Here is a 119646-nt window from a genome sequence, read left to right on the forward strand (position 1 = left end):
GCTTGTATTAGTTTAGATGATATCACTCACCAGGTGTTAACTCACTGTGTAACCTAGCCTGTTTGGCTTTGGGCTATTCCTGAAGGAGTGTTCCTTCCTTATACCGGGATTTGGTCTTCATTGCAGAGGACCACTAAGCCAATACCTCTAGAAGAAGTCCTGGGGCTGATGACTGCTGACCAGCTGGGTGAAGAGGAACCAATGTGTGGCACCGAGGTTACAGGAAAGTGCATAGTAAATGTACAGACCAAGGTCATGTGTAACGGTTATCTGTGCAGAGGCCAGGGCAAGTAGCACAGAATTAGCACATCAATTGAAGCTGAGGTCAGAAAAGATGGCACAAGTTGTGGGTCAGATACATGCACTGCAGGCATACAAGCAAACACGGACAGACTGGTAGCACAAACATGGATGTCAGGGCAAGACATGAAGAGCCTTAGGATCAGACGGAGACATGGTCATGAAAAGGTCAGAGCTGGCCAAGCAGGATCAAAGCCAGGTATAGAAACACGGCAGCAGAACTAGTATGTTAGTAGCCTTTTTGCTCAGGCATCTTCCTGTGGGAGAAGCTACCTTAGGCCTCGTTCACATCTGCGTTTGTATTGCATCTGGGGGAGTCCGCATGGGGACCCTCCCAAACGGAATACCAAATGCAATTACAAGCGCTATGCAGTAAAAGCACACGGACCCCATAGACTATTATGGGTCCGTGTGTTTTCACTGGCCCACCACTTGCAGTTGCGTTCGGTATTCCGTTCAGGGGGTGGGTCCTCATGCGGACTCCCCCAGATGGAATACAAACGCAGATGTGAATAAGGCCATAGATAGCAGTCTATTCAGTTTTAATGAGGACCCAGCACACTTTACAAGAACTGGAGTGCAAAACCCACAACCAGGAAGAACACTGCGACTGGCAGAGAGACCTAGTGTAGTCGACTACGTTTTTCAACTGCATAAGCACAAAGTTTTGAAGCTGTATACGCATAAAGTCTGGTGGATATGTTTGGTGGCACTGTTCAGACATGAACTACAAGTATAGAATGAGTGTGTCTCCAATTTTTGATATCTAATTTTCACAAAAAGGTTCATGAACACGATGATTTTACACCACAGGGATGACCACAATAAACCCAATGATGATAAAAGTAAAAATATAAAGTCATAAGTTAGTATAAGGAATACATTTTGGTATTTTCTTGTGTAGCAGAGTCAGGACTGGATTTATTTGGGGACCCAGAGGGCCTCCATTACTTATCCTCTCCCTTTGCTGTTGTGGGTTGTTTTTTTTTGGTCCAGGAAAGGCAGAAAGTTGTCCACATGTAGTTATAGTTCTCTTTATCCAAATCAGAGAGCCACATTCTAAAACAGTGGTTCTTAACCTTGTTTGAGGTACCGAACCCACCAGTTTCATATACACATTCACCGAACCCATCTTTAGTGATAAATCAAATATGATTTTTTTTCCAAATTCAAGACATGGGTATGTGTTTTTTTACTGGTACACAAAATGAACCGTGCATATGGCCTAGGGTTCGATCGAACCCTGGTTAAGAACCACTGTTCTAAAAGAAGCATTCCTTCTGTGGGCCGACACTATGGAGAGCATTCTAATGGGGGCACAGGGTGTACTCTCTTATGGGATACTTTCTCTTTTGCAATATATGTGCTCTCTTACATTTCTGTTATGGTAGAACTGTGACTTGCTTTGTTATGGAGACACTGTGATATGATTTCCTACATAATGTCACAATATATGGATAATAACCAAAGTAAAATGACATCACAGGAGTGGTAGACAATGATCTCAAAGAGAAATGACAGTGTGCAGTTCCTATAGTCATAGCATGTACAAGTATAGGGAAAATAGACAAGAGATGTTACAGTACAGTACACACATAATAAAGACAGTGATGTCACAAACAGGGATAATACACAAGTGATCCACAAACATCCAGGCAAGTCTCTTGCACTTGAGAAAGGACTATAGTATCCGAAACGCGTTGCGCTGTACCATAATAAAGAAGGTTCACTGTATCTCCACTGGGTGAGCGCTAAGTCTGTAGTCTGATCCCGGATCAGGTTGGTCCATATCCGATTGTAATACACAAGTGATGTCACAGTACACATATTATAAACACAGTGATATCATAAAACAGGGATAAAATAGAAGTGATGTCATAGTACACATATTATAAACACAGTGATGTCATAAAACAGGGATAAAATAGAAGTGATGTCATAGTACACATATTATAAACACAGTGATGTCATAAAACAGGGATAATACAGAAGCGATGTCACAGTACACAAATAATATCAAAGGATATTACACAATATTGTTAAAGCATGATAACAATGCACAAAGTGATGTCACAAAACGTTGATAACAATCAAGACATCATAATACAAGCACAGCACATAGTATAGACGGTGGCCTTCCATGAGCGAGGATCTGGCCATACAAGTTGGTGAAACTTTGTTGTAGACTTTTGTCTGCCAAAGGAAGATAGATAGAAGATAGATTTGACCATCGGCGTTTGGTATGATTGTCTGCTTTTGGCTAGTCACTAACCAACTTGTGCAGACTCCTTGCATTTTTGTAAACTAATCCCTCTCTAGTCAGGCAGGTTACTTCTGAATGATGACGTTGGGATTATTCATACGAACGATCCCACCATTGAACCAATGACCACATCACGGGCAGCTAAAGACAAACACTCGTTCTGATAGATCAGTCACATGAGGACTACATGTGAACACCCCCTAAACACCCATAAAAATGAATGGGAGGAAGGAAACTTTAAGGCTGAAGCCTCACGTTGCGGAAACGCGGCTTTTTTTTGTGGCAGATTTTGTTGCGTTTTTTTGAGCCAATGGCTACAAAAGGAATAGAGAATATACAGGAAGTCCTTATATTTCTACCTTCTACTCAAACCACTCCTGGCTTTGGCCAAAGCTAAAAAAACAGCAAAATCTACAACAAAAAAAGCTGCGTTTCCACAACATGGGGTTTTAGCCTCAAGAGGTTTTTTTTAAAGAGGACCTTTCATGGGTTTGGGCACAGGCAGTTTTATATACTGCTGGAAAGCTGACAGCGCGCTGAATTCAGACCACCAGGTTGTCTTGTGCCATAGACTCTGCGGCTGAATTAGACGTGGAAACCGCAGCTTATTTTTTCAATGTTCTGTTCTGATCTCTGCCTCGCACTGAAAACAATGGCAGCCTGAATCAGAATGGAATCTACCGCTAATTCTGAGGGGCAATCTGCCTCATAATCAGCACCAGATATCGTTATGTGAACATAGCCTTATATTGCACCCTAATACCTAGTGTAGTGGTCAGGGCCAGGGTTTTTATGGGCCCTTGGGCGACAGAGCCTCAGTGGGCTACCTTGTGGAGGAGGTGGGAGTCGGGACACTGCATGCCGCTGTGGTGGACGAAGTAAGTGACGTCACGCAGGAGTGCGGCGTCACCTACACCATACCTCCCAACTTTTGAAGAGTAGAAAGAGGGACAAAATGTGCGGTGCGCTCTGCACGTTGCGACAAATTTAGCTCCGCCCACTTTTATGTTGACCCGCCCATTCTCATTCATTTTTCATGTGACCCCACACAGTATAATCCTCCTACAGTCACCTGTAAATTATATGCCCCCCCATCTCTCCCCCAGTTTCATATACACCCTTCCTCTTCCCCCAGTTTCATGTCCCCCCCTCCATCTCTGTCCCCAGTTTCATGCTGTTCTCCCCCCCTTCATCTGCCCCAGTCTCATGCCGCTCTCCCCCCTTCATCTGCCCCAGTGTCATGTCGTTCTCCCCCCCTTCATCTGCCCCAGTGTCATGCCGTTCTCCCCCCTTCATCTTCCCCAGTGTCATGCCGTTCTCCCTTCTTCATCTGCCCCAGTGTCATGCTGTTCTCCCCCCCTTCATCTTCCCCAGTGTCATGCCGTTCTCCCCCCCTTCATTTGCCCCCAGTTTCATGGGCCCCCTTCATTATGTTCCACCTTAATGTTTAACACAAAACAAACACTTACACTCACCTTCCAACGCTCCCCTGCCGCTCTCTCCCCACTCACATAGTTGTAGGCCCGATGTGATGTCATCACATCGCGCCTACAAATGCAGAAGCCGGACCGCAGCGTTAAAGCAGAAGCTAAGAACATGGGGCCCAGCAAAGAAGAATACCAGGTTATTCCCCTGTCCTAGCATGCTAATACCTTAGGGTAAAGTTCAGACAGAGAAATTTGACACTGATTTTGTCAAAATGAGCATCCCGTGGGTTTTTCCTGGGAATTCCGCAGATGATTCTAAGGCCTGGTTCACATCTGCGTTCGGGGAGTCCGCTTGGGGAGCCCTGAACAGAAACCTATACACATAGAAAAGCCGTTATCGAAGACTATAATGGGGTCTGTGTGGTTTCCGCTCAATTTCCTACAAGTAGCACTTTTCTTTCCGCATGTTTCGTGCAGAAATCGAACGGAAACCACACGGACCATTATAGTTTATGGGGTCCACGTGTTTTCTCAGGTATCCACTTTTCTATGCGTATAGGTCTCCGTTTGGGGGGGTCCCCAAGTGGACTCCCTGAATGGAATCTCCCAAATTCAGATGTGAACTGGGCCTAAGGTTAACTGCAGGTTACTTGAATGGGTAATCCTGGTCTACACGGGGACTTTGGCCACGAATCCCACCATGTGACCACAAGATAGCCGTGTCGCCCTTTGATTCCTTTATTCAAGTTAGGAAATAGAGTCACATTGTGAGCCCTGATGGTGCAAAAATCACAACTTCTAATCGCAAATATGATGAACATTGCTCCACTTTTCTGCACCGGTCGCAGCACTTTCTAGATCGCGACTGTCGCAATGATGGGACGGCGTGGGAGTCGCAGCCAAAGTCGCCATGTGGCCCCTTGTCCAAATGTGAACACTGTGCAGACTGCATGTGGCTGAGGAAGGTTGCAGTAGTCTTACACTAGACCACACTGTAGCCATCTTGACACAAACATATGAACTTTACTATGATGGCAGCAATAAGCTTATCATGCATTACAGCCATGATTCCCTGGTTTCTGTTCGGTTTGCACATAATAAGCTACAGTTCACACTGTCAGGGTGCAGGCGGTACAGTCCATGCAGCCCCCCATTATCCATCACACGACCCTCAGCCCGGAGCGCCGGCACTTCTGTCCCTCACAGCCCGTGACGTCACGTAGAGGCGGGGCGGAGCACGTCCCCGTTGTGCCGCTTGGTGGCGCTGCTCCCCTGTGAAGTGCCTCTAGCCGCGCTCTTCCCATCGCCACCGCCGCCGCCGCTTCCATTGGAGCCGCCAGAGACAAATTGGCGCCATTTTGAAGCTCTGGGACCGTAACCACGGTGAGGGTGACACGAACGGTGGAGAGAACGGAGAGGAGTCGGTGGGGGTCTCTGAACGGCGACGCTGAGGGCTGCAGGCGAGTGAAGGTGAGAAGCGGCGGGCGGGCTGTGGTGTGCAGCGGCCTCTGGTGTGAGGATGGTCGGGAATCCGGGGCTGACGAGCAGAGCGGCCCCGGTTATGTGACAGAGGGCTCTGCAGTGGGGGCAGGGACGGCGGGGTGGGGGGCTCCTGTATTCTGTGTGTGAGGGGTGCAGGGCATCTAATATACAGGCGGCCATCTAGTCAGATAGAGGGGGTGAGCATGGCTCTGTATACCTACATGTATATAGTGTCCCTGGAGGGAGCTCATCTGTATACTCGTGTGTTGTATATACTGACTATGGAGCTATGCCTTGTGAATGACTGTGTATATGTGTATACCGTCACTGTAGGTATGTTGTGTATATACTAGCTATGCCTTGTGAATGACTGTATATATGTGTATACTGTCATGTGTATGATTGTTTATGTGTATACCGTCTCTAGGTATGTTGTGTATATACTAGCTATGTCTTGTGAATGACTGTATATATGTGTATACTATTTCTGCAGGTATGACTTTATATATACTGTATGTATACCATCTCTATAGGTATGCCATGTCTATGCCTATATATGTGCTGTATACATGTGAGTACTGTATGTGTATACTGTATGTGTATACCTGTACTCCTATCTATGTACTGTATATATGAGCATACAGTGTGCTGTGTATACTGTCTTTGAAGGTAAGTTGTGTACTATATATTTCTGTATGTACAGTCCCTGTAGGTATGTTGTATGTAAGTCTGTGTACTGTACATTATATATTTGTTTAGCATGTGTGTACTGTCCCTGCCCTGTCAAGGTATGTAATGTGTGTATTGTATGTATATGTTGTCTCTGTAGGTATGTTTGATGTACTTGTGTATTATATATATATATAGAGAGAGAGAGAGAGAGAGAGAGAGAGAGAGAGAGCGCGAGCGCACATGGGTATAGTGATGTGTATACTGTCCCTGTAGGTAGGTCGCCCCTGCCCCCCATTCTTCTGGCACCCTCATAACCCTTTCTCATTAGTAGTGGAGGTGTGTGGGGTCCATGAGGCACACACATATCACGTCCCATCACATCTTTCTTCCCTTGTTATGATGTAGTATTTATATTTAGGCTTTGATGGATGTTACAATGTGTTATCATGTGATGACTTATAATGCAGATCATTGTGTGTACAGTATGTGATTCACATCATATATGTTCCCTATAGAAAGATAAGTGACTTGTCATCTTGCACGGGCATTATCTTTGCCTATGGAAAGCTTAAAGGAATTCTCCATTAGGAGACAAATGTTGCTCATTCCAACTAGTTTATGTACTGGTTTTATTTTCTGACTGTGCTTGTTTCTCCATTTAACTCTACCTATCTAATGCAGCCTCTCGTTTAGCCAACCCAATAGTCGTCCTGTCCTGTCCGGGGACCATCTTCCACTGAAGTGTATAGGATAGAAGCACCGGGTCTATAGAATAGTGAATGACTACCAAGGTCTCCACAGGCAATAGAGGCTAGTTATAGTCACTGGCTACAGCTTGTGGAGCTAGATAATGTCCTAACCTGTTTCATGAGTTGCAGAGCAGACAAACGCTTTGCAAAAAATAGTTCTGTAGCAATGAAGGAAAACCTCTTACCTGTATAAGTTGTCGTATTAGAGACAAGACCTTTTACAATGCACGTGCCAAGCTGATCGCTGCAGGTCCCGATCTTGGTGCCTCTGGCGTACAGCGGATTTACTGGCAAGCGGCCAATGCAGGGTAAGGGTAGGGTTACTTGCCAGTCATATATAGAGTGGGGTTCCTCGCTAGGGGACCCTTCCCATTCTCATGCTCTTGTCATTTTAACACACGTTTTCTGGGATTAGTATAGGTCATTATTATTATTTAAAAAAATAATAAATAAATTTTAAAAAATGAAATATTCCTTTAGGTGCTCTTTGAAGGTACCGTATATACTCGAGTATAAGCCGAGTTTTTTAGCACAGTTTTTGTGCTGTAAAAGTCCGCCTCAGCTTATACTGGAGTTATTAGGGCAATATTATAGCTACGGACCCGGCATGCAGACACTGGGGTGGGTGCCGGGCCCGCAGGAGCGTGGCGATTCTGTTCATTTCAAACTAGAGAAGTACTTACGGTACTTCTGCTATCAGGCCCGGAACGCAGACCCCGCCCCCCCCACTGCTCTATCACACGTGGGGTGACGTGGCCACGTAAGCTCAGGCCTGCACCCGGCGTGTGTCTGCGTTCCGGGCATGCTAGCAGAAGTACCGTAAGTTCTTCTGCAGTTTGAAATGAACAGCATCACCACGCTCCTGCGGGCCCGGCACCCGCCCTGGTGTCTGTATGCCGGGTCTGTAGCTATAGTGGCGCCGCTCTGCTCCAGAGCAGTTGCAATGGCTACCAGGCACCTCTGCTGTAACTCTTGCAGCGGTAATGCCGGAGCTCATGTTGTCTGTTAGTTATTCCATGGGAAGCATTTATCCTCTAGCTATAGAATAGAGGCTAAATTGCTGATCAGTGGAGGTCTGACTGCTGAGTCCCCCGCTGATCCAGAGACCAGGGGGTAAGCGGTAGTCTGTTGGGACCAGGTCTGTGGAGGAATCAGTGGTTTGGCATAACCCATTTTGTGACGGCAGCTGAACCCCTGGTGGGTACCGGCCCGCCTCTGCTGCTGTTCACTTCATTCATAGTGTACTTCAGCTATTTTGGTTGCTCCTATAAAGTGAATGTGGGCAGGGGTGCGCCTTGGTCCGGCTGTCTACAGTGTGACTACAGTTTCAACAGGGGCAATTACTTACTGTTCTCCAGATTGGTGGAGGTCTTAGTGGTCAGACCCACAATCATCACTAATTTATTCTCCATCCCTTTTAAGAGAAGATAATCCTTTATTAGTCCCACTGTGGGGAAATTGTACATAGTGGTTTTGCTGCAGATATTTTTTTGCTTACTTGTATAGCGCCATGGTATTCGGCAGCTCTTTACAGATAGTGTCAGTACCTTTGGAGTGTGACAGGAAACCAGAGAAACCCCCTGCAAACATGGTCCTGGATCTAAACCCAGAACTCCAGCGCTGCGAGGATATATAACACTAAGCACTGAGCCGCCATCTTCTCATTCATATGATCGAGTCCAGGAAAGTCTATGCACATGCTGCAGAAATATACATAGTATTGTATCGACACTCAGTGTAAAATAGATTTAAGTGCACGGAGAGGAATCCACCGCTCATACTACATGAGACGTAGGACCCAGAGAGGAATCCACCGCTCATACTACATGAGACGTAGGTGCCCAGAGAGGAATCCACTGCTCATACTACATGAGACGTAGGTGCCCGGAGAGGAATCCACCGCTCATACTACATGAGACGTAGGGGCCCAGAGAGGAATCCACTGCTCATACTACATGAGACGTGGGGCCCGGAGAGGAATCCACCGCTCATACTACATGAGACGTAGGGGCCCGGAGAGGAATCCACCGCTCATACTACATGAGACGTAGGGGCCCGGAGAGGAATCCACCGCTCATACTACATGAGACGTAGGTGCCCGAAGAGGAATCCACCACTCATACTACATGAGACGTAGGACCCGGAGAGGAATCCACCGCTCATACTACATGAGACGTAGGCTCCCGGAGAGGAATCCACCGCTCATACTACTTGAGAATAAATTCCAATTTTCCTGTTGCGCCCGTAGGTTTTCGCGCAGTGCTGTCCTGCTGTGACCCACTTCATGGGGTCTTAGTCTAAATGGCTTGAATAGGGAATTTATTCAATGCTAGTAACCTGTCCTGAATGGTCTGACTTTACTATAGGGGAAAGGCGGGAGGAGGCAGAGCAACCCAGGGCCAGGTACGGGATTCATTCGTGTGATCCAAGGTTGGAACTACTCTGGCACTCTTAAAATACCCAGAGCCAACAAGCTGAGACCCTGGACAACCCCTTCAAGGAAGCCAGTACCTGTAGATTTTGGGTATTAGTTGCCATGTTTCCTACAGGATGAGTAGATACTAAAACTTCTAGGGTGGGTCAATAAACACCTATAAGATCTTATAGACATCACATACGCTACTTCCTTGACCAATGTTAACAAGGGTGTTGGTAAGAGTTCTGGTGTACATGCCTGTCGGCTAGCTACAGTGGGGCAAAAAATTTAGTCAGTCACCAATAGTGCAAGTTCCACCACTTAAAAAGATGAGAGGCGTCTGTAATTTACATCATAGGTAGACCTCAACTATGAGAGACAAAATGAGAAAACAAATCCAGAAAATCACATTGTCTGATTTTGTAAGAATTTATTTGCAAATTATGGTGGAAAATAAGTATTTGGTCAGTAACAAAATTTCATCTCAATACTTTATCTATCCTTTGTTGGCAATGAAAGAGGTCAAACGTTTTCTGTAAGTCTTCACAAGGTTGGCACACACTAGGGGCCACACGGTGACTCAGTGGTTAGCACTGCAGCGCTGGAGTCCTGGTGTTCAAATCCCGCCAAGGGCAAAAAACCATCTGCAAAGAGTTTGTATGTTCTCCCCGTGTTTGCATGGATATCCATCCCATATTCCCAAAAAAAAAGACATACTGATAGGGAGAAAAAAAAAAAAAAGTACATTGTGAGCTCTGTGTGGGGCTCACAATCTACAGAAAAAAAAAAAAGAAGGTTGGCACACACTGTTGTTGGTATGTTGGCCCATTCCTCCATGCAGATCTCCTCTAGAGCAGTGATGTTTTGGGGCTGTCTCTTGGCAACACGGACTTTCAACTCCCTCCAAAGGTTTTCTATAGGGTTGAGATCTGGAGACTGGCTAGGCCACTCCAGGACCTTGAAATGCTTCTTACAAAGCCACTCCTTCGTTGCCCTGGCGGTGTGCTTTGGATCATTGTCATGTTGAAAGACCCAGCCACGTTTCATCTTCAATGCCCTTGCTGATGGAAGGAGGTTTGCCCTCAAAATCTCACGATACATGGCCCCATTCATTCTTTCATGTACCCGGATCAGTCGTCCTGGCCCCTTTGCAGAGAAACAGCCCCAAAGCATGATGTTTCCACCCCCATGCTTTACAGTAGGTATGGTGTTTGATGGATGCAACTCAGTATTCTTTTTCCTCCAAACACGAAAAGTTGTGTTTCTACCAAACAGTTCCAGTTTGGTTTCATCAGACCATAGGACATTCTCCCAATACTCTTCTGGATCATCCAAATGCTCTCTAGCAAACTTCAGATGGGCCCGGACATGTACTGGCTTAAGCAGTGGGACACGTCTGGCACTGCAGGATCTGAGTCCCTGGCGGCGTAGTGTGTTACTGATGGTAGGCTTTGTTACATTGGTCCCAGCTCTCTGCAGTTCATTCACTAGGTCCCCTCGCGTGGTTCTGGGATTTTTGCTCACCGTTCTTGTGATCATTTTGACCCCACGGGGTGAGATTTTGCGTGGAGCCCCAGAGCGAGGGAGATTATCAGTGGTCTTGTATGTCTTCCATTTTCTAATTATTGCTCCCACAGTTGATTTCTTCAATCCAAGCTGGTTGCCTATTGCAGATTCAGTCTTCCCAGCCTGGTGCAGGGCTACAATTTTGTTTCTGGTGTCCTTTGACAGCTCTTTGGTCTTCACCATAGTGGAGTTTGGAGTCTGACTGTTTGAGGGTGTGCACAGGTGCACAAGTTTAAACAGGTGCCATTACTACAGGTAATGAGTGGAGGAAAGAGGAGACTCTTAAAGAAGAAGTTAGGGGTCGTTCACACTACCGTCAGTGTCCGCTCAAAATCTGTCACGGACACTAGGAGCGGACAGTAGCTGTGTCCGTGACACCTGTCATTCATCTCAATGGGCATCGGGTGTGTTCTTTTGCACTCCGTGCCCGTCCTTCCCTGTCCGCAAGTGAAGATGTCCGACTTCTCAAGCGGACAGAAGAACCCTGCAGGGTTTTTCTGTCCGCTTGAGAAGTCGGACATCTTCACTTGCGGACAGGGAAGGACGGGCACGGAGTGCAAAAGAACACACCCGATGCCCATTGAGATGAATGACAGGTGTCACGGACACAGCTAGTGTCCGCTCCTAGTGTCCGTGACAGATTTTGAGCGGACACTACATGTCGGACACCGACGGTAGTGTGAACGCTCCCTTACAGGTCTGTGAGAGCCAGAAATCTTGATTGCTTGTAGGTGACCAAATACTTATTTTCCACCATAATTTGCAAATAAATTCTTACAAAATCAGACAATGTGATTTTCTGGATTTGTTTTCTCATTTTGTCTCTCATAGTTGAGGTCTACCTATGATGTAAATTACAGACGCCTCTCATCTTTTTAAGTAGTGAAACTTGCACTATTGGTGACTGACTAAATACTTTTTTGCCCCACTGTATGTTATATCTGTGCCTGACATTACCCCCTTGCGGTCAGAGATGGGTAGCAGTGCAAATGTTCTGAGCATTAAAGGATGGAAGACATGTTGAAGTCGTACATGCTAGATCTTTGCATCCCCTACAGCAGATGTCGGGTTGCCTTCTTGCATGGTATAGCAATGCTGACGTTATCTTTGCCAGCTTAGGCATGTGCGGTCCCTGATGGCCCTGAGTAGCGTTGTGGTTGTGGCTTGTGCACGCTGTCACATTCCTTAGCGCCAGAAATGACCTCCCCTCCTCCATGGGGTGATAAATGACACAATCTTACGAGGTGGTGTCCTTTGGAGACTGCATGTGTATGACAGTGTCCTCTCCTTCACAAGGGGATGTTGTGTTTGTGGATATAAGCTATAGGGGGCCTTTCTTAGGCAAGGTCTAATCCCTTTGTAGATGGACGGCTTGTGTAGGGGTCTATAACGCATTGTTTTGTCAATGGCTTGTTGGGGTTAATGTATTCCCGGCAGTAGTGACCTCTGGTATCTGCGGCCGCTCACCAATACCTTGTTCATTATAACATTTACTTGGTCTGGTGCTGTGAAAAAGGAAGACATTTGGGGAATAGCAGAGCGGGGTCGTTGTTGGCAAACTCACAATCAAATGAGCATTTTACCTCGGGTTATGGTTACTAAATGATTATTTTAGGACATTCCTCTTTATTCCTGCCACAACCTCTATTTAAATGCTATGCCAATGAATTTTGGTTATTAACCTATCGGCAATCCTTACTGGACAGCGTACACTTGGTGACCTACCCATTAACGGGGTGGCATGGAGGTAAAATAACTGGAATAATCCATGTGAGCGAGTTCACTGCCATTAACTGAGTTGACATTTGGTTGTGTTTTGACTAATGCCCCAGGACAAAGCGAGCTATAGATACATTCTATCATTGTTGGACTTGACCCAATTTTGTCCAATTCTCTGTTTAGTCCTTTTTGTGACTTGTCCTGCCATGAAGACCAGTCCAATTCCTAATGATTGGGGAGTCTATGTAGGCATAAAAGATGGACATGACCTATCTATAGTGATCGCTGAGTAAAATCAAAATGTAAACCCCACCGTTGTCTTCCTCCAAGTGCAGTACGATCTCTAAGGCCCCTTGTATCCAGTTACAGGAGACTCTTTATCTTTATTTTGGGTTGCCTTTTTTTTACCCAAAGTAACATATTGTTCTTAGGTCCAGTTCACATCTGCACACGGATTTCCATTTAGGGGATCCGCTTGGGGACCCCGAATGGAAGCCTAAACTGCATAGAAAAGTGGTTACCTAAGGAAACCCATAGACTATAATGGGGTCCGTGTGGTTGCTGTTTGGTTTCCGCCTGAAAAGGGTGGAAAATGGGGAGAGGCGAACAGAATGCCCATACGGATACCGGGTGCAGATGTGAACCGAGTCTTAGAGGGCATTTCCAGACTCTATTTTAACAACAACAAAAAAAATAATGTACCTACTGTCATACTCCATTCAGGCAATGTGTCTGATGTTCCATCTGGTCGGGGTCGGGAAGTGCTGAGACTTAGGTGACTGCTGTAGCCAATGACTGGTCGCAGTAGTTACATTTTGTGTATCTGTACTGTAAGGGTATGTTCACATTGAGTTTTTTGTGGGCTGATTTTGAGGCAGAGTCCACCTAAAAAAAACAAAAAAAAAAACACCTCCCATTCATTTCAATTGGAGTCAGTAGTAGGTGATTTTTTTTTTTTTTTTTTTTTTTCTCCAGCTAGAATGAAAAAAAAAAAAAAAAAAAAAAGCGACATGACCTATTTTCGGCTAAAGGCCTACGTTGCGAAAATGCAGCTTTTTTTGCACATTTTGCTGTGTTTTTTTTTTTTTGAGCCAAAGCCAGAAGTAGATTGAGCAGAAGAGAGAAGTATAAGATCTTCCTATATATTCCCCATTTCTTTTGTACCCATTCTTGGCTTTGGCGCAAAAAACTGCAACAAAATCTGCATTTCTGCAGTGTGGGGCCTCAGCCTTCAGGTGGATTCTGCTTTGAAAAACCCATTGAACTTAATGGGAGGCGGAAAAAAGCGATAGTTTTGTCACGATTTTTGTTGTGTTTTTTTTCTTTTTGTTGCAAAAACCATATCAGAAACGGCAAGCGGTTTTTTAAGGGAATTTTCCAGGTCCATTTAGTAATCTCCTTCACTAAAAGTTCAGCCTCCTGAATTACAGATGGGACCTTCTTTAAATTCATTGATTATCTTTAATTAGACCATGTGAATGGTTTGTTGGACGGATAGGATATGCCGCCATGTTGCCGGAGATATCGGTCCTGTTTAGTTTTCTGATATCTCTCTACTGTCAGAAGGGCAGGCCATGACAAGGAGATGTAAGGAAGGCCCTTCTGACAGTGGAGAGATACCCAGCTCTGGCACCAGGGTGTATACCAGCAAACCTGACTGTCTCGCACTATATAACTCTGCTAATGTCTTTAACAGGATTTTTCTGTCCTAAAAAAACTTTTTTTTTTTTTCTCCCTTCAGACATTTGTAAAGGGGTTTTCTTTGTTAAAAACTTTGACCTCTCCTAAAGATAGACCTTTAGCGCCAGATTGGTGAAGGTCTGACACCTTGTAGCCTCTGTGTCAGCTACTGAGAGTGACTGATGTCAGAGAATGGAGCAGGAAGCAGACAGCGCTATTCTCTGTGTAGTGGCCAGATCAGGTAGTGCGGATCGGCTCCTATTCACTTGAACGGGAGCCAAACTGCAGCTCCTCAGTTCAGCCACTACACATAGAATAGCACTGTCTACATCTTGTCCATTCTCTGTGCATCAGGATGGGGTGCTGGATGTCAGACCTCACTAGTCTGATATTGATGACCTATCCTTAGGTTAATAAAAAATTTTTAGCCTGGAAAACCATGCAAGTGTGAGTGCTATTACTTGCCCTAACAACAACAACAACAGGGACACAGTTTATTAATATATTAGTCTGAAATAATAATGTAAATAGTACTCAAAATGTAATAATGGTATAACATGCATTAAATTGTGCAAACCTACATGATATGGTAGTGTAATTTTGGTGAAGTAGATACAGACACAGTCTGCGCATTGGTCCTGCCGTGCTATTGCAGCTCTGCTCCCAATGACATGAATGTAAGTTGAAGAGTAGTACTGAGCGTCTGCTTTAGGCCTGGTGCGCTGTGTATACCTAGTGACCCTGTCAATTTCATATTGAGCAAAACAAGAACTATGCTTTTTAGAGATTCATTCCAAAAAAGAACCTTATATATTTTCATATACCGTAGATTCATTTATATTGTACAGTCCAATGCATACAAATTGTTCTGAATGGAACAGAGGAATAAAACTAATAAAATACCTTACAAAACATTTTCAGGGGTCTATATGAGAGGTGTAATACTAAAGAAGATGCAGCTTTAATGGGGTTCTGGTAATAAAGGTTTAGACCGGGGTGAGGGATCTCACCAGCTCTGACTATGAAGTGACTGAACAGGAGCAGTAATACCCCAGACCTATATTTCAAGGGTCTTCTGACCTTACACCGCTCCCTTCCTGGATGGATCAGTTCTCGTATATTTTCGGCCGATGAAAGGAAATCTAGGCTCTGTGCTAATACGACTATTAGTTCAGCGTTGCTTTGCTGAGATTACTATAGCCTGCAGCCATGTACTTAATAAGGGAGGAGTCCCATTAGTAAATAGTGTGGATGGTGCTGAGTGACTATGGAGAGTCTGCTATTGTTTTATCCTCCTGTGCTGAAGACTCTTTACAGAGTGTAATCCATTACTATGGCCGTGTAGCAGTGTGAGATTTCAGTGTTTTTATGTAATGTTGATGTGCTATATAAAAGACGGTTTCTGCTAGCAGATACGTATAATTCATCGACCATGACCAGAATCAAAATGGTATCAGTATCTGATAATACATATTATCAAATGTGACTTGGACTTGCTTACATAATGCCAGTAATTCAATGTGGCAAGGCGGGACGGATCCAAAAATATTATATATGTCGGCCTGAAATGATCATTTTTTGCACTATGAGCTAAGAGGTAAGCAGCAAAGTCCTGGCGGCTGCAAAGATCTCATTTCTATAATGACAAAAACTGCAGCAATGGAGGCCGCAATTCACAATGGGAAAACACCTTTTGTTTGAGGTGACCCTAACCTATTTGTTGGATTGGGGGGATTTTTTTGGAATTGGACTCCCTTTAATATCTAATATGCTATATAGTTTACCACACAATGGTATCTACATAATGACTGAACTGTATCACGGCATGTATAGTAGTATAATGGTAACCTTCCTTTCTTCAAGACACAAAATAGGACCTTGAGCACTCCGCTGTGTGCACGTTCTGTTAGAGTTTACCTGCTGCGGAGATTTTTGTGAAATCTCATTGTATGGCCTACCACATATACTGCCTGTGTGCTAGTTATGTTTTCCACCGCTGGCACACTGACCCACTGATCCATTTCTCTGCCCTTGTACATTCAGCAGTGTATGGGGCCATGAATCCAGGGGAGCATTCAGGACAGATTTTATTCCTGCCCGTTTTGTCTCCTGAGCTCATTGAGATCAATGAATGTAGCCGTGGAGGCGCACATCACCCATGTGTCATTCAATCACGTCCTGGCTACATGCACATGGTTATTGGTCGCAGACTGTTTTGTCACTTTTTGTTCTGTGATAGTTTTGTCTTCCACTCTTTAGCTGACCTCTGTATCTCCTTGGTCATAGGCCACTAATGCTGTATAGTTTGATCCTGCAGTCTACAACATATCTATGTCTTTTCTAAAACGTATGTTAAAGGGGTTTTCCAGGCAAAAAATGTTTTTGTTTTTAAAAATGGACGCATGTCTATTAATGGGTTAATAAATGCACCCATATATCTTTAGCTGTGTTGTGAGTGATTTCTGGGTGTCTCTGGGAGCTCCTGGCATCTTCTGCATTTGTTTACTTGGTGACGCTTCCTTTCACCTCACTCCCCCGTCTTCCTCTCTCCCATACACCCCCTCCCTCTTTAGCTGTCCCGCCCAATACTAGCACTTCCCAACTGACTTTCCCCACCCCATCATACTTGCCTCTCTTCCTTCCAGTCTTCCTCCTGCGGAATGGCTCCTCCCTCTTTTCTGATTCTGCCAGCACATGTGCTGTAATCGGAGCGCTACTCTGTGCTCTGCAGCTGACAATCTACCTCTACTGCACAGGGGCGGGAGCTGCTCCTAGGCCTCTTCAGTACAGGTAGATTGTCGGCTACAGATCAGCATCGGGACTTTTGTCTGTGCCAGCAGTCAGATAAGAGGGAGGAGTCATTCCACAGGAGGAAGAGAGGCAAGTATGATGGGGAGGGAGTAGTTCTGTTTCTGGAATTGGTGAATGTCACTGGGGCAGTCACATGACCGCCCCAGGGATATGGGTAAATTGAATTATGTGGTCTAGAAAGTAGGAGGGAGCAGGGTGTTTACATTAGGGTAGGAATTAGCTTTTATCCCGGACAACCCCTTTAAGCAAAAATAGACGGGCATACTGTTGTCTATTATATGTGCTGTGAATCTTGAAACTTGCAGCCTGCCCATTGTTCAAAGATTAGAATTTTAATAGCCTTTTTTTGTTTTGGATTTGCTAAAGAAAGAGATTCTGGTGGAAGCCTGCCCATTGTACATGAGGAATCTTTACCCTGGCACTTCCTCTTCATTCCTCCTCCCTCACCATAGACTTCTGTAGACCTGTATAAACTGAGTCTTGAGATGTATATAGTAAGGATTTTCAGAGTGTAGTCATTTGAGCAGAAAAACAACCTGATAATAGCAGAAATGGTTATTTCTGTCTGATATATTAGAGTTTCTTACAGTCGCCTGTACTGTTCATTTATACAAAGTTTGTTGAAATGGCAGCGCCTTTGCCTTTTTAAGTCTTGAAAATCCTGTTTAGAGCTTTGAATGACATTCTTAGTCCACAGACTTCAATAGCATTACAAATCTGTGAAGATCTTACAAATGCATTGATGTCCAAAAGAAATCTGTATTAGCAGCCGGCTTGTAAGGAAAAGTGTAGAACGGTATCTTAGCCAAGTTATCAGCTATTCCGGGGAACACATCTAAAGACTCCCTCGCTGTATTCCCTGACACAGTTAATGCCTGGTACAGGATGTGACCCACATTTACTGTACATTGTTGTCTTACCAGATACTTTTGTGCCACCACTTTTGTAAGATTGCACTGAAGTATTGAATATTGTTATATGCTAATTCCCCAGAGAAGCATGGAGAAGTTTTCTGGGCTAAAAATTTTGATGATCTGTACCAGATTGATGATGGTCTGATACTCTAGTTGATGTGCAACTTTTTAATCTGTTAACCAATTTAGCCTCACCCCATGCACGCTCTCTTTTAAGGAAAGTGGCAATCGGCCCTGCCAAATTTTATATTTTATACCATAAATTTGTCAAAATTTTGCAAGAAATGCACACCAACTAGGAGCTAGTTATTTTAAATTATATTACACAATTATTTAATACTTGGTTGTATAGGTTTTTTTTCCCTATAGATTTGCTCTTTATATTTTTTTTTTTGGGGGGGGGGGGGATTCCTTCTCCAGTGTGTGCGTTTTTTTTTGTTTTTTTTTTGTTTTTTTTTAATGTTACTGAATTAGGATTTAGAAAGCAGTTTGAGTTCTGTGTGCAGAGGTTCCGGTGTACTACTTTAAAAAGAGCTATCAGGTTAAATTATACATCACAAGCAATAAACAGGGGAGAGCATGGCGAAGCTGCATCACATAGGTTCTGCTCACAAAACTTGCATAGACTATGAGAGTCAGGAGAGCTTTATAGGAAAAGGGCACAAGTTCTAAGTCACTGGTCAGTACTTGACTTCTCCGAGGTAGGATCAAGCAAGTGCGGTGTACTAAGACTCTGCCTCTCGTCTGTCTATGAAGGACTAGAGACTTAATGGGAAATGTAAGCTGCATGGTTGTATATGAGGTTGTTAGACAAGTCGGGATGTTAGACGGCACATGCACCACTGGAATAAGCATATATAATGGCATTATTCTTTAGTATTGACCTATATAGGCACAAAAACCTGTATATAACATAGGACCATAGAAGATTGATGTCAGAAATGACCTCATGGTCCGTCTAGACTGCCCTTAAAATGGTATTTTCGTAGGAAAGATGTTTGGTTACTAGTTTTTATTATTTCTGAAATGTCACGATGACTTTCCGCATCTATGACTTCTGTATCTGTGACTTAAAAAATTGTGTAGAAAATAAACCAACCCTATACCTGACAGCCTGCTGAGCTAAAGAGAGAGATATTCCTTGTAATGGAAAGCAGGTAGGGAGTCTTGTAAGGTTTGTGTAGGAAATGGTCGACTTTCAGCATCAAATAATTGAGCATTTTACTTTAAGCCATCACTACACCCCGCTACTTTACACTGTTCCCATAGTGCTGTAGATGATGGCAGAATAAAACCATGCCCTGTACAGCACTGAACATTACATAGCGCACCACTTGAATGGGACTGAGCTGTGAATAGCTCATGGGATTAATGAATGTGATGTCACTGGCATTGTGAAGCAGAAGCTTTCTACTGAAAGGATAAGAAAAAAAAAAGTTTACCCAGACAAAAAAACTGGCAGACATTTTGGCTTAGATCCAATACGTATGTCCCCCATGGACTTTATTCAGGCAATTACAGCTGTTGTAGTGCCCGGACATAGTGTGAATAGCGCCTCAGTCTGTAAGATCTTGTGTGATACAGAGAGGACTAGGACAAGTTCTTTAATGTCAGTGTTTCAGCTGGAGGCTCCTTGCTCTGTGCAGCAGCAATGGGATTTGTTATTTTCTCCCCGCTCTGTTGGCAGAATACCTAAGTATTTTATGGCACCTGTGGAAGCAGCAGAACATTTAGGCACATTACCGCTGCATTTCTCAGTTTACTATGGCATTATGGAGCATGCCATAATGTTCATGTTCTTAATTTCTGCATTATTCTGTGTGACATTGTGGGCATATGTAGCACAGTCAGACCCCGTAAAAGCCTACAGCTGACGTATTACAGCGCCTTGTAGCTCAGAGGTTGTAAGAGCTGTAATAACTTCACTGGGGGGGGGGGGGGGGTATTTTTTGCAATATTGCTTTGTTCCTAAACAAAATCCCTTTCCAGCATTTTATTTGCCTATAGGTTGCAATGTAGACTATTAAATAATAATGTGCTGTGAGTCTTTTCTATGAGTAGAAAGAGATGAACCAGAACCAGTGACACAAATCTTCTGTCCCCCAGCTACACTGCGGAGACGTAATGAGGGGGATTCACTATTCCTTCTATGTCATAAAACTGGTGTAGACAGGAATAGCTGTGGCCACAGCCGACTGTTAATTGAAAAATAATGGAAACTGAATGTCAGCGCTGACTAACAAACGGCATTTTGTGCTTTTTGGTTATTTGGGTTTGGTTATTACAGTATTTGGAAAGTTCTACCAGTGGATGACCATACTGCAGAATATTGTAATTAGGAGACCAGGAAGGGAGCAATGTGAAGGGGTCATGTGAAAATACACTGTAAGCTCTGCACACAGCAAGGGAAACTTCAACGCTACAGCTAATCATTGTATAGACTAGCTTATTATATCGCTGTACTGCTAATTCATTAGTTAAGGAAAAATGGTGGAACATGATGTCTGAGAGAAGCATGGAGGGATTTGATCGGTAGTTTTATATTGTAGGAATACAGCTGAGCTGGACTTAAAACACATTACAATGCTAGACTATTGCTTTTGGCTTGCTACTTTAGTTCCCCATCACCACCACCTTTATTGGTATAAAGAGCTGTGTGCTTGCTTTATTGATTTCTCAGAACTTTGAGCGACTTCACCTGAGTTGGTGGACTGATCGCTGGTTGTTCCTGTACTGTCTATCAGGTATCTATATTTATCACTCTATAATGTAGTTATAGAAGTGGTTTCTCTTGTATTTAGTAACTTGACTTACATTCATGTATTTGGTCATATTCTATCCATACACTGCTTCAGACTCTGTTGTGCTGGTCCTTGTGGTTCTGTTCTGGATTTTTCTCCTCCCGGTGTCTGTGATGTGTTTGTAGGTGTCCGCCTGAGTTAGTTTTATTGCTAAGACAGATCCTTCTCTATCTGGTTTAACTATTGCCCCTATAGATTGACTGACTGGCATTAGGGACCAGGTTTTCTCCTATTTATTTTTCGTATTTCTTTATAGATTTATTGGTCCTTTTGAAGGGAATCTGTCCACAGACCCCAGCATATCAACCAAGCCCTTTCGATAGGTTAGGGCCACCTCAATCAAATGGTGTTATCCCTTTGTGAATCGCTGTCTCCAAATAGGACCTGTCACCAGCTCAATGAACAACGTATACACTACATAGGTGCTATTACATGTGCTGTTTTTACACGTGTTAATGCATGTTCTGCCTTTTGTACCCCAATGTAAATCATTCACACTGATCAAAAATGCAAAACAAGTACGTGGTGTCAAGAAATGCAAGTGCAAATGTGAGTAAAAATGCAGATATGTAATAGCATCCTATGGAGGAAACAATTGGTCCCCAGATATTAATCCTTGCATTTGGATGTTTGTGTCCCCTTGCCCCCCTGTGGATAAAATCCAGCCCCTCACCATGCAGTTGTCTTCTCAAACCTCTGTAAAGGAATGGGTCATAGCCTTGTCATAGGAGTCATTGCTATAACCGGACAGTTCATGAAATGTCTCTTATTCTAGATATTGCACCATCACCAGTGAGCAGTATTATTACATAGTGGAGGCGTCTAGGAACCCTACAATCTTTTGTGTGCTTTATTTTCTTCACTACTGTAAGAAAAGTTTTTTTTACAAGACAAAAATCTGCCAGACCTTTTGGCTTAGAGCTGTATGCTTGACCCTGTGGACCATGCCTGCGTCTGATTCAATTAATAGTATAGTAGATTTGTTTGGGCAAATTATTCTCAGCCCACATTAGTATCTGCCCACTTTCATAAAAAATTGTAAGTGAGACACAGAAAAAGGAAAGTGTGTGTGTGTGTGGGGGGATAAAGGCCAAGGGCCAAAGATGCACAATCTCTATTCCCATGAAGTGATCAGGTTAATAATAAGAGGGTCTGTCTCGTGTTCTGACGTATCTGTTTTTGTAAAATAACATGAAATAACAATCATGTAGTATCTTTTCTTTGTAACACTGCATCGTGCCCATTCCTCAGTTATTCCTCCTAGAAATTTATAACAAAATTTACAACTGCGTATGACCATTTGGGACAGCGGTCCTATGCACTCTGCAGTCAGTGCTGTCTAGAGAAGGGGACTAAATAATAAAAGTAAGTGTGCACACACAGATGCCCACAATGGCGCCTTCGAAATCTTCAGTACAAACCCTCGGTGGGGTATTGGTGATAGCCTAGGAGGTAACTAAAATGTTCCTTGTGGTGGGTTTCGTAAGCTACAGCTTGCCCCAGGACCTCTTGTCTGAAGGTCAGTGATAAAAGTACATATATACCTAGGGATAAAAAGGGTAGGCGGTTTAACTGAGCGCTGCGGTACCCAGATGGAATATGCAGAAATTTCAATGAGTAGGACAGTTGTGGTTCCAATATCGTTTATTCCAGTAAAAAGGCAATGTGTTTCGACACTGTGTGTCTTCATCAGGCCAATTGAGTAATGACCGAGACTAGCATATATATAAATAAATGCCTGAATATATAAAAAGAAGCATAAACCTAAAATCCAGTAGTCAAATAAATCAATTGGTATAAAACAAATATAACATACAAAATGTGGTAGCCATATACTGGTGTGGCATAAAATGTCTACAGAATTTAATAAATGGGGGACTTGTGCATAATAAGTCATGTGAGCTGGTAATACATGAAGGTTAGAGTACAGCTACCAGCTGCGATTCTGTGGATACATATGAGAAGACAAGCAGTGATACATCAGATTGGAGCGGTACCATCCATCTGTCAATTCATTCATTTCTATAAGGAAGAAGAGGAATTCTTTCCCGGGATACAAGTTGTTAGGTCTATAGATGTTACATTTAGCTGAGCCTTCTTACATGATAAAATAACTTTACGTCTTGTGGTAATATAATTTCTGACAGATGTGAATAAAATGTGACTCTGCATCAGTTACCCCTAGGTATGTTGTACATTATTAAATTATAATTTACTTATTTTTTTTCTCCTTAGGATAACCGCACCCTGTGCCACCATGGCTCATTCGAAAACGAAGGGAAACGATGGGAAGATCACGTATCCACCAGGGGTCAAAGAGATCTCTGACAAAATATCAAAAGAGGAAATGGTTAGACGACTCAAGGTAAGGTTTTGTATATTTTTGCGAAGGACTATTGTCCATTTTATTTATTTATTTGTAACACTCTTACTCTAGGCTCCTACTTGTGTTCATGTGTCTGTTCTTCGGTTCTGCTTACAGAGCGGTTACCCACGGACCCCCTAGACTATAATGGGGGCATTCGGGGTTCTGCCCACTTTCCGTCCAAAGAATGTGGTGAGAAAAGTCTTGCTGGCATTTTTCAAGCAGAGTGGGGAACGAAATCCCCAAGCGTTCACCGAGCGAAAATGTGAACCCCACCGTGACCAGTTGCCAGTGAATATAACCAGGAATGCAGGAATTTTCTATGGTCTGGGACATGTTAGAAACCCAGGAATAAAGACACCTTGGCTGTGTTTCTGACAATTCCCAGACCACAGAAAGTTCCTGAATTTATGGTTGTGTCAAATGGCAACTGATCAAGACAGCAGATGTCACCACAAAGATAAGCAAAGGAAATTGTTTAAACTTTGCAAGATTTTGATTTCTATTTGCCTAAATATTTTAATCGTCTATAAATTTAAATACAATGATGTTCATGCGAGAAAATCCCTTTAAGACCAAGGCCACTTTTTGAGAAAATGTAGGGTTTTTTTTTTTTTTTTTTAAATGTAGATTGTGAGCCCCACATAGAGCTCACAATGTACATTTTTCCCTATCGGTATGTCTTTTTGGCATATGGGATGGAAATCCATGCAAACACGGGGAGAACATACAAACTCCTTGCAGATGGTTTTTTTGCCCTTGGCAGGATTTGAACACCAGGACTCCAGTGCTGCAAGGCTGCAGTGCTAACCTCTGAGCCACCGTGTGGCCCCAAAATGTAGTGTTTTGTCCACTGTGACATAAAAACGCTGCGTTTTACAGTACCTGACTAGTCCTATCCCACATTGTCAAGAAAAAAAAAACCTGCTGCAGAAAGGTCGCATTTTCAAAACGCAGCAAGTCCATTTTTTTAACGTATAACTGTACTAGGGACAGAAAGTCCATAGAGGAAAACTCTGTGAAATTGCTGCAGGGGAAAAAAGCAATGCATTTTCGTCATGGTCTTTTCTGCAACATGTTTTTCCTGCACATCGCACCGTGGGGCCTGTGTGTTGACAGAAGACAAAACCAAATGGTAAGAAGATTGTCACGATTTGTCTTTTATTACATCTTTTTGCTTTTCTGTGTCTCTTAAGAATTAACTGAGCAGATTAGAAACGAGGGAAGGATTGAGGCAGTCGTCTCCTCTCCGCTCGCAGCAGGCTATGATGTTGGTGCAACCGAGCAAAAAAAAAAAAATGTCTATGTGCACTTGGCCTTGGGGTGCCTTAAAAATATAGCAGTGGTACATGGCTGCTGTAAAAAATCCAAGTTAATAGTGTGCTGTTCCCCTCCAGCATCACTATAACTCAGAACGGACACAAAGTAAAGGCCAAGCTGCTGTTTGTAGAGGCATCAGCTCAGCGGTGTGTGATGGTGGTCACTTTACATAGGTTTTGGAAGTTTTTTCTTTTTTATAGCCAAAGTATAAATATTCTTCACTTTCTGTGACCTTCTGTTTCAGTAGGTAACCTTTGCTAAGGGCAGTAAGGGGCAAAAGGGGCTCTGCTTCATGTTAACTGAACTGCTTGTGGATCGTTGAATATATTAAAATGTCCGGGTAGTCTTCAGAGAACGGGAAGGGAATTTTCTGAACATACTTTATATAGGACCTGCAGACGCACAGAAATAGTGGAGATGCAGGAGAGATGTGCCGGCTGTCAGACTCCCTATAGAGAGGATAGAGATGTCTTATTACTGCTCAATGAGGTCCATGTGTAGGTGAAGGAAGCCGCCATAATACTTCCTACTTCTGCCTTGTGATGATGGGGATAGCTGCATGATTTGGTGGGGTTTAGGAGAGCCAGGTGAGCACTTCAGTGTATTATTATCATGCTGTAATTCCCCTGTAATTGGAGAAAATCAGCAAGCTCGTGGGGGGAATATACTATTAACTCTACACTAGAACAGTGGTGTAGGTGGGAACAGTCGGGGCTATTTATTTTTTAGTTGTGTGTGACCTTTTTTAAGGTCAGTTTGGGGCAGGGGGAGGGGTTGAGAACAGTGCCGGGGACAGACACATTTTGGTGCAACAAAAGTACTGTAACTCACTGGAGAGCTGGTATGGTTTTTTTTTTTTCTTTTAATACCTGAAATCTGCGCCAGTTTCTTTAGTGATCTTGAATTTTCATGCAGGGAGCATTTCTGAATTAAGAGCATGTGTCAAATTAATACCGTACTAATAATTGTATAATATAATTTCATTTTGAGTTGGAATCGGTAGGTTTTTTTTTTTGTTTTTTTTTGTCTGACTCCACAGTCCTGACATGGATTTATATGGTGCCTGCTCATGACCTGAGAAGATGCTGTAGTCGTCGGGTCCCAACACTAGTGGTCAGAGATCTCATTTCTCCTGAGGAAAGATGCAGATACTAAACTTTGATGCCAAGCAGTCTGTGTTTTTATGTCCTCAAAACCTGACAAGACCTTCTGCACAAAACTTAGTGGGTTTCCAATGTTGGGCAGAGTTTGCAGCAGAATGCACTCGGATGACACCCTGACTTCCAAGTGCATTACATTATGTATTCATTACATTCATGCCTATGGAAGCTTTGGATCCATTCCGTTCTGATGACATGGATGATTAGAGAAAGTTCTATTCTGCTTCGTGTCATCGGAACAGAATGAATTGGAAGCCCCCATAGATGTGGATGTATAATGGAATGCACCTGTCACTCTGAGTGTTATCCAAGTGCGTTCTCCTGCAAACTCAGACCCAATGCACACGACCGAGTGTGCTCCTAATATGGGGCTAAGGCCTTAGCTCTGCTGTACTTGTATACATGATCATACAGGAGAAGCTGTCACTCTGCATATGTCTCTTTATATAAGATGTGTGTGTGTGTGTATAATATATAATATATTTTGTGTGTGTTATACATGGAGACCTAAACAGTGGCCCTGCCGTAATAAAACACAATACAATAATGTGTTTATGCCCCCCCCCCCCCCCCCCAAATCAATCCTTCATCCTGATGCCCCATCCACGGGATAGGTCATCAGTATGTGATCTGTAAGGGTCTGACACCCAGACCTAGCACAGATCAGCTGTTGCAACATCCACCAGGTTTCAGTATTAGCTAGTGGACAGTGAGAGGTTTCCCCATGTAACAGAAGCGATGCAGCAGCGCCGTCCACTGCATAGTGGTAGTTCTAGAGAATTGCAGCAATGCTGCACGAGCTGTCCATCCACTAGTAGCTTCTGGTACCTGGAGGCTGCTGCTGATCTGTACAGTATATAGGGATACAGTTTGGGCCTAAAATGCAAGCAAGCAAAATGTGCTCAACTTGACAGCTGAAGCTTCTTTGGTTTATTAGAAGTGGAGTTAAAAGTTCCCTAAATGGATCGCTTATCTATGATATGGCTGGAGCACCAGTATTACACCTGTCTGACAAGTGCAGAGTACTCTGGTTTGTGTTTTCTTTTTTTTTTTTTGTGTGTTTTTTTTTAATTATATATAAATTTCCAGCTATTACTATAACCTTTTTCCTAGAGAAGCCGTCTGTGTATTCTACACTACACTGGGCATGTGCAGGGCTGTGGAGTCTCAGGGGGGCTGATATTACCGTATATCAGATTGCCTTCTGTCCCCCATTGATTTCAGTGTGTGGCACTCTGACAATCGGAGCACAAGTATGTCCTTTCAATGGGGGAGCAACTGAGTTGCTAGTCTGGGAGGACGTATGGTAGACATCCTTGCCAGGAAAAGGGTCATTTCATCTTTTTATTTTGATCACTTTATGAAAAATCATTTTACAATTGATGATACCCTTTAAAATAATGGTGTGTTTAATTTTTTTTCATTTCTAGATGGTGGTAAAAACTTTCATGGATATGGATCAGGACTCTGAAGAGGAGAAGGAGCGATATCTAAACCTCGCTCTTCATCTAGCTTCTGACTTTTTCCTAAAGCATCCCGATAAAGATGTCCGCTTACTTGTAGCCTGCTGCCTTGCAGATATTTTTAGGATTTATGCCCCGGAAGCTCCATATACTTCTCCAGATAAATTAAAGGTAAGTTTCAGTTTGGGTGGAATATATATAGTTATTAGATTTGCAGTTTATACCAGCACTTTTCTATGAATGACAGTCAATGTATAGTCTAAGCAATGATGTTTAATCCTAAGCCTCATGCACACGACAGAATGTACAGTCCAAGGCTTTCTATGGGGCTGCAAATGTTCTGTTCTTGAATGCATAATATCTATCTACTTAGATATATGTATGTATACAGATAGATGGAAAGATCTATATATATAGATAGATAGATAGCTATGTGTGTGTGTGTGTATGTATGTATGTATATATATATATACAGTCCTATGAAAAAGTTTGGGCACCCCTATTAATCTTAATCATTTTTTGTTCTAAATATTTTGGTGTTTGCAACAGCCATTTCAGTTTGATATATCTAATAACTGATGGACACAGTAATATTTCAGGATTGAAATGAGGTTTATTGTACTAACAGAAAATGTGCAATATGCATTAAACCAAAATTTGACCGGTGCAAAAGTATGGGCACCCTTATCATTTTATTGATTTGAATACTCCTAACTACTTTTTACTGACTTACTGAAGCACAAAATTGGTTTTGTAACCTCAGTGAGCTTTGAACTTCATAGCCAGGTGTATCCAATCATGAGAAAAGGTATTTAAGGTGGCCAATTGCAAGTTGTTCTACTATTTGAATCTCCTCTGAAGAGTGGCATCATGGGCTACTCAAAACAACTCTCAAATGATCTGAAAACAAAGATTGTTCAACATAGTTGTTCAGCGGAAGGATACAAAAAGCTGTCTCAGAGATTTAACCTGTCAGTTTCCACTGTGAGGAACATAGTAAGGAAATGGAAGACCACAGGGACAGTTCTTGTTAAGCCCAGAAGTGGCAGGCCAAGAAAAATATCAGAAAGGCAGAGAAGAAGAATGGTGAGAACAGTCAAGGACAATCCACAGACCACCTCCAAAGAGCTGCAGCATCATCTTGCTGCAGATGGTGTCACTGTGCATCGGTCAACTATACAGCGCACTTTGCACAAATAGAAGCTGTATGGGAGAGTGATGAGAAAGAAGCCGTTTCTGCACGTACGCCACAAATAGAGTTGCCTGAGGTATCAAAAAGCACATTTGGACAAGGCAGCTTCATTTTGGAAACAAAAATTGAGTTGTTTGGTTATAAAAAAAGGCGTTATGCATGGCGTCCAAAAAGAAACAGCATTCCAAGAAAAACACATGCTACCCACTGTAAAATTTGGTGGAGGTTCCATCATGCTTTGGGGCTGTGTGGCCAATGCCGGCATCGGGAATCTTGTTAAAGTTGAGGGTCGCATGGATTCCACTCAGTATCAGCAGATTCTTGAGAATAATGTTCAAGAATCAGTGACGAAGTTGAAGTTACGCCGGGGATGGATATTTCAGCAAGACAATGATCCAAAACACCGCTCCAAATCCTCAGGCATTCATGCAGAGGAACAATTACAATGTTCTGGAATGGCCATCCCAGTCCCCAGACCTGAATATCATTGAACATCTGTGGGATGATTTGAAGCGGGCTGTCCATGCTCGGCGACCATCTAACTTAACTGAACTTGAATTGTTTGTCCAAAATACCTTTATCCAGGATCCAGGAACTGATTAAAAGCTACAGGAAGCGACTAGAGGCTGTTATCTTTGCAAAAGGAGGATGTACTAAATATTAATGGCACTTTTCTGTTGAGGTGCCCATACTTTTGCACCGGTCAAATTTTGGTTTAATGCATATTGCGCATTTTCTGTTAGTACAATAAACCTCATTTCAATCCTGAAATATTACTGTGTCCATCAGTTATTAGATATATCAAACTGAAATGGCTGTTATAAACACCAAAATATTTAGAACTAAAAATGATTAAGATTAATATATATTAATATATATGATTAAGAATGATTAAGATTAATATATATATAGTGTGTGTGTTTTATGCACCATCATAATTGGAGGGGTTGAGTTTCTGCAGTACATGTTTTTTTTTTTTCTCTCTCAATAGGATATCTTTATGTTCATAACAAGACAGCTTAAAGGGCTTGAGGACACCAAGAGTCCACAGTTCAATAGATACTTCTACTTGCTCGAGGTAAGCCCTTTTTGCTGAAGGTTAATGTCTTTGTATTCCTGCTCATGTCCTATTCCTAAACCCTGACTTGTTTTCTTTCTGTGGTTAGAATATTGCATGGGTGAAGTCTTACAATATATGCTTTGAGCTGGAGGACAGCAATGAAATCTTCACTCAGCTATACCGGACGTTATTTTCAGTGATCAAGTAAGTGCAGAATAGATTGTGAGCTCTTCTATATCCTAAACAAAAGGGAAATTTGTATATTGTGCTGCCTACATGACATTTCTGCTTCTACCTTTAAAGGGGTTGGCCAAAGTTTTAATGTTCTTCTCTATCCACAGGAAAGGGAATAAATAACATGCAGACTAGTTAGGGTCTTACCTCATCCTGTGCGTCCAGGATCCCACAGTACAATAAGGCGTAAAGTTATATATGACAGAGTGGACCCAAAGAAGGACATTGTAACACTTTTATATTTTAACTTCTCATGAGTGGAGTTTTCTCCTTTAACACCCTCTTACAGAAATCCAGGAATCTCTCTTACTCCCTCTACTTACTTAGTTTCCCTATTCACTACCTGGATTCTTGTACACCATATATTAATTCAATAGGTTCCTGTCCCAAAACTTCCCATGTCGAATACATTAAGTGGGATAGCTGCACATAGGTAAATATTAAGGCTACATATAAAGTTGTGTTGAAGTCCTGGCAGCACGGTGGCTCAGTGGTTAGCACTGCAGCCTTGCAGCGCTGGAGTCCTGGGTGCAAGGAGTTTGTATGCTCTCCCCATGTTTGCGTGGGTTTCCTCCGGTTTCCTCCCACACATCAAAGACATACTGATAGGGAATTTAGATTGTGAGCCCTATATGGGACAGTGACTGTCAATGTCTGTAAAGCGCTGCGGAATATGATGGCGCTATATAAGTAAGCATAATAAATTAATAAGTCCTGCAAAATTGATATTTTCTTCTGGCGACGTCTTTAAGATTCCATTATAAGCAATGGGGTCCTTCAGTATCTGTTGCTGTCAGTCATTAGATGGATCACTTTTCCCTTCTGGTCCATCCAATCCCAATAGGGCTGTCTGCAGTGTCAGAGCATGAAAACAACAATGCAGAACGCCAGGAGAAAATAAAGTGAATCTTGTATTATTCACCCAACATATTGCAGTATTTCACCCCATAAGCGGCTTTATCAGGATGAAGACTTTTTTTTTTTTTTTCTTCTGTATGCCTGTGTTATGTGAGGTTCTATGGAGTGGACCTTGGATTGCCTGCACCCGTCATATCATAGGAGCCGAATTTAAAGGTTGTGCTGTTTTTCTCTTGCAATGACTAAGCTGCAGAAAAAAAAATCATCACAAAATGAACAGATCTGTGTGTGATTTGTGTGTAAGGCTTCTGTAAGGGTATGTTCAGACGGCGGAAAACGAAGAGGAATTTCCTCTTCATTTTTCACTGCTAGCATTTTTGCTGCGGCCTAGCTGTGATGGGATGCTGATGCATCATTGTTCCATCGTGGTATTCCTCTCCTGAGTAGACCCTGATGAATGGAGTCTAGAGCTGCGGACCCCACGGCTGAATCTGCGGCAAGATCGATCAGATGTTTCTTTTTTCCGTATCGTGCTGCGATCTCTGCCTCCCTTTGTAAACGATGGGAGGCGGATTCCGAGAGGCATCTGCTTCTAATTTGGGGGGTGAAATCCACCCTCGAATCCGTGGCAAATTCCTCCCTAAAAATGGACGCTGGCTTTTTAAAAATGCCGTCAGATCTGCCATCAGCATTATATAGAGTGGGGGGAGCTTTGCAGATTGATAAATCGTCTTCATGTAACTTATAGGAGAGTCCATTGGGTCGTCCTACTAAGTGACAGAGCTTTTTTTTCCCTACATATGCTCATACAAGGAGGACTGTAAAATGGACTAAGGCCACCCCCTGGTCTCCTAAGCGGAGCATGAGTTTCAGTTTATAAGCTGCAAGCTATACTGAATCTTCACATAAAACCATATACCTGGACCACTCCTGTTGCTTGTACATTGGACTGCATTTTCTTGGTGTCCGTGTCACATTCAATTGTCAGATGCTGGTGTGACTGTCCATAGCCCTATTGTAAGATGAGCATTAACATTCAGCCATTCATTGGTGCTTCCATATTATCTGTTTGGTCTCGCGTTCTGTTCTTTGGTAAAGGTTAAGTCATTCAACGTGTCGTTTTGCTGTTTAATTGTCTCCTAAAGCCATTTTATTACATTGACCTTTTTGGTAATTTCAGCAATGGCCACAATCAGAAGGTGCACATGCATATGGTGGATTTGATGAGCTCCATTATATGTGAAGGGGACACCGTTTCTCAGGAGTTGCTGGATACAGTCCTGGTCAATCTGGTGCCAGCACACAAGGTACTTTTTATTGCAACATTTTTTTTTTTTTTTTTTTTTTTTTTTATTATTATACATATATGGTTTTCTTACTATGGTATTATTCAAGGGGGATTGATATATTTTATGGCAATCTGCCAGACTGTTACACTGAATTTGTGCTGATAGTCTATCGAAGGGCCGGGGTCCCATGGCCTCTATGCCATGAATGTATTCAGTGGTAATGGTACAGCGTAAAGTAACAAGACAAACATAAAAATGTTTTCAGTGTAATATGCAGCTGTCTTCATGGTGTCTGTATGTGATCATTTGTGGTAAAGGGGAAGGAAGTATTAGATTATTCAGCATCCAATACGAGGCTGCGCAGGTGTCCATGGGCAGAGCTTCTCTAACCCACATGTCTGCACCTGCGAGATTTACTGCCTACATCTGGCTATGGTTTTATCCTTGAGGACTTGTTATTAAAGTGGTTTAGCCTTGAACATAAACCATACATTTTCTGCAAATTTTACACTTTTGCAGCCATGAATAAAGATTTTCTCTAACCATCTTAGTACTGACAGTCTGTTGTCCAGATTAGTTGAAACCGAAGCAAAATCTTGAAAAAAAAATAGGAAATTTAAAGGAAGCTCTTCTACTTTTCCCTCCTTCTAAGCCCACTTCTGGCTTTGGTTCCTAAAAGCAAAGCAAAATCTGCAACAAAAAGCAGCTTTTCTGCAACGTGTAGCCTCCGCCTCAAGCCCTGTTCACATCTGCATTGTAGATTGAGAGGTAGCTAATGGATCCTGCACCACAGATGTGAATATATCCTTATGGTTACCCTTTAGATTTTTAATATAATAATAAATATAGATTTAATAATACATTTTTATTTTATATTTTTTATTATTATTATTATTATTATTATTATTATTATTATTATTATTATTTTATTATAAATTTTTTATGTTTCAGAATTTGAACAAGCAAGCTTATGACCTGGCTAAAGCTCTCCTGAAGAGAACTGCTCAAGCTATAGAGCCGTACATTACTAATGTAAGTTTGGTATCCTTCTATATTTTCCGTCTCTTTTTAAAGAATGAGCAATGATTGCAAATTACAAGTGGAAATCTTATTCTTATTCTTATGGTAGAGTTGGAAGGGACCTCAAGGGCCATCGGGTCCAACCCCCTGCGAGTGCAGGTCTTCCTAAATCATCCCAGCTATATGTTTATCCAGATTCCGCTTGAAGATTTCCATTGATGGAGCGCCCACCACCTCCCGTGGCAGCCTATTCCACTCTCTCACTACCCTCACTGTCAGAAAGTTTTTCCTAATGTCTAATCTGTATCTCTTTCCCTTTAGTTTCATCCCATTGCTTCTTGTACTTCCTTGTGCTAATGAGAATAGGGTAGATCCCTCTGCACTGTGACTACCTTTCAGAGATTTGTAGACTGCTATTAAATCTCCCCTCAGCCTTCTCTTCTGCAAACTAAACAATCCCAGTTCTTTTAGCCGCTCCTCATAGGACATGGTTTGCAGACCTTCCACCATTTTGGTTGCTCTTCTCTGGACTTGCTCCAATATATCGATGTCTTTCTTGAATTGAGGCGCCCAGAACTGTACACAGTATTCCAGGTGTGGTCTGACCAGGGAAGAGTACAGCGGAATAATGACCTCTCTTGATCTAGATTCAATGCTTGTCTTAATACATCCCAGAATTTTATTAGCCTTTTTTGCAGCAGCACCGCACTGTTGGCTCATGTTGAATTTGTGATCTACTATTATGCCCAAGTCCTTTTCCCCTATGCTATCACTTAGTTCTATTCCTCCCATACTATATATGTTTTTTACATTTCTGTTACCCAGATGTAGAACTTTGCATTTGTCCCTGTTAAATACCATTTTGTTCGCCTCAGCCCATTGTTCCAGTGTGTCTAAGTCCTTTTGAATACACTCTCTCTCCTCTCTAGTGTTGGCTATTCCTCCTATCTTCGTATCATCTGCAAATTTTATGAGTTCCCCAATAATTCTTTGAGTCCTTTGTGCAGTGCCTAAAATGTGATTGAATTGTTGATACTGTAGACTACATATAGTGTTTCCTTAAGGCCCCTTGCAGATGACCATGTACTTTTTCAGTGTGAGATCAGTGTTTTCCCCAGATAGCATACTGACCTATTCATTTCCTATGGGTCCGAGCACACTATCGTGTATGCCACGGATCCGTGTGCTGCAATACTCTGCGAAGGTCCTATTCTTAATAGCATAGCCGTCCACATACCAGGGCTAGCTTATATGAAGCCGATCAATGAGGTGATAGCAGACAGTATAGGTCCCAAGGCATTGCTGATCTAACGCATCTGTAGTCCGTCAGGTACAGATCCAGTGCCCTGAGGACTGAGATAGAAGCCGTTTCTATTCACTTATCTCGTCTTTTTCAGCCCACATAGTGCTTATTGATGTCGGAGTACCCCTTAAGGAGACGCAGTGTGAAACAATTTTAACTGCCAAACGATGGATAACTTTGTAACGGGTTCACACAAGCGTACAGTATTTCAGAAAGTTTTCCTGTGTTTGTTTTTTTTTTTTTCTCCTGCTGGCTTCCAGTCCTTGCTTAGTACTAATGATGTGTAAGTGAATGGCGGCATAAAATATGCATATCCAGTCATAGCTTGTATTCCCATAGTGCTGCTTTCCAGACCTTTAATGTGGCTGTTAAGGTTTATTTTATTGGTTTCATAGAAATGTTTTGGCCCAGTTCTGTATGACGTTGGTTTAGCTGCTGTGATGTAATAAACTTTTATCTGTACATTTATAGGAAGCTTATTAAAGTGTGTTTATAGTTTTTAATTTCTCTGACTTGTTTTGCAGTTTTTTAACCAAGTCCTCATGCTTGGCAAAACCTCCATCAGCGACCTGTCTGAACACGTGTTTGATTTGATTCTGGAGCTATATAATATTGATAGCCATTTGCTCCTTTCGGTCTTACCGCAGTTGGAATTTAAGCTCAAGGTGAGTTTGTCTAGTCCGGATCAGTTCTTTATGGGGAAAGTTTGTTTGGTGTACAAGGATGCTCATGCATGTAGGGTCTAATAAGTCACTACACTATAAGTGGCCTTGTAAGGACATATATATATAATAATTATATATTATGCGTGTGTTTATATATACCTAGTCAGCCTATGTCATCCTTCGTACTGATGACAAGCAGGTTAGAGGGGTTATTCTCAGACTATGCCACTAGGTTTCAGGGAAAACCATGCATTGATGTTTAGGGAGCAACCATCCAAAAGGTGGTGCTAGAGGCAGTTTACCTTTTCTAATGTGGAGGACTTATTAGCATAAAACTGTTCAAGTAAATATTTGCATTCCCATAAACCTCAGTTTATTTATAATAACTCTGGGTTGTGCAGTTTGTTGGCCTTCTTACACTAGGTTTACACTAGTGTTGGTTTATCAGTTGTTCTGGTCCTGACTGATAGGCGGATCACTACAATCGCAGTCATACGTAGCCAGATGGAACCCTCTAACACATATGGGGTGCATTGGATGACTGTTCTTTTGAACTGAAACTACTGATTGAAAAAGTCTTGGCTGGCAATTTTGGACGCACACCGCAACAGGGTCTCCAAACGGACGCTCCAATACAGATGTGAATGTAACCTGACAAATATATGAATTGACAATCCAGTGTTACTGTTTCCTTGCTATTATCTAGCACATGGATAGGCAACCTTCGGCACTTCAGCTGTTGTACAACTCCCAACATGCATACTTGCTCTGCTGTTCTTAGACCGCCCATGGAATAGAATAGAGCATATTGGGAGTTGTAGTTTCACTGCAGCTGGAGTACCGAAGGTTGCTGACTAGAGATGAGCGAACACTGTTCGGATCAGCCGTTCCGAACAGCACGCTCCCATAGAAATGAAAGGAAGCACCTGGCATGGCGACCGGCCGCCGGCAGAGTGTACGTGCCAGGTGTTTCCATTCATTTCTATGGGAGCGTGCTGTTCGGAACGGCTGATCCGAACAATGTTCGCTCATCTCTATTGCTGACCCCTGAAGTAGCACAACTAGGCCCCAAACACATGACCATAGGGGTCTGTGAAAAGCAAAACTGGCTGCACAGATGGCATCTGTGTGCAGTTAATGGTTTTTTCGCCTGGGTCCCATCAATCGTGCAGATGATTTGCATTGTACAAAATTTAGAAATAAAACGTGTTTCCAGGTATAACCCTGCCTTACATGTCCACTTGTATGTAGTGTTGTAGCCTAGCCTTAAATTAAATAGATTTGTAAATTTGGTAGAATAAATATCTAATAAAGAACAATTTCATTCTCTCGGTTACTTCTGTGCCTTATCTTCTGAAATCTATTTGACACAGAGCAATGATAATGAAGAGCGACTGCAAGTGGTGAAGCTTCTCGCCAAAATGTTTGGAGCCAAGGATTCTGAATTGGCAGCTCAGAATAAACCTCTTTGGCAGTGTTACCTGGGCAGGTACGTATTGCTGATGCAGTATATTAACAGAAACACAAAGAAATAACTTTTTTTTTTTTTTTTTTTTGTCAGTGCTTGTCCATAGACGAGTATTATCAGGAGGGGAGGGGGCGTTCCTCCCCACTCTCACAGTACGGCGCTATTGGCGCTGTTGTGGAGAAGGGCGTACCTGACAGACTGTCAGGAACGCCCTTTTGACTGTAAAGAGCTACGGTACCGGGGCCGATAGCTCTTTACCCGTGGTACAGATCAGGAAAGCCGATAGTGCGATGAATTCAGCGCACTGTCGGCTTTCCAGCAGTATATAGACCTGCCTGTGCCCCAAACCATGAAAGATCCTCTTTAAATGCTGTAAAGTTTGTGGTTAATAACGTGGTTGTTGTTCTGTTTCAAGAATATGAAACCTTTTTCTTTTCCAGATTTAATGACATACATGTACCGATCCGCTTGGAGTGTGTGAAGTTTGCCAGCCATTGCTTGATGAACCATCCAGATTTAGCCAAGGATTTAACAGGTACTGAAATCCATCTTGTTTGATTTGTAGCACAAAATTTCTGCGACTTGCTGACATCTGAGCACATACTACAGAATCTGCCTATTTCAGGTGCATGAAATTAATTTTTGCAGACGTGTGCCGTGAACGTGCCTTTTCTTTTACTTGTTACACAATGCTTATTTTATGTCTTCAGTCTGGCCCAAGAAATGCTATAACAGAGTTAATTTGTGTTTCAGAATATCTTAAAGTGAGGTCCCATGACCCCGAGGAGGCCATTAGACATGATGTCATTGTGTCTATAGTTACTGCTGCAAAGAAAGATCTTCTTCTTGTCAATGACCATCTTCTTAATTTTGTCCGGGAAAGAACTCTAGATAAGCGAGTAAGTTTTATACTTCAGTCATAGTAAATGCTATACTATACTTTTTCCTTTTTATGTTATCAAAGTAGTAATAAAGTTTAAAGTAAATTTTAATGTATTTTTATATATGATCATGTAGTTTAAGTCTACTTTGCTGACACTGTGATGTGACAAGTAAGTTAGCCCTCCAACCTGTCATTGGACTGCACCAGTCACTTGTGTTACACATAGATATTGCCACTGTAGCTGGTGATTGGCTGGAACGCTAATGTGGCGACTTCCGCAACATAAACACAGACTTAATGGCTCAGGGTTTACGCTTCCTTAGGCTGGGACTCCATGTAGCATAAACGCTGCGATTTTGCAGCAGTGGCAACTCCATGGCAAAAACTACAGCATTTTCCAGTACCTTAAAAGTGGAAGGGATTCTGACTGATCCTATCCACACAGAAGAAAAATCTCCTCAGCAGACATGCTGCGATTTCAAAAACCGTCACAATTTTTTAAATCGCTGCATAAGTATTATACCTACGGAAACGTAAAAGGTATAATAGGGACAGGAAGTACGCAAAGGAAAAGTCTGCTGACTTGTGTGAAAAGACTTCCCTCCTTGAACAGGTTTTTTTGTTTTGTTTTGTTTTTTTTCTTCCCCAGGTCCTGAAAAACCCATTTAACGCTGAGGCCACACGTTGCAGATTTTGGTGCGTTTTTTTTTGAGCCAAAGCGAAGAATGTCTACAAAACGAATGGGAATTATATAAAAGTTCTTACATTTCTACATTTTGCTTCATCCACTCCTGGCTTTGGCTCAAAAAATTGCTACAAAATCTGCAAAAAAAAAAAAATGTGTTTCTGCAACGTGGGGCCTCAGGCTAAGGCCCCATGTGGCAAAAAGCAACATGGGGAAAAAAAACCAATGTGTTTTGCCCGCACTGATTTTTGGCTGGGGCTCGTTACATGGGGCCTTAGCCTTAAAGGGGTATTCCCATGAACATAACCATTTTTAAATTTGTAGATAATTTAAAAGTTAAACATTTTTGCAAATATAAGTAATTTAAAATTCTGCAAAACTTTAAAGATTTTCTCTAAATATCTTGTGGTCACAGTCTGTCTTGGTTGGTTGCCAGTGGATACGACCATGAATCCAGGACCTTTCTGAGATCAGAAAATCAGCCATGATGTCCTTATTGTGGCTGCGATCTGTTCTCGTACGTATTAGAGTCCCTGCCTGATAACCCAGATGCAATAAGGACCTCATGGCTGGGTTTTTGACAAGTTACAGATCATAGAACGTTTCCGCATTTGTGGTCTTATCATTGGTATCCGATCAAGACAACAGACTGTCACCACTAAGACGGTTAGGGAAAATCATTAAAATTCTGCAGAATATTTAATGACTTAGATTTTAAAAAATGTTTAACTTTTAATTATCTACAAATATAGATAAGGTTATGTTCTTGGCAATACCCCATCAGGAGCAAAATAATTGACACAGTATTCCCCTGCTAAATCATCCCTCAGGTCTATTGTCGCTGCTGCTATGCTGGCTGATTTGGCAATAAAGATGGCGTATTGTCTACAACTAGTGACCACTGCAGTTAGTCTCTGCCCTTGCTTGTGTGCTGTATAGACAGTGGAGGGACCACCATTGCTCGGTGCTGGGAGCATTTTATCAGGTTTTGCCCCCTCCTTAGACCAGATTTTGGAAAGCACCTCTAGATTATGCCATATGCATGATTTGTTTTTGGTTTTTTTTATTTTTGAAGGGGGGATATTGGTGATTGATTTTGTAACCAGCCACATAATTAAACTATTGTTACCTTCATTTTACTTTTGGGTATCAGTGGAGAGTCAGAAAAGAAGCCATGATGGGACTGGCTCAGATCTATAAGAAGTATGCTTTACAGGCGGAAGCTGGGAAAGAGGCTGCAAAGCAAATCTCTTGGATTAAAGATAAGCTGCTTCATATTTATTACCAGAACAGCATAGATGATCGGTAAGTTGTGTTTTTTTTTTTTGTTTGTTTGTTTTTTAATATATATAATATGACTCGGCTTTCTTAGTAACAATTTTAGATTCCTAGAAATTGTTGTATAAAATAAGTAAAATCGACTGAAGGGGGATTTTCCCATCTTCTTCTTATTCCGCTCAGGTGCCTCCTATCCACCTCCTGGTTAAGATTTAGAGATCTCCATTCTTCAGAAAGATGCGTCACCCACACCTCTGACATTTGCTATATGCTATACATTACTTAGATGGGGAAGCCCCTTAAAGTCATTTAAAGAAACTGCAGATGGCCCATGATTTTCCCCATGGGACCTGCTGCAGAGGAAATGTGATTTTACATACATCCATTCCAGCAGAGGTATAGTTAAAGGGGATGTAGAGGTAACAGGCACCCGAAGAACACCTAAGGTCCCTGTGACTCTAATACAGGACACTATTAATATAAATAGCACATGGTAGATGTGAGGCCTTGGTACAGATATTGCATCAGCCAACAGGAGCTTTCAGTCATGCTTCTGTATTTGTGTAACATATTTGGGCTCTTGTCTTCCTGGCAATGAAGAAGGGTCTGTATCGTGTCATGGCATCTGAAATACTTGTCAGTATCTTGTTTCTCATCTGTAGAGCTGCGTAAAAGCTATAATCATGTGCATGACCCAAGTTCTGTAATTTTTCTCTTTCTTCAGGTTGTTGGTAGAACGGATTTTCGCACAGTTCATGGTTCCTCACAACTTAGAAACTACCGAAAGAATGAAGTGTTTATATTACCTGTATGCAACATTGGACTTAAATGCTGTTAAGTAGGTATCATCGGTTACCAGAGCGACTCTTTATTATTAAGTAAATTAGGAACCCATAGATCTGACACGCTGTAACATTGGTTCTGTTTCTTTTGCTTAAAAAGCAATTCACAATATATTTCTAGCTTGCCTCACCCTAAGGGCTAGTTTACATGGGGTATATTGCGCCAGATTTTGACGCGGAATCCGGCTCAAAAAACCGCCTCCCATTGATTTCAGTTTGTTCCCGCTCGTGGAAAAAGGAAGCGACATGCTCTTTCTTCAGGCACCTAGCAATACCTCCCTCCATCAAAACTATTCATTTGGGCCTAATCCAGAGTGGAATTCACTGCATCGGCATCCAGTTGCGGCTAGCCGTTTTTTGGACCGGAATCTTAGGCTGCCTTCGCGTCCAAAAAACTCACATGTGAACTAGCTCTAAAGCTTTCTATTTACAGAACATAACAGAGTAGACGTTGTCAAACCCATGGGTATTTTTTCTGTAAATATTTCCATTTAACTTTTCCATGTTGGCAAAATCATACTGATAGAGCCCCGCACATGCGTGAATAGCCTTTAATAAGGCTATTCAGGCACTGGTAAAGTTATATTTAACTTACCCCCCCCCCCCACGTTTTAAAATAAAACCCTAAAACAGAATATGTTCATCTTACCGAACGTGCACGGGAGGGCGGGCATTCAGGCTCCAACGTCATCTTCAGCCACCCCTCCTCTTCCAGCGATGTCCTTGGGTCCTGTCTAACTGGCGAAGTGACATTGATATAAAATGGTGCGGGCACAGTAGCAGTAGTAGAAGCAGCATGCTTACCCCCAAATTACTATTTGATAGAGTATTTACAAAAAATGTTGTCAGTGGAGGTGCGGGTACCCATCCATAACCATCCCCTAACACTGAGAAACCACATACATATTGCATATATGTTCACATATACTGATTTTGTCATTCAGTAGTCACTTAGGGGACTGCTTTTGATCAGAGCCACGGCTGGGTCATGCAGAGGTGATTTGGAGCCCCATTTTCTAAAGTCAGTGGTGTAGTTTGCGTTTCTGTGATCACCTTATTATTTTCACCTGTTGCTTATTTATTTTCTTTTTGTCTTCCTCCCGTGACAGAGCATTGAATGAAATGTGGAAATGTCAAAATATGCTCAGACATCATGTAAAGGATTTGTTGGATTTGATCAGACAGCCCAAAGTAAGTATATCTGTCCTTGTGTGTGCACATTATATGCCTATAGCTATCTATCTATCTATCATGTATAACACACTCTGGCTCACTGTGGCTAAATGCTGATGCCGACCATCCTCGTCCGGTCGTGACTTTCCACCGCTGATTACACCCAGATGAATGAGCCTGATCGGATTGAGTCTTGTGCTGCGGACTCTGTGGCCGAATCAATCACCATAGAATCTGCCGCAAGATCAAGCAGTATGCTTAATTATTAGTATTATTTTATTTATATTTAAATATTTTTATTTTTTTAATATATTTATTAGCATCCTGCTGTGATTTCTGCCTCATTTTTGAGCACAATAGGAGGCAGAACCTGGGTGGAATCATTGTGTGAACAAGCACTTAGGTCAACTAAAGATATCTTATTTAAGTAAATGTATCTTTTAAAATTGAATTATTATTTTTTTGTTTTTCAGTCAGAATCTGGGAGTAAAGCAATCTTTTCCAAAGTGATGGTCATTACCCGTAAGTCCATCTATGAAATGGTCTTCTGTCATTTGATGTTCTAGATGTGTAACTTCTCATCCTGCACGTTGTGAAGTCTTTGCTTCTACTAATAGGTGATGGATGAGGTAACAGGTAGACGCTGCTTTTCCCATTTTACTATGGTAGGAATGCAGCAAATTATGAGGAATGGTAATACTTTTTTCCATGTTACATATATACAGAAAAAATGATTATAAAGTATAAGTGATATATAATATTATACTTAAAAAAAAAAAAAAATCTTCATATCAGTAGTGTCTGGCTAGTTTTCTTATCCTTGAGCCAGACACCACTGATGACCTCTTTGAGCATGTTGTGCACCAGTCATCCATCCATGTGTCGCACAACACTAGCCGCGCTTGGGTCCTGATTTTGAATCTGACCAATGACCCCATCTGCATGATGTTGGAGTTTGCATACTCTACTTGTGTATTTGTGTGTGTGGGTTTCCTCCCACATGTCAAAAATATACTGATGGATAAATTGGCTCCCCATCCGACTGACCCTTGTGTGTGTTGGAGATGAGCGCTTGTATGGGAGCCACTTAACCCCCTGCTCCACAAATGTTTGTCATTGTAATTTTCTGCCCCACATCGACACTGATATGCCTGATCCCATAAATAATCCTATAGAAAACTGTGGTGTCAGGTCTGACATTTCTGTACCATACTGGAAGGGGGGCATCATGGGACATATGACTGCAGCCTTGCTTAAATTGTAGATTGTGTCTCCTAATAGACTGGACCCATCTTTATCCCTTGCTTCGGGCTGCTCATCTATCTATGCATAGAAGACAGAGCAGACTGCAGCGCCAATTTAGCAACTCCATCTGCAATGCGGATTACTCGGCTATTTAGGCCTTTGTGACACATCTGCATTATAGAGATTATTGTGTCATTTGATATTTGATATTTGATATTTCTTCCTGCTGATGGCAATGAATTTCTATATCTATTGCGCATAATGACAAGGATCTCTTATTTGTCTCTTCCTTCTCTTAGGAAACTTACCAGACCCTGGTAAAGGTCAAGACTTTTTAAAGAAATTTACACAAGTATTAGAAGAAGATGAAAAAATTAGAGGCCAGCTAGAGAAGCTTGTCAGTCCAACCTGTTCATGCAAGCAGGCGGAAGTTTGTGTGGTAAGAGAACCCACATGGGACGATACATCAGTGCTGTATATTGACCACGGGTTTGCTGTGAAGTTGGACGTTTATGTCACATGCAGTATTGATGCTGACCCCACTGTTGCTCTTCATGTTTGGCTTTCTGCAGCATGAACGACATTGGGAGTAGATCAGTTACATTGCAACATGTTACAGCCCAATATTCCAAATTTTCCAAATAGTTTGAGTATAAGATTATTCAGATAAGATTTCTAACCTGTTATAGCGCACAAAATTGTAAATTTGGTCCCATATCGCATGCCACTTTTGTCAGCATCGCCCTCATTTTAAGTTGTGTGTTACTGATACTCTGCAGTGTAAAATAAAATAAAAAGATTGCAAAAAAAATCATATTGTTATTTTAAGATCTTGCAGACAAATGAGTTTTCGGTCAAAAAAGTTGATGTTGCTGTGTAGTCCTGGTCTTAGCCTTTTTGAAAAAGAGTCTGAATTTGGTATTGTCATCAAGGGGATCAGCACCGATACGTTACTAAACCAGCCCCAGTACCTTGTAGTGCGCAAAGTGCTTTTTATTCCTACGCCAGTGAGCTAAGAGTACAGCTGGGGTGGCCGAGCATCATGGCATAATCTTCCTATTGCTCAATATCCCTCTCCTATCTTTCTTCAAGATCATGCCGAGGTTCAGTAGCTCTACAACACTCCCCTGATGCAATCTTAACTCATTTGCACAGGAATAAGAGCAGTGTTCTGTCCAAATGAAGCGGCTATTCTACAAACTATATCTCTATGCTCGCAGCTCCGAGCGCTAGAAGTTACTGGCATTTGTTTATCAATGTTTTCAGTGCTGACAAAGGGTGAAGAGCAAGACTACGACAGAGCAAGGCACACGAGCTGGTGTCTGTATGAGTAGAAGTAAATTCACCTATGCCAGATTTTGTTGCAAAAATTTCTGCTACTGCCTTGTTCATTGGAATGGAATTTCTTCCAAAATGACTCCATTCAGAACAGATTTTTTTTTTTTTCTCGGAGAAATTTCTCCTACGAAATTTGGCATGTGTGAATTCATGCTAAACGCAATTCTTTCTGGCACGTCTCAATGGCAGGAGCACAATACAGTCCAGCAATATGTTTTGGCTGGTGGTAAAAGCTTCTTTGTTACTTCGTTCTGAGAGTAACCGGTTGTAGTGGTGATGTAGATAGTGGGGGTTAATATATACTACTGTGACTCCCAAAAAACAATAGGTGACTGTGAACAGGAGCCTAAAGTATTAGTATAGTCATCCACTGTGTCGGCGCCCGTGTCCAGCCAATAACCCAGTGCTTACTAGTTCAGTGTGTGTTTCAGTATTTTTGCAGCACTCTTCTAGCAATGGTTTAGACCAGTGTTGAATGATTTTTTTTTTTTAATTTTTTTTTTTTTTTGGCCAAATTTATTGCTACCAGAATGTAAGTCCTGTACCCTATATCTTGGTAATGTAAGCATTATGGAAAATAATAAGTTCATTTAACCCTTGTCTTTCCTCCCTCAACTTCTCTTGAAAAATAAAAGCGTGATATTACAAAGAAACTGGGAAATCCGAAGCAGCCAACAAATCCTTTTCTGGAAATGATGAAGTTTCTGCTTGAACGGATTGCCCCTGTGCACATAGACACTGAGTCAATAAGGTAAGAAGCTGGGTCTTCTAACATGTGTAATGGCTAATGGTTTTTGCACTGGGCCACTCCAATGCAGAAATTGATCGACCTGTCGTTTTGGTGTGAAGAGGTATGTTTAATCGTTACTGGTATCACTGTCCGTTCCGTGGATAGTACAGGGAGTCGGCTGTGTCGGGGTTAAGCAGCTTTGGAAACCTGCAAGCTAGAATGTTTCATAGGAGAAATTTTCTGAAATACTCTTCAGCACTGTATCCTCTCTATAGTGTTATTAAGGATTTGAAAAATACATCTTATTCTTTTACAAAGGTGACGTTATTATTACCCCCCCCCCCCTTTACTTTACTGAAATCCATCTTTGGGTATGCAGGGTATTGGTGATATCCAATAATGCAGCTCATTCTGCAGTGCATATCTCTGAAAAAAACTGAAATCATGATGCAACGTTTGAACCGAACCTTTAAATGTAGTTCTCTTATGAGTAAGATTAACACTTTCTTCAGTTTTGAATCTGTTCCCACTTCTATACAGGGTTTTTTTCAGACTTTGTATATTGATGACGTATCTTTAGCATATAGCCTGAATGTCAGATATGTTGGTGCCCAAGTCCTGTCATCCCCACCAAACCATTATGTTAGGTCGTTGCGACCATTAATCTGAAACAGAATGGAGCTGCAGTTCTCACACACGGCCAGTACAATGTGCTGTGCTGGTTCTGTACACTGTTAGGTTGGCTGCTGCTTTTGCTGTGAACTTTTTGGTTTTCAGCTTTCTGAACCCTCTTTTGTTGATGACATAGGAGAAGGTCATCTGTATCCCAAGTTCTGGAAATCTCATTATCGAAAGTTGGTTCCTGTCAGCAGGATCTTTAAAACTTGCAGCAATGGACTGAACATTAGGTTTTTCTGCCATAAACTTCTTCCATGTGAACATGCCTTCAGATTTTAAACTAGCTCCTATGCTGACTGGGGATAAGACGTACATGTGTGTTTTGTAGAGTAGTCCTAGATATCGCACTTGGGAAGTACATTACCTTCCGATAGGCCTCTTACGTTTACTATGTACTCATTTCTTTTTTATACTTTCTTTAAAAGTTCCCTCATTAAGCTGGTGAACAAATCAATAGACGGCACAGCGGATGATGAAGATGAAGGCGTGTCGACAGATCAAGCCATCAGGGCAGGCCTAGAACTACTTAAGGTAAGTAACTAATGATCTACACTGTCTTTAAGGCCCCGTTCACACGGAGCACGGGATCGCGTATTTTGGTCCTGATTTTTAGGCGGGAAGCATCAGAATAGGACCAAAATGCGGCTTCTGATAGTCGTGGCTTCCCGCTCTGGAGCACCATTTGGGCCTAGTCCGGAGGGTGCTGCCACGAGGCGGACACTGCGTCTGAATCAGCTGCGGAATCCTCCTGAAGAAAGGGCAGCTCGCTTCTTTGTTCCCACTAGCAGAGAAAAGAATGCTAGCGGTCTGCATAGACCTCTATTATGAGGGGGCGGATTTTGAAGAGGATTCAGTGCCAAAATCCACCCCCTCTTGCCCTGCATGAACCAGCCCTTATAGTTGAACTTTTTTTTGCCCTTCAGGGATGCATGTGAAGTCCCTGCATTCATGTGTTCTCTGACTTGGCTCAAATGCAGTTTTTGCAGCAGGGTAAAGTCACAGGGTACTTGCGTGGAAAAATATTAAAGGCGATCATTTCTAGGTCTTGAATATTCATATAAATTGGTGGGGGTCTGACACCTGAGATCCCATAGATTGAGCGGATTATAGGGTAGGTTTTCAATTATGTAAGTCCAGGAAATGACTACCGTTTATTATGTTCTGAGTTTAGGGGGGGATTTAGTAACTTTTGGAGGTCTTTCAATGGCTGCTGGTAGCCTGTGACTTGACCCTGCAAAAACTACATTTGATATACACTCACCGGCCACTTTATTAGGTACACCTGTCCAACTGCTCGTTAACACTTAATTTCTAATCAGCCAATCACATGGCGGCAACCCAGTGCATTTAGGCATGTAGACATGGTCAAGACAATCTCCTGCAGTTCAAACCGAGCATTAGAATGGGGAAGAAAGGTGATTTGAGTGCCTTTGAACGTGGCATGCTTGTTGGTGCCAGAAGGGCTGGTCTGAGTATTTCAGAAACTGCTGATCTACTGGGATTTTCACGCACAACCATCTCTAGGGTTTACAGAGAATGGTCCGAAAAAGAAAAAACATCCAGTGAGCGGCAGTTCTGTGGGCGGAAATGCGTTGTTGATGCCAGAGGAGAATGGCCAGACTGGTTCCAGCTGATAGAAAGGCAACAGTGACTCAAATAGCCACCCGTTACAACCAAGGTAGCCAGAAGAGCATCTCTGAACGCCGCACAGTACGTCGAACTTTGAGGCAGATGGGCTACAGCAGCAGAAGACCACACCGGGTGCCACTCCTTTCAGCTAAGAACAGGAAACTGAGGCTACAATTTGCACAAGCTCATCGAAATTGGACAATTGAAGATTGGAAAAACGTTGCCTGGTCTGATGAGTCTCGATTTCTGCTGCGACATTCGGATGGTAGGGTCAGAATTTGGCGTCAACAACATGAAAGCATGGATCCATCCTGCCTTGTATCAACGGTTCAGGCTGGTGGTGGTGGTGGTGTCATGGTGTGGGGAATATTTTCTTGGCACTCTTTGGGCCCCTTGGTACCAATTGAGCATTGTTGCAACGCCAAAGCCTACCTGAGTATTGTTGCTGACCATGTCCATCCCTTTATGACCACAATGTACCCAACATCTGATGGCTACTTTCAGCAGGATAATGCAATGCCATGTCATAAAGCTGGAATCATCTCAGACTGGTTTCTTGAACATGACAATGAGTTCACTGTACTCCAATGGCCTCCACAGTCACCAGATCTCAATCCAATAGAGGAGCATCTTTGGGATGTGGTGGAACGGGAGATTCGCATCATGGATGTGCAGCCGACAAATCTGCGGCAACTGTGTGATGCCATCATGTCAATATGGACCAAAATCTCTGAGGAATGCTTCCAGCACCTTGTTGTATCTATGCCACGAAGAATTGAGGCAGTTCTGAAGGCAAAAGGGGGTCCAACCCGTTACTAGCATGGTGTACCTAATAAAGTGGCCGGTAAGTGTAAGTCTCTATGTAGCCATAGCCTAAGTCTCATGTAGTGGGTGGTTTTTTTTTTTGTTTTTTTTTCTTTTGTTGTTTTTTTTTTTTCAATAACCCCCCTTCTTTATCTTACTACTTTGCTTTCAGGTACACTGAATGTATGAAGCTCAGTATAAACTAATTCACTGCAATGTAAAATCTGGTGTTACAGCTTTGCCACAGCAACAACTGCTGCAGAGTAATTCTGATAACACTATGAATAAACCCAATTTTCCCGAGTTCTTTTCCTTTGGTGTGTCAGTCAGCAGTGCACATTATTATATTGCTGTTCTCACAGACATTGATCTTGTTTTCCTAGGTGCTGTCTTTTACACATCCCATCTCATTTCATTCAGCGGAAACCTTTGAATCACTCTTGGCTTGTCTCAAGATGGATGATGAAAAGGTAGCGGAGGCAGCTCTGCAGATATTCAAGAACACCGGGCACAAAATTGAAGATGACTTCCCACACATTAGATCGTAAGTTACGTTCTTTTCTCGGTCTGCTGTCTCTGTATGTATTATTATAATAAATTGTGTCTACTATTTGACTTTTTTATTTTTTATTTTCAGTAACTTTTTGGAGTTCTGTTTTTGTGCCATCTTATACGAATGTATTTATTTGCATGTTCTTTGTTCTAGCGCTTTGCTTCCAGTTTTACAGCAGAAGGCTAAGAAGGGACCTTCTCGCCAAGCCAAGTACTCTATCCACTGTATACATGCCATATTTTCCAGCAAAGAGACACAGTTCGCCCAAATATTTGAGGTAAGGATTAGGAACACCACCTAAAGTTAGAGACAAAGTGGTCCCTCTGAGGAAATAGGCTTGCATTTTTAGGATATATACATTGTGCCATTCTTCTGTCATGCTTATTTGGAATGAATGACTACCAGTCCTTACCATTACCATTGGAGAAAAGACATGTCCACAAGAGCTGACTGTGTCCCATTCAGTAATAACCATGTCAGACACTGTACAGCCACTCTTCATGAGGAGAGAAATAATATTGTCATGGACTGGCATAATGTAGAGTTCTAAGAAAAAATTCTGCAGAATTATTTTCTGAGAAGTTAAGTCCAGTAAAATGGATACCTCCAGATACTGGGCGTAGGAGTCCAATGAGTTGTCACCCACAATCACTGACAGCTCTGTATATAAAAGCTGGCACTCACTTATTAGGACTGCCTACTGGACTCGTAAGACCAAGGCCTCCTGCACCCGACCTTGTGTTTGTGTACAGTTCTTTTAAAACTGCACAGATGGCACATAGATTGGTATCCGGATGTAATTGCTGTGGTTTTCGCTGATCGATATATTGTAAATTGACAGAACTGTGAATACTACAGGTATAGGACCTGCCCCAAATTTTGCGTCTCTTCAATTCGGCATGGACACACAGCAGCAAAAAGTCCGGCTGTGTGTATGGGCCTATTGAAATGTTTGGGTCTGTACTTTTATCTGCAGTTGTGGATGAAATACACAGCCGTGTGCATATGATTAGAGATGAACGAGTACTATTCGAAACTCCTGTTTTGAATAGCACGCACCCATAGGAATGAATGGACGCAGCCAGCACGCAGGGGGTTAAGCAGCCGGCAAAGTCTGCGTGCCAGCTGCTTCCATTCATTCCTATGGGTGCATGCTATTCGAAATGGTAGTTTCGAATACTAATCGCTCATCTCTACATATGATGCCTTACTGTAACTTAAGTAATTTCAGTCTTCTGAATTTTTATGCCATTAACCCCTTCCCGACATCCGCCGTACTAGTACAACGGACATTGGGTGTTTAGCTATGGTGGCTGCCTGGGAGCCGGGTGGCCGCCATAGCTGCTGGGTGTCTGTTTTATACAGTAGACACCCAGTGCTAATGCCCCCACCGATAGGGGCATTAACCCATCTGGTGCCTCGATCAAAGCCGAATTTTTGGCACAGTTTTGGAGTTTTAGTAAGGGGTTAAAATATAAATAAAACCATATAAATTTGGTATCCCCAGAATCGTACTGAAATATAGAATACAGGGGACATGTCTGCACGGTAAAGGCGAAACGTAAAAACGAAGCCCATAAGAAAGTCACACAAATGCGCTTTTTCTTCAAATCAGTTTTGAATACCTCTGTTCCCATAGTAATGCATGTAAGCGGCTGAACACAAAGGGGCTAAGTGCCGGCCGCTAACACGCTTTCCTTTGGCAGTGAAGTATTCGAATCTACTATTCGCTCAACACTAGTGGCTATGCTTAATATCACCGTCCATTCACGTGATTGGGCCATATCACGGAAGAACTAGATGTCACATGGCTAGAAAAGACCGCAAGTGACACTTCTGTTTGCAATTCCCTATTGCCTTACAGCGAACATCTGGTCGCTGTCTTTTTTTTGGTCACTTTTCTCCCGACTCTCTTTTAGAATGAATTTAACCCATTGCCTGTTTCATGCCGCTAGATGAGGATTTTAGTGCATTATTTTCTGCCCCCACACACATACACTGTTAATTATATTTTTATATTTTATCCAGAGTTTTCATTTTTCTAAACCGTTCAATCTAGTATTTTCTCTGCCTGCTGTCTGCACACATTCCTACTCCATAAATATGCATTTGCTTGGACCTTTTAATGGCTTTTAAATGGTTTTAGTGAAGGAAGCCGGCTATATCGCCACATGAAGCATGTCTATTAAGAGATCTGGTTTGGGGTGTAATGGCTTTCCTTGTTACTCATTTTGTTTTGTTTTATTTTGATGTTTGGTGTTTCTTGTAACATCTGGGCAACAAACATATGTGCTTGAATTACATTAGTAGTATGTTATCTTTTTCACTAGGCTGTATGGTTAAAATTTTATAGATAGATTGATAGATTAATATTAATGTGACAGCTGCCCTATGCTTGTGGCTCTGACTCAGAAGGGGTCAGGGCTTATGGTCATTTTATAGAGGAACAGTTAGCATAAGGCTAGATGCCCAGCTAGTAATGCAATCATATACCTTGCTGTCTTTATGTACATCCATACTTGCTTGGTGTACAGACAGTAGCCTGTAAGAGCATCTATGCAACGTGCACATTTGCCTCTTGTGGTCCTGGGACTGATCAGAACAATGGATACTTGGACAGCTGAAATAGTGGACCCCAACGGTGGCCAATGGAACCCATTGTCTTAAATGGGGGTTTGTCTGGTTCCTGTTTTTAAACTGAGACCAGTGAACAAAAAAGTTAGACCTGTAGCACTTTCAGACTACGAATCTCCATGTTGGCTTTGTAACAGATGTGGCCCCAGCCTGTGATTGGTTTCACTGGCATTAGAAACACTGCCGCTGTAATGGTCATGCTTTTTTGATGCTTTTATTAGGCGTTATTTTAATAATAGGGGGCAGTATTCACTTTTACAGGGAGCGTGGTATAGCAGAAACACACGCGTGTGTAGCGATGAGGAAGTAGGCTCTCCCAATTTGATTATGTGGTGTGTATGCAGGTAGTTTTTGCTCACCTAGTTCAATGAGAAACCGCAATTGGTGATGGAGCCTACAGACTGCAAGTCATATAATGGACAGATGTAGTGTTACTCCTAATGCCTGACATCCTATTGACAAGTCACTTGAAATAATAGGTACACATTTGACAACATGTTATATCGTAGCTTTCAGCTATGCATCGTTACTTTTGCCATCGTGTACTAATGATTTTGTGTAATTGAAATTCCTCAATTCTTACCAGGGCTCTTTTCACATAGTATAAAATATATTACACAATTATCAATGCAACATTACTATATTTTTTGCTGTTATTTAGCTTGTGTTTTGTTTTTGTTTTTTTTTGTTTTAAATTTTTGTTTTATTTTTATTTCCCCCTCCCCCTCTTCTTCTTTTAGCCATTACACAAAAGCCTTGATCCCACTAATCCGGAGCAGCTGATCATATCCCTGATAACCATCGGCCACATAGCTCAACTGGCACCTGATCAGTTTGCTGGCCCACTCAAGTCCATGGTGGCAAACTTTGTGGTGAAAGACTTACTGATGACTGACAGAGTAAGTTTCATCTTCTTTATAGTAGTCACTAAGGCTAGGTTCATAGCAGTGCTAGAACTACATTTTTATTTCTGCAGTTTGTGTCTTATGGATCTCTAGCATTGTGTATGATTGAATATAATTTTGGGAATTGCTTTCTGATCCAACTTTCGGCCAAAACAAGCTTTAATGACCATTTTGTTAGCGTCATATATCCACCAATTCAAAGAAGTCTTGGAAGCAGTCACAGGACTCTTCATTAAAAGGACGGACACTTCCTTTTCTGTAGAGATCACTACTCAGCAGTCGTCTAGTTTATATTGTCGACAGGATTGCGCTGGGTTCACACCAGCGTTCGGCATTCCGTATTAGGTTTCCGTCTTCTGCCGGCAGAAGACGGAAACCTGTCATGCCGTGAGCTTCGGTGAGCATTTTGAGCGCTCTGCGGCAAAACTTTTTTTTTTTTTTTTTTTTAAACCGGGCACAGAGTACTGCATGTCCGACTCTGGTGAAAAAAAAAAAACGTTTCGCGGCGGAGAGCATAAAACGCTCACCGGCGCTCACGGCCGGACACTTTTCAAATCCAATCAAATAAATGGGTATGAAAGAGTCCTGCAACTTTCCGTCTCCTGTTCTGTTTTGTACAGGAAACGGAAACCTGCGGAACGGAGATCGGGCGCAGATGTGAACGAGCTCTTCCAGAGAACGTTACAGGAGTTGTGCCTCAAAAACTATTTGTGCCTTCCTCCATAGGATAGTGGATAAATACCTGACCGCCGAGACCCCAGAACCCTAAAAATTTGTGTTTTGACTCTCTCTCCCCCCCCCCCTTTTGCTGTCAATTCAGCCTGAGTGCAGTCATATGGACTGTGCTCCGGTTCACTTCAATGGGAGATAGCCAGAGTAATGCCGGTTGACACCAGATGGCATAGTTACATTTGGCCTGCCTGAATTCATGCTCATTGCACAATGGGGAAGCGATGCCCGTTCTCTGAATCAGTGGGGGTTTCAGCAGTCATACCCCCCTCCTGAATAGCGACTTATCCTCTATTAGGATAAATACTGTAATGTAGCCTAACCCATCAACATTTAATACAAATAACACAGGAGCACACCATTCACAATGGATGACATCCACAGTAGAAATGAGCGAGTACTGTTCGGATCAGCCGATCCGAACAGCACGCTCGCATAGAAATGAATGAACATAGCTGGCACGCGGGGGGTTAAGCAGCCGGCCAACGTCAAAGTGGAAGTACCAGGTGCATCCATTCATTTCTATGGAGCGTGCTGTTTGGATCGGCTGATCCGAACAGTACTCACTCATCTCTAATCCACAGCTCACTTTCATCTCCTCCTTACACAATAATCTGTATATGTCGCAGAGCTTGCTCACAACACTCCTATTGAATTGGGGAAAGTTTGACCAAAGTCGGTACACCAGTTTTCTGGCATAAAAGGTAGTTTATTTTGTGGTGCAAAGCAGTTTTGTGCCAGAAAATGCACCAATTTTGTGAAAAGCGGGCATGGTAGGACTGTCATGGCCTCTGTGATTCAGAAATTTGCCAAGAGCTAGACCTTAAATCTGCCCCATGTTTCTCTAGTCTACAGATTGTCAAGGTGACTGCTGTAAAGCTTATACCTGAATGCTCTTTACAGCAGCTCAGGCAAGATGGCTGCCACATAATCCTCAGGATATCAAATTAGGGGTGGTCTGCATTTTAACTGAAGGGGACAAAGCTATACTACCCTGTGAAACTGATACTATGTAGGCTATGTAACATGAAGAAGATTCAGTACCCACCTTAGTCTCTTGGTCCGCACCGGTCTGATAGTGATAGCCACCATTACTTGGTGTGCATAAGGAACAGATTTTCATTTTCACTTCTATTTTAGTGAAAATAATTAAAAATTTTTTTAAAAAAGCTGTCACGCTTCACAGGCAGTCAATATATCTCTCTTTTCATTAGTGTCCAGGTAGAAAGACCACTAAGCTCTGGGTTCCTGATGAAGAAGTGTCACAAGAAACGTTGGTTAAGGTAGGCAAACTGGTTATTTCTTAAAATTTAGTCCTTTTGAATTCATGTTATAATGATGTGAACGTCCATATTTCTTATTGTTACAAAACATCTAAAGTGAAAATCAGTAACTATAACAATTAATTGTTCCGGTTAAAATGTATTTGTGTATGCGTACCTGTATGTGAGCCTTGCCATGGGTCTCAGCCTACCATCGTGCGTGATATATTTTTTTTATTTTATCTAGCCTATTTTTTTCACCTTCTGTGTAGAACATCAATTGGAAGGATCTATGGCTGAAGATAAACTATTCATAAGCTACATTATATATTCAGCTTAAAATATCTGGCTTTTCTTTTTTTCTTGTAGATTCAAGCGATTAAGATGATGGTGCGCTGGTTATTGGGAATGAAAAATAACCACAGTAAATCTGGGACTTCTACATTACGGCTTTTGACAGCAATTCTACATGCTGATGGAGATTTAACAGAACATGGAAAGCTAAGGTAAATGTTCACAAGATACTGCTTTATGGAGAGTATGGCAGATCACAAATGGTAAGGTAACAGTTTGCAAAACAACTTGGGGCGGGGGGTTCTTCCAATCCTTTTTAGCTGAGTAGCTTCTAAATGAGATGGGTAGTTATTAGAGATGAGCAAGTACTATTCGAAACTCCTGTTTCAAATAGCATACACCCATAGGAATGAACGGACGCAGGGGGATAAGTGGCCGGCCGCCGGCAAAGTCAGCGTGCCGGCCACTTCCATTCATTCCTGTGGGTGCGTGCTATTTGAAACAGGAGTTTCGGATAGTACTCGCTCATCTCTAGTAGCTGTGAGCCACGTTCTTGTCTGTAGTAGAGCCGGGCAATTTTGCCTAGAAGTAAAATCTCAATTTTATTTCAAGCTTATTGGAGAACTTTTTTTTTTTTTTCCTTGGTTGGGTTATTTAATCAAATTAATTTCCTTAATTGCTAAACCCTGGTCTGTAATCTGCTTGTTATGTCTGCTCCTCACCACCCTTTTTGTGTCCTTTTTTTCCTCCATTAATTTGATATCTGTATTATATTGTATTTCATTTAGTAAACCAGATATGTCACGGCTCCGACTCGCAGCCGGTTGTGCAGTTGTGAAGCTTGCACAAGAGCCATGTTACCACGAAATCATTACCCTAGAGCAGTATCAGCTGTGCGCCCTCGTGGTCAATGTAAGTATTTCACAGAGCTGTAGTCATATGTAGCATATGTAGCAACTGGGCACTCCTTTTCCATTCTCAGTGACTGCTGCCATTATATAGTGGTTTGTTTTGGGGGGGGTTTTAATCCACATCCTGCTGCAATCTCTGCCTTCCATTGAAAACGATGGGAGGCGGATTCGGGAGGAATCTACTCTAGATTCAGGGACGAAATCCACCCCCAATTCTGTAGCAAATGTCTCTGTGAACTGACCCTAAAGGTGGCATACTTCTTACATTGTAGTTAGCTGAACTTCTCCATAGAAGGAAGCCGTAAACGCGATTTGTCTCTACAGAAGTATTCAAACAAGTCGCTTCAACCATTGCCATAACTCCTATACAAGAGAACTGAGACCTGTACAAGCCCCTCTCCAATCACTTGTGGGCCCTGTTCTCAGCACAGAATCAGGTGCCATAGGTGGGGACTTTCATCTCTCAGGTAGTCATGGCATAATCCTGTGGCCATAAATACTTAGATGATGATACTCTTAAAGAGCAGAGTCAGAACTTGCCAGTCACTTTAGACTGCTGTTCCTGACAGACTTGTAATATATGTGGGCATCTTTAGTGTAATAAAGCTCCCGGATGGACTTTCTAGTTCATAAACCTTTTTCATCCATTTTTGTTTTCTCCTCTATCATAGGATGAGTGTTACCAAGTCAGACAACTGTTTGCACAAAAGCTACATAAAGGACTGGCTAGGTTAAGACTTCCACTTGAGTATATGGCAATTTGCGCCCTTTGTGCAAAGGATCCTGTGAAGGAGAGGCGAGCACATGCCAGGCAGTGTCTTGTGAAAAATATCAATGTTAGAAGAGAGTATCTGAAGCAGCATGCAGCAGTAAGCGGTAAGTCGTAATGGTATATCATCCTACCTAACCCTCGTCATAGACCAGCCAGAATAGTAATATTACTATGACCGGCCTGGGAACCTTCATTAGGCTCCCGGCTGCCACAGACACAGATCTGCTCTTGCAATCTCACCGCGCAGGAGCTGGCCTGCAACAAGAAAGGTACGGGACCAGAGAGGACTCGCCCCAGGGGGCGATGCTGTGACCCCACTCCTCCGCCCCCCAGCACCAAAACACCCTCACATTTAGACTGTAAGACACAACCCCATTTCCCTCCCAAATATGGGAAAGGGGGAGAGGAAAGTGCGTCTTTATAGTCTGAAAAATAAGGTAAATTCCTTCAAATCAAATGAACAAAAGTTGCTCAACCAGTCCATTGACAGACTGATTCGTAAAACTGGACATAGCCCATGGACAAGAGATCCGTAAGTGCGGATAGTTATAGAAGACAAAATGCAGTTTGTTGACTTAGTCATTTCTTTCCTCATTCAGAAAAGTTGCTGTCCCTCCTTCCTGAATATGTTGTACCGTACACAATTCATCTTCTTGCCCATGATCCGGACTATGTGAAAATTCAAGATATAGAACAATTGAAAGATATTAAAGAGTAAGTATGCCGCTATTTTTCTTTTGCCCTCTTATGTCTGTAGCATTTACAGCTGACAAAGTGCATCTAGCACAAATGGATCTACTGTGTTTGTGATCCTCGATATTTGTGTGCACAGCGATTGCCTGACAATAACCCTGAAGACTGGCTAAACTTGTGCCGACTATATCTTGGCACTGTCTGCTGGCTACTTGACTACTTGGTGTAGCCTTGAAGGTTTATGGAAAGTCACATTTTAAGGTTCCAGAATCAGCTGGTCGGCTTTCTTCATCTGGGGCTGATCAGCGATGAAGACTGTGGCGGAAAACTGAAGGCTTGAAAAATGAAGAGGAACCAGAGGCGGAAGTCACCTCAATTTCTCTTCATATTCTGCTGTCTAAACAGGCCCCAGGGGGTTCACTTGCTAAAGTTATGTATGTAGAGCTGCTATTCCTGTCAAAAAAAAAAAGCACGGCGTGCTTGAATGTCTGCACTGTAAGTCAGGGCAGTCTGTCATGGGAGCTTTTTGCGTCCAATTTATCATTTTTGCGTTTTTAAAATGGAATATCCTAATTTATTAGATATGAAATCTCTGCAACTGTGGATTCTTTTATTTTTTTTATATATCTTGTGGAGTTTACATTCTGACGTATGTGGATATCTTAATATATCTATATGTCTCTCACATTTCTTAAAAGGTGTCTTTGGTTTATCCTGGAGATTTTGATGTCCAAGAATGAAAACAACAGCCATGCTTTCATCAGAAAAATGGTGGAAAACATAAAACAGACAAAAGATGCTCAAGCTCCGGATGACCCCAAAATGAACGAGGTACGGAGAGGCTTCATGACGGCCTAAAGGAGTCATTCGGGTGTTTGTTACTGGTGATCTTAAGTTCATAAGTGGTAACAAGTCTATTTTTCCTTTCTTGTAGAAACTCTATACAGTTTGTGATGTAGCAATGAATATAATTATCTCCAAGAGTACAACTTATAGTTTAGAATCTCCTAAGGATCCAGTATTACCAGCGCGATATTTCACGCAGCCAGACAAGGTATGTTCTGACAGATTCAAATTAACATTTAATAACTTGGTTAAAACTTATCCACTGAATGAAGCTGCTAGTAATAGGAGCACCTCCTGGTCAGCTATTGTCAATGTCTTGAAGATCTAAGGATTTCAGTGAAATTTTGTATTGCTTCAGCATTGGTTAAATACATTTTTCTTTCTGTTCTGATTCTGCAAATTGCGATTACTTTATCTAATGCCCCTACAATAAAAAATGACTCCAATTTGCACAGTCTTGATAAGGGATCTTCTTTCCCATCCACTTCCTAGCTTTAGTGTCAGGTTGGCAGGTGGGCTTAGCCTGTGTGATGTACAAGTAAGACCAGCAGTGAGCGCCTGAGACTACACTGTTATCTCTGGGTTTTACATAGATGCATTGCTCAGCAGTTAAAGGGAACAAGCTAGATAATGCAATGTATTGGGCAAAACATTTCATTTTACACAAGTTTAGATATACCTGAGGAGCTGAGAATACCCTGCAAAAAATAAAATAAAATCATGTTTATTAATTATTATAATAATAATAAATATATGTGTGTGTATATGTGTATATTTATTTATTTTATTTTCACAGAATTTTAGCAACACCAAAAATTATCTTCCTGCCGATATGAAAGCATTTTTCACTCCTGGAAAGGTGAGTTGGTAATTTTGTATGTATTGGGCAAACTTATAAACCCAGCACACCTTCGCCATACCCTCCTTTTCGGAAAGTGGTGAAGGCAGCAATGAAATGTGTCACTTTGTAAGCCAAAATTTACCACTTTGTGCCTTGTAAGGGCGGGTTCACACCAGCGCCCGGTCATCGCTTTGCGGGTTTCCGTCTTCTGCCTGAGAAACTGGACAGGAGACGGAAACCCGGCGGTCAGTTTTCAAACCCATTCACTTGAATGGGTTTTCAAAGTGACCATTCGTGAGCGTCTTCTGCCTGTCTGCAGCTTTACTAAAGCGGAGACCGGGCGCAGGTGTGAACCCGCCCTTAGTTGAATAAGTGTTGAACAAGGAATAATAGATCAGTCCCACTCTCTGTATTTGGGCCACTTAGTTAAACTAAGTGAATTTTACTAACACACTTTTTGTGAGACTGTAAAACTTCTTGGCAGCGTTACTATGGATTAGAAACATTAAAGGGATTGTCCACTTTCTCATTATTTTTACAAATGTAATATCAGAAATCAGTTCAGTGATATTAACAACCAGCACCAGTCTTGTCATTTGTGAAGTGCTGCCCCCTACTTGAGTGTAGTTGAATTCTCTGTCCGCATGTCACTATGCCACTGGTATTGGACATTGTTGTACTTTAACATTTTGTATGGTATAAAAGCTCGTCCTGTGACTAGTAACTGATATGTGCAAGTAAAATTGCTTAACTTTTGTTTGTAGTTGTAGTGTAGAATAAATCATAGTGTAAATTCTGGCAATTTCTTATTTTAATGTTTTGGGATATTTATTTATTTTTGTAGCCCAAGTCCACAAATGTTCTCGGAGCTGTGAACAAACCGCTGTCAACAGCAGGGAAGCAAACGCAGTCAAAGTCCTCCAGAATGGAGACTGTAAGCAATGCAAGTAGTGGTTCTAATCCAGGCTCTCCAGGAAGGATTAAGGGAAGGTATGAAACACAATATTCTTTCTTTTACTTCTGTACCTGTTTTATTCCTTCACCAATGTAGACAAATTAATAACTATTATAAAATAGCTTGGAGCACTTGTTGATTCACTGTAACGTGTCATTACGTGACCCATAGAACAGCAATTGCTATAACGGCACTGATATCTCCAGACCTAGGGCACATAATGGGAAAGCGCACTGTCCGCTTTCTAGCGCTATATAAAACCGCATGTGCCTGAGGACATGAAAGGTCCTGTTTAAGGCTTATTCACACATCCATGTTTTGGGTAATGATTTACATCAGTGAGTGTGTTTGAAAACCAGGAAATGATCGAAAAACAAAAAAGATGCAAATGTAGCCGTCTCTTACCTCTGTGTAGTCCACATCAATGATCTAAATCACTTTGAGCTAAAGGCTTCATTCAAGTAATATTTCGAGATGTGCTCTGAAATAGTGGAAGAAACGGTCCCCTACTATTTCAGAGCACATGTCCTCTCTTTGATGCCACGGGGATGGTGATAATGTGAACAGAATTCCTTCTAGAGTCAGTGGAGTCTATATGGTAGTAAGAGTTCAGACTCTGATCTTCCTTCCTGCTCTTGTTTGCAACCCTTCACATACTGCATTATATATGTCATTGGTAGTGAACCGGGTCATGCCTAAGCAAAATACTCAGTTCATAAAAAATCATTGCTCAATGTATCACAGTGACATAATCTGTTGTTTTCTGTTTTTATGAGAAGACTTGACAGCACTGAACTTGATCAGAGTGAAAATGAAGACTATTCCATGATGTCTTCTCCGTTGTCTGGGAAGAAGGGTGATAAGAGAGAGGACTCTGACATAGACAAGCCAAGAGGGCGGAAAAAACAATCTCTCTTAGACCAAGATGATAGTTTAAGTATGGATGAGCTCTCCAAATCTGTTCAGGAATCCAAACCCAGGGGCGGCCAGCGAGGTAGGAAGAGAGCTGCGGTTCCTTCCGAGTCAGACGAACAACAGTGGCCCGATAAAAGGTTAAAGGAAGATTTGCTTGAGTTCGAAGATGAACAAAATAGCCCACCTAAAAAAGCAAGACGTGGAAGACCTCCAAAGTCTGCTAAAGGAGGGCCGCCAAAAGAAGAGCCAGCACCAAAGACTCCTAGGAGGGGAAGAAAAAAGGCTGTTCCAGTAGAAAGCGCCCAGGAGGACGAAGAGGAAGCAATTGATATCAATGAAGAACAAGACTCTGAGAACGTAGAACAGAAACGAAGAGGCAGGGGTGCAGCGAGAGGTTCTCGAAAAACTGCACAGAAGTGAGTGGAAAATGTTTTGAACTTTAGTAAAAAAAAATGTAGTTGTCTTTCTACACACAAATTTAGATCTGCAACTGGGATATTAAAGGGGGTTTCTGGGCTAAAAGTATCGACTTGTACTAAGGTATAGGTGATCCATTTCAGAGTGGTGGGGGTCCTACACCCAGCAACCCCATTACACAGAGAATGGAGCGGGGAAGCTCTTTACTGATCTATCCTGGTCTGACCACTATATTAGCTCACCTTAATTATAATTCTTCTTGCTCCATTCACTGGGTGTCAGACCCTCACCGGTCTCATATTGGTTATTAGGATAGGTCGTGAATATTTTTAGCCCAGAAAACCTTATTAAAGGAATAGCCATTCAATGGGAACCATTCTCCGTATGGCCAATTTGTTCATATGGATATGCATCACAGGAGGGAATGCTTTTTGGTTTCCCTCTCTGTGAGCAGTAAACAGAGCCGAGGGCGGGCTCACACCTGCGCCCGGTCTCTGCTTTCAGGTTTCCATCTTCTGCCCAAGAAACTGGACAGGAGACGCAAACACGACAGTCACTTTTCAAACCTATTCATTTGAATGGGTTTGCAAAGTGTCCGCCAGTGAGCGTCTTCTGGTCTCCACAGAGAAAGTTTTTTTTTTTTTTTTTTTTTTTTTTTTTTTAAACGGATACAAAGCGCAGGACATACAGGACTTTAGTGTCCGGTTAAAAAAAACAACCCAAAAACAAACTGTTTTTCCGCTGAGACCACAAAATGCTCACGAGTGGACACTAACTGCCGGGTTTCCGTCTCCTGTCGGCAGAAGACGGAAACCTGAAAGTCGAGACCGGGCGCAGATATGTACCCGCCCTGCTTTGTATGAGCAGTTCTCATTCTGCTGGTCTTCAACTGTCTATTACAAGGCTGGACATTTATCTAAAGCCATGTAACATTACTGACTGGCTATGGCTTTCCCTTGCATAATAGAGCAGCTTATTGACCCTGGGGCCAAAAAAAAAAGTCACGTTAAAATGGTCCCCCAAAGGTCTATTATATCCTTATGGTGGGCAAAAAGTAAAAAAAATAAAATAGCCATTTATAAGAAAGGCATTAGACCATAATAGTGTTTTTATGCTTTAGTCTTCTTTTCACCTTGTTATCCCAGTTGTTGTATTTTACGCTGTATGAAAACCAAAGACTAATAAGCCATTTTCTTTTAGAGCTGAGCCATCAGAATCCACTTTGGAGCCACCTCAAGTTACACCGCAGAAAAGACGAGGCAGACCACCAAAAAACCCACCCGTACAGGAAAAGAAAAGGTGATCTACTACACTTCACGCTCAGATTGACGCAAACATTCGTTTCAGCTGAAAACTGTATAGAAGCCTCATCCTTATAATGTCCCTTAGTTTTTACACTTCCACTTGATCTGACATCTGGTGAGGAGAGATGACATTGTATGCTGAGCAGTACAATTGCCAAGGTGGCCATGTAGCATCCAGTATTGTACATGGGTCCTATTACTCATAGTGCCTGATACACACAGGGCGTTGTAAGGTTGCCTCAGTAAGGGCTAGTTCACACGGGGCAAGTCGGCAGCGGATTTTGAAGCGGAATCGGCCTCAAAATCCACTGCTCCTATTGACTTCCGTGGGAGCCGCTCGCTTCTTTTTTCTGCTAGCTAGTAGCGGAAAAACCAAGCGCCATGACCTGCTGCAGATTCCACGGCTGAATCAGCTGTGGAGTCCGCAGTGCGATCCTCCGGCCCATTCATTTGGGCCTAATCCATCGCGGAATGCCGCAACAGGTTGTCGGTGCACACATGGAACCCGGTGTGAACTAGCCCTAACTATACCTCCAGCTGGCGGTTGTCTCTCCACACCCATTGTCAGGTTACTGAGAGACTTAACATTGGTGGTCTGAATTTTTTCTGATTTGATTTTTCCTAATGAGTTTTTATAGTGATTTCTCAGTTTCCTAATCTAGACTTCTGAACCTCTTGTATACTTATAGTTGAATAATCTGATTGCCTGCAGTCGCTGCTGGAGGAATTGCAGGAGCGTGCTGCATACAATTTATACCTTTAAACTCAGTAGTAAAATGATACGATATGATAAGATTGTTGTGATATGTAATGATGCAGCATCTATTATTTTTCATGTGAAAATAATTTGTTTAGTAATGTAGGTCGGCCGAGAAAAGTAGTGAGTAAAGAACCGGATTCTGATGAAGAAATGGATGTATCGCAGGGTAGTCCGGCTCTTAGTGAGGCCTCCAGGGAAGAGGAGGAAACAGAAGAGGAAGAAGTAACGCCTGCGCCTGTAAGTTCACCGGTATTAGGAGCTTTTTTGGTTAGATAGTGATAGGCTATGATAGCATTTTATGATTGGTGGGGGTTCAACATCTGGGTCATTGGTGGGGGTTCAACATCTGGGTCAAACACCCACTGAATGTGATAGCAAATCCTAGAAATACACAATTTAAGAAAGTTTTACATAAAAAAAAAGTAATCATGACACTGATCATCAATATAAAGAGCGGAATTGGTAACCTTGGTACTTTACCTAATTGTTGAAGGCTCATTTGGGTAACGCTCGCACCTACTTTATCTTGCATTTTGCATTATTCCTGCATCAACAATATATATAAAGTACATCAAAGAACCTCTTTATGCTTTTCTTCTAAAAAGCACAAAATCAGCACAGTGTAAGTACCCAGAAAAAAAACATGGCCTGTACCTCCTGGGGTATATTTACCACAGTCTGAGAACCTAGGGTGTATGCAATCCCATATAATGCCAACTTGCAATGAGGTGTAGAAATGCAGAGCTTCCCTCATATGGTGCAGCCCAACTGGTCAAATCTTCTTAAGCCATTTGTGAATGACCCGATACTCTGAAAACTAAGCCTTGTAATAGCCTGACACTTAAGAGATAACAAATGTAAGGAGAGGGATAAATATAGATCTATATCTATTAGGGCAGGTCAATTAATTGAAAAACAATCAAATCCAAACATCACTCATGATAATTTTGTTCACATTGGTTACTTTGATTCAGTTATTACAATATTTACAGTTCCATTTTGACCAAATGAATCCAAATCAGAACTGCTTTTATATTTTGGGGTCTCTTAAGACCCCAAAGTATAATAAGCAGAGGCTTGAGAGAGTTGAGCAAACACAAAATAACTGTTACTCACGTCTTCTGAGCTCCAGCGCAGCTCCATGTTCTCTTTGGCACTTCTGTCTGATGTCAGAGAGGTCACGTGGTGTTGCAATGCTTGTTTCTATGCGTCAGGATGCCACGAAACCCAATCACAGACTCAATCTGAAGAGACCCCACACTTATAATAGCTGTTTCGGTTTTGCCATATTTAGTCTGAACAAAACTGGCAGGCGACCCTCTCGAGATAAATCTTGTAAGGTTTGTCAACAAGCAATCTGTAAAAGGGGCGTCTCCTTGAGTTCTCCCCAATTTAGTCACAATTTTGATTTAGGTCATCGATTGTCCCTAAATATGGTTCTATATAGGTCTCCTAGACATGTACAGAGTACACAATAGATGATGGTCACCAATCACCTTATATAACCACTGTATATCAGTTCTAAATGTCAGTAATCTGGATCCCCCATCATTGTGGAGAAAAAAAAATCGCTAAACGTCAGAAATCGGTATTTGGGTTTTAGGTCAGAAAATATCAGTTGATGGTACACTCCCTTTAACCCCTTCCCGATATGCGCCGTACTATTACTATTATGTCGGGTCTGTAACTATGCTTTAAGCAGTAGACAACCGGCTCTAATGCCTCCGATTGGTCCCCGGACCGATCGGAGGCATTAACCCCATTTTCCCGGCGGCGCATGGGCGCCGCCATTTTGTCCAGGATCGCCGGCTCCTGGAGCATGCTCCAGGGCCGACGTCATGTTGCCATGACAGCCGGGAGCCTGTACAAGGCTCCCAGGCTTGTCTGCAAATTGTCTCTTTTGCAGGCTGGTCTATGCAGCCTGCAAAAGAGAGGATGATTTTTTGCAATGCATTGCAATGCATTAGCATTGTAATGCATTGCATTAGTGATCAGACCCCTAGGGGGTCTAATAAATGCAAAAAAATAAATAAATAAAAAAAAGTAAAAAATAAATATAAAAAGTATTAAAAGTTCAAATCACCCCCCTTTCCCTAGAACACATATAAAAGTAGTTAAAAACTGTTAAACATATACGTTAGGTATCCTCGTGTCCGAAATCGCCCGCTCTACAAATCTATAAAAATATTTTTCCTGTTCGGTAAACGCTGTAGCGGGAAAAATAGTCAAAAGTGCCAAACCGCCGTTTTTTCACTGTTTTGATTCTGATAAAAAGTGATCAAAGCAATAACATTTCCCGAAAATGGTAGAACTAAAAAGTACACCCGGCCCCGCAAAAAAAGACGCCCTATGCATCCCCGTACACTGACGTATAAAAAAGTTACGGTCGTCGGAATATGGCGACTTTTAGAAAAAAATTTTTTTAACACAGTTTTGAATTTGTTTTTAAGGGGTCAAAATGTAAATAAAACCATATAAATTTGGTATCCCTGGAACCGTACCGAAACACAGAATATAGGGGACATGTCATTTTGGCTGCACAGTGAACGCCGTAAAGCCAAAGCCCGTAAGAAAGTCGCAGAAATGCATTTTTTTCTTCAAATCCACCCCATTCTGAATTTTTTTCCTGCTTCCCAGTACATTATATAGAATAATTAATGGTGGCATCATGAAGAAAAATTTGTCCCGCAAAAAATAAGACCTCATATGGCTCTGGGAGCGGAGAAATAAAAAAGTTATGGGGTTTAGAAGGAGGGGAGTCAAAAACGAAAATCAAAAAATGCCATCAGCGGGAAGGGGTTAATTTGTGAAGATTGCAAATGATCAAATCTTAAACCTCCTCACAGGTACGACGTCGGTCGGCTAAAAAACGATGAAGGAACGTGAACGACTTTCCTGGAAGAGGAGGAGATGAAAAGTCTTGTACAATGAAATAGGACTGAGGCTGTTCAAGTCCACAATGGGGCGATGCACTGACAACGAGAACGGACTCCACCCCCCTGCAGCTGCGGCCACAATTGTGTCTCATTCGCTCTGGATATGTGTGTGGTTTGTACCGTGTGCTGGACATGTAAGACCTGAAACTGTACATAGCTCCTTTTTTTAACGCGTCATAAAGTGCTTGTATAGCTTTTATTTTGCAGCTTTAACTGACAAAAAAAAAAAAAAAAATATGGTCGGCCATCAGATTTTCCAATATGACGGATGAAAACGAAGCAATATTTGCCATTTGTGTGTGTAGTAATTTTCTTGGCCTTTTTACTGTGAATGAAATCATTTTGGAAAGTGTCCTATTTTGTTCTAGCCATGGTTTTGTTGTAAGTCACACAGTCTTTCCGTTTTCAATTATTTAATGCTCTGTGAACTTTTTGACCGCCTTTTTTTGGTCTTTCATGGTGCTCCCCTTGATGTTTTGTTTTTTTTCATTCTTTTTATTTTTTTATTTTTATTCAGAAACCTGATGTCCGGTAGGATGACACAACCTGACCTGGTCAGATTGCGGTCACATTTCACCTCAGTATTGTTGCCAGACATGGCTGGCTGTATTGTGGCATTGCAAAATTGTATGAAAAACAATTTTAAACTATTATAATTTTAAAGTGTTTGTGCTATGAAAATAATGTATTAAAGACGCTACCTATTTTATTTCCTCCTCGCTCTAGTTTGATGTATTTTGCCCTAAGAATAGATCCCCTCCCCGTTTACACAACTTTGTGTATTATTTAGGTAGGTGACTAATTTTGTTTAGGGTTAGGTTTACCTAAGGGTATGTTCAGACGGAGGAAAAGGTTGCGGAAATCTTTTCTGCCGTGTGAACATTCGGCGCCACTCACCGCGACTGAATGCTGACGCAACATCGGCATTGTCACAGCATCCCGCTCCTGTGTGGGCCCAAGTGAATGGGCCTACACTGGAGCGTGTCTCGAGCCGCAAATGCCGCAGCTGAATCAGCCACGGACTCCGCGGCAAGATAGGGCATGCCGCTTCTTTTTTCCACTACTAGCTATAGTCTTGAAGTCAATGAGAGCCGATTTTGGCAGCGGATTTTGAGGCAGATCCCACATCAAAATCCGCTGCTAAAAAAACTCTGTTTGAGCTAAGCCTTTAGACTACATTTGTGTCACATTTCTCATGTTGAAAGATTATAAGTGTGGCAAAGCTACCAATGGGCAGCACTGGAGTCCGGGGTTCAAATCCTGCGCATGCCCACGCCACAAGCAAATGGATGTTTACACAGTAAGCTGGTGTGAGCGGCCATTTTCTTGTGGCGTTGGCATGCGCAGTGGGCTCGGCCCGATGGCAGAGCCGACTGCGCATGCCTAGAGGATTGAAACCCAGGACGGAAGACACGGAGAGTGCGTTCCAGAAGAAGATGGAGGCAGTGCTGGAGATTTCTCTCGCAGCATTGGGGGTCGCCCCTAGTGCTGCGAGAGAACTCATTTGCATGCCGAAGAAAATCTGGATTTCTATCGAACAGCGGCACGGAGAAGACATCTAAAGGTAGGAGAAAAATAGCCTTTCTTAAAGCTATTCCTATGTGTTAGAAAAAAAGGTTATCCAATAATAGGATCTCTTTAAGTGGCTCACAAGTAGCCATGTGGGTAGAGGAGAGTTGAACTGACCAGCCACCTTCTGGCTGTAGTGACATCCCACACGACGGGCGCATCATCACAAACATGCTCTAGTGGCTTCTGGCACATGCGCATTGCAAACATGAAGCTGAGGCGGATGCGCTGGATGTCTCTGGAGGTGACTTCATGACGACTTAGCTGGTGTATGGGATGTCAGTCAAACCAAGAGATGGTCTGTGGTCAATTCACCATTGTGAACCGGTCCAGGATAACAGGTAGGTGGCTGTATAAGGGGACTGAATGCTGATGAACAGGTATCTTTAAAAATTATACATGAAAAATTAATGGCAATGGAGACCTTTGAAAAGTCGAAGAAAGAAACTCACTGTAGAGAGATTTTGTTTCTTCTGAAAGTGCAAAAAGGTATAAAACACAGTCAGATTTCTCTCCAGGTCTACTGCTTCTTCTATGCTACAGTATATAGCACCAGAAACTGCAGCAGAGGCTTAGGGCCGGTTCACACATGCTGATGTGTTCCGTCCGGAAGGAGACATGAGGACCCTCCCGGATGGATTACAAGCGCAACTGCAAGCACTGTGCAGTTCAAGCACACGGACCCCATAGACTATAGTGGGGTCCGTGTGCTTGCCATGCACTGCCCGCATGAATCATTCGTGGACCCCAGTGCAAAATATGTAACCCGTGCCCATGTAATAGATGCAGTCTATAATAGTGTGTGTACTAAGGAGGCATTTTATTTTTTGTGCACTGGAGCGAGCATGCAGTTAAAGAGAGTCTGTCAGGAAGAAAATCTGTATGTAGGGAACATTATTATCTTGTAGTGTGGCATCCATACTTGCCACTGATGTACTTTTTACTCTTCATTGCAGGTCCATCTTCATAAAAAAAACAGCGTTTTATTACCAGAAGAGGGCTTTAAGCACCTGTCTTCTCCTTGGACTTCACTCTCTGCTCTAGATAACCGTCCCTTACTGCTGCTCAGCCCCAAACTGCTTGAGTAACATCTGCAATTAGGGGCCTTTATCTAGAGCAGAGAGGTAAACCCTTGCAGAAGACGACATGCCCTCTAAAGCCCTTTTAAACTAATTTGCGTGCAAATAAAACATGGAGCTGCAATGGAAAGTAAAAGATACATTTTTGGAAAGTTTCGAAGCTGTTCTACAAGGTACTGTCATTGCTTTGATATGGATTTTCTGGCTGACCGACTCCCTTTAAACAAATCTACAGTCTGATCAAAAGAATATATAGAAAATGTCCAACGCCCATACGTCCTATTGATTTACTTAGAGAAATGTCAGATAAATGTAAGGTACACATTACATTTAATAGTAACTTCCATGTTTCATGTAATGTTTCAGCCTTCGTACAAAGAGAAGAGAAACAGATGAGCAAAGTGTTTTAATGAAAGCAAATGTTTAAAGAGTAACCTATAAATGGCTCAGCTAACCGTACCGAGGACCGCGCTGCAGGTTAGTCACGGCTGCTCTGGAATACGCTCTTCTGCCTTTCACATACTATAGTTGCCTAGCTGTGCTGAAATGTGTACGGAAATATTTCTTTCCTTAGTGCTGGATACACAATATATAGTGTGTGTGCTAAGTGACCTGTAACTAAAACTATAAAACCAGCAGCAAACCAACCCAGAACACACTGTCCCCTGGTCTTTACCTATAAGCAGGTGATGTGACCACATCAGCAAGTTAGTGGCACCATTGGTTACATGTGGCGCTATTAGCATCGTGGCTCCATGGTCCCTGATCATATGTCAGGCGTTTGTAGAGAAACCCTGGAAAACATTGGTGTGTCCTCGCTGGATTGGCAAAAAATCTGAGCATATTCTGGTCTCCGAGCAGGCAGAGATGGTATTGTCTCTACCTGCCCATAGGATGATGTGCAGATACTTTATGGTATTCAAAGCGGAATACAGAAATAAATACATCTAAAAACCAAGATGGTGCCTGATCCAGGAGCAGAGGAGAAACTGGACTGCAGGGATGTGTGTATAAAAGTACAGTGGACCTTCAGGTAATGGGTGCACGAAATGAAAGTTGTTGTTTTTTTCTGGGGTGCTTCTTTAACAATATCCTACCCTTATATTACAACATATAAATACGCGAAGGAGTTCATTAGGCATGTGTTATGTTTTGGGTGAGACAAACTGGTTATAAACCTTTCCATCTAAAGGTCAGCACTTTAGGTGTCAGAAGTGGGAATCAATAAAGCTGAGAAATGTATAAAGAAAATCCCACATTACTGTCCTATGGATTCAGCCGGCTGGGTGTATTGTACCCTGTGGCAATGGGGGCGCCATGCACTTCATTGTGAATTAGATATGCATAGACCAGGAGGCAAAATTCTATACTAGCTCCTTGGCTTCAGTAAGTACCAAGCCCTGAAGGATAAGGGTAAGTTCACACGGGGTTTTTTGGTCAGGATTTTGAGTCCGTATCTGCCTCAAAATCCTGACCAAAAAGACAGCTCCCATTGAAATCAATGGGAGCCGGTCAGTTCCTTTTTCCCAGAAGCAGTTTGTTCTGGCTTCTGGAAAAAGAAGCGAGGTGCTGGTTCTTCAGGTCAAGTCGCCTCGCAATTCAGCCTGAAGACACACCCTCTTTCGGACGAGGCCCATTCATTTGGGGGTCATTCCATATCAAGTGCTCCAAATATGAATATTTGTTTTTTACCTGACGTCTTTAGAATTTTTTTATTTTTATGAAGTACAACTTAAGTTAATTACAAATGAAAAGTTTTGAATTTTTTTTCTACATCAGTTAATTTTTTTACAGACTGCTGAAGTTTTAAACACGCAAATTTTGGCCTGGTATGGGTTTACATTTTTTATCACATCTCAGGCTACAATTAAGATAAAGAGGTGGGAGAGGCATCATTTTTCTCAGAACGGTACCGGCTTTCGTTTGATAGATCACAAGATGATTTTTTTATATTTTGTTTTGGAGAAATCAAATTCAAAATTTCAATGCGCAATTGTGAAAAAAAAACGTATGTTTTAAAATTGTGTAAAATTGCATGTGTGTTACTTGTGTTCTTGGTTATACTTGTACAGGCTTTCAACTTGGGACTAAATTGGGATCAATTTTTTTTTTTTTTTTAAATATAAGCCTTGACTCATCTGATTTTATGTTTTTGTGGCTTCTTCCTTTTTTTCTTTTCAAATTACAATTTGCTGAATTCAACATTTACATGCAACAATAAAGAAACATAAAAAAACAAATGCCATAAGTGCCAGAATAAATAATCTTATCATCAGAACACAACTTTTTTTTTTTTGTTTAAATGTAGATTGTGAGCCTCACATAGAGCTCACAATGTACATTTTTCCCCTATCAGTGTGTCTTTTTTGGAATATGGGATGGAAATCCATGCAAACACGGGGAGAACATACAAACTCATTGCGGATGGTTTTTTTGCCCTTGGTGGGATTTGAACACCAGGACTCCAGCGCTGCAAGGCTGCAATACTAACCACTGAGCCACCATGTGGCCCCATCATCAGAACACAACTTGTTCAGCATTTTCAACCTGAATGCATTGAATAAACCGAAAGAAAAAAGCTGATCAGATCTTCAAGTAGGATTTTCTAAATACTGTTTCATCCTAATTATATGATAAGACTAAAAGAACCAATATCTGTAACACCTATTTCTACATGTAACAATTGTTATTACTGTATATCACTAAACATGCAAATCTATTCTCCAGGATGGAATTAGGAGAACAGTGCACTCTGTACACCACCCTCTAGAGGGCAGCATCCTTAACATCATGCATGACTCAGTTATAAAGCCTAATTAATCATGATGTGGATTTAGTTGCCAAATTAGTATTTCTATTCCAAAAGGAACAGATTCCCAGCTATGGACAGCGCTGTTTCGGCCTATTGGGCCATTCTCAGCATAGCGTAGGGATACTGATTTGGCAGAGGGAGAGACTGTAGACCAGGGTCAGGGGATAATCGTACACATCAGGGAGAGTGTTTGCCTACATAGGTGTACAGAGACTTACAAGTCATTCCTGCTCCGCTAGGGATTCTGGGTAAAAAAAATATGCAAATTATTCTCCAGGATGTAATTAGGAGAACAGCGCCTCTGTATGCTGCCCTCTAGAGGGCAGCATTCTTAACATCATGCATGACTCAGTTATAAAGCCTAATTAATCATGATGTTAAGGATGCTGCCCTCTAGAGGGCGGCGTACAGAGTGCACTGTTCTCCTAATTCCATCCTGGAGAATAGATTTGCATATTTTTTTTACCCAGAATCCTGAGTGGAGCAGGAATGACTTGTAAGTCTCCATGCTGCCTATGTAGGCAAACACTCTCCCTGATGTGTATGATTAGCCCCTATCACTAAACACGTCATTTATTAAGAAGAATAGTCCAGTAGTTACATCCTCATTCTATAAAAATTTGAACCAATCAAACAATTAATAGGACGTTTATAAACTATTGGCCTTTTATCATCAATTTGTCCCTTCTTGTGAGTGAAATGTAATCTTGTCCATAAGCGCTTACTAGCAATATGTCACAGAGTATGTCCAGCCTGTCATGGTGTTTGGCTCCACCTGAGTTAAAGGGATTCTATCATTAAAATTACATATTTTTTTTTCTCCCTAACACGTAGGAATAGCCTTAAGAAAGGTGATTCTTCTCCTATCTTTAGATGTCTTTCTGCACCGCCATTCGGTAGAATTCCCGGTTTTCTTCTGTATGCAAATGAGTTATCTCGCAGCACTGGGGGCGGGCTCCAATGCTGCAAGAGAAATCTCCAGCGCTGCCTCTATCTCTTGTGACATATCTGGTGAAAGCCCGTACAGTTCTGAGTAAAATGGCGTTTGTTTTGTTTCCATTTTTTTTTTTCTAGCTGGAGTTATGAGGAGAAATGTAAAGGCAGGCAACACAGAAACTTCCACTTTTTCTGAACTTTGAAAATCAATTTAAAAAATTTTAAAAAATTTCTAGAATTTTTATTTTCTTCACATTTTGCATTCTCTGGCACACTACTACCAAATAATAATAATAAAAAAAAAAAAAAATCTCAAAAGAATTAAAAATATAGAGGTAAAAATCATTGGTTCACTTGACATGATATGACCCTTGGGCCTAATCCGGAGCGGAGCAGTGCATCTGTTTTTTTGGTCTGGAACCTAAGGCAGCCTCTGCCTCAGGTTCCGGACCAAAAAACCCTGTGTGAACTTACATAAGACTTCCTTATGGTCTGCATGATCCTTCTAGCACTGGTTTTATTATTAGACTTTACCCCCTTCATTTGGAATCTGGGTTAAGAACTGGCCTTTGTTCCCCCCTAGTCTAAGTGAGACTCTTTCCTTAAAGGGGTTTTCGGCAAGTTATATACTAATGACCTTTTCCTTAGGAACAGGTCATAGATATCTGAATGGTGGGGTTCTCATACCCAGGACCCCCACAGATAAGCTACTCCCTCCCATCTCACTGACCAGTGATGTCACTTTAATTTGTGCTGTTTCCTTTATGTGTCGCTCAGTTCCATTCAGAGAATTGGGACTGAGCTACAATACCAAGCACTACCCCTACGCAATGTATAATGTCATGCTTTGTATTTAGTGAAGGAGCCACCATGCTCACCAAACCCAGCGGATCAGTGGTGTGTCCTAACAGGTCATCAATGTTACAATCCCGGAGAACCGCTTTGATATCTTTATCCTACTGCAATATGCAGGGTTGGCTTACTAAAATGATGGAAGCTGAAATGTGGTCTGGTAAGTAAGTGTGTTGGTTCTAGTATATGTGACATACACTGCATTGTGAAAAGACGTTGGCCCAACACTAATGGCTAGATATATGCTATCAGGCAGGGACACATTATTATTATTTATTATTAACTTTAATTATACAGTGCCAATATATATCACACCACTTTACAAATCCATAACTGGCACATTGAGGGCCCGGGGATGTTGCACAATCATCCTACACTTTACACAATATTTGAGAATTCATGTGGCTAAAACTTTGCTTCCTACATGTCGTAGATTGGAGCTAGATGCTTGAGTTTTGCAGTTCTTAGTCACATTGGCCACTTCTTGCAATTTCAATGTTGAGTGCATCTGCCTCATTGTATTGCAGTACAATACCAGAAACCTATAACTGCCTCAAGAATGGAAGGTACGAACTACAAAGGTATCCATAACAACCGATCACATACAAAATGCAATTCTTATGGGGCCACTACACAAACAACAAATGAAATATACCCGTGCGAAGCCGAGTGCTCCTGTTAGTCTCTTATATACACTGCTAAAAAAAAAAATAAAGGGAATACTTAACAACAAAATGTAATTCCAAGCAACACTGATTGACAATCAATTTCTCCTGCTGTTGTGCAAATGGAATAGACAACAGATGGAAATTATTGGCAATTATCGAGACACACTCAATAAAAGTGGGGACTAGAGATGAGCGAGTAGTATTCGATCGAATACCTCGCCGCCATAGGAATGCGTGTAAGCGGCCGAACACCAAGGGGTTAAGCGCATCGAGACCATAGATCACATCTCAGTACCAATGCTTTCTGGCTCAAGTTTGGGTCACTTGAATGTTGGTTGTGTTTTCACACTCGTGGTAGCATGAGATGGACTCTACAACCCACACAAGTGGCTCAGGTAGTGCAGCTCATCCAGGATGGCACATCAATGCGAGCTGTGGCAAGAAGGTTTGATGTGTCTGTCAGTGTAGTGCCAAGAGGCTGGAGGCGCTACCAGGAGACAGGCCAGTACATTAGGAGATGTGGAGGGGGCCGTAGGAGGGCAACAACCCAGCAGCAAGACCGATACCTCCACCTTTGTGCAAGGAGGAGCATTGCCAGAGCCCTGCAAAATGACCTCCAGCAGGCCACAAATGTGCATATGTCTGCACAAATGGTTAAAATCCAACTCCATGGGGGGGTTGTGCTCACAGTCCAACACCATGCAGAACACTTGGCATTTGTCACAGAACACCAGGATTGACAACTTTGCCACTGTAGCCTTGAGCTTTTCACAAATGAAAGCAGGTTCACACTGAGCACGTGACAGAGTGTGGAGAGCGATCTGCTGCCTGCAACACCCTTCAGCATGACCAGTTTAGCAGTGGGTCAGTAATGGTGTGGGGTGGCATTTCTTTGGAGGGCTGCACAGCCCTACATGTGCTCACCAGAGATAGCCTGACTGCCATTAGCTACCGAGATGAGATCCTCAGACCCCTTGTGAGACCATATGCTGGTTCGGTTGGCCCTGGGTTCCTCTTAATGCAGGACAATGCCAGACCTCATGTGGCTGGAGTGTGTCAACAGTTCCTGCAAGATGAAGGCATTGAAGCTATGGACTGGCCCCCGGTTCCCCAGACCTGAATCCGATTGAGCACATCTAGGACATCGGAACTCGCTCCATCCACCAACGTCACGTTGCACCACAGACTGTCCAGGAGTTGGCAGATGCTTTAGTCCAGGTCTGGGAGGAGATCCCTCAGGAGACCTTCCGCAACCTCATCAGGAAGATGCCCAGGCATTGTAGGGAGGTCATACAGGCACGTGCAGGCCACACACACTACTGAGCCTCATTTTGACATGTTTTAAGGACATTACTTCAAAGTTGGATCAGCCTGTAGTGTGTCCATTTGGGTATCCATAACAACTCAGCCATTTGTCTTCACTGCTATAGGGCAGCTTTAAAGGCGCAGGGCGCTGTGGATGACACTGTTACACAAGGTCACATACACACAGTTTTAGTCCAGGTTTCCAGGTGCATTCTGAGGCTTGAGAAAGCGCACATAGTTGCGCGAAACGGCTGTTGCCTACTTGCCTATATATGCTTTATTCCCTCCCTGCACTACTTGTTTTTAAAGAAATATGTTACCTCAATAAAAGAAGTATTTTATGAAGACGAGCGTGGATGTGGGTGAGTGCCCTTCCTCATTTTTCTACATTTGCTCTTTTGCCTATTGCCTTTTTTTGGTTGTTGAGCACCCCCACAGCTCTCCATACATAAAGTTACAATCCTCATATTTACCTCCAATTCATTGGGACTTTCATTTTGTGCATTTAGCAGTGCCATCCTACATCTTTTTTCCTGTTTTTTTCAAGTACAGGAATAATGCACAAAGCGATGTCACAGTACAGGGATAATACACACAGTGATGTCACAGTACAGGAATAATACACACAGTGATGTCACAGTACAGAGATAATACACACAGTGATGTCACAGTACAGGGATAATACACACAGTGATGTCATAGTACAGGGATAATACACAGTGATGTCACAGTACAGGAATAATGCACACAGCAATGTCACAGTACAGGGATAATACACACAGTGATGTCACAGTACAGGGATAATACACACAGTGATGTCATAGTACAGGGATAATACACAGTGATGTCACAGTACAGGAATAATGCACACAGCAATGTCACAGTACAGGGATAATACACACAGTGATATCACAGTACAGGAATAATGCACACAGTGATGTCACAGTACAGGGATAATACACACAGTGATGTCACAGTACAGGAATAATACACACAGTGATGTCACAGTACAGAGATAATACACACAGTGATGTCACAGTACAGGGATAATACACACAGTGATGTCACAGTACAGGAATAATGCACACAGCAATGTCACAGTACAGGGATAATACACACAGTGATGTCACAGTACAGAGATAATACACACAGTGATGTCACAGTACAGGAATAATGCACACAGTGATGTCACAGTACAGGGATAATACACACAGTGATGTCACAATACAGAGATAATACACACAGTGATGTCACAGTACAGGGATAATACACACAGTGATGCCACAGTACAGGAATAATGCACACAGCGATGTCACAGTACAGGAATAATATACACAGCGATGTCACAGTACAGGGATAATACACACAGTGATGTCACAGTACAGGGATAATATACACAATGATGTCACAGTACAGGGATAATACACACAGTGATGTCACAATACCAAGTTAATTCATACAGTGATGTCACATTACAGAGATAATACACACTATGACATAATAGCATAGGGTTAATACACACAAAAAAAGATATACCGCCTTTGTGGAATTAGAGACAGGACAAATAATAGGGTGTGTGGCATATTCTGGCTTGCATGCTTTAAGAAGGGATAAGCGACAAAATTCTACTTTGGTAAAGTGTCCCTCCATCACTGTATGATAAACAGAATTATCCTGTCCTGATGTCATAATTGTTCCAAGGCCCGAAGGGTATGTATGTAATGGAAATTAGAGAGAACCATTACTGGAAACGACAGGAGGAGATGTATCGTCTTATTAATTGTTCTAATAATAGTTTGCAATAAGATTCAGGTTAGGGAGAGATAAGATCAGGGCTAGATTTGATCTGATTTAGTCTGCCACATTGACAAGTGGAGGAGCGTGTAATTATACTGTGGTGTGAACTGGCTTTTCCTGCAGATAATTACATTTCACAGAGCTACAGCCTCACAAGGAAGCTCACCAGGATGGAGATCCAGAGCCGGCTTTATCTATATATTGTGCTCCGTTACACTCCTCCTTCCATCAGATTTACTATAGTAGAGAGCAAAGAAATCAGGCTGAATACAATGAGATTATCACCCAAGGATCGGGTAATATTCTACAGTCTATTGGATATTTAGTAACTTTTCATCAAAGCTTATGTATGAATTGGATTTGTCAGAATTTCTCTAATGTATTTTCTGCATTAGTCTCTTAAGCCACTACCATAAGAGGATAGGAAAGGCAGAGACGGAGCTACAACTACAGGAGGAACCTCATATATGGATGAGCTTTGAAGGGGCTGTGTTCTGAATAGTAGGGTTACTCTTGCTATTTAGTCATCAAATACCACCTATTACTCTGCTACTCCAGTCCCTTTGTGCCAGAATACAGTATAATACCCCCTTTGTGACCTCATAGAGTATAATACCCACTGTGGCCCTCAGACAGTATAATGCACCTTTACTGCAGCCTTTACGCCAGGGTCGGGAACCTATGGCTCGTGAGCCAGATGTGGCTCTTTTGATGGCTGAATTTGGCTTGCACACCGTGGGCCCCACAAGCACTATTATACTTGGGGGTCTTTTCGGACCCCTGAGTATAATGATCGGAGGCCCAGGAGAGGTAAGGGAACATAAAAAACAGTGTTACTTACATCTCCGAGGAGTCTTCGGGCCTACTTGTGTGACGTCCTATGAACGGGGCCTGCATCCATATGCGTTGCGATACAAGTCCCCCGGTCACATGACATCCCGGATGTCACTGAAGATGGCCGACAGTGGCGGAGAGTGCAGCGGAGCCAGGAGAGGTAAGTAGCAGTGATTTGTATGTTTTATCCCCCCCCCGGGTCTCCGATTATTACACTCTGGGGTCTGAAAAGGAGGAGGGGAGTGGTATTATCATGGAATTACATTTTAAAAGCCAAAAAGGTTACCGACCCCTGCTTTACACTATAATCCCCTTTATTGTGGCCTTCATTCTATAATCTCCCTTATTGTGGCCCACATACACTATAATATTCAGGACTTTGGAGCTGGAAAAAAGCCACCAACTTTTATTATTATTACTATTATTATTGTACTATTTTAGATTATACAATTATTAATATAGTATAATTAAGTATATATATATATATATATATATATATATATATATATATATATATAAAGTCCCCTATAGCTTTTCAATTTTTGATTTTCCTTTTTTCACTCCCCATCTTCCAAAAGTTCTCACTTTTTTATTTCTCTGTTCACAGGTCTGTATTAAGCCTTAATTTTTGTGGGACAAAGTGTACTTCTAAATGGAGATATTTAACATTCCGGGCGTGTACTGGAAGGTTGGTAGAAAATTCAGAATGGGGTGGAATTTCTTATGGGTTTTGCTTTTGCATGGTGTGCACTGTAAAACAGGAGAAAATACACATGCAACTGGGCAGAAAATATAAAGGTATGTTCAATGCAAAATGAAATAATACGGAGTCAAAAGACAGAACTATCTTTTAGTAAAAAAATACAATGTTTATTAATAAATTCATGATAAAAATAGCACAAAACATGAACAAATCAACAACAAAGGAGGGAACCAATGCTTCCTATAACATCCTACTAATCCTACTAATATTATAAATGTGAAATGTTGTGTGTTTGTTACTCAATCACGCAAAAATGGCTGAACGGATTTGAATAAAATTTGGCACATAAATAGTTTGTAACCTCGATTAACACATAGGCTCGGGCAGAGCCGACTGTGCATGCCCGCGATAATTTTCCTGTGGCCGCTTACACAGTAAACTGGTGTAAGCGGCCATTTTCTTGTGGCTGCTTTCACAGTAAGCTGGGGTAAGGGGCCACAAGAAGGTGAAAATAACACATTAGATATATTCTGCAGGTCATTGCCACCACAGCATTACCAAAATTATATAAATAAATAACTTTAAAAAAAAAAAATCTAAAATTGTTTTGCATTGTTTTATTGTGGTACCTGTAGCTTATAATAATGTGTATGTTGTATTTTATTGCTAGGCGAGATGTAGCTGGGGGTATGTTTTTCAAATGAATAGAAGCTGCTCTGCAGTAACCTAGTCTGACCATTATATATACTCGAGTATAAGCCGACCCGAATATAAGCCGAGGCCCCTAATTTTACCACAAAAAAACTGGAGTATAAGCCTGGGGGGGGGGGGAATGCATCTGGAAAGTTTCAAAAATTAAAATAAATACCAATAAAATTACGTGAACTGAGACATCATGGTCATGTGCATTGCAGCTTAGTAACTCCATGTGCCTCATAGTAATAGCAGTTAACCCCATCATGTCCCTCACATTAACCCCCTGTGTGCCTCACATAAGAGTTACTGATATGTGGGACATATAGAGGTAATAATTAGGTATCTTCATAATTAAGGTCCTTCATTAGTCCCCTCATGTGTCTCACATATTAGTAACCCTTATATGGGGCACACAGGGGTTAATATGAGGGACATGATGGGGTTAACTGCTATTAATGTGAGGCACATGGAGTTACTGAAACTAAATTAATAACCCCAAATGCCTGACATTACTAGGAATAGTAACCCCAGCAGGTACCTGTGTGTTACTGTCACATTACTGTAGCTTCCTCTCCTCGATGCAGGGCAGCAGCAGGGGCCTCCTTGGCTTTCATCTCTCTTGCTAGAGAAGGGGGAGTGTCCTATATCATTACTGTAGCACTAAAGGACCTCCCCCTTTGTTTAATTGGGGCAGGTCCTTCAGTTCTCTCTGCTCTGTGGACCCTGACTCGAGTATAAGCCGAGGGGGCCTTTTTCAGCATAAAAACTGTGCTGAAAAAGTCGGCTTATACTCGAGTATATACGGTACATAGAGAATGCAGCTGTCTGCCTCCTGCTCTATTTTCTATTTATTAGCTCCTTGGAACAGCTAGCACATAGGGATTGCCAGGACCCCTCCAATCTGATATTTATGTCTATAATAGGCCATCAATATTATTATTGAAGAACACCCCATTATATTGGTTTTTGAGGAAGAGGTGAGCAAGCCAACAAATATATCTCTCAGCAGCTTACTCATCACTCCACTGGGAGAGGGGTCTTACCTTCGCTGAGAACAAAAAGATTGGGCATGTTGAACTTCAACTGCATGATTCTTCTCTCGCTTGATATCTACCATCTGAGAAGACTCAAAAGACCTCTAGACACATTATATGGTTGGCCAATCTTGAAGAAATGAGTGAGTTTGGCAGACTTAGGGCTAGGTCACACTGAGTTCTGCGTGAACACATTCCGTCGCGGCTTTCCACTCCAGATTAGGCCCAAATGAATGGGCCTAGTCTGGAGAGTGCTGTCGTGAGGCGGACGCCGTGGCTCAATCAGCCACGGAATCTGCCTGAGGAGAGGGCAGCTCGCTTCTTTTTTCTGCTAACGGAAAAAAGAACTGTAGTGGTCTACACAGGCCTTTATCGTGAGGGGGCGGATTTTGAGGCGGATTCTGCGTCAAAATACGCCCCCTCTTGCCCCGTGTGAACTATCCCTTACAACTAATGGGTAAGACATTGCAGCATTTCTAAGAGTAAATTCTAGAAATTCACAAACAAATTGATACGGTTGGATGCCTGGGGATGTTGGGAGCTATGATTAAAGGCTTGTATGTAAATAGCTATCATGATACTATAAAGACATGATGTGAAACCCCACACAATCGGCATTCTTGGGAATTTTAGAAAACTCTTCAAGCAATAATGAAGTTTAAGATGAATGAAACTTTCTTAGATAAACTGAAGTCTTGTAAATCTCATGAGTACAGAATTGTTAGGTTTTGAGTTCAGTCTGACAGCTTAATGCGTACACATAGCCAAGATTACTGTGTAAAGAGCCGCAACGCAAGAGCTTGGAATAATGTTTCTAATTAAAATATACTTACAAGTGATATCCTATGGGCACAATCAAAAGCTTCTTTAGTCACCAAAGATTAACTTGTGCGCAGCAACAACTGTTCAAAGCTAGAAAACAAAGTCCTGTAATTCCATTTCTAAGTTTATTAAGCCACTTTTAGGATGCATTCACACTGAGTAAACGCTAGCTTATTCTGAACGTAAAACACGTTCAGAATAAGCGGCGTCTAAAGCAGCTCCATTCATTTCTATGGGAGCGGGGATACGAGCGCTCCCCATAGAAATGAATGGGCTGCTTCTTTCACTCCGTGCAGTCCCATTGAAGTGAATGGGGAGTGCCGGCGTATACGGCAAGCTCTGCTCATGCCGGAGCGTACACGCCGGCACTCCCCATTCACTTCAATGGGACTGCACGGAGTGAAAGAAGCAGCCCATTCATTTCTATGGGGAGCGCTCGTATCCCCGCTCCCATAGAAATGAATGGAGCTGCTTTAGACGCCGCTTATTCTGAACGTGTTTTACGTTCAGAATAAGCTAGCGTTTACTCAGTGTGAATGCACCCTTAGACTGACATGTTCTTTGACTTTCTACTGTTATTTGTTATTAAGGTTTCTTATTTAGTAATAAACCTCCATTATCTAATATTGCGCAACGCCACGTAGAGGTATGGTCACAAAGAGTTTTTTTGTAACAGATTTGTGTGGTGTGGTATCAGGTTTATGCCGATCGTATGCGTGAGGAATAGCCTCATTGTAACACAGAGAGAAGAATGTGATGGGTCGTTGAATATGACAACACAAAAATCTTTTTGCCAAAGTATGATGTACTTTTCTCACAAAGAGAGTCAAAGCACAGGGAGCATTGTGGAGTCCGGGAGTTACTGTACAGGCGCTCATCCCCAAACACCCACAATTGTTTTTATAGGAAGCCAATTCTACCTACAAGGGCTCAAAAAAGAAAAAGAGAGGACACTGAGCGCCCCATTGCATAATACAGTGAATAAAATAAGGAAAGGTGAAAAATAGATAGGGGTCTCACCTGGTGGGGTTGTGGAGAACCACAGCACCTTTGGATGCGTCGGAACCAGTTTATCAGAGGGTTCCTCTCTGAGTGGAGTGCAGCTGATTCCTAACACCCGGAGGTGTATATATAGGCAGAGCAGGGACCATTCCCAAACCTTTACTTGGAAGGTGGGGAGAATAAGATTCGCGCTTCCACAGTGGGATGAAGAAATGAAAACTTTATTGGCAATATTCACACAACACGTTTCGGGCTTACTGTCGCCCTTTTTCAAGTGTAAATTGCTGTTCTGTTGCATCTGGCTCAACGGAACAGCAATTTACACTTGAAAAAGGGCGTGAGTAAGCCCGAAACGTGTTGTGTGAATATTGCCAATAAAGTTTTCATTTCTTCATCCCACTGTGGAAGCGCCATTCTTATTCTCCCCACCTCCCAAGTAAAGGTTCGGGATTGGTCCTTGTTCTGCCAATTTACCTACAAAGACAGGGAGAACATACAATCTTCATGCAATTGTTGATCTGGTCACAACTGAACACAGGACCCCATCACTTCAAGGCAACCACTGAGCCCCCAGGACAACCTTGCAATAGCTTAAAATGGATTCTATCATTAGAATCTGTTTTTGAACTAAGCCCACGTTGGAATAACCTTAAGAAGGGCTATTCTTCTCTTACCTTTATTATTCTGATCCGCGCTGCTGTTCTGGTGTTTTTTCGTTTCTTTTCCTTATGCAAATGAGTCTTTAGGAAGCATAGAAAAAAGCTCAAAAAGCACAGGGGGCGTCTCCTATGCTGTCCGAAGACTCTCCAGCATTGCCTCCATCTTCTTCTCCCGACCTCCTCTTCGCTGCATCATCGGCCATGCCTTTAGCCTAAAGAGCTGACTGCACATGTCTGTTGGCCATTTTCCTGTGGCCTCTTACACGAGCGTCCTTTGGCCACAGAAAAATGGCCGATGGACAAGCACAGTTGGCTCTTTCGACTGAAGACGCGCTGATGAGGTGGTCAAGAGAAGTAGATGGAGGCGTCACTGGAGAGTCTTTGTACAGCACAGAGGATGCTCCTGTGCTTTTTGAGCAAAGCGGAACGACCCCTGTGCTTTCTGAAGACTCATTTGCATTTGGCAAAGAAACGGAAAAACGGCGGCGTGGATCAGAATAATAAAGGAAGGAGAAGAATAGCCTTTCTTAAGGCTATTCTGACGTGGGCTTAGTGCAAAAAGGAATTCTAATGATAGACTCTATAACTTGTCATTTATACCACATTGTCAACTCTGAAAACAAACCTAAACAAAAAGCAAAAACAAGCCCTCACACGGCACTGACGGAAAAATTTAAAAATGAAAGATATCAGTGTATGACAACACAAAAGCTAAATATCGTCCCCTTAGCGACCCATGACGTACTATTACTGCATGGGTGGCATGGGGATGTATGGAGCGAGCTCAGGAGCTGAGCTCTCTCCATACACAGCAGATGCCGGCTGTATAATACAGCCAGGACCTGCCACTAACAGCAACGGTTGGTGCCCGAGCTGATTGCTGCTGTTAACCCTTTACAAACTGCGGTCAAACATGACCGCAGCGTGTAAACGGTGCAGGCGGCACGGGTGCCGCCATTTTCCGCCAATTGCAGCCCTTCTGAATGTCACTAGAGGGCGGCGATCGGTTGCTATGACAGCCGGAAGCCTATTGAAGGCTTCCAGGCTTGTCATAGCATTGGTTCTATTACACAATGCCAGAGGCAGCCTCTAATAGAACTGCTGTAATTTTGCTATTCACTGCAATCAGTGCCGCACCTCCCATGAGGCGACCTGAAGCGAGCGCTTCAGGCGGCGCTATGCCAGGGCCTCAGGGAGGGCGGCATTTTTGCTTCCCTAAGCCAATCCAGGACAAGCTGTCCTGGACTGGCTTAGTACCGAGTGGTGGTTTGGGGAGGCCACTGGAGCAGCGCTGCCCCAGTAGCCTCCCCGCACGCTCAGGCAGAGAGCAGGTCAGCTGCTCTCTGCCTGCGAACGGCGCTAAGCCCCGCCCCCTCCGCTCGGCTCTGCCCCTCCGCTTGGCCACGCCCCCTCCTCGGGGGGGGGGGCTTTCTGTAGTTCGCCTCGGGCGGCGAAAGGAGAAGGTTCACCCCTGACTGCAATACTGTAGTATTGCAGTGAATAGTATGAGCGATCAGACCCCCTAGGTTTCAAGGTACCTAAGGAGTCTGATCATAAATGTAAAAGAAGAAAAAAAAGTTTTTAAAAGTATTTAAAAAATTTAAAAAATATAAAAGTTCAAATCACCCCCCTTTCCCTAGATCAGATATAAAAGTAAATAAACAACATTAAACATAAACATATTAGGTATCCCCGCACTCCAAAATGCCTGAACTATTAAATATTAAAACATTTATCCCATACTGCGAACGGCGTAGCGGCAAAAAAATAAAAATAGCCAAATAGCGGTTTTTTCAACACTTTGCTTCCTATAAAAAATGTAATAAAAAGTGATCAAACCATCAGATCTTTCCCCAAATGGTATCAATAGAAACGTCATCTTGTCCCGCATAAAAAGACACAGCAAAGTTTTTCATTTTTTGAAAAGTATCAAAACATTTCAATTATTATATAAATTTGGTATCACCGTGTTCGTACTGACACATAGAACACAGGTAACATGTCATTTGTACCAAACAGTGAATGCTGTAAAAATTTAACCCATATGAAAATGGCGCAAATGCATTTTTTCTCCAATTGCACCTCATTTTGAATTTTTTTCCAGCTTCCCAGTACATTGCACAGCATATTGAATGGTGCCATTACAAAGTACGATTTGTCCCGCAAACAATAAGCCATCATGCAACTTTGTGAACTGAAAAATGAAAAAGTTATGGCTCTTGAAATGTGAGGAGGGAAAAACGAAAATGCGAAACCAAAAAATGGCCTGGTCCTTAAGGGGTTAATAAGTTTGTGTTTATTGTGTAAAAATAGTAAAATATAAACTGCCATTTATACTGCACAGTGAACGCAGAAGGAAAATTATTGCAGAATTGATGTTTATATTTTCTTTCCCTCCCAGAAAGACCTATTAAATGTTTCCCAATACATTATATGTATCCCAAAATGATGTCATTGAAGCCTGCAGCTCATCCCGTGAAAAACAAGGTCTGACATTGCTATATTGACAGAAATATAAAGAAAGAAGAAGAAATGCTACAGCTGTTTGAAGGAAGAGGATAAAATAGCTGTAACTGGTTATGGCAGCAAAGGATTAATAAAGACCTTTTATGTACTTGCTAGGTAAGGATACAATAGCACAGTAGCTTTACCCAGGGATAGTAAGGCTCACACATTGCAATAATACTTCAAAGGACGATTTACCGAAAGTTTGTGTGGGGGCGTTTGATGTTGATATTAAACATTCCATCACAAATACTGTAATTGAAAATCCAAAAGCAATACAGTCGTAGATATTCTCATCCGAATTCTCTTGACGTCATTAGAGCTCACCGATCCATTAGGCTCATTGAATAATTTCATTGTGAATGACAGGCTCTGTTCTGTTTCTCCCCTAATCAAAGCATTCAGAGAAATCGGAACATGTCGAAATTATAGCTGCAGGATATGCCAGTACTCACCGGCGTCCATTCTCTGTCACTGATCTCATTCAAGCTCATTTGTGGTAAACTCTACTTTTTGATGAAGCCACATATTGGCGTTAAGCTAAAGTACACTCAGAATCTAAACACATATAATATTTTTAGTGCAAGTGTCCTGTACACAATTTGTTATTTTGTCTTAATTTTTAAGAAGTTCCCATCCTTTCAGCAAACTTTACATAAATTCGTAATACACTGTGTACATGAGAAACAATAAAATTTTTGCCCGTTGTCTGATTTTTGCATTTTTAGCAGTTTGTCTCTGCAGGTGCTATCTGTAATGGTGGCTAAAAATTAGTTGCCAGGGTTGGTCTGACTCATCAGAGTACCAGAGGATCCTCTAGTCTAGTGGATCCAGGGTTACAGTATATGCCACAGTGATTTAGCAGAAGACAACTCAATTGGAGGCCACTAGGGATTATTCCCTAGTGGTTTAACGTTGGCATCCACATCCAGCCAACCTAGACAGGTGTAGGGCCCTAGATCTCCTGGAGGAGGGTTCACAGATGGAAGTTCTCAGTGCCTTGGTAACAACTCAGGGGGCGAGGAGTGCTAAAAGATTTCATCACCACTTGGAACTCCCCAGACTCCCTGCCTGAGTTTGTACCAGTAGTGGAACTCAGAGTTGGGGCAGGGAGTCTAGCGGGAGGCTTTACAAGCAGTAAACAATGATGAAATTTGTAACTCCCCAGGACCTTGCCAACAAAGTTATTGTCATTACACTGTGTGGGTGCAAAAGGAGGCCATTATACTCAAATCCAAGAGCTCAACACCTGTCTCCACCAACTCCAGAACAGTCATCAAATCTGCTTCCCCCTCACCCTGGAAACTACAAAATACTAGTTCACACCCTCAGTATTTTCTGCTTTGACTACTGTAATACTCTTCACCATGGACTCCCAGCCAATGCTCTTACTCCGTGTCCACCCACTTGCTTAATACACCTCTTCCCCTGATCGCAGATGTGGAGCGCGCATGCGCACACCACATCTTAGCTGCGAGTGACGTGCACTAGCACTTTCGCGGGCTTTTTGCATGTTTATATGGCGGTGGGACAAACAAGACGCCATGGGCAAGAAATGGCAAATAGAGGAATAGAGGTAAGTCCATAACCAAGCATATAACTGGATGAATATGACAGACAGGGGCAACCTTAATATATACAGTCCTTGAATCTAAGCATACTTTCTAGGTATATACCTGTGTGTATATAATTGTATAGCACTTGGACAGAAAATTATATGATATAGCACCTTTTATATATTACAAATGCAATTGAAGTAATACATTTACAAAAACCAAGGGAAGAATATGTAACGTTTGATAATGGAAATAAGGGTGTGTTGTGCAAAAATACATAGAGAAAAATAATGGTGTATATATACTATATTGACCTTTATATTGTTCCAACAGAGGTCCAACTGTACACTAGCACCATAAGTCTAGGTGGAATGTATATTTATATTTGTTATTATTTGTTACTATTTGTTCTCTTTCCTGATTGTTTTTTTTCCTGTGTATGTTCTTATTTTTAAAATAGATCTGATGAAGGGGTGGTACACGTGAAGTACTAGAAAACCCCGAAACGCGTTATCTTTAATAAATTAGTGTTTAATAATACCAAAAACGATCCTTCATTTCACCGTAAAGAGCGCGGAGTAGGTCATCCAACCTGAGGACCTTCAGTGATTCCACCGGTATGCCACACCTAATTTCAGGTGCACCACAAGGGAGCCCACACAAACCTGCGACCAGCCCTGTAGGGGTTTGATAGAGGGTGGACCCTCGGAATTATTTTATCTGCTTGGTCCTAGGAACTCCACTGTGTTTTTCTGCACTGTTTTTCATGGCCTCTATTTTACCTTTACAGGAAAAGCCATAATTTCTGCAGGTATAATTGACACGGAGCAATTGTCCAAAATGTTGCAGATTTATTTTTTTCTGGAATGTGTAGATGGGATTAGCCAGATTCCCATCCACTTTGCAGGTAAAGTAAAATGCAGCATTTTCAAAATGTAGGGCATCAGCCAGGGGCAACACGGTGGCTCAGTGGTTAGCAGTACAGCCTTGCATCGCTGGGGTCCTGGGTTTGAATCCTGCCAGGAACAACATCTACAAGGAGTTTGCATGTTCTCCCCGTGTTTGCATGGATTTCCTCCCTCTCTACAAAAAAAGACATACTGATAGGAAAAAAAAAAGTACATTGTGATCCCTATATGGGGCTCACAATCTACATAAAAAATAAATAAATAAATGTAGGGCTTCAGCCTAATTCTCAGTATGCGGCAGTTGTAGTTTTCCAACATCTGGAGAACCATAGGCTGGAAGCCATTACTTGTTAACATGAAACCTTTTAAAAGACATGTCCCAATGATTCAGGGTGCTGGGGAAATTACTTAAATTAGTAGATTTGGGACCACCCAACATTGCACGTGAACATTCACAATAAAATACAATTTTGTTAAAAAGAACTTGTCACCGGGTTTGAAAAGCCCAATGACATACCTCATCTTAGGGCTAGTTCACACTGAATTTTTTGCAGGCAGATTTTGAGGTGGAATCCCATTCAAAATGTTCAGGGTGACAGCGCCAGATAATATATGTCATTGCTCTTTTCAGAGACATATCATCTTTAAGTGTAATGAAAAAAATGTTCATCTCCTCTACAGATGACGGAAATGGCCTGATATGGCTCCAATGTTTACTGGGAGTTCAAGAAGAAAAAAGTGAGCTATAAAGACATAAACTATAAATGGCAGCCATAAAACAAGATGCAATAAGTGATATTGTTTCCTAATGTCTAACGTGAATATTACATCGTTCCACAACACATGTTAGACCTGTACTAATTCTGAGCACTAAAGGCTGCCATATTGTCTCATTCAGTAACTTATTATATCACTAACCTTTAGGTCAAGAATGCTATAGTGTTTATAAAAGTATTTAACACTTTCTGCCCCATATATACAGGAGATCCCTTGGGTCATCACCCAAGGCTAAAATACTTCTCATCTGTGAAGCGGTGATACTTAGACAGTCCTCTCTTCAAGGATAGGACTGATTTATTTGGATGCCACACTTTTTGTGCCTCTCACGATGCCTGTATGTGTCTGCATGACTGTGTCCCCCTTTTTCAGGTTCTGTTACAGTGAAATATGGCAACAGTAGCGTAACTACCGCCATAGCAGCAGAGGCAGCTGCCACAGGGCCCGGGACATTAGGGGCCTGGTGATAGCCGCTACCGCTGCTATCATTATACTCAGGGGTCTTTTGAAAAGACCCCAGAGTATAATAATTTATGGGTGTCCACAGTGGGACATAATACTGTGTGCAGGGGACACTATGGGGGATAATACTGTGTGAAGGGGCCACTATGGGGTACAATACTGTTTGCAGGGGCCACTATGGGGGATAATACTGTGTGCAGGGGCCACTATGGGGGATAATACTGTGTGCAGGGGCCATTATGGGCATAATACTGTGTGCAGGGGCCACTATGGGTGTATAATACTGTGTGAAGGGGCTACTATGGGGTACAATACTGTTTGCAGGGGCCACTATGGGGGATAATACTGTGTGCAGGGGCCACTATGGGGGATAATACTGTTTGAAGGGGCCACTATGGGACATAATAGAGTGCACAGGAATGCGTAGGAGGGGGTCGGTCGAGGTCTTCGGCGTCGGTGTCGGTCGGGGTGGGGAGCCCATGTCAAAAGTTCGCCATGGGCCCCGCCATTCCTAGTTACGCCACTGCTTACAGCAGAGATGCCGAAGCTCGCTATTACATACCCGGCATCCGGACCCTCCGATGCAGCATACAGATACCGGGGCAGGTCATGCTCGTCACGCTCCTGGCAGAGTACTGGAAAGCGAACACCCCACAAAGACGGTCTTACAGGCTGTACCGTGGTGAATAGGTCATTAGCCTTTGCGGGGTGTTCGCTTTCCAGTACTCTGACTCGGAGGGTCCGGATGCCGGGTATGTAATAGCGAGCTTCGGCATCTCCGCTGTAAGAGTTAAGAGCGGAGATGCCCTGGCCTCAGGAGATATCCTCTCGCGCCTCCCCCCCCCCCTCCCCCGGGGCCGGTCCCATTCTTGCAGAAGTTAATAAAAAAAAATTTCAAATTGACACGTCGGGGGCCCCCTGACGTGTCGGGCCCTGTGGCAGCTGCCTCTACTGCCTCAGCGGTAGTTACGCCACTGGTCAACATATTCTCCCAGCTATGGAGTTATGGGCTTGATGTCCCTGCAAACTTTTTTTTGCCTTTGGGCCTGCATTGGTGGGTTAGTGTTGGTGGTTACCCATTGCCATAGTATATACTCCACATACCTCCCCAAGGGTGCCCCTGTCTCAAACTCTTTTTCCCTAATTGGGTGCATCTTGGCTACCTTACAGGTCTCCTATTGCGCCCCTCTATTTAGACTGGCAGACTTTGCTAACTACTTAACCTCCTTGGGTTCCCTCTGCAACGATCACTTTCCACTAGATGATTAGGCTGTCTAGCAATTAGATAGAGCTCTCTCTCTCTCTCTCTCTCTCTCTCTCTCTCTCTCTCTCTCTCTCTCTCTCTGTCCTTCTTCACGGCTAGGGGGCTCTCCAGCTCCCTTCCCCTTCTCCAAAGTTGGGTGATATGGAACCTTAGCAGCTTGATGACAATAGATAATCACTTGGTACATCGAGTCTTCTTTTATTTTTGGCTTTTCTTTAGGATCTACTCAACTTGATCTTTTCGGCAGCATGCTTAAATTTGCTCACTTTTCGCTTCCTTCTCCTTCCTTCCCTTTTCTTGGGCAGTATCTGCTGCAGGCAGTTTAGTTTTGCTGGGTTGCAGCTCAATCCTCTCACTGTTCCAGCATTTTGTTCCTCTCTTGAAGGTCCATGCAAGGATTCAACTACCTTTGGGGCATCCATCTCCTGAGGGCCCTGACTAACTATGAACGCTGAATCGGTGGTGAAACTCACAAAATTCATCGTCACCCACAATTACTTTTCTTTTGGTGACTGCATCTATTTACAGCAGACTGGCACCACAATGGGGAGTAAAATGGCACCACAGTACGCTAATCTCTTCATGGCCAAGCTTGAGAGTGACTTCCTATCCACCTACACCACCAGGCCTCTGGCCTACTATTGCTTCATTGACAATATCCTAATCATTTGGACTGGGTCTGAACAACAGCTGAAAACCTTCCATGAACAATTCAACCAGTTCCATCCCACCATCAACCTGACGCTCAATTACTCTTTCTCTGACATAAACTTCCTGGACGCAGTCATCAAGATACAGGACAACAAAATTGAGACATCGCTGTATCGGAAGCCGATTGACCGACCAACCTACCTAAGATGGGACAGCTTTCATCCGAAACACATAAAGAAATCCATTGTCTACAGCCAGGCTATCAGATACCATCGCATATGTTCTAACCCTGCAGATAGAGACGAACACCTTGGAGGCCTCAGAGACACATTCTTGAGACAGGGTTACTATCCAAGAACAATTGATAACCAAATCACCAGGGCCACCAGGATACCAAGATCGGATTTATTAAAATACAATACCAAACAGGAAAACAATCGGGTGCCCCTGGTTGTCACTTATAACCCCCACCTGGAGACGCTGAGAGGAATCACACGCAAATTACATCCACTAATGCAAAAAGACCACCGTCTAAAATCCATATTTCCAGACCCCCCCTCTCCTGTGCTACAGACAGCCACCAAACCTCAGGAATATGGTTGTTAGCAGCTCACTGTCACCTCCAACTAACACAGGAACATTTCCATGCGGACAGAAAAGGTGCAAAACCTGCCCTCACATACTGACCACTGACAGGATAGAGATACCAAACTCTAACAGGGAATATAAAATCCCAGGTACGTTCACCTGTAACACACCTAATGTAGTGTATTTAATAATGTGCACCAAATGTCCCACTGAAAATCTGTATGTTGGAGAGACTGGTCAGAAGCTTAGAATGCGTATGAATTCACATCGCCATACAATTAGAGAACGAAGAATGGACCTTCCCGTGTCAAAACATTTCTGCAATAAAGATCATAATATCACCGATCACATGAAAATTTTGTTTTAAGAGGGAGTTTTAAATCAAGGAAAGAGCGACGGATTTATGAGTATAAACTTATGACCCTGCTTCAAACACTGGAGAAGGGGTTGAATCTGTCACATGAGTTTATGACATCTTACAGAAATCACTGACCTGAGACCCTGAGAACTGATAAGAACCTGTAAGTGTTTACATTGTTTCTACCAATTACTAACAACCCCTACCCCCCTTCCTCCTACAATTCTATCCCTATGTGTCCTTTTGTACATAAATATGCATCCTTCAGAAATGTTTTTTAAATTTACTTGAGAAAGGAGCCTAGAGTTCCGAAACGTTGTAATCTGTCATCATTATTAGTTAGCCATTAAAAAGGTATCAACTACTGAAGACTATCAAGGTTTGTTTTTTTTTTTTTTTTTATATATTTCCTACCCACTGGCTAACACAGTACGAGAACAAACATTTTCCTTTACCTATTTTAGGACAATTTGCAGGTCCTAGCTGGTTTTCCTTTTTATTCTGTGAATACTAGGGTCCGAGTTGGGCCCCTCATTCTTCAGGCAATCATGATTGCCGCTGATGGCTATCTAACAGTACTGTTCTCTGGGCTGGCATTGGTATCCTCGTCAGGCCCTTCTGCTCCAGAACACGCTTCCTCCTCCTTGTTTAGGCGACTCCACCTCTGGTGATGTTGTTCAGCTACAGGGTGTTTTCTCTTTCCACTCTCTAGGATTTCTTTAGGACATCCCATGGTGCTGTGTTCTCCAGTGTTATAATTGAGAAAAGCAGATGTGGGTACTTACCGTAAAATCCCTTTCTCATTGTATTTGATATATAGCACAGAATAAAAAGGTATATATTGTGGTATATATTCCATAACGCATTGTCACCATTCACTGTCCCAAGTGGGGCTCGCAATCTAAATTCAATCTCACCGTTCCTAAGGTGTATGGAAGGAAACCGGCATATATAACAACTCCATGCAAATGTTTCTCACCACCGAGCCATCCTTCATGTTGCTTGTTATACGTAGAAATATATAGTCTCCCCTGTTATGGGCTTACACGTATTCCTGAGCGATTTCTGTATTCTTTGTTGTAGAGCAAATTACGGGCTGCTGCTTTTTTCACCTTCTGCTGTAGCAACAAAATTCAATTTACACCTAAGCTGAACTTTCTTATTACGCCGCTTAATAACTATGCACCGAGAATCTGGGTTAAATTCCACAGTCATAAATCTGTCCATTGTAGTCCTATTAGCAGCACTCTATGTGCTTGTAATGGAACAATGTATCAAGGTGAGAGCTGTGTAAAATTCTTACCTTATCGGGATAATATCTTACTCAAACACAATTGCTTGTAGACTGCATTTATCAGGAACACAGCATTATATAGAGCTGTCCATAATATGAATGTTACCAGCCTAGAGCAGGGATGTGCCAAATTTACAACTTCTACCCTATCTCTGGGGTACATGATATGTGTTTCATTGGCAGGGAAATGTCTACCCATTGTGTTCCCTCCAGTCATAAAAATAGAAGTCTCTTAAACTCCTATATGAATGGAGCAGAGATGGCCCAAGATACAAGTCAAATCAAATCAAAAAAGCTTTATTGGCACGTCCGAATAGATATTTGGCATTGCCAAAGCTAGTAAAGTGGGGGGGGGGGGGGGGGAGTTGGACTCGGGTGGGTGAGTGGTGGGGGTGGGGTGGGTGGTTTGGGGTATAACAGTCCATGGAGTCTCATCTTCCTCTTCGTTGGTGACCGTTATATGGGGAGGTGGGGTGGGGCAGTTGGTTTGGGGTATAACAGTCCATGGAGTCTCATCTTCCTCTTCGTTGGTGACTGCTATATGGGGAGGTGGGGTGGGGTGGGGCGGGTGTTTTGGGATAAATATAACAGTACGTGGAGTCTCATCTTCCTCTTATTTGGTGACAGCTGGACACGTATTGGGCAGCGATCTCCACAGTGGCCTCTTCTTCTCCCAGTAGGATGTAGAGTTTCCTCTTCTCGTCTGCAGATATGAAGTCTGGGATGTGGGCAGAGAGTCTTTGGTAGTAGACGGCCCTCACAGCTGAGTATTTGGTGCAGTGTAGCAGGAAGTGGGTCTCGTCTTCTAGGGCCCCCAGGTCACAGTGCTGGCACAGTCTGTTCTCCCGTGGCTTGTACGTCTGCCTGTATCGCCCCGTCTCTATCTCTAGGTTGTGGGCGCTCAGTCTGTAGCGGCTCAGGGTCTGTCTGTGCTTGGGGTGGCGTATTCTCTCCAGGTAGGTGGCCATGGTGTAGTCCCTTTGTAGGGATTGGTACACGGTGAGTTTCTTGGAGTTATTTATTTAGTTTCTCCATTCTTCAATGTACCGCTCTCTGTTTGCCTCTGTGGTCGCCTTTATTTCGGCCTTGGTTATCGTCTGTTGGTGTTTTTGGTTTGGTGATTGGCTGTTGTTTGGTTGGTGAGTGTCTGGTTTGCTCAGGTGGCTTAGCCATACTTGGTGGTGGTAGGAGTCGGGCTTGCTCCCCTGGATGTGTGCCTGGAAAGCTATCGCCCTCTTCTGTATGGTGAGCCATAGGGGGAGTCTGCCTAGCTCTGCCCTGCAGGCCATGTTGGAGGTGTTGCGATGGACATGGAGCAGGTATTTGCAGAACTCCAGGTGGAAGTTCTCTGTTGGGCTGGAATCCCACTTTGACTGGTCTGGGTAGGTGGCTGGGCCCCAAACCTCACTGCCATAGAGAAGGATCGGGGAGATGACGGCGTCAAATATCTTCATCCAGACCCTCACCGGTGGTTTGAGGTGGTACAGTTGTCTTCTGATGGCGTAGAAGGTTCTGCAGGCTTTTGCTTTCAGGGTTTCTATTGCTGCTTTGAAGCTTCCTGATTGGCTGAGCTCCAGCCCCAGGTAGGTGTAGCTGTTGGTTTTCTCCAGTGTGGAGCCGTTCAGTGTGAATTGTGGGGTGGAGGCTTTATTGTGGCCCTTCTTCTGAAATACCATGACTTTGGTCTTCTTCTGGTTGATGGGTAGGGCCCATGTGGTGCTGAATTTTTCCAGCACTGACAGGCTTTCTTGGAGGTCTTTCTCGGTGGGGGCCAGGAGTAGGAGGTCGTCGGCGTATAGCAGGAACTTCACCTCTCGATTGTTCAGGGTGAGGCCTAGGGTTGGTGAGGCCTCCAGGGCTGTAGCCAGTTCATTGATATAGATGTTGAAGAGCGTTGGGCTCAGGCTACAGCCTTGTCTGACCCCTCGGGCCTGTTGGAAGTATGCTGTCCTTTTCCCATTCACCTTCACACTGCATTGGTTTCCGGTGTAGGAGCTCTTGATGACGTTGTACGTTCTTCCTTCTATTCCACTCTCTAAGAGTTTCAGGAGCAGGCCTGGGTGCCATACTGAATCAAACACCTTCTTAAAGTCTACGAAGCAGGTGAATATCTTGCCTCTTCTGGTGTTGTGGACATGCATCTTGATGAGGCTGTGCAGGGTGTAGATATGGTCTGTGGTGCGGTGGTTTGGCATGAACCCTGCTTGGCTCTTGCTGAGGACCCCGTGTTGTGTGAGGAAGGTGAGGATTCTGTTATTGATGATGCTGTTGAACAGTTTCCCCAGCGTGCTGCTGACGCAGATCCCTCTGTAGTTGTTGGGGTCATATTGGTCCCCATTCTTGTAGATGGGGGTTATGAGGCCTTTGTTCCAGTCTTCGGGGAAGTGTCCAGCATTGAGCACGAGGGTGAATAGCTTTGCCAGTGCCGCGTGTATTGCTGGAGGGCTGTATTTGATCATCTCTGGTAGGATGCCGTCAGGGCCACTGGCCTTTTTGCCTTTCAGCAGGACAATTCTTTCCTGTATATCTTTTATGGTGATTGGTGAGTCCAGAGGGTTCTGGAAGTCTTTGATGACTTTCTCCATGTCCCTCAGTTTGGTGATTATTAGAGATGAGCGAACACTAAAATGTTCGAGGTTCGAAATTCGATTCGAACAGCCGCTCACTGTTCGAGTGTTCGAATGGGTTTCGAACCCCATTATAGTCTATGGGGAACATAAACTCGTTAAGGGGGAAACCCAAATTCGTGTCTGGAGGGTCACCAAGTCCACTATGACACCCCAGGAAATGATACCAACACCCTGGAATGACACTGGGACAGCAGGGGAAGCATGTCTGGGGGCATAAAAGTCACTTTATTTCATGGAAATCCCTGTCAGTTTGCGATTTTCGCAAGCTAACTTTTCCCCATAGAAATGCATTGGCCAGTGCTGATTGGCCAGAGTACGGAACTCGACCAATCAGCGCTGGCTCTGCTGGAGGAGGCGGAGTCTAAGATAGCTCCACACCAGTCTCCATTCAGGTCCGACCTTAGACTCCGCCTCCTCCGGCAGAGCCAGCGCTGATTGGCCGAAGGCTGGCCAATGCATTCCTATGCGAATGCAGACTTAGCAGTGCTGAGTCAGTTTTGCTCAACTACACATCTGATGCACACTCGGCACTGCTACATCAGATGTAGCAATCTGATGTAGCAGAGCCGAGGGTGCACTAGAACCCCTGTGCAAACTCAGTTCACGCTAATAGAATGCATTGGCCAGCGCTGATTGGCCAATGCATTCTATTAGCCCGATGAAGTAGAGCTGAATGTGTGTGCTAAGCACACACATTCAGCACTGCTTCATCAAGCCAATACAATGCATTAGCCAGTGCTGATTGGCCAGAGTACGGAATTCGGCCAATCAGCGCTGGCTCTGCTGGAGGAGGCGGAGTCTAAGGTCGGACCTGAATGGAGACTGGTGTGGAGCGATCTTAGACTCCGCCTCCTCCAGCAGAGCCAGCGCTGATTGGCCGAATTCCGTACTCTGGCCAATCAGCACTGGCTAATGCATTGTATTGGCGTGATGAAGCAGTGCTGAATGTGTGTGCTTAGCACACACATTCAGCTCTACTTCATCGGGCTAATAGAATGCATTGGCCAGCGCTGATTGGCCGAATTCCGTACTCTGGCCAATCAGTGCTGGCCAATGCATTCTATTAGCTTGATGAAGCAGAGTGTGCACAAGGGTTCAAGCGCACCCTCGGCTCTGATGTAGCAGAGCCGAGGCTGCACAAGGGTTCAAGCGCACCCTCGGCTCTGATGTAGGAGAGCCGAGGGTGCACTTGAACCCTTGTGCAGCCTCGGCTCTGCTACATCAGAGCCGAGGGTGCGCTTGAACCCTTGTGCACACTCTGCTTCATCAAGCTAATAGAATGCATTGGCCAGCGCTGATTGGCCAATGTATTCTATTAGCCTGATGAAGTAGAGCTGAATGTGTGTGCTAAGCACACACATTCAGCTCTACTTCATCGGGCTAATAGAATGCATTGGCCAGCGCTGATTGGCCAGAGTACGGAACTCGACCAATCAGCGCTGGCTCTGCTGGAGGAGGCGGAGTCTAAGATCGCTCCACACCAGTCTCCATTCAGGTCCGACCTTAGACTCCGCCTCCTCCAGCAGAGCCAGCGCTGATTGGCCGAATTCCGTACTCTGGCCAATCAGCACTGGCTAATGCATTGTATTGGCGTGATGAAGCAGTGCTGAATGTGTGTGCTTAGCACACACATTCAGCTCTACTTCATCGGGCTAATAGAATGCATTGGCCAATCAGCGCTGGCCAATGCATTCTATTAGCGTGAACTGAGTTTGCACAGGGGTTCTAGTGCACCCTCGGCTCTGCTACATCAGATTGCTACATCTGATGTAGCAGTGCCGAGTGTGCATCAGATGTGTAGTTGAGCAAAACTGACTCAGCACTGCTAAGTCTCTGCATTCGCATAGGAATGCATTGGCCAGCCTTCGGCCAATCAGCGCTGGCTCTGCCGGAGGAGGCGGAGTCTAAGGTCGGACCTGAATGGAGACTGGTGTGGAGCGATCTTAGACTCCGCCTCCTCCAGCAGAGCCAGCGCTGATTGGTCGAGTTCCGTACTCTGGCCAATCAGCGCTGGCCAATGCATTCTATTAGCCCGATGAAGTAGAGCTGAATGTGTGTGCTTAGCACACACATTCAGCTCTACTTCATCAGGCTAATAGAATACATTGGCCAATCAGCGCTGGCCAATGCATTCTATTAGCTTGATGAAGCAGAGTGTGCACAAGGGTTCAAGCGCACCCTCGGCTCTGATGTAGCAGAGCTGAGGGTGCACAAGGGTTCAAGTGCACCCTCGGCTCTCCTACATCAGAGCCGAGGGTGCGCTTGAACCCTTGTGCAGCCTCGGCTCTGCTACATCAGAGCCGAGGGTGCGCTTGAACCCTTGTGCACACTCTGCTTCATCAAGCTAATAGAATGCATTGGCCAGCACTGATTGGCCAGAGTACGGAATTCGGCCAATCAGCGCTGGCCAATGCATCCCTATGGGAAAAAGTTTATCTCACAAAAATCACAATTACACACCCGATAGAGCCCCAAAAAGTTATTTTTAATAACATTCCCCCCTAAATAAAGGTTATCCCTAGCTATCCCTGCCTGTACAGCTATCCCTGTCTCATAGTCACAAAGTTCACATTCTCATATGACCCGGATTTGAAATCCACTATTCGTCTAAAATGGAGGTCACCTGATTTCGGCAGCCAATGACTTTTTCCAATTTTTTTCAATGCCCCCGGTGTCGTAGTTCCTGTCCCACCTCCCCTGCGCTGTTATTGGTGCAAAAAAGGCGCCAGGGAAGGTGGGAGGGGAATCGAATTTTGGCGCACTTTACCACGCGGTGTTCGATTCGATTCGAACATGGCGAACACCCTGATATCCGATCGAACATGTGTTCGATAGAACACTGTTCGCTCATCTCTAGTGATTATCTGTTGCTGTTCTGGAGTTAGTTCTTCTTCTGGGATGCTTTTGTAGAGACCTCTGAAGTAGTTGAGCTAGATATTGCCATTTTGGATGTGGAGAGAGTTTTTCTTGGGTTTTGTGCCCATGTGGTGCCAGGTCTCCCAGAATGAGCTGTCCTGGAGGGAGTCCTCTAGTTGCTCTATTTTGTGGGAGAGGTATCTCTGTTTCTTCTCTCTGAGGGTGCCCTTGTATTGCTTGCATAGATTGTTGTAGGCTTCCCTTGACTCTCTGTTGTTGGGGTCTCTGTGTTTCTGGTTGGAGGCTGCCCTTAGAGAACGGCGTAGAGCCTTGCAGTCGCTGTCACACCATTTGTGTCTGATCAGCCTGGATCCAACTCTGGGACCCCCACAGATTATGAAGAACGAAAGACTTTTGTATCAGTGTCCCATGGAGTGGTGGTCATGCAGGTGTGCTGACATTCATTTCAACTCTATGGGACTACTGGAGATAGCTGAACACTGTACTGGGCCTCTCTTCAGCAGTCCCATAGAAATTAAAGAGGACCTTTCCTGTCCTTGGGCACTTGCAGTTTTACAGTCCTATGAAAAAGTTTGGGCACCCCTATTAATCTTAATCATTTTTAGTTCTAAATATTTTGGTATTTGCAACAGCCATTTCAGTTTGATATATCTAATAACTGATGGACACAGTAATATTTCAGGATTGAAATGAGGTTTATTGTACTAACAGAAAATGCGCAATATGCATTAAACCAAAATTTGACCGGTGCAAAAGTATGGGCACCTCAACAGAAAAGTGACATTAATATTTAGTACATCCTCCTTTTGCAAAGATAACAGCCTCTAGTCGCTTCCTGTAGCTTTTAATCAGTTCCTGGATCCTGGATAAAGGTATTTTGGACAAACAATTCAAGTTCAGTTAAGTTAGATGGTCGCCGAGCATGGACAGCCCGCTTCAAATCATCCCACAGATGTTCAATGATATTCAGGTCTGGGGACTGGGATGGCCATTCCAGAACATTGTAATTGTTCCTCTGCATGAATGCCTGAGGATTTGGAGCGGTGTTTTGGATCATTGTCTTGCTGAAATATCCATCCCCGGCGTAACTTCAACTTCGTCACTGATTCTTGAACATTATTCTCAAGAATCTGCTGATACTGAGTGGAATCCATGCGACCCTCAACTTTAACAAGATTCCCGATGCCGGCATTGGCCACACAGCCCCAAAGCATGATGGAACCTCCACCAAATTTTACAGTGGGTAGCATGTGTTTTTCTTGGAATGCTGTTTCTTTTTGGACGCCATGCATAACGCCTTTTTTTTATAACCAAACAACTCAATTTTTGTTTCCAAAATGAAGCTGCCTTGTCCAAATGTGCTTTTTGATACCTCAGGCAACTCTATTTGTGGCGTACGTGCAGAAACGGCTTCTTTCTCATCACTCTCCCATACAGCTTCTATTTGTGCAAAGTGCGCTGTATAGTTGACCGATGCACAGTGACACCATCTGCAGCAAGATGATGCTGCAGCTCTTTGGAGGTGGTCTGTGGATTGTCCTTGACTGTTCTCACCATTCTTCTTCTCTGCCTTTCTGATATTTTTCTTGGCCTGCCACTTCTGGGCTTAACAAGAACTGTCCCTGTGGTCTTCCATTTCCTTACTATGTTCCTCACAGTGGAAACTGACAGGTTAAATCTCTGAGACAGCTTTTTGTATCCTTCCGCTGAACAACTATGTTGAACAATCTTTGTTTTCAGATCATTTGAGAGTTGTTTTGAGTAGCCCATGATGCCACTCTTCAGAGGAGATTCAAATAGTAGAACAACTTGCAATTGGCCACCTTAAATACCTTTTCTCATGATTGGATACACCTGGCTATGAAGTTCAAAGCTCACTGAGGTTACAAAACCAATTTTGTGCTTCAGTAAGTCAGTAAAAAGTAGTTAGGAGTATTCAAATCAATAAAATGATAAGGGTGCCCATACTTTTGCACCGGTCAAATTTTGGTTTAATGCATATTGCGCATTTTCTGTTAGTACAATAAACCTCATTTCAATCCTGAAATATTACTGTGTCCATCAGTTATTAGATATATCAAACTGAAATGGCTGTTGCAAACACCAAAATATTTAGAACTAAAAATGATTAAGATTAATAGGGGTGCCCAAACTTTTTCATAGGACTGTATATACTGCTAGAAAGCTGACAGTGTGCTGAATTCAGCACACTATCGTCTTTTCCACTATGTGCCCCGGGTGAAGAGCTATCTGTGCCATTATTGATAGCTTTTCACTGTCAGAAGGGAGTTCCTGACGCTCTAGCTGGGAACGCCACTCCTGAAAGTACTGTGAGGCGGCGTTCCTTACCGACCAGCGATGACGCTGAGCAGTGAGGAATGCCACCCCCCTTTGGCAGTACTTGTCTATAGACTAGTCCTGGGGGGTTGTTCCTCACCACTCAGAGTTTGCGCCCTCTGCTTACCATTTAATTTTCCATAGGCATACATGTCAGGGTGGGTTCACACCAGCGCCCCATCTCCGTTTTGCAGGTTTCTGTTTTCTGTCGGCAGAAGACGGAAACCCGCCATTCAGTGTCCACCGGTGAGCGTCTGTGAGCGTTTTCTGCTATCCGCGGCGAAACCGTTTTTTTTTACCGGACACAAAGTCCTGCATGTCTGAATTTGTGTCCAGTTAAAAAAAAAAAAAACGCTTTCGCCATGGAGAGCAGAAGACGCTCACGGGCGCCCAAGGGCGAACACTTTGCAAACTTATTCAAATGAATGGGTTTGAAAACTGCCTGCTGGTTTCCGTCTCCTGTCCAGTTTCTCAGGCAGGAAACGGGAACCTGCTAAACGGAGATCGGGCGCTGGTGTGAACCCGGCCTCACTTTCACTTTTACATACCTTTGGCTGTGTTCACCATAAAGAGCTAGAAATGGAGCCCCGAGAGTGTCCTACACTATGTTTTATAGATAGGTTCCTAGGAGCCCGGACAGTGTCCTACACTATGTTTTATAGATAGGTTCCTAGGAGCCCGGACAGTGTTCTACACTATGTTTTATAGATAGGTTCCTAGGAGCCCTGACAGTGTTCTACACTATGTCTTATAGATAGGTTCCTAGGAGCCCTGACAGTGTACTACACTATGTCTTATAGATAGGTTCCTAGGAGCCTGACAGTGTTATACACTATGTCTTATAGATAGGTTCCTAGGAGCCCTGAGAGTGTCCTACACTATGTCTTATAGATAGGTTCCTAGGAGCCCTGAGAGTGTCCTACACTATGTCTTATAGATAGGTTCCTAGGAGCCCTGAGAGTGTACTACACTATGTCTTATAGATAGGTTCCTAGGAGCCCTGACAGTGTTCTACACTATGTTTTATAGATAGGTTCCTAGGAGCCCTGAGAGTGTTCTACACTATGTCTTATAGATAGGTTCCTAGGAGCCCTGAGAGTGTCCTACACTATGTCTTATAGATAGGTTCCTAGGAGCCCTGACAGTATTCTACACTATGTCTTATAGATAGGTTCCTAGGAGCCCTGACAGTGTTCTACACTATGTCTTATAGATAGGTTCCTAGGAGCCCTGACAGTGTACTACACTATGTCTTATAGATAGGTTCCTAGGAGCCCTGAGAGTGTCCTACACTATGTCTTATAGATAGGTTCCTAGGAGCCCTGACAGTGTTCTACACTATGTCTTATAGATAGGTTCCTAGGAGCCCTGGCAGTGTCCTACACTATGTCTTATAGATAGGTTCCTAGGAGCCCTGACAGTGTTCTACACTATGTCTTATAGATAGGTTCCTAGGAGCCCTGACAGTGTTCTACACTATGTCTTATAGATAGGTTCCTAGGAGCCCTGACAGTGTTCTACACTATGTTTTATAGATAGGTTCCTAGGAGCCCTGAGAGTGTCCTACACTATGTTTTATAGATAGGTTCCTAGGAGCCCTGACAGTGTTCTACACTATGTTTTATAGATAGGTTCCTAGGAGCTCTGACAGTGTTCTACACTATGTTTAAGGCTATTTTAGGTTGTAGTACATACCAAACATGTTCAACCTGAAACAAATTTTGGACCCAAGTCACCTGAAATTAAATGAATCTTGAGAGGTTCGCCCATCTCTTCAAGTCACCACTTTTTCACTGTGGCCTAGTCACTGCACTTGTTAAGAATTAGTGAAAATTTTTGATGTGATTATTAACAACATACAGTATTTTGCAGGTCTACAAATTGCGCTATATATGTTTATAGATTTGTTTATAGGAGTGGGGGATCAAAGACCCATCAAAGACCTTTATGATATTTCCTACACCTCCAAGACCCATGCGAGCCCCGAGAGTGTTCTACACTATGTTTAAGGCCATAGACCATAGGAGCCATAGACGATGGCCATCACATCCATGCAGGAAACAAATAATAACCTTACCAAAGTCACAAAGTCATGAAAATTTTTTTCAATATTAATTTAACATTTTTGCAAAAAAAAAAGTTATATGATATTGTCACGGAGCAAAGGTATACGTCTTCCTCCGGATGGTCTTTTGAATCAACAGGGACACAAGAGGTCGGGAGACAACAGCAATTTATTGTAATCCACAAAGTTAGTAGCCGGCGGCGGTCACATCAACCGTAATAACAATAAGTCCACAGAAGTCACAATCCAATGATAACTTTGGTTCCTTGGTCCTGTAACTAAATTCTGGCTCTCTGCAGAGCTGTGCACAGGCCGGCTAACACATACTAACTGCTAGCTACAACTATATACTAAGACTGTTACTTCCTCTATCTGTGGGTGGGGAGGGCTGAGTCACAGATCCTTCCCCCCTCACCTATACCAAGGAGAGCAGACTCCCTGTCTCCTGTGGACAATGCACCGTCCAACATCTTCTTGGAGACACTGATCAGATTATCTCCACCCATTGTCCTCACTGGTCCTCACTAGTTAGAGGTATTTGCATACAATGTGCTAACACACTAGACCCTAATCAGCCAACTACACACTGATGTTTACAACAGGTTAGAGAATACATTCCACATGAAATATATATTACACATTGCCTATAGTATAGACTCTAACCATCCCGTGACAACCCCTCCCCCTCTCAAAACATGTGCATGACACAATTGGCCTACACAGGTAAATTGGGGAATGCACATCAGTCTCTATAGCTCATATTTCCTCCTGCCGGGATAACCCATCTGTGTTCTGGTGTTGGTTCCCTCGGCGGTACTGAATGGTAAAGTTGTAGGGTTGAAGGGCTGGCATCTGTCAGAAAATCCGGTGGATCCATGTTGGCTTCTCCCTGAGCTTGGCTTCGGGTCACTGCTCCCACAAAGTGGCACTGTAGATTTCCAACATCGTTGCCTAACAGAACATCGGCCGGCAGCCCGCTCATCACACCAATTGTGCATCGTTTTGGTCCATAACCATAGTCGAGTTCCACGGTAGCTTTAGGAATACGTCTTTGAGTACCCCCTGCCAACTTGATAGAAATGCCAGGGCCCTCCTCTAGGGCCTCGGGTCGCACAACTCGGGGGTCCGCTACCGTTAGGAAAGCTCCCGAGTCCCGGAATCCAACAACTGTTCGGCCATCCAGTAGGACCTCCTGCAAGTGCTTCCTCTGAAGGTTTGCGGGATGTGTGGCGGAAGGCTGAATCCCATAGACCCCTGGAGGTGGAACAGATGGGTCATTCATGGAGTCATCTGGAAATGGGGCCAAACTTTCAGTCCTAGGGGTGGTTCCCAGGTAGTGAATAGGCCGGGATGCCACGGTGGCCCGTGCCCCCATGTTAACAGGGCAACTAGCTTGCAAATGTCCAGGCCGCCCGCACCCAAAACATCTGCGCTCTAGCATTCTTCCAGTAGGTCGTTGTCTAGGGACAGGGTTGTTCATAGCTGGAGGCCGATGGGCTGGGGCAGGGGTAGAGGGGGAATTGTAATCCTGAGGCCGGGCACGAAAGGTGGGTGGCTGGATGAAGGGTGTCTGGCGGACTGTGGTAGTTTTCCGCTCCTCTGCAAACAACCTCTTCCACTGCGGCTTGATAGTCAGGCCCTCATCTGCAAGGGAAGCAGCTTGCTCCACTGTGGCTGGGTTCCGTTCCAGCACCCACTCACGGATCTCAGCGGGGCACTGGGAAAAGAACTGTTCCTTAAGTATGACTTGGAGGATCTTATCGACTGTGACAGCCTCCTCTCCTTCTAGCCAGCGCTTGCATGCTTGCTTCAACTTGTGGGCGAACATGTGGAAGGAGCTTCCCCCATTGTAAGACAAAGAGCGGAACTGAACTCGGTAGGTCTCTGGAGTGACTGCATAATACTTCTGCACCGCTCTTTTAATGGCCTCATAGTCCCGCTGATCACTAGGGTCCATGGCTCTGAGAGCTTCCGCAGCCCCATCTCGTAGGTGCCCCACCAGATACCGGACCCAATCCTTCTCTGGGACTTCCATCAGGTGGCACTGGTGTTCGAAGTCCTGAAAATATCCATCAACATCCCCAGCCGCTTCATCAAAGGTCTTGAAGTGTTTATGGGAGACATATGGTGGTTCTCTCACTGTTGGGCTGGGGGTCGACGTTTGATTATAATTCCGCGCAGTTATCTCAGCCATTCGCATTTCATGCGCCATTCTTTCCTTTTCATACGCCATTCTCTGTTCCTCCTTCTCCGTTTCCTGAGCCCTCTGTAACGCTCTACTCCTTTGCTCTCCAGTTGCTTCTAGCCCCAGCACTGCCAATTCCTCCTCATACAAAACAACCCATCTGCTCTTTTGGGTCTGTACCTGCCACTCCCGTATCTCTACTGTCTCCTGGGGGCAGCCCTCCTCATGGTCGCTTTGCAGGGTCATCTCCTCCAGTGCCTCGATCAGTTGCTCTTTCGTTCTTCCCTGGTAACTCAGGTTTTGTTCCCGGGCCCTTAATTTTAGACTTGCCATAGTCCAGTTCCTGTATTCTGAGGTTGTGGCTCCATTAATCGCTGGGCTGCTGTAGTCCATCTCGCTGTCCGCTGTTGATCCCACTGCTGCCACCAGTTGTCACGGAGCAAAGGTATACGTCTTCCTCCGGATGGTCTTTTGAATCAACAGGGACACAAGAGGTCGGGAGACAACAGCAATTTATTGTAATCCACAAAGTTAGTAGCCGGCGGCGGTCACATCAACCGTAATAACAATAAGTCCACAGAAGTCACAATCCAATGATAACTTTGGTTCCTTGGTCCTGTAACTAAATTCTGGCTCTCTGCAGAGCTGTGCACAGGCCGGCTAACACATACTAACTGCTAGCTACAACTATATACTAAGACTGTTACTTCCTCTATCTGTGGGTGGGGAGGGCTGAGTCACAGATCCTTCCCCCCTCACCTATACCAAGGAGAGCAGACTCCCTGTCTCCTGTGGACAATGCACCGTCCAACATCTTCTTGGAGACACTGATCAGATTATCTCCACCCATTGTCCTCACTGGTCCTCACTAGTTAGAGGTATTTGCATACAATGTGCTAACACACTAGACCCTAATCAGCCAACTACACACTGATGTTTACAACAGGTTAGAGAATACATTCCACATGAAATATATATTACACATTGCCTATAGTATAGACTCTAACCATCCCGTGACAGATATAGGTACAGCATGTATGCTATATAAGGTTTTACAGGTACATTTATCAGCATCAAACTTTGACAAATTGTTTTTCCTTGAAAAATAGATATCATATCTGGGTTTAGTAGATCAATAGTGTTATAACAGACATTAACTATTAGAATTAGACAAGGTCAATGTCAAATCTTGACACATTAGATAACTAAAGGACACCACTGCTCATTGGGTATCACTGAATATGCTGTGTAGGGCATTCATAAATGGCTGGAAATCCTAAGCATGTGGCTCAGTGGTTAGCACTCCTGCCCGGCAATGCTGGATCCTGGTTTACATCTGCATGGAGCACTGGTGACTTTTATGCACTATACTTCTCATCTCTGTAACTTTATGTGGTTTTCCTGTACCTCATGACTGAGTTGCTTCCAATTTTCAATTATACCGCACACAGCTATTGGAGGAATATTTAGGAGGGGAGACACATCATGGACTGTCTTGTCCCAGTACTTTTCTCCATACAGTATAGTTTGGAAGTAGTACATTGTAGAGTGTTAGCTCCACTGGGAACAAGCTCCAATGTGATGGCAATCTCTGTACAATCTTGTGATGAATTTGCTAGCATTATATAAATTAATTAAATGATAATTAATAACATGCTTTGACTCGCCCACCAGGGTACTGGTGAATCCCCCAGTGGGCTCTGTGCCTTTAATGGGCCCTACCTGACCCCCACTACTTTTTTTTTTAATAGTCAGTGGAAGTCTGGTAATGGGTGGCATAACAAATGTGGTCACAGGAGATGCGACTGGGCCCGGAGTGGGATGGGGCCCACGGGAGATGGCCGGGGCCCCGCAGCACCATGATATCGATGGGGGAAAGCCTGGTTCCCTGACCACTATACATGTTGTTAATGGAAAGGGGCCCAGCATTATATGATGTCTGTACATGCCGGGTCCCTTTCCAATGGTAGCCTGCCAAGGGAAGGTGATTAAATATAACAAATACATATACTCGCCTCCCCTGGATTCTGACTATGAGTTGGGCCCACTGTAGAACACAATATACTGTGTGGGGGTCACTGTCGAGCATATTATACTGTTTTTGGCCATTGTGGATCACATTATACTGTGTGGGGCCACTGTGGAGCATATTGTACTGTGTATGGGGGGGTCACTATGGAGCATATTATACTGTGTGGGGCCAATGTGGACCATTATACTGTGTGGGAGCCATGTGGAGCATAATTTACTGTGTGGGGCCCCGTCATTATTTATATCACACCCCAGCAGACGTGATTATATCACAGGCTGTAATTACATTGCACTGTCACTATAAAACTGTGTGAGTAAACAGAGAAGGGGTTAGGGCGCTCACAGAAGTACTACAGTCCCTTCAAACAGCTGATCAGCATGCTGTTAGACCCCAACAGATCTCTTAGATTGTTAGGATTCGGCAGATCAGATATTTACCAGAACACGCAGCTCCCAGTATTGTTTCCATGCGGGTACTGTACTGCTCACTCATCATATTCTTGATAACTGCAGTGGGTATTATAGCTGTATGGGCCATGCTAATGTTAACAATTCCAGGAGCCATGCTGCTTGCTTGCCATACATAGTGTAGAGGTGGGTTTAGGTAGGGCAGTGGTGCACGTGGTGGGTGAGCAGCATGTCATTTTTATTACCTGTAGCTGTGATCTGCAGGGGTCCTGGCAGTGGGCCTTTAGTAACAATTCCACTAGTAGGCCAGTAGACATCTCAGTCCAACGCTGAATAATAATATCTAAAGTTTCTAAGGATATATTTGAAGCTTATGTAGTATTGAAGCCTATAGACATTGAGTGCAGCTCCAACCTGTATACCCTATAGCTGGCTCCGTTAATAAGAGTACAATTTATCATAGTTGATAATGGTAATTTTCCAAATAATAAAGTTATTGGAAGGCGATGATTGATATAATTGATTAATGGGTAATCCAGACGTCTTGCTGTATTCATGTGCCCTTTACTGAGAGATTACTTATCAAATAATTGATGTAGTTTCTGCAGCTTGTCAAAATCATAATAAAGTATGGCAATTCCACCACCTATTATTGGCAGCCTTGTGATCATATAGTCATTAATCTCAAGGTCTTTTTCATGATTTGATTTTGCTAAATAAAAAATCCTTTTAAGTCTGCGTAAGCTTCAAACACGTCATCCTTGAGTCCTGACACTGGTCTTCTATCTTCAGGAATTTATGCTTTTCAGGCATGACAAAAGGTCACATAGTGGATTCAGGAATTGGGATATTATCATGTCTAGGCTTCATCCATCAACTTCAGTTTTTATCAAAAGTGGAACTATTTGTTCTCTGGATGCATAAGCCTTCACACATATCAGTTTTTCTTTAGCGAATAGTCCCATTATGGCTGCCGCACATTTTCCATTCCTCTCTGAGGCAGGGGGCACGTACAATATACAGCATCTTCCCCCCTCCCCAATCCATTATTACTACTGATTTCTTAAGATACAATACTGTCTGGATTAAATATAAAATAACAAACAAACAAGTAGGAAAAACCCAAGTGCATGTAATATGGGAGATCCAAATACACTGGACTCCATATCCAGGTTATGATGTAGCTAAAAATATTCCTGACACAGAAAGAGAAATCTGAACGCAATAAGGAAAACTACTTGCTGTCTGTAACTAACATCCTATCAGCAATAACACAAGAAGCTAGTCAGAAGTAGAAAGCCTGTCTTTACAGTCACTGTGAGCTTTCAGACTCCTCTCTGTGCAGAGTATAGCAGAGAAGGCTGACTGTGGACATTTAGAGGCTGTGGACAGAGATCATCCCCTCCTCCCTCCACTTTTCTCTTCTCTTTTCTCTTCTTGGTTTCTAAAGAAAAACTTGCCTTAGTAACAGGGAGTGAACAGCAAATAACACAGGTGGGAGATAGGAGTGGTAGGAAATTTAGAGAGGTTTTCCAGTCAGAAAATAGCAACTTCTATATGAAGTGCATTACATTTTGGTTCAAAAGCACATGCTCTATTAAATTACACCAAGACTTTTCTGAAGCTGCAATGTTCCATCCCAGACATTCAGATTAATATCCAACCATGATAACTTCAAGTATGTTCTGAAAACACATCTTTTTAGGCAGGCTTATCACACAACCAGATCACATTCTTCTACTTTTTCTAAAGCTAATGTTTCTTATCCTAAGCTATCCTTTTCAGGCTAGTTCTCTGAATCTGACCCCTCCATGCACTTAATAAGCTGTATATTCACAGATACCATCTGGTGACTGTCTCATATAGGTTCAGTTATATGACCTTATTAAAAGATGGCTGGAGCATTGTACCAAACAATCCCTCTTACCTCCTGTACCCCCTATTTCCTCATAGATTGTAAGCTTTTGAGAATAAGTTTCATGTTAAAAATTAACCAATTATTGGTTTTTAATCACATCTGCAGAATATCCATGTATGTCAATGTGTGTGACCTGGCCGGACCTTCAGGGGGTAAAGCAATTAATAATTGTACTGGAGTTATTGTTTGATAATCAGGTTAATCATCACTGGTTAGTAGAATCTGCGGATAAGAACTCAAGGTCCATTATAAGGTGCAGTTGTTTACAAGGTCCAACTTTCTTTGATATCACATGACTAATAGTTTAGGAAAATTAGATTCCATGTATTTGGCTTCATCTTTTAGCCATTTACAGATGTGTACCAGTGACCCTACCAGTAATAGTTGCTTCTAATAACCCCAATTTGGAATATAAGTGACATTGAGTTGACTCCTTCCATAAGCCAAGTCAGAAGAGGTCATTGGTTAATGGGTAAGACTTGATGGTGTTTTACTGTGATGGAATAAATGAAGTCTAAGCTGGCCATAAATAAATTGGATTTGTGTTGGCTGAATCCAACAAATATTGTTCAATATGTTCAATATGTCAGACCAGGGGTGGACACTTCACAAGAGCAGCCATTTACAGCTACACAGGGGCTCATGGGGGGGGAAGGGAGCCCATTTTATTTGTTTGATGAGCCTCGCAAGAATATAAATCATATAATGGTTTATGTAATGTGCTGTTGACTTACGGAATGTTTCTTAAAAATAGATATACTTTAAGGCCGGGGCCCCACTGGCCAGAAACGCTGCGAATTGGCCGCGGCTGAAACACCGCGGTGAAAATCACAGTGTTTTATAGTACTTGCAAAGTGGATGGGATTCTTACAAATCCCATGCCCGCTTTGAGTTAAAAATCACAGCGTGGACACGCTGCGATTTCCAAAACCGCTGTGGTTTTGAAAATCGCAGCATGTGAATTAGATCTACGCTGGCGGCTTTCCTCTAGATATAATTGTAAAAGAAAGTCTGTGGAGGAAAACTCCATGAACTTTCTGTTGAAAGCCCTGCGGGAAGAACAGCAATGCGTTCACGCTCCATGGGGCCTTAGCCTAAAGGCGTTTTCCCAGCTCCCACATTCAGCAGTTTGACTCCTATCTCTTCTTGCCCCTCTCTGTATTCTTGAACAAGCTGGTGGGCAGCTTTGACAAGCATGATCCCGAGAGCTCAGCTCCCTTCTCCTCAAAGAGCAGTGAATCACCTTACATGAGATGCTAGATAAGAACTGAGACCAGGCCTGGGACCTAGGTAACCTTGTGTAGGCAATGGGGAGAAATAATCTCACATAGCAGGTAACCGAAACAGCATTTCCAAAGCAATGTATTTAGGAAAACTATTGAGTTTACATTACCTAAGCTAGCAATTTAGATAGGATCCTTGGATGGGAATACTCCTGTCACATAAAAATGGCAATGTGGTGTGTTGCTCTGTTCCCCCATGCAAGTAAAGGACCAGTGAGCCATATTTAACCACAGGGGCAAATGTGAGACAGAGGCTTGTACAGGTATTTGGGTATAGGAATTTACTTTATAAAAGAAGTTTTCCCATTCTAACCAACTTTCCCCCATCCTGGGAATTATTGTTCAATTTCTAGATCTAATCACTAGGACCCTTACTGGGGCTCGTGATCAATGAGAGTCTCTGTATTCTGCCTTCCACTGATCTGCTACTTATTTCCTATTCTATGTTTAGAAAGGATAAGTTGGTTGAGATGGGAAAACCCTTTTCATTGCCTTTATTGTTATCAAAATGTTGTTACATCTCAACTGATACTAGGCTATGAGTAGAGATGAGCGAGTAGTGTTCGATCTAGTAGGTGTTCGATCGAATACTACAGTATTCGAAATACTCGTACTCGATCGAACACTACTAGCTGTTCGAGGTTTAAGGTTCGATGCAGAACCAGCGTTGATTGGCAGAATGCTATACATTCTGCCAATTAACGCTGGTTCTTCTCTTACCTTTCCGAAGTCTTCTCTGCGCTGCGTCCCCGCGTTTTCTTCCGGGTGGAATTCACTCTGCCTAGGCATCCGGCCTAGGCAGAGCCGACTGCGCATGCGCGGGCATGCACGCGCGTACACAGTCAGCTCTGATCAGGCGTAGGGTCTGGGCAGAGCCGACTGTGCATGCGCGTGCATGCCCGCGCATGCGCAGTCGGCTCTGCCTAGGCCGGATGCCTAGGCAGAGTGAATTCAGCCCGGAAGAAGACGCGGGAACCCTGCGCCGGGAGAAGACTTCAAGCAGAATCCAGCCCGACCGTCATTCGTGGACTTGGTAAGTATGATTTTATCGGTTTTTGCGTACCGCTGAAATGAGCATTTCCCCCCATAGACTATAATGGGGTTCGAAATCCGTTAGAACAGTCGAACAGTGTGCGGCTGTTCGAATCGGACTTCGAACCTCGGACATTTTAGTGTTCGCTCATCTCTAGCTATGAGCAGTCAGATGATCATTGTACATATCATTTTAGAAGTTCATAGACATGGAAACAATGAGATGGCCACAGTCATTAGTTTATTCTGTGCTTCATATATTAATAAAAAAAACAAACAAAGAACTTCTTGGAAAAAAATAGACTTTGCTCTGCATAAAAAAAAAGTGTTCTCAATTAGTTGGAATATTTTGTATAGATCCATAGAAGTCCAAAGTCTCTACAAGTCAATTACATAGCAGTTAGAGGCTGTAATTGTTTTTTTTTATATTACACAAACTATAAAACCTTGAATGGAAAAAAGTCATAAACATTATATATTAACTGAAAAGTTTTCACTTTATATGTAAATATATAATACATTTAGGAAGGAACACTGTAATAATGGCGAGCCTCCACTAACAGATGATTATATAGAAAAATTATTATGGCTTGTGGTATCTAATGCTGTTTACAGCTGAGACACTAGAATTATTACAATGTATTCTGCATGTTAATTAATTACACTGATTAAATGTTAACCAGTGTTTAGTGTCTATGAGATCCATTTGACTTTTACCACTGCAAACTGTGCTGAGACTGTGCAGAGCTACAGTACACTCAGTGACTGCATGTAGCCCTCTTCTATCCACATGATTCGTGCGGAAACCGAGCGGAAACCACACGGACCTCATTATAGTCTATATGGTCTGTGTGGTTTCTTAGGGTTGGTTCACACTAGCGCTTGTATTCCGTCTGCAAGGAGTCCGCATGGAGACCCCCCGAATGGAATACCAACACTAATGCAAGCGCTGTGCAGTTAAGCACACGGAGCCCATAGACTATAATGGGCTCTGTGTGCTTGCCGCGCACTGCTCGCACAATTCATTTGTGCGGGCAGTGCCCAACAAGCACACGGAGCCCATTATAGTCTATGGGCTCCATGTGCTTTGCAAGCACATCACTTGCAATTGTGATTGCATTACGTCCGGGGGGGTCTCAATGCGGACTCCTTACAGACGGAACACAAGCGCTAGTGTGAACCAACCCTTAGCTAACCACTTTTTAATGCCTATAGGTTTCCATTTGTAGGGTCCCCAATCGGACTCCCCAAACAGAATACTGAATGCGGATGTGAACCACGCCTTACTGCTTTATGTATGAAGCTTCTATGCAGGCTTATGGATCTTCATGATTACAGACTTCAAATCAAGCCTGTGTAGTCTGATCCTACATTATGTCCTTATTGGTAAACTAAAGAGCACTGCCGCACCTGCCATGATGTGACCTGAGGTAACAGCCTCGGGCGGTGTTCCCTGGTGAAAACACACTCTTCCACACACTCTGGAGGCAGAAAGAGAGGCCAGACGTGAAAAGAGTGTCTGTAATAATTGTAATAATACAATAGTTAGTGGCCGAACTTTTGTGGCACTGGGGAAGGTGAATAAAAATAACAAACAATTATACTCGCACCTCCTTGGTGTCCGCTGGTCACTAACGTCCACTTCAGGGATCTTCCAGCCTCCATCTGATGTCATGTTCCCTTGGGGTTACCACTAAGCCCTGAAGAGGATGGCAGGGACTGCTGGAAGCTGCAAAGATGCCCACGAGAGATGAGACAAGGTGAGCATAAGTGTTTGCTATTTTTACGTACCTTGAGGCTCTCCTTATCACGCTCTAGGTTTTAAGGAGATCTCAGAGCATGTTAGTGCTTTGTGGGTGACGAACCCCAAAAGTCTTACATGAAGCCTGAAATTGACCAAACCTTGAGTTTTCATGCTGGTTCCTGGGACCTGTATTTATTTGCCTCCACTCCTGTTTTCACATGTATTTGTTACCTGTATAATGCATGCTGTCTGAACAGATTGTTGTAATGGTAAAGTAGCTGCTACAGTACAGTTATACATAACCACATGTGAACATGGGAGAGGAGGGAGGAGGGGGATCAACCCTGGTGTTGGATGCTGGACTGATCAACAGCTAGAAACCTTAGGTCAAACCTAAATAAAACCATCTTTAAACCCTTGCTGATATACGCCGTAATAGTATGGCAGATGTTGGATGTATAAACATGGCGGCTGTTCAAGAGTTGAGTGGTCACCATGGCTGCTGGAATTCTGCAGTTTCACATAGCAGAAACCCGGTGCTAATGCCCGCGATCAGGGCCTGCACTGATCGCAGGTATTAATCGCTCTGGCATCTGGAAAAAAATTTAAGAAAAAGTGATAAAAGCATTAGACATTCCCCAAAATTGTATAAGTAAAAAGTACACCTGACCCCGCAAAGAAAGACACCCTATGCATCCCCTTGCATGGAAGTATAAGAAAGTTACAGGTGTCACAATATGGCGACTTTTAGAAAAATACATTTTTTATCACAGTTTTGGATTTTTGTTAAGCGGTTAAAATATAAATAAAATCATATAAATTAGGTATCCCTGGAATCACACCACAACATTGAATACAGATGACATGTCAATTTGGCTGCATAGTGAGCGCCGTAAAAACAAAGCCCATAAGAGAGTCACACAAATGCATTTTTTCTTCAAATCCACCCCATTCTGAGTTTTTTTCCACCTTCCCAGTACATTGTTCAGAATAATAAATGGTAGCATCATGAAGAAAAATTTGTCTCACAAACATTAAAACATCATATGGCTCTGGGAATGGAAAAATGTAAACGTTATGAGGTTTGGAAGGCGGGGGGAGTCAAAAACAAAAATGTAAAAATTCCTCTGACGGGAAGGGATTAAACAGTCCCTGTATAAACCTTTTAAGATACCAAAACTGCGTAATTCCTAATACATGATCAATATTGATGAAGGAGAGACTTAATTGTCAAGAAATCAAAGCACAATAATGGCAGCCCCCACTTTGCGTATGTCATAGACATTGTTTGCTATTGTGGAGGAAGTCAGAAAAACCACAGTGAGCATCTGTTATAAAGTATATAATACACACCTACCCATTATTTCCATATTGTTACACAACACAATAGACGGATGGGAATTTGTGGCAGTGACTAAACTAATGTCCTTGATGTCTTTGTGTAAACTTAAAAATAGCCAACTGTATAAAAGTCATATATTTTAGTAAGCAGTAAGACTGTTCCCAACTCTCCTGATAGATAAATTGCCCTTCAATATCTAGACTGTAAACTTTCAAGATACTTAAAGGGGTTGTCGCATCACAAGGATCTTATCTATACTGCTTGTTAATGTGGATGTAAGACTTTTCCTAAATACACTGCTTCAGCAAAGCTGCTTTGTTTGTCCACTATCTTACTTTATTCAATTCATTGTTGACACAGCCCTTGACTTATCTGCTCAAAAGTCAAGTGATGTATCTGCTGCTCTCAGGGGGGAGGGAGGAGGGGCTAAGTGCAAGGAGCGAGCCTATGTTTCTAGCTATTCCTGTGTCTGCACCACGTGACCTAGCTTCCTGCTATCAGATAGAGGAGAGGAGCTGCTTTCATTTCTGAACTCGTCTTCTGCTCTCCCAGTCATCAGGTTAGCTAATTCAATTGTGTTCATTATGGCAGAGACAGGCCGTCTCTGTATGTAACACAGAATGGAGTTGATCCTGCCTGTACTTCATAGTCCAATATTATGCATATAGTGTTGTTTAAGGACCTTTGATGACATCACAGGCCCTTCAGCCGCCCCATAGGATCACGCTATGTGGTGGGCAGAGCTACACGCTAATTTGGGGGGGGAGCTAAATGGCAGGTTGCATGTGAAACCCCGCCCACCAAATGATGCAAGAAACCAGGACGAAAGAAGATTTTACAGCAGTGAAGACTGGTGAGTATGCGACGTGGGAATACCCCTTTAATGGTGGAGAATAAGAGTACAGATATCTACCATATCATGTAGAATGTATGCAGATCCATATCGGCAGATATCTGTTTGTAAAGGAATTGCTAGTTGTGCAAATCCCTAGTACTGCTGCTGCTGGAACAATGGAAAAAGGAAAAGACAGAGACAGTGAGCCCTAAACTCGACCCAGCCCCTGTCCCTGCCTACTTGCCTGAGCTGTCCTAGGCGATAGAAGACAACTGGGCAGCAAAACCCTTCCTATAAATAATTTTTACTGACAGGTATTTACTCAGAGAAGGGTCTATCACAGAAGGAGTAAAAATAAAACAGAACTTTTAATTTTAGATACTATAATACACAGTCAAACAAACTATCGTCCACTCAATATAAAAATAGAATTTGGGGCGGTGATATCAGATACAGTGTGATCCAGAGAGATGCAATGTCTCAATCCGGACCATATAACACCCGCTTTCCCATATAAATCTGGATAGAAATACACAATTCTTCAGTAAGGCAAAATACCCAAGTAATATAATTGGGTTAGCCTAAAAACATGAATGGGTGGTTCATGAAGGTACTGCAAACACATGAATCCACCTTATAGGGACACTGTAACTAGACCTAGGCATAAAAATATAAAGTCCCAACAGAAAATCCCTATCAGATGTATTACTACAATAGGGAAGTACATCCACAGTGTTCCTGGTAATATATAGTGTAAACCTCAACACGTTTCGCTATATTGATGTTTCATGCTTATCAGGAGGATATGAACACACATATACCCAAAGAAAAAGAAAACCTTGTGGTTAAAACCACAGTTCCCATGTCCCTGATGGTGTGATGCGGTTCTCGAATCTATGCAATCTCTCTGGATCACACTGTATTTGATGTCACCGCCCCAATTCTTTTGTCATATTGAGTGGACTACTGTCTTTTTTATTGTGTTTTATAGTGTCTAAAGTTAAAAGTTATGTGTTATTTTTACTCCTTCTGTGATATACCCTTCCTAGAAGTAAGTGTCACTTAGAACAAGACTGGACAAAACAACACAGAAGAGGAGTCAGCAAGGCAAGGGTCAAAGCCAGAGAGACAAAGCAGTACAAAGTCGTAATCCAAAAGTGTAGTTGCAATGGAAGCCAAAGGTCAGAGGTCAGTAATACAATAGAAAGAGAAGCAAGAAGCTAGCGAGGGCAAAGTCATAGGACAGAGTCAAAATAGCCAGCAAACCTGTGTTGGCTAATAACCTGTATATAGGAAAGTCCAGGACCTGCCCCAGACTTGATTGGTAGACAGGCTGTCAATCCCACAGGCAAAGCTAAGATTAACTATTTGATGGACAGAGGGAAACAAGGTGCAGGAGATGGATGTGGTGGAAACTCAATTACAGAGGAAGGGCAATAGAACAGTGTTCAAATAGAGTAACAAAAAACTCTAAGCAAGGAATCAAACTGAACCCACCTCCTGCATCACAACGTGTGAGCGGATGGTGACACAGAAACATTACAATTAGCTTTTGCACCCGTTGTTCTGATCCTATGACGGTTTAGAAGAAAGGAGTATAAACCTAGCCCGAGGAGAGTCAACCAGGGGTATAACTATAGGGGGCGCAGTGGTAGCAGATACTACTGGAGCCTTAAAGGTCCCTCTGCCACATAAAATATACCACTACTCTAAAAGACACAGCATAGGTAAGAGCTCTATTACAGCCCAGGAGCTTCAAGTTACACCTCTGTAGTCAACCAATATATTAAATATTCCTTGAAATAATAACATAATTGGATACAACCCAAAGACAAAAGTGGTGGACCAAAGATGGCAAGACACGTTAAAAAATGTCTGACAACCTTAGCAGAATGGGCTGACTATGGCACTGTGTTTTGTTGTGTTCCAAGGTGTACTAGGGAAGAAAGATTAAATTGTTAAATTTCAGCACCTCCTCCTCTTCTTCACAAAGAAGATAGACTACTGCCAGAGATATCTCGAGGCTGCTTAAGACACAAGACAAGCATGCATGTATATGGTGGAGTCTGCAGTAATATTTGTTGGCCGAATGAGTGCTGAACTTGGTGTACTATTATTTCATATAGACTAGAAGAAAATGAATTTTTCACAGCGAAAGTTTTCATACTATTAATATTTAGCAACATGGCCATACCTCGTCCCCATTTTATAGGATTGCACATTCCAGCTATGCTACATTTGGTCACTAACACTGAACTCACCTGTTACAAATAAAATCCAATGACCACCAAGTATTCACAACGTCTATAAATAGCGGCATATCTTATGAGAAGATCTAAGTACAGGGCGATTTAACTTCTTTATGTTTTCATCCAGGAGGTAAAACTTCTTGCACGTGCGGGCACCATTCTGCTTTACGACGTCCATATTGGCAAAGATTGGTTTGTTTGCTCACAATAGAACGGACTTGGTAGATTTGTAACTAGCAATTTCCAGTTACTTCATAATATTAGGGGAAAAAAATACCAACATCACAAATAATTAAACCAACTTGGTATTTTTCCATGGGCACTTAACCATTACATGCGTGTTCGCATGTGCTTACTGGGTTGTAATGTTCACTTTGATACATCCAATGACTTGTTCGGGATTTCTGTAGTTTTATTCATCAGACTTTGATCATACACTCTAATTTTTAATGGTGGTATCCGAGTCTATGGGTGTTATTTTGCCTTGTTCTCGCTCTCCACTGAATCCAAGGGTTGGTAGTTTTTAGTTTTTGTTAAAAACATCACCCTGTATTGCAGAGTTGCTGTATTCTGCTAGTTAGGACCTTATACATACTTCAGGCTGAACGCATTTACGGAACATATAGGACTGGAGGATAAAGCGTCTTTTTGGTATGTTAAATCCCTGTTTTTGAAAGATGATAGTTTTTTTAGCCTAGAAGGTGAAAGTTTTTTTCTAAATGGATCAGAAGAGGTTGAAAAAGTAGAAAAGAAGTGATCCACCTTGCTGATCCTCAGACGCCTAGCTGGTTTCCACTTCCTACTACCATCTCAACACACAGGAAACACCGCTCATCCACTGTTTGGGGCAGGTCACCGGGTGGAAAATCCTTTTAAAACTAGTGTTTCGATGAATTTGTAAAGCATGTAGACATAGACATGTGTGAACTCAAACAGTGACTTTTAGGGGACGTTCTACGTCTCCTGATTGCTCTGGAATGGTGGGGTCTAGAGAAAAATATTCCAACTGAGCTGGAGTCAGTGGAAAGGAACCTATTCAAGGGAGAGACAAAGTAAACGTGGAGAAAGATCCTCTTTAAAGGGGTTGGATCATGACTACTACTCCCCCCCATCCACCCCATGATATTACCATCCATACTTCTTCCGGCGAGACAGCTCCCCCTTCCGTACTGACTCTGAAAGGTGCATGCTCTTCTCGAAGCGCTATTCACCTCTACTGCGCATCCACTCATGTGCAGCAGAGGTGGATTATTGCTGGTGGAGAAGAGCGCACACAGACAGAATCAGTACAGGAGGAGGGGCCATCTCACAGGAAGAAGCATGGAGGGTAAGTATATAATATGGGTCGGGCGTTGGTCTGATTCAGTAGAGGAGGAATGAATATCTAGTGAGACAGGGAGGGGGTGTATGAGAGAGTGAGGAAAGAGGGAGGGGAAGAGGAAGGAGGAAGGGAGAGAGGAAGGAGGGGGGAGTAAGGTGAGAGGGGTTAGTGAGGAAGTTACATTACAGGAAGCGGAACTATGTAAACAAATGCAGGAGGTACTAGGAGCTCCCAGAGACGCCCAGAAATGACTCAAAACACAAAACAAGGCTAAAGGTATTTGGGTACATTTATTAACCCATTAATAGCACTAAGAGACATTTAAAAAAACAAAACAAAAAAACATTTTTTGTCTGGAAAACCCCTTTAAGTAGCACTGTGTTTACATGGAGACACATGGAAACATGCAAGGGTAAATTCATGTGGCAAAACTGTTATGGCATAAACCACCTCCAAAATTTCACCTCCAATTTATTTCCTAATATCAGAGATCAGAGTCACACATACAGATATCTCCACTCACTGTATACCATGTCAATGGGAGTCTTATTTTTACACGTGTATTTTGACAAAATACACGCACATTTACTCCGTGTGAACGGGCTCTATCTTGGCTAGCGATATTCACTCTTTAGATGTGCGGGAATGTTAAAGCCAAAGGACAATCTTATTACATTTTAGATTTAATATACAATAAAAAAAAAAGATGCAATAAAAGTACAAATACATACAAGGGCAATAACATGACAGACCTGGTTTGTTTAAGTCTGACTGGGAGCTTCAGCATAAGAAAACGGATCGATCCCACATTAGACGCGGCTCCAAAGAATCTGACAAGTGAAATCATGAACCTCATCAGATTTATGGATCCCCGACCTCCAGGCTACTTACTGCAACCTCACACCTATGACGTCACTTTTTTTCTTTGATCACAATATAGACTTTTTAATCCAGCCGTAATGTCTGCGCTGGTCAGCACCTTTGCACTAATTGAATTATCACCTGGAGACTGGATCTTACTCATTAGCCTGCACATTATAACTACTGCA

General features: G+C 42.8%; 1 protein-coding gene across 1 annotated transcript; it reads left to right on the top strand.

Annotated features, from left to right (window-relative positions):
• Positions 1-5278: 5278 nt before the first annotated feature.
• On the top strand, positions 5279-65904 carry PDS5B (PDS5 cohesin associated factor B). The gene is made up of 34 exons (XM_075265994.1): positions 5279-5460; positions 23036-23165; positions 27076-27279; positions 29292-29378; positions 29467-29564; positions 31633-31759; positions 32693-32773; positions 34589-34729; positions 36103-36218; positions 36638-36732; positions 36951-37096; positions 38919-39070; positions 39768-39881; positions 40995-41076; positions 41532-41580; positions 42603-42742; positions 44277-44392; positions 45475-45580; positions 47866-48026; positions 48189-48312; positions 51410-51568; positions 53518-53586; positions 53935-54071; positions 54648-54771; positions 55442-55646; positions 56142-56256; positions 56934-57066; positions 57170-57289; positions 57878-57940; positions 58767-58912; positions 59657-60208; positions 61410-61508; positions 62369-62510; positions 65120-65904. Exons 2-34 carry the CDS (start codon positions 23058-23060, stop codon positions 65147-65149), a joined length of 4341 nt encoding a protein of 1446 aa, XP_075122095.1. The 5' UTR covers positions 5279-5460; positions 23036-23057; the 3' UTR covers positions 65150-65904.
• The last annotated feature ends 53742 nt before the right edge of the window (positions 65905-119646 follow it).

Source organism: Leptodactylus fuscus, chromosome 2, assembly GCF_031893055.1.
Source record: "Leptodactylus fuscus isolate aLepFus1 chromosome 2, aLepFus1.hap2, whole genome shotgun sequence".
Classification (NCBI taxonomy): domain Eukaryota; kingdom Metazoa; phylum Chordata; class Amphibia; order Anura; family Leptodactylidae; genus Leptodactylus; species Leptodactylus fuscus.

Coding starts and splice junctions, on each gene's coding strand:
- PDS5B (XM_075265994.1), top strand. CDS start 23,058: ATGGCTCATTCGAAAACGAAGGGAAACGATGGGAAGATCACGTATCCA. Junction 36,733..36,950: donor TTTAGCCAAGGATTTAACAG/GTACTGAAATCC, acceptor TTTGTGTTTCAG/AATATCTTAAAGTGAGGTCC. Junction 61,509..62,368: donor CCCGTACAGGAAAAGAAAAG/GTGATCTACTAC, acceptor TAATTTGTTTAG/TAATGTAGGTCGGCCGAGAA.